The 140,012-nt window shown below is 33.7% G+C and overlaps 12 protein-coding genes, 1 long non-coding RNA gene and 1 other non-coding gene across 18 annotated transcripts; 8 read left to right on the top strand and 6 right to left on the bottom strand.

Annotated features, from left to right (window-relative positions):
* Positions 1-1,138: 1,138 nt before the first annotated feature.
* On the bottom strand, positions 1,139-4,674 carry LOC131610697 (single-stranded DNA-binding protein WHY2, mitochondrial). Its single transcript, XM_058882721.1, has 8 exons — positions 4,523-4,674; positions 4,364-4,446; positions 3,987-4,084; positions 3,781-3,873; positions 3,082-3,176; positions 2,833-2,900; positions 2,644-2,732; positions 1,139-1,534 (listed from the first exon to the last, which is right to left on the bottom strand). The coding sequence occupies exons 1-8, from the start codon at positions 4,561-4,563 to the stop codon at positions 1,346-1,348; spliced, it is 756 nt and encodes a 251-aa protein (XP_058738704.1). The 5' UTR covers positions 4,564-4,674; the 3' UTR covers positions 1,139-1,345.
* A 4,678-nt stretch (positions 4,675-9,352) lies between these two features.
* On the top strand, positions 9,353-10,501 carry LOC131615067 (F-box/kelch-repeat protein At3g06240-like). Its single transcript, XM_058886582.1, has one exon. It carries the CDS (start codon positions 9,353-9,355, stop codon positions 10,499-10,501), a length of 1,149 nt encoding a protein of 382 aa, XP_058742565.1.
* A 5,250-nt stretch (positions 10,502-15,751) lies between these two features.
* Positions 15,752-16,762, bottom strand: LOC131615066 (uncharacterized). Its single transcript, XM_058886581.1, has 2 exons — positions 16,570-16,762; positions 15,752-16,476 (listed from the first exon to the last, which is right to left on the bottom strand). The coding sequence occupies exons 1-2, from the start codon at positions 16,760-16,762 to the stop codon at positions 15,752-15,754; spliced, it is 918 nt and encodes a 305-aa protein (XP_058742564.1).
* A 1,754-nt stretch (positions 16,763-18,516) lies between these two features.
* On the top strand, positions 18,517-24,373 carry LOC131615065 (protein MAIN-LIKE 2-like). The gene is made up of 3 exons (XM_058886580.1): positions 18,517-19,094; positions 19,186-19,244; positions 24,156-24,373. Exons 1-3 carry the CDS (start codon positions 18,517-18,519, stop codon positions 24,371-24,373), a joined length of 855 nt encoding a protein of 284 aa, XP_058742563.1.
* Positions 24,374-36,237: 11,864 nt separating this feature from the next.
* On the top strand, positions 36,238-38,470 carry LOC131612882 (uncharacterized). The gene is made up of 5 exons (XM_058884628.1): positions 36,238-36,384; positions 36,461-36,533; positions 36,622-36,670; positions 36,748-36,871; positions 38,082-38,470. The coding sequence occupies exons 1-5, from the start codon at positions 36,367-36,369 to the stop codon at positions 38,169-38,171; spliced, it is 354 nt and encodes a 117-aa protein (XP_058740611.1). The 5' UTR covers positions 36,238-36,366; the 3' UTR covers positions 38,172-38,470.
* An 11,095-nt stretch (positions 38,471-49,565) lies between these two features.
* LOC131610695 (AT-hook motif nuclear-localized protein 14) lies at positions 49,566-54,075 on the top strand. Its single transcript, XM_058882719.1, has 6 exons — positions 49,566-50,052; positions 50,793-50,845; positions 51,770-51,901; positions 52,808-52,960; positions 53,202-53,493; positions 53,581-54,075. The coding sequence occupies exons 1-6, from the start codon at positions 49,650-49,652 to the stop codon at positions 53,643-53,645; spliced, it is 1,098 nt and encodes a 365-aa protein (XP_058738702.1). The 5' UTR covers positions 49,566-49,649; the 3' UTR covers positions 53,646-54,075.
* A 5,970-nt stretch (positions 54,076-60,045) lies between these two features.
* Positions 60,046-60,128, bottom strand: TRNAL-UAA (transfer RNA leucine (anticodon UAA)). Its single transcript has one exon. It is a non-coding gene; the product is annotated as a tRNA-Leu (tRNA).
* Positions 60,129-66,081: 5,953 nt separating this feature from the next.
* LOC131610694 (protein EIN4) lies at positions 66,082-69,309 on the top strand. Its single transcript, XM_058882718.1, has 2 exons — positions 66,082-68,176; positions 68,281-69,309. The coding sequence occupies exons 1-2, from the start codon at positions 66,413-66,415 to the stop codon at positions 68,806-68,808; spliced, it is 2,292 nt and encodes a 763-aa protein (XP_058738701.1). The 5' UTR covers positions 66,082-66,412; the 3' UTR covers positions 68,809-69,309.
* A 6,635-nt stretch (positions 69,310-75,944) lies between these two features.
* Positions 75,945-77,494, top strand: LOC131610693 (peptidyl-prolyl cis-trans isomerase CYP19-3). The gene is made up of 2 exons (XM_058882716.1): positions 75,945-76,079; positions 76,778-77,494. The coding sequence occupies exon 2, from the start codon at positions 76,796-76,798 to the stop codon at positions 77,318-77,320; it is 525 nt and encodes a 174-aa protein (XP_058738699.1). The 5' UTR covers positions 75,945-76,079; positions 76,778-76,795; the 3' UTR covers positions 77,321-77,494.
* A 4,427-nt stretch (positions 77,495-81,921) lies between these two features.
* On the top strand, positions 81,922-85,787 carry LOC131610691 (serine/threonine-protein phosphatase PP1 isozyme 3-like). The gene is made up of 4 exons (XM_058882715.1): positions 81,922-82,319; positions 84,036-84,595; positions 84,959-85,180; positions 85,471-85,787. The coding sequence occupies exons 1-4, from the start codon at positions 82,145-82,147 to the stop codon at positions 85,492-85,494; spliced, it is 981 nt and encodes a 326-aa protein (XP_058738698.1). The 5' UTR covers positions 81,922-82,144; the 3' UTR covers positions 85,495-85,787.
* Positions 85,614-87,401, bottom strand: LOC131610692 (uncharacterized). Its single transcript, XR_009286555.1, has 2 exons — positions 86,018-87,401; positions 85,614-85,927 (listed from the first exon to the last, which is right to left on the bottom strand). It is a non-coding gene; the product is annotated as an uncharacterized LOC131610692 (long non-coding RNA).
* A 1,640-nt stretch (positions 87,402-89,041) lies between these two features.
* On the bottom strand, positions 89,042-94,987 carry LOC131610690 (probable serine/threonine protein phosphatase 2A regulatory subunit B''delta). The gene is made up of 13 exons (XM_058882714.1): positions 94,521-94,987; positions 93,390-93,623; positions 93,199-93,304; positions 92,854-92,950; positions 91,953-92,058; positions 91,686-91,776; positions 91,284-91,425; positions 91,006-91,153; positions 90,818-90,927; positions 90,346-90,502; positions 89,967-90,092; positions 89,717-89,867; positions 89,042-89,623 (listed from the first exon to the last, which is right to left on the bottom strand). Exons 1-12 carry the CDS (start codon positions 94,668-94,670, stop codon positions 89,727-89,729), a joined length of 1,608 nt encoding a protein of 535 aa, XP_058738697.1. The 5' UTR covers positions 94,671-94,987; the 3' UTR covers positions 89,042-89,623; positions 89,717-89,726.
* Positions 94,988-98,353: 3,366 nt separating this feature from the next.
* On the bottom strand, positions 98,354-100,349 carry LOC131615064 (L-type lectin-domain containing receptor kinase IX.1-like). The gene has a single exon (XM_058886578.1). The coding sequence runs from the start codon at positions 100,347-100,349 to the stop codon at positions 98,397-98,399; it is 1,953 nt and encodes a 650-aa protein (XP_058742561.1). The 3' UTR covers positions 98,354-98,396.
* Positions 100,350-114,990: 14,641 nt separating this feature from the next.
* On the top strand, positions 114,991-139,170 carry LOC131610689 (uncharacterized). Of its 5 annotated transcripts, XM_058882711.1 has the most exons (31): positions 114,993-115,365; positions 115,458-115,545; positions 117,334-117,442; positions 117,526-117,624; positions 119,501-119,543; positions 120,997-121,068; positions 121,172-121,267; positions 121,504-121,734; positions 121,897-122,080; positions 122,818-122,929; positions 123,050-123,136; positions 123,227-123,365; positions 124,060-124,156; positions 124,242-124,304; positions 125,278-125,387; positions 127,005-127,109; positions 127,744-127,820; positions 129,357-129,432; positions 129,816-130,037; positions 131,182-131,253; positions 131,923-131,994; positions 132,088-132,152; positions 132,231-132,465; positions 132,692-132,835; positions 133,498-133,605; positions 133,703-133,753; positions 133,826-133,903; positions 133,981-134,094; positions 134,535-134,713; positions 136,849-136,918; positions 138,053-139,170. In XM_058882711.1, the coding sequence occupies exons 1-31, from the start codon at positions 115,282-115,284 to the stop codon at positions 138,239-138,241; spliced, it is 3,471 nt and encodes a 1,156-aa protein (XP_058738694.1). In that variant the 5' UTR covers positions 114,993-115,281; the 3' UTR covers positions 138,242-139,170. The 5 variants fall into 5 exon arrangements, 3 of the variants coding, with proteins under 3 accessions (XP_058738696.1, XP_058738694.1, XP_058738695.1); XM_058882712.1 differs by lacking the exons at positions 114,993-115,365; positions 115,458-115,545; positions 117,334-117,442; positions 117,526-117,624; positions 119,501-119,543 and adding an exon at positions 119,689-119,751; XM_058882713.1 differs by lacking the exons at positions 132,692-132,835; positions 133,498-133,605; positions 133,703-133,753; ... (3 more) ...; positions 136,849-136,918; positions 138,053-139,170 and having other exon boundaries at positions 114,992-115,365; positions 132,088-132,148; positions 132,231-132,364.
* The last annotated feature ends 842 nt before the right edge of the window (positions 139,171-140,012 follow it).

Genomic DNA, 140,012 nt, shown 5'->3' with positions numbered 1-140,012 from the left:
GCAATAGGTCTTTAGTCATTGTTTTGTGAATGTGACGTCTGACCTAACCCTATATATAAGTATTTATAATCTTTTAGACCTAATAAAAGTCTCAACTGCCCAATGTTCTTCCTCAATTGCAATCAACATGACCCTTCCATTAGGGATCATGCCACATGTCCTATTTTTGAGGATGTCGTTGATGTGTATATCCTGCCCTGTACTTACCAAGTACGTGATCACCTTATTGCTTCTCATTTAAGAACTCTTGTGCGCTCCACATGCTTATAGCATATTGGGTTGAGGTCAGTTGTGGCATGTGGTCCTTGAACTACAACACGTACGATGATTAGTAATCCAAAACATGAAACTTGTAAGTGCTAACTGTTTAAATGAGGGGACTTCTATAAAGACAATAGGACAATTCACATTGGCCCAATATTACAATTTTCATTTGCGCCATAAATAGTTTAAGGGAATTTCATATCCCATCCTATGTACTTGAAAAAGACCCTATAAATTTATGAAAATATCCTCCAAATTTCAAAAATACATTTCTGGGACGCACCCCTCACATATAATTCATTCGTTTTTTTTAGATTTGCCCAAGCTAACTTGTCATGCCAAATTAGGTTGTTTGTTCTTTAGCCCCATCTAACTTGTCATGCCAAATTTCAAAAATTGGCCAATGCATAATTCATGTAGGAAATTTCTCAATCCATCCTACAACTCTTATGAACTGCAATTTTAACATATTTCTGTAGTTGACTAAACCTACTAGTACATTCTTGTCCATTTTTTTTTTACCAAGAGCAAGCCTTCGAGTGTAAGTTTTGACTACAACTCAGAGTGTTCGATTGGGAAGAAATGGAGAAACAAAATCTACCTTTTTTACTACCTCAATATTGAGATGATTCAGAAGAGATTAAGTTTGAAAAAGTAAGTTCACAAGGTTTCATATCCACATGATGCATCTTATTTATTCAGAGTCTGACAGAAAACTAACCCTGAAGGAATGGATATGATCATTGACAAACTTATTAACAAACTTACCATTGAACTGCCATCCAGAATATATGTTAACATGAATATGGGGTTGATGATTAAGTTCTATCTTTTAGCAGCCTAAAGTATACAAAAACAGCAGAAAACCAGACAAGGAAACATCAACAAAACAACAATAACATGACAAATTGTGAAACGACGTCAGACATTTAATAATCCATCCTTCTCGTGCATCTTTCTTAAATATTACAATTTACATGTTATCTTCCCCAATCCATCCTAGTCTAGTCTTTGGATTGATAATGCGCAAAATAGAATTGCAGCAAAACAAAGGATTCATTTCATATTTTCCTACAGTAATTCACTTTTCCCATTCCAAGTCTAAAATCTGTGGGCTCATCTTTTGTTGAAAGCCAACTGTCCCACCAGACTGCCGATTTGGTTGAAAGCTAACTGTTCCACCGGCCTGCCGATTGGGTTGAAACCTTACTGTCTCACTGGACTTCTGAGTAGTTAGACGATCCCAGCCCATAATGTGTGGCAATGCAAACTGTAACAAAAGGTAAATTGATAAACTCTTAATAAGGAGCCAAAATAAATTAAAAACAAGTGTATGATTTGGGTCTAAAGCCGGATAAAAAAAGGGTGGAGGCAAGTAACTGGATTCAACTAAAAACCAGGTAAGTTAAAAACCAGGGAATAACCGATCAACGCATTAAGAAATTGCAGTTAACTAGTTTGCACATTTCTAAAAAAAGTCACCAACAACAACAATAACAATAATAATAATAATAGCCTAAAGTTCATGTACATAATCAATGAGATATTGTTAAGACTAATTAAACTCGCATTCTACAAAATGTTATTGAAATCAACTTTGACACTTGATGTCAGCAGCCCTAGGTGTGGATAGGGGTCATGATAGAACCACAATTTGACAAATGAATTATGGTCAATGTTTTCATCAGTTCAATGACAATGTCTAGTTTTCAAGAAGATGATGATTTTCAATTCTGCCAAATCTCAGTAATTTACTAAATTATGAATGAATCAAAATCTTAAGTGTGCATTAAGTTAATAGTTAGCAAAAAAATAATAAAAATTTAACTATTTACTAGAAAACAAAACAGTGGCCGGCCAACTAGACTAGACATGGCATGCATTCCAGTCTCGCAATGCTAATAAAAATGTATACTGAAATCTACATTTTTGTAATGTATCAACCAAGGTTTCATGCAGTGTTGTCGATGGCGGATGGCAGTTTATAGCGGAGAGCCAAAATCCCGCGGGCCGCTTTCCGGCGCCATTAAATGGATTATGGTGGAAAAACCCGCAATAGCAGCCAATATTTGCAATTGCAGCGAGCCCAAAAACCACCATGTATATCCGGCATAGCGGCCATGGCGCCGGCATTTGATAACACTAGTTTTAAGACAAGTCCAATGTTGCTAAATAGTACAGCATATAAAATGAAAAGATAATCAATTCCTTTCTTCCGATGCTAGAAAGAATAATCATGATAAAAGAAAATAGATAATTAGTCACATCATTCTTATTATAAATATGGAAACAGAAAGCAGAAAGACATAACTTGTAAAAGCTGTAACATAATAACGCAATTAAGGTGATTCTATTGGAAATAAAGCAGAAGAGGCATACACTGCAAGCTGTCCTCATCACGGAAAACTCAGCAGTTGTAACAGGAACACTGAAATTGTCTTTGGTATTTAACACGGAGTTGACAACAGCTGTTAAAGAGGGTGACAAAACCATAAAGAATTTAGTATTATTTGTGCACTGCAACCCAGCGAATGTAAAAGGTGAAAAAGTTAACAAAACAAATCTTACTCAGGGAGACAAAGTAGCCGCTGCTATGAGGCTTAATTGATAAGCTCTTCCTTACTTGGCCAGCATTACTGCAGTATAAGGCTTACTAAACTGTCACTATTCAACTTTCAAATGGTATAAAATTCAAAGAAATAAATCTAATTGATATGTTAATGCGACGTGTAATTATAATCAATCATATTATACAGTTCTCTCATGAGATAATGAATTGGCCATCAACTACAAATCCAAGAGAATTGTGAAATATACCTTGATTTCATTGAGGGGTCATGAAAGAATTCACATGATTCCTGGGGGCCAATGGCTATCAAAGAACCAACTTCAGTAGCTGATAGGGCAAATATCTATAAAAAAAATGTAATTGCTATCAGAAAGAGAAAATGGAGTATCAAATATTTTATATCACACTGCCTATTTCCTCCTACAAGTACTATATAGAATTTCAGACACAATATATCAGGCCAAGTTGTCAAAATGTTGTTCTCTATTGCAAAATAAGAAGAAAAACGTTGAAAACATGAAACAGCCTATATATTTCCTGATCATACAAGCAAGCTTTCTGGGCCAACCCCGAGAAAATAAAACACGCTTAGAGTTTAAGCAGGCGTGAGGAGACATATGATCTGTCAGTATGAGTCTGGTTTGAACCTGCTTATTAGCAAACATGAGACATGAACAATAGCAGAGCAAGTGCGTGCAACAAGCATAGCATTGCCGCGATAGCAGAACAAGTGTGTGCAACAAGCATGGCATTGCCGCGATAGCAGAGCAAGTGTGTGCAACCAGCATAGCATTGTCGCAATAGCAGAGCAAGTGCGTACAACATGAAGAGCAATGCCCACTACTCTGAAAACTTGTAATCTAAACCGTAATATTTTCACAAATCTTTGTACTCTATAACCCTAAGTATTTGCATAACAGAAATCATAAGCAGAAAAACGAAATTACCTGTTTCTTCTCCCAGTCATATTTGCGCTCCCCAACAGCAGGCACGAAACTCATCATGATTGAACCTCGACGATCAACCACGAGAGCCCCAGACTGTGTTACAAACAGAATCGATAAATATGAAGTACAGATTAGTTAATACCACAATAAAAACAAAGTTGCATATTGAATCTAACAAACTATTATGATTAGGAAAAGGAAATTACATCCAACTTAGTGAAAGTTGGAAGACAAGGAGTGAGTGAAAATGCAGCTTTTCCCTTGTAAACAGAATAAGGAGCAAATATACGATCCGAACTATATCCTGCAATAGTTCCAAGAGAGAAGCATATAATATATCCAAATTTATTCAACTTGAGCACAAAAATGCAGAAATTTTAAATTCAATTTGATTACAAAAATGCATAAAATTTAAATTAAAGTAATTTACAATTGCATTTCTACAAACCACCACGACATCAGAAACATGACTCTAACACTGACAAGGTGACACCAGTAATAATTTGAAAAAAATGAATAAATTAAACCTAATGACAACGTTTATTTTCAGAGGTGTCGGTGCTACGTAGGTAGAAATGAATACCTTTAGCAGAATAGTGATTAGTGGGAGTAGAGAAATCCCGAAGTTGGATTTTCCTAGACGAAAGAAGTTCCAATAGGTGATTCCTGTAAATTAGTTTCAGAGTAGAAATTAGTTTAATGCGAACAAGAGAGAGAAAGTGCAAGAATGAAGAAAGAGTACCTGGAAGATGAAGAAGGAAGGATGCCAGAGAGTTTCAACATTTTTGGAGCTGTGAATAGGGGCGAAATTTGGGGTTTATGTTTTTCTTGCTATTGCTAGTGTTCAATTCAAAATCTGGTAGACCATTATAAAAACACGAGTTATAAAAATTCCATATTATTATTTCCTTAGTTTAATATAAATTCGATATTATTATTTCCTTAGTTTAATATAAATTCGATATTATTATTTCCTTAGTATAATATAATAGTAAGATTTTTACTAGTATAACTACTCATTTGATTTATAAATACACATCAATTTATTTTGAAAGATATAAGTAGGGGTGTTTGCGGTTCGGTTTAGGCAGCTTTGACGAAAAAAATCATTCGAATTGTAAGAGAAAAAATTATGCGGTTTAGTTTGGTTCGGTTGGCTTTTAGAAGAAAAAAAACGAATCAAACCAAACAAACCAATGCGATTTGGTTCGGTTTTTTACAAATATTTTATCGAGCCACGTATACATATAGATGACAACATAATTTTGTATTTAGACATTCATACACTATCAATTTTACTGAACCTAAATTACTCATCAACATCATCATGTATCACTCACAATAGAGGTTATGTCTAACACAGAGTTGAGATATCAACCGTATTATTTCCTTGTGGATGTCTCACACAACTAAACAACACAGAGCATTAGGAGCTGACACTTACAGTGAATATTAAACCTAACTCTGTATATAGAGTTTAAAACCTCACAAATATTCATCCAAGAACAAGATCAGAGAAGTATATGTCTATAACAACTCAAATCCCAGCAATAAAGCAAAAACAAGGATAAACACCGATAAATATTTGTAAAAGAGATTTTATACAATGCCATGATCAGTACATATACATACAAGACAAATAAACTACATACAATCCTCAACAAATGAAAAATACAAAGATAAGAGAGAAGAGAAACAAACACAAATGTCGATTCTCCGACAAAAGGGCACATCACACTTCCAATCATCAAGATGCATCATCCATTGTTGATTTCCTAAGCCTAATCTAACCTAAGAATGTTAGTGATGGAATTGGGAGCAAAAATCTCCAAAACCATACCCTAAAACTAATGCGGAAAATGAAATATAAAGGCAAAATTCTCATAGGCGCGCTAAGCGGGCTCACTGCACTTAGCGCACTTGCAATTTATTACAAAATATCTGGCTCGGGAAAAGGGATTGTGCTTAGCGGGCCATGCACGCTAAGCGCGCTTGTGAACTCAGCTCTACGCTAGAGATGGGGCTTAGCGCCATCAGTCCTTATTTTATCCAAAATTGCATATTTTGAAGTCGTGTCTTCAACACTTTATTGCTCGAGGCTCCAAAATGCTCCAATACTATAAAACGAATGAAAATTGGTCAACCAGTACATAATTTAATAAAAAAACTCAAGTTTTACACAACATCTACAAACATAGCGAAAACATACGCATTCACGCAAAAGTTGAGGAAAAAGAGTCGATAAGTGCCGCAAAACTATATACAAAAACAACTACATTTTGCCACTTATCAGATACATTTTTTTAAACGGGGATGGAATGAAGTAAAATAAATAAGATATCATAAGAAAAGTATCTCAATGAAAATCAACAAAAATAATATGCATTAAAAACAAATGATTAATTAATTAAAATAATTTATAAAACTAATTAAATATTAATCAAATAAAATAAGAAAAAGAAAATAGTATAATTAATATTATTTTAAGAGAAATAAGAAATATCAAAGACAAGTAGAAATAAAAATAAGCTAAAATAGGCCAAAAAAAAAAAGTGAAAGTGCAATTATGAAAATACTCTAAGCCCAAAAGAGAGAGTCCCATAGGAGCGCGGGAAGACTTATTCTTCCTCGGTCCCATTTTTAGTTGTCTCGTAAGACACACAAATGAAAGAAAAAAAGCTTCTAACCAAAAGTAAAAATAGTATAACTTTTTCAATTTTCTATGGAATTAGACAAATGAATAATTAAAATTCATCTATTCGATTTCGCGAACAAAAATTTTGACTCAAAATCTAAATAAGCAACAAAAAATTACAAAATAAAAAATAAGAAAAAAACGAAAATTAATTCATATTCAATCACTTTTGCTCATGGAGGTTCAAGAACACTTTAAACTCTTGATTTTAAATCAATGGAGTTTCCATACAAAATGGTGATGATTAAGGTAATAAATAAATAAATCGAGAGTAAAAATGCAATAGAAATAAATAAAGAACAAGCATAAGAGCCTACCTATTCAATAGAAAGAATAAATGAAGAGAAAAAAGAAGAGAGTTTTGGCTTAGTTTTTGTGAATGATTGGTGGTGAAAATTGGGAATGAGAATGGGTTTATTTATAGGCTCCAATAATAGTGGTTTAGGAATTAAAAGAAAAGAGGTGGCACATGGTGAATGGGTTCTAGAAGGTTATTTAATTAAATCATGAATTATGATGCAATAAATTAAATGAATAATGATGTCATATATGTGAGATATTTTGGATATTTTTTAGCCTTCTAGAAGCTTTTTTTTTTATTTTGTATAATTATTTCATGGTTCCTTTAAGTTATTGTATTATTATTATTATTATTATATTATTATTATTATTATTATTATTATTATTATTATATATATATATATATATATATATATATATATATATATATATATATATATATATATATATATATATATATATATATATATATATATATATCGTTGCAACTTTTTATATTTTGAGTGATTGGTTTAATCTAAGACTGAAAAAAATGGTAAAAAAATCTCAACGGTGCACACTTTAGTTAACTTAAATGACTCACTTGTAGCAAAAAAAATTTAAAGGACCATCTTGTTACAATAAAATAACTTAAAGGACACTTGGTATATTTTTACCTATTTTTATTTTATTTTATGATGCATGAAAATGGCTAATTAAATTCAAATTGATATTATTGATTTTAAATCAAATGGTCATGATTGTAAAAATTTCAAAAATGCATAATGCAATATTAGTCAAAGAAATTTAACATGTAAAATGTTGACTTTTTTTTATTATGATGCATGATAATGATCAAATGAATATTCTAAATGGAATAATATGATGATTTAAATGATTTTCAACAGTGGTCAATGATGCATGATTTTTTAAATCAACTTATGAAATGTTGAATTTTGGTTGACTTTTGATTTTATTTGAATGAAAAGCATATGTGTATGATTATGATGACTTAATTTAATGGACAAAGTGCGTAGATGTGAAACTTGTCAAAATGAAAGGTATTAGATGAATTTAAGAAAGGTCGCACAAAATTAGAGTGTGACAGTACCCCCATTTTAAAGATGTTTTAGAATGCTCCTATGAACATCATTTAGTTCGGGATGTATCACCTTTATAATTTCTTGGTTGAATAGAGCGAGATATTCCCTCAGAGATTAAGAGTACCCATTATGGACATTAAACAAACTAGTAGTTGATACGCTCTAGTTCTTAATCGTTGATAGCTGGTGAATTAACTTTTTTCTGAGGTCTTGATAGTTGCTCACTAAGAGGGGTGAGAGATTAAGAAAACTTGGGGGTACATGGCTCTATGGGAATTATCGAAGGAGAAGTGCTCTTGGGGGTACCTCCCTCCAACAAACCTAATTAGTGACTAGGGCTTGAAGTTTTAAGGCACCGAAGCCCCTCATATTTCATTAGAGAGATGTAAAGGGTCAAAGATCTCAATCGCTTCAGGCTGGTTGTCATCACTATGTTGATGATGTTAAGGTATGGTTGTGGAGCGGTATTCCCTCCATAGCAACTCGCATATCTGCTATGGCCTCTTTGTTACCATTATTGATTTTACTAGTTATTATGGTGTGTGGTTATGTCACCATGTTAAGAAATGTGATTGAGGTGATTGAAAGATAAATATAAGTGTGGCTTATGTTTATTTTACTAAGGCCCAATGGTGGGTGTTAATTCTACTAGCTCAAAATACAATAAGGCGAACCTTGTTCGTGGGAAGAATGTAATAGAGTTTTTTAAGTTTTGATGAATATGTGAAATAGTGAATTCCTCTCCCGACCCAAAGAGTTAGGATATTTATAAGCACGACTTATGGGCTGAATCGAGTAAGGAAACACTATTTTCTTCCATTCCTCAGATAAAAATGGGGGGGGGGGGATAAGATACAGGTTTCACCCTTGGAATCGAGGAGTGGTTTCCTCATTTTCTCATTTGATCAAACTGTTCCTTTTAGGGATAACTTAAGCACCACATTTAAGAGCAATTGGAAAATGTTGGATGCAAATTTTCGTCCGGCAACCCAGACTATGGTTAGGCGGCCAAGTCTGGGTGACTTGGGCTCCTCCCCACCCATTTCCTTTTGATTCCCTTCAATTGTAGACTAGTTCCCTTAAAGGCCCAATGAAAGTTATCCCAGTCCAAAGATATAAATTCTTAAAAAAAATTCTAAAATATAAATAAAATTATAATTAAATAATTAAATCCTTAATGAAGCTTGCCAGATTTTTTAATAGGTCTTAAACTAAAATAACACACACACACATACACACACACACACACATATATATTTTTTATCTTCTTAATTTATTTAAATAAATATATCTTTAAGCCTAATATAGCGTATAAAACACGCTTGTATATAATAATTAATGACATTAATGAATTTAGTTTTAAAAAAATTATATAAATCAAGTGACATAAACACTTTTCTCATTGTGGAAAATGAAAATAACGTTAGGAGTGCTCTTTTAGTTTTATTTTCACTGTGGTGGTTACAATTGCGCACAAATTATATGGTCTATGAAGATGGAGAAATATGTGGCTGCGAGAAATAAAAAGGTTAGTAGTTATATACATGCTGATCTTTGCTTATCCATTCTATCAAATCTATCTCTGAAATCTTTGAAGCGTTTCGAATGTGTATGCAAATCATGGATTCATTTGTTAGAGAACCCTAATTTCAAAAGCTTGGTTCACAAAAGTTTCTTATCTAATAATCGTTGTTATTATGATGATTCATCTATCCTCATACATCAAGATATAAATAATAATCAATCAGTGATGTATTCTATTTCTGGTGAGAGGTTTGAAAATAGGACCAAATTAGATTGGCCAAATCCCTTTCAAGAAGATGACCCTAAATTTTATATATCGGGATCTAATAGTATTAAAGGGATTTTTTGCCTAATTAATTACTCACAACCCGATATAAGAGTTGTATTGTGGAACCCAACTACTGGAGAATTCAAAGTTGTTCCTACCAGTCCTAATGAGTTTGTCCCAGATATGGATTTTGATGCTGCCCAATATGGTTTTGGATACGATTCCTTTAGTGATGACTATAAGGTGATTCAATGTGTTTTGATGTCATCAGAAGATCTATCTTTAGACCCTTTTTGGGAGATATATAGCCTAAAAAGTAACTCATGGAAACAACTTGAATTTGACATCCCTATAAATTATCAAGAAAATGGAGTGTCTCTGGAAGGAGTGTTTTATTGGTATGGTGAAAACGAAGAAAATAAAGATGATGAAGCATATATTTTTTCATTTGATCTAAACAGTGAGATATTTGTTACTACACCATTACCCTTAACCGATGATAACTTTGATTTTCATTATGTATGTAGAGGTTTGGTGGTGTTAAATGGATCAATTGCTTTGATATCAAATTATACAAATATAAATAATTTCCATGTAGCTATTTTGGGTGAAATTGGTATGAAAGAATCATGGGTTAAACTCTTTATTGTTCCATGCTTACCTTGCATTAAGTATCCAATCGGAACAGGAAAGAATGGAGATATATTTTTTATGACACAAGATGGTAAACTAGTCTATTATGACTTAAGCACTCAGATTATGGAGGAGCTTAGTTTTCAAGGAAATAGATTTATGGGTAAGATTATAACTTATAAAAGAATTCTTCTTCCAATCAGAGAACTAGATGAGTAGAAATTTTGGTGTTTCCACCCGAGAGTTATACCATTGTGTTCTTATGATTTTAAACTTGTACTCTCAGAGACCATTTGGTTTATTATTATTATTATTATTATTATTATTATTATTATTATTATTATTATTATTATTATTATTATTATTATTATGTATTCAATAAATATTTTTATGTTATATTATTATTATTATTATTATTATTATTATGATGTATTCAATAAATATTTTTATGTTATAGATCTCGATTTGTTAATTTTATTACGATGTCAAATCTAAAATATAATTGTTAATTTCTTAACTTATTTATTTGTTCTGTATTTGTTGGATTGATGAAATTTTTTGGGGAATTTATGTCAATGTGTTTTATCTTTAATTTTATAAAATCACAATTCTTGAATATATTAATCATTGTTTTTAGTTGTTCTTTACGTTCCTCGTTGATATTAAAATATGAGAAAATTCAAATTGGTTCTTGCAATAACAAAATATTCATTTTAGTATCTTATAAAACATTTACTGATTTAAGTACCAAGTTGAACCATCATTTGAAATTTTATGTACAATGTGGAATGCCGCTATGCCATCTCAATGATTATGTGTCTTGTGACAAAATTAAGAGTTATTTTAGTCTCAATGATTATGTGTCTTGTGACAAAATTAAGAGTTATTTTAAGTCTAATGATATCTTAAATTTCACTTTTAATCTCTTAAAATTTTTCTTAAAATATGTTGATATTTGTAAATACATGGTGTTAAGAATATTTGTATATAGAATAGTCTCACATTGACTATATCATGTAATTAGTTGTAATCTCTCTATATATAATAAAGTCTCCGTAGTGCTTTACAAAACACACAGTTTTACTCAAATGTTTCTTAGTCTTTCGTATTTTAACATGGTATCTAGAGTCTACTAAGAGGAAATTCTTTGTGTTTTACCCGGTTGACCTACTGTCTCCCGGTGAGATATTTATTTCTGCAAACCGTGTCATTATTCCGGTTTGTCATTTTTTTGTGGCGACTACGTTGTTACTGTTCACCAACATGGTACTGTTCAACGTGGCGTTACTATTCACAGACATTGTGCACGTCCGCGGTATTGTTCACGGGAACTTTTTTTCCCTTTCCACTCGATTTTGTCCCCTGATCACAGATCCGATCTCTGTTTTTTCTTCTGACTCGCGAAAATCCGCCTTCCTGTTCAAACAACCTCGTTCTTGTTAACTTGAAGCTATGGGAGACGCTGATTTTGTCTCGTTTACTAAAGTTGCGCTAATCCCATGTGAAAAACAAACAGGATCAACCAACTATAACATATGGGCTCGTGCTGTCGAATGTGGTTTCGCGGTTAGGGATATGAAGCGCACCTAACCACAAAATTGACTGCCGTTGTAGCCGACAAACTTGCTAAGTGGAAGAAAACGAATGCATCTCTGTGTACCGTGTTGTGATTTCCCATAGCACCTAACCTTCAAGCGTAGTACCAAACCTTCTCCACTTGTTATGAAGTATGAGAAAAGGCCAAGAAAGTCTTTTTCAATGATGTTCACTCTCTATAAAGTGTCACCCACAAACTCAACACACTGAAGTTGGAAAATATGGATGTGCAAGCTTATCTGAGTAAGCTTGATGCCTTGAAAGCAAGTTACGCAACCCTCATGCCTTACGCAAAAGATGCAACAGCTCATGCCGAACAACAAATTAATTATTTCATGGTCATGGCACTTAAAGGACTACCTTCAGAACTCGAATCCGTTCGTAGCCAGATTTTATCAGGTACTACTATTCCTAACTATGATACAGTTAGTGAACAACTGTTGCGGGTGATAGCCCAAATTGATGTGGATGATATAGTATTTGGTGGGATGTCAGACACAATGGTGGAGCAATTTGTTCAACAAATGCAGTATGAGTTTAAGATGAGTCTGATAGGTGAATTTACTTACTTTGTTGGTCTTCAAGTAAAGCAAATGGAAGACGGTAAATTTGTATCTCAAAGCAAATACACTAAGAACATAGTGAAGAAGCTTGGTCTTGACAATGTAAGCCACAAGAGAACTTCTGTTGCAAATTACTTAAAGTTGTCGAAGGATGAAAATGGAGTTGATGTAGATCAAAGTCTCTACAGTATTATGATAGGAAGTTTTCTATACCTCACAGCTAGCTGACCTGATATCACATTTGTTGTTGGTATGTGTGTGTGTGTGTCAAATATCAAGCAAAATCCAAGTCTAGTCATCTCACCCAAGTGAAGAAAACTCTGAAGTATATCAGTGAGACTTATGATTATGACATATTATATTCTCATGATACAAATACAATACTAGTAGGGTATTGTGATACAGATTGGACTGGAAGTGATGATGACAAAAAAAAGTACATCAGGTGGATGTTTCTTTCTTGGCAACAATTTGATTTCTTGGTTCAGCAAGAAGTAGCATTATGTCTCTCTATCCACTGCTGAAGCTGAGTATATTGCTACTAGAAGAAGTTGCACTCAATTTCTCTGGATGAAACAGATACAAAATGAGTACAATGTTGAACAAGATGTCATGACATTGTTATGTGACAACATGAGTGTCATCGATATTTCAAAGAATCTTGTCCAACATAGTAAAATCAATCATATTGACATTCATCATCATTTCATTAGGGATCTTGTGGAATATTAAATGGTCAATTTATAGCACATAGCAATTGGCAAACAGTTGGATGACATATTCACCAAGCCATTGGATGTTGTCCACTTTGAACAATTGAGAAGTGCACTACAAGGTTAGCATTCCAACACCAAAATTAATGATTACATGAGGAATAGTGTAAGTGCAAGAATGAATAGAATACCCGAGGTTTTATGCGTGGAGAGTTTTATATATGAAAGACGGTTAAAATCGTTCTGGGTTGCCTACCATAGATTGTGGGGGGTCCCTTCGATTAGATTCGACGGGCAAAAATCATTTGAGGGTGAAGACTATGTGTTATTCTCAACCAGTTGCGAATATGAATTATACCTTCTCTTAATTAGACTTTTCCACCTTCTAGCCTAAGGACGACCCATAGCACAAGTAAAAGATACTAAACTAAAAAAGTTGATTAAAATATTAATGCTTTTAATTTCAAATGATTAAATACACGTATTTAAAAAAATATACAAATATATCACTAACATGTGCTCTTAAACTATACATATTTTTTAAAAAATATATATTAGATGTCAATGTTATTTTAATAAATTTTGAAAGAAATCGTTGTAATTTCTATAAAAAAATCTAAAAACAATACATTTTCCCTATAAATACTTAAATCTATACTAGTTTTATTCTTATATATCAAAGTAGATTAATAAGAGAATTTTTAACTACACCCTTTAGATTTCTTACGCACTTGTGAATTGGTAAAATTATTCCTCTGTTTTTGTAAATATATATTCAGAAGCATATTTTTTTTATAAAAAAAATCGATTTTTTCCGTAGACGTTAAAACATATTAAAACTTAGGATTTTCCCAATTAATTGAAAAAATCCCAAGTTAATGAAACCTTCGTACCTACATTTACGGAATAATTTGAAAATAGAGTGTTACGCAGATGTACCTACAAAATATTCCATACCTACATCTCAATTGCACTAGTTTGATTTACTATAATTTACTATAATTTGATGTTCCATTTTTTGTTATAAAAATTGAGTTTTTGAGGGAAATGTAATTGATTTAAAATATAACAGAATATTTCGTAGGTACATCCACGAAACACTCTATTTTCAAACTCTTCTGTAGATGTAAGTACAGAAGATTTTATGAACAAGTTTCACTATGTTTTAACGCTTCAATAGATGCGTCTATGAAAAAAATTATTTTTTTTTTATAAAAAAAAAATGCTTCCAATTATACATATACAAAAGCAAAAGACATAAATGAAATTTCGTCAAATGCAAAGATTCATGTGTCTAATGAAAATTCGTCATTAATAATTAATAGTCATTGCATCTAAAGTGAGGAGTTTTGACCTGCATGCCACCCCTTTGAAAATTTATTCCAGAATTGCCACCCCCCAAAATTATATCCCAAATTGCCACCATTTTGTACCTTTTTGTCACTTTTTGGCACTTTGCAGAATTTTTTTTCCTGGTGCAGCAGGTGGCTGCCGTTTTGAATGGAGGGCACCTAAAGCCTTCATGTGGCCGCCATTTCAAAGGGAGGCCACCCATTATTTTATTTTTTTTCGTTTTTTGTATATTAATTAATATTAAATGTTTTTTAATATATAGTTAATATTAAAAATTATAATTTAATTATTTAAAGTATTAAAAAAATAAAAAAAATTAATTTGTGAATAAAAATTAATTTTTTTCAATCCATAAGAGAACTATAAAATTTAATAAATATTATTTAATTATTTAAATTATTAAAAAAATAAAAAAAATTAATTTGTAAATAAAAATTAATTTATTTCAATCCATAAGAGAACTATAAAATTTAATAAATATTATAAAATTTAAAAAAAATATTAATAATATTTCCCGCCAAAAAGATAGGTAGAAGAGGTCTGATCTTCTATAAATAGAGGTATGTATGTGAGAGTTGAATTATCAATTCTTGTGTTCTTACTTTCAACAGTTACAAATTATGTCTGTTTGGGCTGTAGTGTTTTTTGAGGAAGGCGAGCACATCAGGATATGTCTGAACCCGCATTGGAATTTCAGTAGAGTTGTTAGAGCCATCAACACTGGATTTCGACAACTTGACGGTCCTACCCGCAAAGTTAAACAAATAGATTATCGCTGTCCATACATAACCTTGACGGATGCAAGCCCAGAAGGAACGTACATGTATTATTGGGATCGTGTGAAAGATGATGTTGATGTGGATATAATGTTTTGGACATACAGTGGCGAAGTTAATCGAGGCGTTCAAGATCCACTCGTTCTAGCAGTTATACTTGAGTGAGTCCCGATCTGATGTAACTATGTTTGAAGTATGTCTTTTGCTGTTTTGATTATGTTGTTGTAATCTAATTTTAAATCGTTGTGTTGTTGTAAACGTTATTATGATGTTAGTAGAAGTTGAATATTCTAATTAGAAATGGCATTGATGTTGAAAGAAACTACAAGGCAGTGATGAAAATAAATCAACATAAAAACTTAAACACAACTAAGACGATGGTCCAGTTCAGTTTGGACATGTTTTGCGATAATGTCCGAATTCGCGACAAATACCACATCTTCTTTTTTCCTTCTCATAATCATCCATTTATGTTCGTATGCGGGTACTGTTTGGGCGACCTTTCTTTCGTCTTCTCATGGCGTCATTGTGGCAAAGAGTGTCTCCTTCGTATAGAGGCCAGTCAGCCTCAGTCCCAACCCCTATGAAACTTTCTTCGTAGACCTTAAACACGTTAACGACCTTGAAGACATCAGCTATATGCACAGAATAGTCCTGATGTATGCTCGCGCACGCTGCAATGACATGCGAGCAAGACACGTGAAATGTTTGAAATTTTCCACACTCACAGGTTTGATTTTTAAGGTCGACGTTGAAATGACGAGTAGGTCGACACTCATTATGGTTCATAGTTTCCTCCACCAAGAAGCAGAACCTTAGACGATCAAATTGCCTAACGTGATGACTACTTGCTTTGGCTGCCTCCTCTTCAATACCTTTCAGGCAACTTTTGGTGTATTGTTGTCCAGAACCCAATGTTTTTGTCCATTCATGCCCTCTTCTGCCAAATAACTCACCCATCCTAAAGTATGTAGATCTTACCAATGCTGTAACGGGTAGATTACGAGTGGCCTTCAAGACTGAATTCATTGACTCTGCCAGGTTGGTAGTCATGTGACCCCACCGTCGCCCTCCATCAAAAGCTCTGCACCATTTTTCTCTTGGAATATTTTCTACCCAGTTGTATGCATCCATATTTGACATACGTATTTCACCCATGTAGTAGTTGTAGGTTGATTCAGTTAACGCATAACCTGTAAGTGAAAATAAGAATATTAGTTAGTTAAACAAAATATTTTTAAACAACATTATCAATTACAAATAAAACCTTGGATGTTGAGAATTACCCATGTTAACGACTTTTTTGCGAAGCTCTTTGTCTCTGATCTCTTGCGTGAAGTTCTGGGCTATATGTCTAATGCAATAGACATGCGTAGACGGTGGGTATTGCCAGCCATTTTCCGGGTTATCATATGCGCTTTTAATGGACACATGTCTGTCTGATATTAGACAGATGTTGGGTTGCGACGTAACATGCATTCTTAGATTCCTTAGGAAAAAAATCCATGCATCACCCGTCTCACCCTCAACCAGTGCAAAAGCTATTGGAAAGATGTTCCTATTTCCATCTTGTGCAACAGTTAGTAACAGGGTTCCCTTGTATTTTCCGTACAGTCACGTCCCATCAACCTGAACAACGGGTTTGCAGTAAGCGAAACCCTTGATACATGGCTGGAAAGCCCAAAAAAGACGATGGAAAATTCTACAACCATCAATTTGTGTCCCGTCATCTGATAATGCCGGTAGGGTCTCTAGATCGATTACGACACCTGGCAAATAACATTTCATGACCAATAACCACTGCGGAAGGTCGTTGTAGGAGGTCTCCCAATTACCATAGGTAGATGCTATTGCCTTGTTCTTCGCAATCCATGCTTTTTTGTAAGAAATCGTGTAGTTGAATTTCTCACAAATATGAGCAATAATGTGTTTAACCTTCAACGAGGCATCCTCTTGTATGAGACGTTTGATGCTGTCACTGATGATGTTTGAGTTTAATTTTCGATGGTCCTAAGTAATAGCAACCGAAGTGCATGTGTGTTGTCCACTTACCTTTATGATCATCCACGTACCACTTTTTTTCCCCAAAGTACCTCTACATCTGAACGTGCAATCTTCATTCTTACACTTGACTATATATCTTTTAGAATCAGACTTATAAACTTCATAATCAAGAGAGTGTTTGATGTGGTACTGAGCGATAGCAAACACACGCCCCTCTTTACTTGCGAATTTCATTCCAAACAAACCACCTTCAATTTGCATTGGCGGTGGTGTTTCAAATATTGAACCATCATCTTCCTCATCTAAGCTGACATTTCTCATGTGAAGTGGTGGATTATACAGATCCATAGGAACATGATGTTGCCCCACATCCATTTCAAATGATATTTTTTCTGGTAATATTATATCTGATCCTATATCAGTGCGGTTGACGGAGTCGTTCAGTTTTTCTGACATTAAGTCTCAGATACATCAAGTCACTGAAACTGACAGAGAAATTGTTGAAATTTGCTACAGAAAACCCTATTTGAATTCAAATGGGTTGTTGTTATATTCAGAGATGAAGATCAGAACTGATGAAGACGTACGTGAAATGTTTGCGAATTTTTTATTTTTCCTCAACATAGGTCCTATGGAATTGTATGTCAAATTTCGTAGAACAGTTGAAGAAATTTTATCAATGTGTAAAAATCCTAATTAATAGATCTAACCACCATGCAATAAATATGTAACCATATTATTAAATGTTATAACTTCACCACCACCTACCAAATTCTTCTATAAATAGGTAGTTGAGATTTCATTTTCATATCACAATCTCAATACTCTCATCACTTATCTCTTTCTTTGAAATTCTTGCTCTTCATATAAAATGAGTTTCTTCTGGTTTGGTGATAAACATAGGGGAACACCCGAACATGCTGCGATATTGATTTAAATTCATGTTTATATATTTATGTTTATACTTATTTATTTATATATTTGTATGTTTATATTTTTACTTATATATTTTTATATATTTATATATTTGTATGTTTATATTTATACTTATATATTTATATATATTTATATATATATAATTTTTTTTACAGCTTGCTGATCCTGAACAATTTAGAACAAGATCCCATTAAAAATTAGATCCTCCTGATGTTATTATGCCTTACTTGGCGAGATCGGGTTTTGCAAACGTAGCAAGGATACCACATATCCACATAGACACAAGTTTCGTAATGGCCTTGCTCGAAAGATGGAGACCCGAATCACATACATTTCATTTTCCAACTAGTGAGTGTACCATAACGTTGGAAGATGTGAGTATGTTACTGGGTCTACGTGTCAACGGTAATGCTGTAGCCGGTCCTACCGAATTAGACTTGGACATGTGGGAAGAATTTTTGGGTGCTCATCCACCACGTACAGCTTTAAAAGGTCGGATGGTTCTAATATCTTGGCTTAAATCATTGTTAGCTAATAATCCGGTAAATGAAAATTCAACTGTGGGACACTTAACTACATACACTAGAATTTTTAATCTGCTTTTAATTGGCTTATCCTTAATGCCCGATAAAAGGAGTAAATATGTGCATATCATGTGGGTGCCATTGCTACAAGATTTGGAGAGATGCAATACATATAGCTGGGGGTCAGCCGTGTTAGCCTATCTTTATAGAGAAATGTGTAAGTCGGTAGACGTAGAAGTCGAGGGAATGGGAGGGTGTGTTGAACTTATCCAAGCTTGGGGATATTCCCGATTGCCTTTTTTGGCACCCATCTCTCCGGAGCTACCATCATATCCGTATGCTGCGAGGTTTATATTTTTTTTACGATTTTTTTTATTTCAATTTATATTATAAATTTTTAACATTATACATTCTTATATTTAATTTATTCTTACATAGGTGGGGTGCAAAGAAGAAAAAAACGAAGGATAGCCCTCAACATTGTCTACTTGGATACCGTACTCGCATCGATCACATGGTCCATGGAAACGTAAAATATCTATCTATCTATCTATATTTTTTTATAACGTCAATCACTTCAATTTTATTTTATTATTAATTAACTTTTATTTTTAATCTGCAACAATTTATTTGGAGACCATATATCAACTATCCGCCCCTAGATAATAACGACCACACAATGTCGAATGCAATCGTTCCGATCATATGCTTCTGGATTGTCGAATGGCAGCAATCTGATAGGGTAAAGTTGCAGTTTGGGTTCTGTAACAGCCGGAATTTAATTATTTATTTAATTAAATTGTATAAGGAAATTATTTGTTGGAATTAGTCGAAGTTAGAATTATTGACATTATTATAAGAGGCGTAATTGGAATTATACGTTGTGTTGGGCGGATAAATTAATGATCGAGAAATTAGTCGTTTTAATCAGAGAATAATATTAGAGATAATATTACTATAATGGACTATTATTAATTTAAGTTGATTTAAGTCGTAGAGAATGATATTGAATATGTTGAGTTGGTGGTTCTGACGATTTATTTTATAGTCGGTAGTTAGTCAATTTGGTTGAGAGAAATAATAATAGAATTAATATTATGGATTATGAGAGTGTTTTATTTAAGTGGGCTTAGACGTTGCGTTGGTGATAGTAATCATGGGGGTGTTAATTAGTAAGCCCAAATGAAGATTATAATTATAATAATAAAGGAAATAAGAAGAGAAGTTAGGTCTCAGTAGACGTGGAGAAAGAAGAAAAGTTGGAGAAAGAGGAGAGGTGAAGAAGAGAGCCATGGCGGAAGAGAAAAGCTAGAGGAAGTCCAATTTTCGCAGCAAGTTTCTGCAGTGAGACACCTTAGAAAAACATACGTTTCTCCCAATCCAACCGTTGGATCGTCGCGGTTCTTGGATACAACGTTCCAGACTCGTAGAGGTAACTTCTGACCGAAGCGATTTTCGTTTTGATGATTTTAAGTCCGTCTGACAAAGCGATTTCCGAACAGGTTTTTGGTGCGTCTCTGCACGTTGTTAGAAAATATTTTCGGAGAAAAGTTGGAAGCGGCGACATAAGCTATGGAAACCGGGAGAGTAGAGCGATCTCATATCCAAGGTAAGGGTGGGATTCTAGCTCTATAAACGGGATTATGATGAATGATATGTGGGGGTTATGGTTGTATGATTGCCTTTGTTTTGTGTGTTGTGATTGTATTGTTGAATGTTGAAATTGATTGATGTCTGTGAATAAGGTTATAAAAGTCCAACCAATGGTTGTGGGAAATTAAACTAGGGTTTATAATTATTATTATTGAGGAATTAGTTGTAGAAAATTGCTAGATGTTGGTGGAGTATAACTATAATATTGCTATGTTCATTTGATGGTTGAAATTAAATTGCACTGGAATCGAAGGAAGAAAATTGAGTTTTAATTTTGTTGGAAGATTCTGTCAGCGCAGGTAAGCGCCAAGGTTTGGACGCGGCGCGAACTGAAGGTTTCTGTGGTGTTCGCGGCGCAAAGAGAGGTTCACGGCGCGTGCTAAACGAGTTTTAGAAATATGTTTTGATTTTTGGCCGTTGATGTTTTATGTTGGTTGTTGGGATCAAGCCTTAGTAGGATTAACTTGAGAAGAATTATAATTATTATTAGTGAAGAAATTGGTTTAAATTAATTAGAATATTATACCGTTGGAATTGACTAATTTAATTAGTAGAAATTATAGTGATGATTCTTAGTGATGAGATATGTAGTTAATGGATTAAGTTGTATAAAGATGGAATTGGTGTGAAGAAGAAATAGCAGTAGTAATAACGATGATATATGTAGCAGGCTGAATTAGTAGCATAATTGGAATTAATAATAGAATTAACGAATAGTAGAATTGGAATTAGAATGATAAGAATTGTTGGTAGTAGATTGATTAATAAATTGAAGAATTAGTACCTAGATGTTTAGGGGTTGTTTTATAATGATTAAGTTGATGCAAATTGATGCATGTTTAAGTTGTTGTTTTCGTTGTTGTTGTTCTGGTTGTTGTTGTTGATACGTTGATTAAGTTGCAGGTCTTATGACCAATGTTGTTTAAGTTATTGAGGATGCGTTGATTAAGTTGCAGGTCTTATGACCAAGGTTGATTAAGTTGTTTGCGGTTGTTGCATTGTTGTGTTGTGACGTTGTAGTTGTTGTTATTGTTTCATGCATACATTTGCATATTACGTTGGCCTGGATTGGAAAAATGTTTAAGTTGGCCTTGACGACACCTGTTTAAGTTGAAATGCCTCGATAACCTGGCATATGTTTAAGTTGGGAGTTCTGCTCCAATGGTACCACATGCATTTGCACAGTTGAGTCGCATTTGAAGTTGTTGTTGTTATTACGTTGTTGTTGTTATAAGTTGTTGTTGTTATACTTGTTGCTGATAATTGTTACTATACTTGTTATTGGTAAATAATTATTATAACCGTTGTTGCTATTTGTTATTATAACTGTTGTTTGAATAAGTATGAAGTGGTGAAATTGTATGATCTAATCTTAATATATTATTTATCATACGCTTGTTTATATTGTTGGATATTTCACCCCTTCTGAATGATGTTTCCCTACCATGGGAAATGGACAGGTACTTAAGATAGCGGTGGAAGTTTGAAGTGATTTTATGAAGTCTTTAGTTACTGTTAGTTCGAGTTGGGTCTTGCTCTGATACGTAGCACTCGGGGGATGAACGATTGTCTTTTAATTGTTGCTATAACTATAAGTTGTTAACTTTTAAATGGAATTTATGAAGTAATATGACGTTGGTGAAGTTGTTTTAGTTTAATAAAAATATTATGCGAAGTGAAGTTGAATAATTGATATTATTATTATTATTAATAAAAGTTGTTTTATTTTTTAAAAGAGTAAACAGGTTTTATTGGTTCATCCGAGTTATGTGCTATGTATCTATGATATATGTGATTAAGTTGTTTGTTGTTTTACGTTGAATGTGACATCTCAATTGTATATTGAATTTCCGCACTTTGATTTTATTAAATATTCGTTGGGTAGATTTGGGGTGTTACAGGTTCCACCAAGAACCACCGCCCCAACCACGTTGCTTAAAAGAACACCATGAAATGACGATGAAAGAATCATGGAATACTCCGTATACTCGATTGTACCGCAGTGAGCACCAAAAATGGAGAAATGTGGTGAGATATTGCCTGACTAGACCTACGGTTGACCCACAGTCTGTGCCAACTCACGAATATATGAATTGGTATAGATCTTTGCCGTTTACGCACGCTTCTGCAGATCAATGACTCGTTGATCGACGTACTCAACCTTCCTCTTCCCAAATGCCACCTACCCAACCACAAACATTCAACAACCCACCATTCTCACAACCCTCCTCGTCAAACATATACGACCAACCATCCCAAAATTACCAAACACAACAACAACAATTCTCATACAATCCGACCCAACACCAAACTCAGTACACCCCATCGCAACAAACAGATAACCCTTTCCAAACACCACAACAACCAATACAATTCATGTACCAACATTGTCATACCCCAAAATTTGCCCATCACATTTTATACTCAAGCTCATTTGAATCTTAGAAGCTTAAGATTCGACTGAGTATACACTCTCCTAAACAACAGCCTTCTAACTAGGGTTTTCCCTCTCTCAAAGAAAAGTCAGGTTCTGATGCCTCCAATGGACTCCATGACCTCTCATATGATTCAAATGATCCACATGCCAAGTCTGAAAATGCTTAATTTGAGAGATATGAGCTAATACATTATAGGTCCTTCTAAAGGATCGCAAAAAGTCATTTTTTCTCAAAGCTCATAACTTGAGCATGGAATATTTAATCGAGATGAAACCAAAAGCATCATTTAAAGGACATTCTAAACTTTCTAGAATGATCAATAACACCTTCACAGGGCTAAAATTGAGAGAAATACACATTGCTAAAGTCGGGAAAGTTTAGAAAGGTATATGAAGTGCAAAGTGAAGAACTGTGATTTTTTGAACCCATGGGCCTAAAATATGGATGTCAAATATGTCCATGAGCTTCATAAGCATCCCTAAACTAACTACTTTATTTTTTATAAAATTTATCTCGTTTATTTGAATTTTTATTCATTTAAATGCAAATAAATTATTATAAAATATTGAAAAATTAGTTTTAATAAAGGATTTAATTTTCTTATCAAATCTAATCAATCAAAAGGTCCAAATATGCTACAATTTTCGTGACAAGAGGAGTAGGAAAGATTTGGAATAACATGAACCAAGAATAGAAAGAAATATGTGAGATTTTCTCAAATTTTCAAGTCACCAAGGAAAACAAATGTCCAAGCCCAAAAGGTAACCCTAATCTACTTCTTATATATACAAACATTCAGAATGCATCAAGGGACAGAGCTGCAGCCCTAAAACCCTAACATCAAGATGTTTCTCAAAACTTCCAAAAAACTTAAAAACTAGGGCACGCACTAAAATTCATGTTCAGGCGTTCTCAGGCGATTTTAATCACCTCACCATCATCCTGAGATGTCCAGGATTCGGTTCATGCCTTCATGCAAGCTCTGACAGTCCCAAGATGCTCTCCCTCGAAAACCATGGTTGTATCATCTTCTTTAGTTTCAAATCTTTTATCCATGCCATTTAAATGAATTTGATGTGTTCTTTCTTGTTCATGTTGATGTTTAGGTTGGTTCGGAACGTTCTTCATCGAGTTTTGATGCATCTATGGACATTCACCATTGTTAGGGCACAATGGAGCTTTCTCTTCGTGTTCCTATGTCCAAGGGGTTCTATGCGAAACCGATTCAATAATCTTGACCAGGGTGCGATTCTGAGTAGATCTGGGCGATTGGTTTTGATGTTTAACGTTGTTTTGTTGAGTTGTGATTTTCTTCAGGAATTAGCTACGAATACTTGATGCAGAATCCGCAGCTAACAAGAGGCAAAATCGCAGCTATTGGAGGGGTACAATCAGGAACGATGATGAACAGTGGTGGGACATGCGCGGAGCATTCTGATTGGACAGTCAAAAAAATAATCTCTCTCTCCAGGCGCAGACGTTTTGTATTTGCCGGTCAAAAGTCTCCCTCCGTTCTCATTGGACACCAGCGCTAGTGGTGGGCCCCTGGTTTGACTGAGGGTTGAATAAGCCACGTTTTGCAAATATAATCTCTCGGCGTGGAATTATCTTCAACAAAGCTTACATGGTTCAGCTGGCAACGCTTGGAGTTCCTTCACCTTAAGGGAGGGGGTTCGATCCCTGCTCCCGCATACACTTTTGGGAATTATTCAGCTTCAGATCCCACGCGCGCTGCTAGATAAAGATCATCATGTGCCCTCCATCATCAGCCGTTAAATTTCCACTAAAGCCAGATCAGAGAGCTCAGGATGCACGCTCACCATGCACCATCAGGAAGGCCATACGCATGATCAGAGCTAAGTCATTATCCTTTATTTATTTATTTTTATTACTTTATTTAAATTTTAGTTTTATTTTCTTTTATTCTCTTGTTATAAGTTATTTCTTTATTTATCTTGACAAAATAATGTTATATAATTATTTTATAATTGTTTTTAAATCGGAAACTCGATTTTCTTTACAATCCTTTAATTTTAATTTTAATTTATATGCTTAATTAATTAAGATATTAGGTTAACCTTATAACTATTATATTCTATTCTGGCTCATCTAGCCATTTTATCGAACCTTCGATTCCATTAACCTTTTAGGGTTTGCTCAACCCCATTTATTTGTCTTTTGGGGATGATATAGGGTTGTACCATAGTTACTGAATGCTAAATGCACTAACATTTCTCTTCTTCATTCCTAATTTTTTCAGGTTACCGTTAGGGTTCTTCCGCCTACGCGCCATATCAGATCAAAAGCTAAGTCCTTGATTTGATTATTATTATTTTAAATATTATTTATTTTTGCCTTACAAAATTAATTAGGATTTACTTTTAAATACCCATGAACGCCTCATACACTCACCATTATATATTTTCCTTTGTAGAATTGATCAAGGGTTCGAGGAAGATCAAGGTTCAAGATCAAAATGATAAAACTAATTATTGATTTCTTTTATTTCCGTCTTTTAAGGTCCCCCATCCCCGCAGGTGTTTATTGTAATAGTTGTAGGTTTTTTTTATTTTTCTGTCTTTAACTTTCCGCAATTTTAAACTGCGTGGTTAGTAATCTTAGGGAGTGCAAGCCTTTAACAGAAGTAGATAACTAATTACAAGATAAATATCTGAATTAACCACGTGATTGTTGCACCCACACACCTTTAGGGTAATCCCTCTGGTTGCCTTGTTGCCTTATTACTGTTGCCCTGTTGCCTTTAAATTGTTAAAATAGTCAAGCCCCTCGATTCCGAGGATACCTAAAGCAAAGTTGCCTACAATATTAAAAATCATCTAGTCCCTCGAAGTTGCCTCGGTAAAAGATGATTGTCCCGAATTGCTAAGGTATCCTCGCATGATGCCTAAAAAGATTAATGACTATTATATCCTTCCCTTAGACTACCTGCCCTCTTTATGGCAAGGGACAGTCTTATGGCGAAAGATACTTCTCTCGATGACCCGCACATCCAATTGAAAGACTTCCTGCCCTCTCATGGTATGGATAGACCCTTTCAAACGAAAGACTTAAAGAACACGAAAGACAAATATTAGGGTAGGTAGTTCTTAATTGCTTGCTCATATTCAAAAGTCAAATGCTTTTCACACCTCTTATTTCAAAACAATTTCAAAACAAGGCTACGCTTATTTACAAGCTAAAGTCCTTAACGAAATCTTTTACTAATCACACACGACACTTTTCAAACAATTCAAACAAACAAAGTGAGCTAAGCAATTAAGAGCCCATGGATAACCATGGATGCAAAGGGTGCCTTACACCTTCCCTTTGTATAACTTACCCCCCGAACTCAAAATCTTTCAAAGGTCTTTCCTGTTCTTTTTGCCTTTCCAATTGGATAAAATAAAAGTCGGTGGCGACTCATGCTTAACCGCGACATTTCAATATAAAAAGTCAGTTCACCGTATTACAGAACTGGCGACTCTGCTGGGGATGCTTTCGATTAAAAGAGGGGTTACCTTAGAGTTTAGGATTCACTTTAATTGTTTGATTTGTTTGCTTTATATTTCAAAGGCTGTTATGGGTATTTACTTGTGTGAAAGATCCTAACCCGGATCTGAGAACCTTAGGTAAATGGCATGAGACCAAGGAGACTGCACAGCGTATACTGATGTGGTTGATCTGGTGGCCATCGTTAGTGTGACACATTTGTTTGTCCTGGTGTTCCTTGGGATCCGACTCGAGGAAACACTTGGCTGCTGCGTGGTGTCATTAAGCACTAATTCGCCCTAGAACCCTAGTTGAACTTGGCCTTGGCCTATTAGAAAGTAGCGAGATGGCTGGCTTTGGTTCCGACCGAAGTTGGTTGATACTCGAAGCTACACTCATATGGACTAGACTTTCAGGACCTTCTTGGTTGGTGATTCGATTGCCGAACTGAGATAAGCGCCTTCGAGAAAGGTCAATGATATGAGCTCCCTAGAACCCGATCTTTATATAGGACAGGTTGAACCAACTTAACTTCAGTGGGGAGGGTACTTACCTACGAACTTCATGCAAGTCTCTTAACTTAAGGGAACTTGTGTAACTTGTGTGCGTTTGCTACTAACCTTTGTTTCTTTGCAGGTTTTGTTAAAAGACTTGTTTGCCCTCACTATTCCATGTTGTTCCTAATAAGTTGCATACTAACCGTTGTTTCCTTGCAGGATTCGCTTGTAGGGCATTTCGTCCTCATTACCTTATGCTCTAACCCTTTATTTCCTTGCAGGGATTGTCTGTAGGACACCTAGTCCTTATGACCTTATGCTTTACTTAATGCATTGCATCTGCATGACATCATGACATCATGACATATCATATTAACTAACCCTTTCAAGGATCTTCGGTATTTAGGGCGCACAATTTCAGGTACTCTTATCAGGGATTAAATTCCTATCAAGGGGCAAGAGGATTTATTTTCCTCTAGCCACATACCTTCCAATTCAAAGACTCATACCTAGCAAGGGGCAAGAGGATTTATTTTCCTCTAGCCACGTACCATCCAATTCAGAAGTATCGCGAATCAGAGGCGATGACCCACTCGATATGGTGAGCTTGGTTCTCAAAGAAAGACGTTCAAAGACAAAATTCAGAATTCTTCAGACAAAGACGCGACCAAATCATTTTTTAAATGTTGCTAACTAAATTCCTAAAGATCCTTGAAAATATTGCATTTGCACTCATAACATCGCATAACAGGTTTCTCACAACAGGTATCTCATCCTCTCTTGCTGTTTACTTCAGCATCATGAATTTCGAGCAATCAGGCGAACACCTTCCGGCTCAGAACATCTGATCCTAAACTTTGATTCTGAACTCAGCCAAGGGGCAAGAAGAATTAAAGGCACTCCTATTCCTGGGGTACAATTACAATGCGAGATGCGCTTATTATTCGAACAATCCTGGTTATGGTGTAAAGGATGGTAAACCGTTGAAGCGTGCCATTAAAGATTTAATCATGACACTCAAATCAGAAAAGACCACGACAATGAAGTCACGACAACTGAGTCACGACAACTGAGTCACGATAATGGAATCACGACAACTGAGTCACGATAATGGAATCACGACAACTGAGTCACGATAATGGAATCACGACAACTGAGTCACGATAATGGAATCACGACAACTGAGTCACGATAATGGAATCATGACAACTGAGTCACGATAATGGAATCACGACAACGAAGTCACGACAACTGAGTCACGATAATGGAATCACGACAACTGAGTCACGATAATGGAATCACGACAACTGAGTCACGATAATGGAATCACGACAACGAAGTCACGACAACTGAGTCACGATAATGGAATCACGACAACTGAGTCACGATAATGGAATCACGACAACGAAGTCACGACAACTGAGTCACGATAATGGAATCATGACAACTGAGTCACGATAATGGAATCACAACAACAAAGTCACGACAACTGAGTCACGATAATGGAATCATGACAACTGAGTCACAACAATCAATTCACTCATACGATCCAGACGCTCAGGGAAATCGAGCCAACGAAGTCTAACACCAACTATAAACTCAATGCGAGATGCGCGTACCATTCCAACAGTCTTGGACATTACACAAACAATTGCTGGACATTAAGGAATAAAAATTCAAGATCTGATCAATGACGGAGAAATCAAATCCAACTCTCCTAAAACTCCTGTGGTGATCACCGCTCCTATGCCTAGTCATGACAAGACGGATTGACGTCTAGACGGACGAACTTTTGGATCATTAGATCTACTTTCATTTGCATGTTTCTTTTCTGTTTGTTTAAACATTCAAATTATGATAGACATTATCTGTTTTAATAATCATCATCAGTGCATTGCATATGTTTGTCTTGAATAAATTATTTCGTTATCACTCATTTTAAATTATGTCTTTATTCTGCATATGTTTTGTGATATTCAACTCCTGCTAAGCTGTAAGCCTTTTGAGGGAGAATGACGAAAACGATACTGCAACCTCACACAGTATGCTTCTGAGCGGACTATGCTGACGATGTACAGGCATTGTTTCAATTCCTAAACAGTGGAGATATAAGGATGATAATCCCTCGTCAACCCTTTTTGAGCCTAAGAAGTAGAAGTTTCTTTCTTGTATTAATCAAAACCCTTGATCAAAACCTGGGGCAGGGTAGTTCTCAGTTAATCTGGCTGAGCATTCTATTTCAAGAGAATCATTCAGTACACCTTTCAACAAAGGTTGTAATCACAAGCGTTCATCCGCACACATCAAAGAAGTGTTGGAGGTGTCAACCAAAAACCAATGACGGTTCATCAATCAGTAAGGCAGTTAATATCTTTCAAAAAAATGAAAAAACATATATACAAAGAAAAGCCTGCTAAGTCAAAAATCAAAAGACGACTTAGGCAAAATCAAGGCATCCCGCTGACTGTAATCTCAGAAATAAACAGTTCAGGCAAAAGTTAGGGATATCAAAAAGATGAAAAAAGAGAAGTCAATATACAACACAATGTTGTGACTACCAAAGGAAGAAGCGACTGCCATCTCAAAAGCTTTCCTTGCTTGTGAACCATCATCATTATCAAAGGTGTAAATCCAAAAGTCTCTTGGAACCTGAATGCATAAGTTGAATTAACTGAGCTTAGGATCGAAGATCATCACGAAGAGGGGTGGGTACAATCAAATTTTGAGCCTTTATCCTTCGTTTCTTAAACCGTGAACCAAGCCACGTTACAACCCTTAAAAGTCCTAACTGAAGCACGGTTAGTTCGAAAGCATACTGTCACAAAAAAGGTATCCTGACTCCTTAAGGTTTACCACAAATGCTGAGTTGACACTTCGTTTTTTACAAACATCACGTTTTTATAAACATCATGCTTTTACATATCCAATTTTAAATGTTTTTCAATAAACTCAAGACAGACGTATGCATTGCATCTCATGAATTCATTATTAAACATATTTTGCTACATAATCTCAAATGTTAGCATCAGGAAGAATTTGCACATGGTATGGCTAATGACTCAAAGTTATCTCGACCAACACAGATTACTCCAAGAAGCAATGTCTTCTACGTATACAAGGGGCGTGGCATGTTTTGCCCAATCAATCTGGGGCAACCAAGTCAAGATTTCGAGAATCTCTCAAAGATGCAAAAAAAATCAGGGGCATGCATATAAGTAAATCTAAGTCTATTTCCGATCAACGTGAGACATTGTCATGAGCCTATGATTGCTGGGAGCATATCGCCCATAGTAAATATCTCATAAAATCCTCGCGAGGCGAATCTTTCCAAAGTTCCTGCTAACTGGGGCAAATCTATGCAAGTCCAAATTCAACATCTTGATCAATACTCAGTGGCGTGTCCTGAATCAAGTAGTAAGTTACTATGATACTGGGGGCAACTTTCCAGACACCCACATCTCCCCACAAAGCCACGTTCGTAAGATCATATCCCCACAGAGCAATTCTCAAGAAGATATCTTCAAACATATTCGTCTCGACAAAGACATGACTCCCCAACAGAGTTTACATCTCCCGCATTACCGGTCATCCAATATGTTGCTCTTCTCCAACATGGTTTATCTCTAAAATCAGGGTACATCAAGTCACTGATCATCTCCAAGCAGAAATCATAGATTCCCAGCTGAGCATCTTCAAGACAAGATCAGACAGTACAATTACAAGGACATAAAGATCTACTTTCTTAATCAAAGACAACATAAATCATATTCACATATCATATGTCATAAACATATTCATACATTGCATACATTACCTCATAATGAACTCATACATAACATGCAAAAGCTCTCGTTTATTTTGAGGGATTCATTACATAACCCATGCATCATGACATTGCATAAAGATTAACCTTACCTTTTTCAGAATACAGGTACCGACAAATGAACGAAATCTCCAACTTTCCAAGATCTAATTCAGCTACTACGAATGGTACTGACACGATCAACGCTCGAAGATCTAATTCATTTACCACGAACGGTAATGACACGATCACTTTCAAAGTCTAATTCAGCTACTACGAACAGTACTGACACGACAAAAGATCTAATTCGGTTACTACGAACGGTACTGACACGGTCAACTCTCAGAGATCTAATTCTATCATCACGAACGGTGTAGACACGATCACTGACCTTCTCAGTCTAATTCAGCTACTACGAACGGTACTGACACGACAGAAGATCTAATTCAGATACTACGAACGGTACTGACACGATCAAATTTCAGAGGTCTAATTCTATCATCACGAACGGTGTAGACACGATCACTGACGTCCACGGTCTAATTCAGTTACTACGAACGGTGCTGACACGACAAGATAATCTAATTCTATCATCACGAACGGTGTAGACACGATTATCTCTCCAAGATCTAATTCAGTTACTACGAACGGTGCTGACACGACAAGAGATCTAATTCCATCATCACGAACGATGTGGACACGATCAACTATTTCCTAAGTCTTATTTCAGTTATTACGAACGGTACTGACACGACAAAAGATCTAATTCTATCATCACGAACGGTGTAGACACGATCATCTTCCAAAGTCTAATTCAGTTACTACGAACGGTGCTGACACGACCAACTCTCCAAAAATCTAATTCATCTACTATACGATCAACATTCAAACAACTACTTCTCAAACACTTCAGTCTCCACATCTGGATGGCATCTTTAAGCCCATCTCCGACAAAAAGTCCCTACTTTAGCGAGGGCAAATTTATGGGCATTCTAGTGTTCAATCCTCTTCTACCTTCAGATTCCGACTGGCGTACAAACCACTCCACATCTTCAGGTTTAAGAAAATTGAACAGGGGCAGCTGTCATACCCCAAAATTTGCCCATCACATTTTATACTCAAGCTCATTTGAATCTTAGAAGCTTAAGATTCGACTGAGTATGCACTCTCCTAAACAACAGCCTTCTAACTAGGGTTTTCCCTCTCTCAAAGAAAAGTCAGGTTCTGATGCCTCCAATGGACTCCATGACCTCTCATATGATTCAAATGATCCACATGCCAAGTCTGAAAATGCTTAATTTGAGAGATATGAGCTAATACATTATAGGTCCTTCTAAAGGATCGCAAAAAGTCATTTTTTCTCAAAGCTCATAACTTGAGCATGGAATATTTAATCGAGATGAAACCAAAAGCATCATTTAAAGGACATTCTAAACTTTCTAGAATGATCAATAACACCTTCACAGGGCTAAAATTGAGAGAAATACACATTGCTAAAGTCGGGAAAGTTTAGAAAGGTATATGAAGTGCAAAGTGAAGAACTGTGATTTTTTGAACCCATGGGCCTAAAATATGGATGTCAAATATGTCCATGAGCTTCATAAGCATCCCTAAACTAACTACTTTATTTTTTATAAAATTTATCTCGTTTATTTGAATTTTTATTCATTTAAATGCAAATAAATTATTATAAAATATTGAAAAATTAGTTTTAATAAAGGATTTAATTTTCTTATCAAATCTAATCAATCAAAAGGTCCAAATATGCTACAATTTTCGTGACAAGAGGAGTAGGAAAGATTTGGAATAACATGAACCAAGAATAGAAAGAAATATGTGAGATTTTCTCAAATTTTCAAGTCACCAAGGAAAACAAATGTCCAAGCCCAAAAGGTAACCCTAATCTACTTCTTATATATACAAACATTCAGAATGCATCAAGGGACAGAGCTGCAGCCCTAAAACCCTAACATCAAGATGTTTCTCAAAACTTCCAAAAAACTTAAAAACTAGGGCACGCACTAAAATTCATGTTCAGGCGTTCTCAGGCGATTTTAATCACCTCACCATCATCCTGAGATGTCCAGGATTCGGTTCATGCCTTCATGCAAGCTCTGACAGTCCCAAGATGCTCTCCCTCGAAAACCATGGTTGTATCATCTTCTTTAGTTTCAAATCTTTTATCCATGCCATTTAAATGAATTTGATGTGTTCTTTCTTGTTCATGTTGATGTTTAGGTTGGTTCGGAACGTTCTTCATCGAGTTTTGATGCATCTATGGACATTCACCATTGTTAGGGCACAATGGAGCTTTCTCTTCGTGTTCCTATGTCCAAGGGGTTCTATGCGAAACCGATTCAATAATCTTGACCAGGGTGCGATTCTGAGTAGATCTGGGCGATTGGTTTTGATGTTTAACGTTGTTTTGTTGAGTTGTGATTTTCTTCAGGAATTAGCTACGAATACTTGATGCAGAATCCGCAGCTAACAAGAGGCAAAATCGCAGCTATTGGAGGGGTACAATCAGGAACGATGATGAACAGTGGTGGGACACGCGCGGAGCATTCTGATTGGACAGTCAAAAAAATAATCTCTCTCTCCAGGCGCAGACGTTTTGTATTGGCCGGTCAAAAGTCTCCCTCCGTTCTCATTGGACACCAGCGCTAGTGGTGGGCCCCTGGTTTGACTGAGGGTTGAATAAGCCACGTTTTGCAAATATAATCTCTCGGCGTGGAATTATCTTCAACAAAGCTTACATGGTTCAGCTGGCAACGCTTGGAGTTCCTTCACCTTAAGGGAGGGGGTTCGATCCCTGCTCCCGCATACACTTTTGGGAATTATTCAGCTTCAGATCCCACGCGCGCTGCTAGATAAAGATCATCATGTGCCCTCCATCATCAGCCGTTAAATTTCCACTAAAGCCAGATCAGAGAGCTCAGGATGCACGCTCACCATGCACCATCAGGAAGGCCATACGCATGATCAGAGCTAAGTCATTATCCTTTATTTATTTATTTTTATTACTTTATTTAAATTTTAGTTTTATTTTCTTTTATTCTCTTGTTATAAGTTATTTCTTTATTTATCTTGACAAAATAATGTTATATAATTATTTTATAATTGTTTTTAAATCGGAAACTCGATTTTCTTTACAATCCTTTAATTTTAATTTTAATTTATATGCTTAATTAATTAAGATATTAGGTTAACCTTATAACTATTATATTCTATTCTGGCTCATCTAGCCATTTTATCGAACCTTCGATTCCATTAACCTTTTAGGGTTTGCTCAATCCCATTTATTTGTCTTTTGGGGATGATATAGGGTTGTACCATAGTTACTGAATGCTAAATGCACTAACATTTCTCTTCTTCATTCCTAATTTTTTCAGGTTACCGTTAGGGTTCTTCCGCCTACGCGCCATATCAGATCAAAAGCTAAGTCCTTGATTTGATTATTATTATTTTAAATATTATTTATTTTTGCCTTACAAAATTAATTAGGATTTACTTTTAAATACCCATGAACGCCTCATACACTCACCATTATATATTTTCCTTTGTAGAATTGATCAAGGGTTCGAGGAAGATCAAGGTTCAAGATCAAAATGATAAAACTAATTATTGATTTCTTTTATTTCCGTCTTTTAAGGTCCCCCATCCCCGCAGGTGTTTATTGTAATAGTTGTAGGTTTTTTTTATTTTTCTGTCTTTAACTTTCCGCAATTTTAAACTGCGTGGTTAGTAATCTTAGGGAGTGCAAGCCTTTAACAGAAGTAGATAACTAATTACAAGATAAATATCTGAATTAACCACGTGATTGTTGCACCCACACACCTTTAGGGTAATCCCTCTGGTTGCCTTGTTGCCTTATTACTGTTGCCCTGTTGCCTTTAAATTGTTAAAATAGTCAAGCCCCTCGATTCCGAGGATACCTAAAGCAAAGTTGCCTACAATATTAAAAATCATCTAGTCCCTCGAAGTTGCCTCGGTAAAAGATGATTGTCCCGAATTGCTAAGGTATCCTCGCATGATGCCTAAAAAGATTAATGACTATTATATCCTTCCCTTAGACTACCTGCCCTCTTTATGGCAAGGGACAGTCTTATGGCGAAAGATACTTCTCTCGATGACCCGCACATCCAATTGAAAGACTTCCTGCCCTCTCATGGTATGGATAGACCCTTTCAAACGAAAGACTTAAAGAACACGAAAGACAAATATTAGGGTAGGTAGTTCTTAATTGCTTGCTCATATTCAAAAGTCAAATGCTTTTCACACCTCTTATTTCAAAACAATTTCAAAACAAGGCTACGCTTATTTACAAGCTAAAGTCCTTAACGAAATCTTTTACTAATCACACACGACACTTTTCAAACAATTCAAACAAACAAAGTGAGCTAAGCAATTAAGAGCCCATGGATAACCATGGATGCAAAGGGTGCCTTACACCTTCCCTTTGTATAACTTACCCCCCGAACTCAAAATCTTTCAAAGGTCTTTCCTGTTCTTTTTGCCTTTCCAATTGGATAAAATAAAAGTCGGTGGCGACTCATGCTTAACCGCGACATTTCAATATAAAAAGTCAGTTCACCGTATTACAAACATACACAAGAACAATACCTCCGTCCACTCCTCCAATACACTCCAATCTCTAACCCCAACTTCACCCAAACGTACTCAACACAACATCCATCTAGCTCAAATTACTCTGACTGTTATGTTGCGACCGTAGACTCCACTTATCCCACCTCAACAACACATCAATCAACCACCACCTTTCCAATAAATATGGACTTCGAAAATTTCAACCCTTTTGAAATTTTCCCAAACGAGGTCCCTATTTGTGGTACATCTTCATTCCAGCAAACATCTGCTGCCCCCCTCCCATGCCGCCCACAGAAGATCAACAACCCGAAGAAGATCAACAACGCCGCCGAAGCACGCGTACAATTATACCTGCAAGGTGTTATACCGGAATTCACCTGTATCAACCAGGAGATCATAATCAAGGCGGACAAAATTAGTTTTTTTTCATCGCATTATCATGGTGTAATATTGTTGAATAAAAAGTAATAAAATTAATTTTTACTTTTAAATTACAATTCTATTGTTTTTGTTATTAACTATTAATTAATAATATAAATTTATATATTATAATTATATTATTATTAACTATAAATTTAATACAATGTATCAAAATAAATTAATTTTAATGGACAAATTTAATTTTTTTTAAATAATAAAAATAATTAAATTATAATTATTTAATCATTATATATAATATCTATAATTTAAAAAAACAATTAAAATTAAATATAATACAAAAAACGAAAAATAAATAAATTAAGGGGTGCCCTCCATTCAAAATGGCGGCTTTATGAAGGCCTTCATATGGCCTCCATTCAAAACGGCGGCCACCTGCTGCACCAGAAAAAATAAATTAAAAAATTCTGAAAAGTGAGAAAAGGGTGGCATGTTGGGAATGGGAAATAATTTTGGAGGGTGGCAATTCTGGAATAATTTTTCAAAGGGGTGGCATGCAGGTCAAATTCCCCCCTAAAGTGAATCTAGAAATTTATACTATATTTTTTAAGAAAAGTTCCAAGAAAGAAAGAAAAGCGCAAGAATTAATAAAGAAAAATTATAAACTCAACAGCAACAGAAGTAGATGTAGACAGAGACAGTGATTACTCAATCTACCAACTAAGCTCCAATCAAAGACAAACCAAAGAAGACAATGATGCGATACAAAGAGGTTCTCTCTCTCTCTCTCTCTCTCTCTCTCTCTCTCTCTCTAACAAATCATAACAATTCAATTCAATTCATTTCAGGAAAAAGAAGCTAAGAAAGAATCATTCAGAAAATATCTTGAATCAAGTGGAGCTGTTGATGCTCTAACCAAAGGTAGGTTTCCACTGTTTATTTCTGAATCAATCATTCAATGAATTAATAGAAGTGTTGTTATTTGATGTTTGTGGTTTTGGTTTTGCAGTTCTTGTTTCTTTGTATGAGCAAAACGACAAACCTTCTTCTGCTCTTGAGTATGTTCTGTTCCTTACTTTCTGTTCTTGTTTGATTTGAGCATTTTTTGTGACTAGCTTGTTTTTGTTTTGTGAAGGTTTATTCAACAGAAATTGAGTTGTCCTTCTATCTCTGAATATGAAAAATTACAAGCCCAATTCTCTGATCTGCAAATCAGATATAATGATCTTCTCGCTACACACCACAACACTTGCAAAGAGGTAGTGTTTTTTTTCTTCCTTTTTTTATTATCAGTTGTGTTTGTTCATGAAGAAACTAGAGAATCGAGAGATAATTTCAATAATAGAAATGAATTGCTTAAGTGATTACAACATAGGGAAGTGTTTATAACCCTAGGGGTTGGCCTGTTGGTGAAGGTTGTTTCTGAAGCTTGGTTGAGATGTTGGGAGGGGCTTTGTGAAGGAGTCTGCGAGTTAATGAGGAGTAGGAACATGAAGCATATGTAACTGCTTTGAGATGATCTTTTCTAGTAGAAAGTGAATGTCAAGGTCGATATGTTTTGTCCGAAGATGTAATACCGGACTATGTGTAAGAGCAACTGCACTTAGATTGTCTCAAAGTAGGGTAGGAGCTTGAAAGGGCACTTTTAACTCTGTTTGCAATTATTGAATCCATAAGATATCTACATTCGGCATCTGTGCTAAGCCTTGCTACTATAGGTTGCTTCTTGGAGCTCCAGTCATATTTTCTAAGTTTGTAGTTGCTTAGTACGGGAGAGTAGATTCCTTTCGAGTCAACCGTTTTATCCTGTAGAAGGTCGTGGATGTATTATTCTGACTGAGAAGAATGAAATCATTTGGGAGCCGGTTATCCAAATTCACGAGTTTCTTCAAAGCAAATTGCCAATTAAGTGAGGGTCCGAGTTAAGGCAATTCTTGTAAACCAAAACTAGGAGTTTTGAAAAAGCCTTTTACAACCGATCTAGCTTTCAACTTGTTAACAGATCCATCAAGATTTTCTTTAACTCTGAACACGCATTTGCATCCAATTGCATTTTTGAGAGGAGGGAGAAAAACAACTGACCGTATTTGATTGACTAGTAGGACTCCGCATTCAGATTCCATTGCGGCATGCCATTCAGGATCAGATAGAACCCGTTTAACATTTTCCATCGCAGCATGTCGTTCTGGATCCAGTAGGTGTAAATATACTTAAAATGCAGTCTGTGATACAAACTGATACGACACATAAGTCTCTCATCTTTTATCTTTTTTAATTTCCATCTACTTTGGAGTTGATCAAAATTATAGACCAAAATAAATATCTAATTGGTGTGATTTAGTAATTTTGTCCGCCGACATTCGCCATTCACGATTCTCTTAAGTTAGTTCAAGTTGCCTTTATTTTTTTCCTGACTGATCTTGATGTTTATAAAGTCACTAACTAACTATGTTCAATACTGCATAACAGTTAGAAGAAATGAAAAGCTCCCATGTGTCGGGAATGGCAACAACAAAGGAAACAACTGATAATGAATCACCACCTAAAGATGATTCTTGAAGGTTACGTTACCGATGTATTAACCCAGTTTTCATTTTTTTTCAGGTTTTTTTCCTTCCCTGAGTGCTTATATGTTAATTTTTGTATTCTCGTTGTTTCTTGTCTTTGTTCCGTTGTGACTTGTAATCACCCCACCCCCACCAATTTTTCTCTCCCTTTTGCTTGAATTCTATTTTATATCTGTAAAATGGTACTGATTTGTTATGAAGTTATCATAAAAATATCCCAAAAAATACTCTTAACAGAACCCCAACTGATTATTGGATTACAATGAATTGTGATGAATGGATTTTTGATAATTCGAGCTGATTGCATGTCCTAGTTTTCTTGAATTTGTTATAGAAATGATGCAGAACAAAATGTGAAACACCAGTGTATTTGATCCTAGCTCATCCTTGTAAGCTTGGTAGAAGCACTGCATTAGTACTTCATAGCTGTATAAATAAGATGTGCCACCAATGAAGTTCACACGTTAAAATGGCCAAAACACGATATTCGGCCTCAGAAGGAGACCTTGAAACAATAGACTATTTCTTAGACTTTCAGGATATAAATGCAATGCTAGCTAAAGAACAAACAATAACCCGTAATCAACTTAAGGGCATATCAGAGCACCAAGCTCGGTTAGAATCAACAAAACTTGACAGAGCAAGAGAGTTGGAAGAATGGAAGAAACGGCCTTATGATGGAGCGCATTTGAGGTATCTTTAAACACACGAATTATAGTAGAATGTCTGATAGGATGAACATGGAGAGAATTTAGAGGAGATAGAGAAGGCTACTTTGCAGCTTTCTGATGACATTTGGCCATATTTAAAACAAATTTCTATGCAGCAACACATCACAGAGAATAAAATTGTTTTCTTGTATTCTTGTTTTTATCAAAATCAAAATTAGAATCATTGTTCTCTGAAGAATTTCTCAGATGTTTGATTGTAAAATGAACAATTTAATTTATAATGAGAATGGTTGTAAAATGAACAATTTAATTTATAAAAGGCAAAATTATGTTTTGTTGTCGTCTGTTTCCCCCCTATTTTACTTTATATTCATTGTGAATATTTCAAAAGAAATAATTAAATGTGATAAGTGGAAGTTAGTTAAAAGGAAGTTGGTTATCTTATTTTTTTTAAATAAAACGTAACTTCTATTTCATACTTTCATAATTAATAATTTTTAAATTTCTCTTTTTTTTTCCCCTTCTTTTTTAACTAAAATTTGATCTTCATTCATTTCAATTGACATACATCGAATAATACAAATTGAATATCGTTACAAATTGAAAAGGATAAATTTGCGAACAAACTTACAACACCTACATTAATAGTATATGAATGAAAAACGAAAATGAAATGCTCATAATACAGATGTCTTCGAGTCTTCAATGTTGACGACGTCAAAGTTATTGATTGAATATGTACTCAGTCAAAATTAATATGTCAATATGAACCAAACAATCACTGCACCAAGACGGAAAAACAAAATAACGCTGCAATAAGATGACGACTGATACAATGTCGCACTTAAACGACGAAATCACGAAGAAAAAAAATTAAAAATATATGTGAAATCACTTAACTGAATGAAAAAGAAAGGAAGAAGAATTGATCCTAAAATCATCCCTCTTTAGTAGATAAAAAAAAAGAGAAAATAGATAAACATTAAAACCAATATTAAGTTAACAAATAATATCTTATCATTTCACATGTTTTTGCAGGATATAAAAACAGACATACGAGCACGTGAATGTCCGTCTAAACACTAATTTTTTATTAATACATTAAATTCTTATCTTTTATTGGCTATCAATATTTTATTTTTTAAAATTAAAATTTCGTATTTTGTACTGATACTCGTATCTACACCGGGTAGTGTACATGTAACTATGCATCATACATTGGAAGTGAAAGCAATACAAACCTAATATTGAAAGTTCTTGTTACCTTCTAAAAGTGGAGAAACAAAATCCACGTTAAGAAATTCAATTGGATGAAGGAAGAAATAATTGTTAAGAATAACAAGTGTGAGACGTGGGAAAATCTCGCATTGGTTAGAAATATGGAGATTTGAGCATTTATAAATGGGAGAACCAACAAAGGCGTATTGCTCAAAAGTAAATGTCCTAAAGTTAAATATGCTCCCTCGTGTTGACCCCTCTGAATTTCCCCCAACAAATAGTATCAGAGTCTGGTTCGAATGAAGGGACCGACTTATTTGTATCGAAATGTACGTAGGAGGTGTCCCGTTGAAAAATGTCAACGATGGTACAAGTGTATGTGGATAAAAGATCTTCCACTTGAGGGGGGACATTGCAGATAGACTCACACTTGAGGGAGAGTGTTAAGAATAACAAGTGTGACTAGTGTGGAAAAGTCTCACATTAATTAGAAATGTGGAGACTTGACCATTTATAAGTAGAGAACTCACATACTTATCACCTTAAGGTTTTTGGTGAGTATGTGGTGTGTATCTCACAAAGATGCGTTGGTCAAAAGAAAATCACTATAATAAATAACGCTTTTAACCTCGGACGCAAAATGTGTTTTGCCTCGACTAAAGTAGCGAGGTAACGGAGGGCGTCATCAAAGTTTCCACTGAACACAAAACAGAGGGGTATAGTTATATGCCCATGAGTTCGAATCCCAGTAGCAACATTTTAATTATTTTCAAAATTAATGTATCTTTTATCTTGGTTTATTAAAAAAATTAAGGGGTATGATTATTAATTATTTTTAAGTTGTTAAAATTATTTACCCAGAATAATACATTGTTTACCCAATATTACATTACTTACACGAAATACTAAAATTAAAATAAATGTCAAATTCCATAGAGTTCAAGATAAAAGTCAAGTTCCATAGGGATCTAGATAAAAATCAAATTCCCTCAAGATTTAGACTTTAGATCTTTAAATGATTGAATCTTGCGGAAGATCTTCTGTTGGATCTTACATACAATTGTTTCCGATGAAAAAAGGGGTAAGACAATTAATATCAAAAAATATATATTTTTTATTCGAACAAATATTTAAGAAAATAAACCTTAAACCCAAAAAAATGTATGCTCTTACGATCCATCATAGAGAACTTTTCCAAGGGTACTTAGATTTCAAGCGCTTCATATGTTTCGTTCAGGTTAGATTTTCAATATTCAACGTGCTTTTATAATGGATGTCCCTTGGATTTTACGCGGATCACTAATGGCAATGTCTTGAGTGTTGATAATCATTAAATAGACGACAAAGATTTGTTAAATCCAATGTATATAGTATAAAAATAACACCTAACTATCATCTCGGTCATGACAAATCACCAAGGTGAATACGCATTTTATTTTTTTAATTACATTTTTTCACATAATATTCAAAATACATTGTATGCAACAAATATTCGATGATATCAAGATTTAGATGCTAGAGGTCTCATGCAAGATGCTAGAGATCTGTTTCCAAGGCCAATGAGAATTTTTATTTTCTGCACTTGTAATTCATCCCTGAGATATGTTGTAGCGGTGGTAAATATTTCCTCTCTTTGGGGCGGCTTCATATTATTGAGATTTAGGGTAAAACTTGTTTAACGAGTTATCATACTCCTCAGTTTAACTATAAAACCGAGGTAAATTATCATCACCTTTAAGATTTAGAGTAAAACTTGTTTAACGAGTTATCATACTCCTCAGTTTAACTATAAAATCGAGGTAAATTATCATCACCTTTAAACTATCACCTCGGTTTTAGATTAAAATCGAGGTGAATAATTCTTTTTTTTATATTACATTGTCTACACAAAATATTAAGATAAATTATTTACAACAAATCATGTCAAAGGATAAGCCCCTTCTTTGTGTAAGTTGAAGCTCTCTTCTCTATTTATTTAAGTTCCAATTTCTAAAAGAATGATGCTCGAATATCAGCATTTTGCATTCAAATTTACCATTTTTTAGCGGTCTATTTGTTTGAAGAGAGAGAGAGAGAGGAGTACACAAGAAATATCGTACTATTTCTTTGGTTAGAAATGTACAACAAATTTTTGAAGCAAGATTGATTTTTTACACTTGCATTCTATTAAACAAGCTAAAATACAACAACAACAACAACAATAACAACAACAACAACACCATTATGTGAGATAGATTGCAAGAGTAAAAAATATATTTTGTTATAGATAGAAGAATATTGAAAGATTTTTTCTGTCTTGCAATCTATCCCAAAGAAAGATGCATGCGAGTTTGGGGCGGCTTTGTATAAGTAAGAATTAGGTTAAAATTTGTTTAACGGGTGCTTTTATAGTAAAATCTTGTTATTTGATCCTTTGATTATATCGAAAAAACTGAAGGGTTAGTTCATTTAGTTTACACTTATAAACAAATAAAAACACAAACTGTAAAAGTTGAGATTTGAAGCGTGTTTGGATTTGTTAAAAATCGAGGGAATATGTTATTTTTATTATTATAAAAAAATAAAACATGGTGTGCCTAAACATAATACCTCTTTTTATTGTATATATATATATCTGTGTGTGTGTGTGTGTGCGTGTGTGTGTGCGTGTGTGTGTGCGTGTGTGTGTGCGTGCGTGTGTGTGTGCGTGTGCGTGTGCGTGTGCGTGTGCGTGTGCGTGTGCGTGTGCGTGTGCGTGTGCGTGTGCGTGTGCGTGTGCGTGTGCGTGTGCGTGTGCGTGTGCGTGTGCGTGTGTGTGTGCGTGTGTGTGTGTGTGTGTGGTGAACAAGATCAAATGACACCAAGATGTCAAACTTAATATTATTACACCTCATATTACTCTTTACCATGTATCCGTATAGTAAAATTCACCGTTATATTAAAAACTATTATCATGTAGATCATGTCTATAAAGTTTAACATCAATCATAAATCATATTATAAGTTAAATAGATAGATAAAAATTAACCGTTTTGATAAACTTTAGTAAGACGTTAATTTGTATGCATCTCATTAATAAGTCAAACGATTTTCGATTGATGTTAAATTTTACAGACATGATCTAAATAATAGTAACTTTCAATCCAACGTTTGATTTTGTTATACGGATATACAGTAAAGAGTTATCAAATGTGTCATGATATTGAGTTTGACACCTTAGTGTCATTACACACACACACACACACACACACACACACACACACACACACACACACACACACACATATATATAAAACTTTGTAGCATGACACCTCTGATAACTCTTCACTCCATGTCCGTATAATAAAATACACCGTCGGATTGAAAATTATTATCATATAGATCATTTTTTAAAGTTTAACATCAATCGGAAATCATCTAACATGTTAACAGGTGCATAAAAATTAACGTCTTACCAAACTTCATGAAAATCGTTAATTTTGATCATCCTCTTTAACATATCAAATGATTTTTGATTGATGTGAAATTTTACAAATGTGATATGTATGATAAACGCTTTCAATCTAACGATGGATTTTATTATACGGACATAGGGTGATGAGTTATCGGAGGTGTCATGTTACAAGTGTACAGTTTTGAGTCATGAGAAGGTCTTTTGCAAATTTTTATAGAAGTATAACCAAATGTTTTGAGGCATTAGTTTGCAATCAAGAGTGTATGCTTTGTCACATAAGCGCCGCATTCTTGATTTTTTTCTCAATTGTTGTTAGTGGCGTCTCGAACTCAATCGTTTAGCATATCACTTTCGGATCTCAATTCATTACCTTTCGATATGTAAATGACATTTGTGTTGATCTTGCATTCGCAACCATCATAAGCGTGCAAAAATAACTCGAGTTCTAAAATCGAACATTTCCTTTTTGAACTTTCTCATGATTTCAACATAGACTAGTAGATGTTCATCATAAGATGGACTTACATAACCCCCTAGTCCCTATGAGTTTACTCACTCGTGGTAAAGTAAATTGCAACAAAATTATAAAGCATTTTGAATAATAAAAAGAATAAATGATAAGGTGATAACCAAATAAAAGCAGAATAATTGTAATGTATAAATCAAGAACTTCAAGTTACAAATAACAAGAGCTTAGAAAATAGCAAAGTACAAAGTAATGTGGTAAGAAGTGATGCTAAAGAAGAGTCCTAACACACCTATTTATAGTAATTTAAGAGATAAGGCACTAATTACATTCACTAATTACAAAACAAGAAGAAAAAAAAAGGAATCCAAAGCAAAATTTTATAACTGCCCGTACAGTTGACACAGGCCGTGTCAGGTGACACAAGACGACTGTGTCAGCCCCTGGTGCATCATATGGGGGTGGTTCTTTTGGGAGAACACGACCCATGTCATGGGACATGGTCTCTTCTTGTTTACCTCTTTTTTGTACTGGAAGCTATCCTTTGTGCACTATTTGGCCCTTTTTGTCTCGGGTCGCTGCATAAACTTCTTAATGGTTGAAAATATGAAAACAAAGCAAAAGCGCATAAAACGAACTTAAACAATAAAAACACACAAGAAAAACAATAGAAAACACATTTATCCATTACAAAAGGGGATTGCTAGATGCATCCTATAAATTGAGTTGTCAAAAACTAATCAACTACTAAATTGAGTTGTCAAAAACTAATCAACTACTAATTTACATGAACATATTTATCCATTACAAAAGGGGATTGCTAAATGCATCCTATAAATTGCTTTCACACTTTAGTGTAAAACTTAAAATATTCATAAATTCTGGAGATTCATTTCTGGATGCATCCAAAGAACACAAATCACAATTGCTTTTGACAGACACCCAAAAGCACAATTTATTTTGATTCTAGAGATGCATCTCCAAAATATAATGAAACACATAATCAATTACACATAAGCATATTGATGAATGTTGAACTTAAAATTAAAATTGATAAGATAAAATATAAAATCTTACATAAATAATCAGACATTACATAGATGACACATATCAGCGTCGAGATTGACATTGCGACATCCTAACAAAATCTTTGACATATCTCTCTATCAATTTGCTTTCGTTTCGGAAAAACGTATTCCACGTAGCTCTTACATCTATAGTAGTCTTGAATTTGAAGTTTTTGAACTTAATGTTCTATTCATTATCAGTTAAGGATAAATGGTACTTGAGCTTCACAATTTTTCGATTGTTGTCGTATGGTAGGAGTTTTTCTAGTATGAATTTTAGATTATCAAAAGGCGTATACTCAGTGAACTTGAATTCAATTGATGGCTTTTCTGCATTGAAGTAAACATATCCGATAATCAAATAGATGTTCATTATGATGTAATGTGATGGTGTAAAAAAAAGTGAAATGGAATGTCATATTTATATAACTTATAGGTCAATAAGAATCTCATAATTTTTATCATGTACCAAGGAAAATTCAGGAGATGCATCTTTAGAACCACCCTATTTGTTTTTTAAATAGATTGGTTCTGTTTGTAGATGCATCTCCGAAAACACATGACACTGCAACAACACACAATAGTGAGAAATAACATAACCTGTGTTGGAAATGATGGAACACAAGGATGAATTTTTTGAGCTAAAATATTGATTAAAAATGGAATGTTTTTTTCAAGGTTTTTTCAAAAGGTTGACAATGAAAAATGATCATGCAAGGGTCATTTTTATCAAAAATAACGTTTGAGTTTTCCGAATATGCATCTTCGGAATATGATGACTTGCAAAGGCTATACCTTTACATTTCCCCACTTTTAAATTTCGGAGATACACCTTTGGCAAAGTCCATGAATTGATGAAATTATGAATAAAATGCTAGGTTGTCCCAGATATGCATCTCCAGAACTATTTTCCAAAAAAAAAAGGTGTCACTCAATTGAATTGTGTTCCAGAAGTGTAACAGACATGTCTAGAGATGCATCTCTGAAATTTGAAGGATATTTTCAAATTTTCGTAGGGTGTTATTCCACCTCATAAGGTGAGATTAATATTTCCCTTACACAATGGGGCATCTGGCCCTACATGTTAAATTTTCAAAACAAATAATACTCGTAAGGTGTAATGATATTTGGATCTCACGTCAAACATAGTGGTGACTTCACTTAGTCGCACTTATTACACTAAAAAGTAAAGTCAAATTGATATTATACTCCTCCATTCCAAAATAATTAACTTGATTGTAAAAATTTGTCTCAAAACAATTAGTTCAGTTGGTAATTGTGTAGGACATCAGATATAGAGGGCGAGAGTTCAAACACGTGATATTTCACTTATTCTTCTTAAAAAAATATGAAATCGTAAGGCTAATGCAAAACGGGGTTTGGATTTGGGTTGGATGTGGATTAAGAGAAGTTTGAGTTGTAACATAATGTGGTTTGATTTGTTTTTGATCGGTTTTCAAAATACAAATAGAAAAACAAACCGCACAATTCTTTTAACAAATTTCCCAAACACATCCGTATCAAACACGATTCTTTGTCGTTTTTGGTTTGATTCAGTTCGGCTAGCAGTTTTCTATTAGGCCTGTTCAATTTTAAACACCTCTATATACATCACCTCGTCTAAACACACGTATGTGAATCAATCATGCAGTCTTCTCCTTAATCTTTTCCAATCAGTATCTTTCATATCATTCGGTTTCGTCTCACACAATGTCTTTTTGTAAACTTTGTCGAACCAACAACTTCTCATTCGCCATAATTCGAAATTACCAGTCCCATTGAACCTAGTTATTTCGAATTTTGCACCAGAGTTAATCACTATCTAATACCAATTGTTAAAACAACAACCAATACAAAAGATTAAAGAGAAACAAAATTAAAAAATAATAAACACGATTGATATTTGTTAACAAAGTTTGGCTAATGGTACTTACCTCTACGACTATAAAGCACGTATACTTCCCTTTATTTATGTCTAATAATTATGGTTAAATATGGTTACAATGTTACAAACAATATGTAATATTAGTGCTCAGTTTACAATTATACTCCTGAAGCCCCCACCAGATATCTACCCATAATATTTTCCATATGAGTCATACTCAAAAACACCCATAATAATTTTCATAATATATGAGTCATAGTTGATAATGCCCCACATATTGTATAGTATCTTCTATAAATGTTTTAGATCATTTAGTAATATTATTTTGGGTCGGTCGTCTAAGCCTAATAAAATTCAAAGCCCGACATCAAAGAAGGGCAGAGCATAACAAAAGCACTAAAAAGAAGTGTCCTAGTTCATTATGTGTGACTTCAAAGCGTCCTGCTACTACATTTTACTTGTTCACATTAAATAGTAATAGTTGCACAAATTTCCTTGCAAATTCAAACCAATCAAATTCTTTTCAATGGTCAATCTTAGACCATTGGACTTGGATTGTCTACGGTGGCTGAATGGTTCTGCTCCATCTCAGCCACTCATTTTAATCTAATATAAAAATTATTAATATTAAAAAAATGCATCAATTGCTAAGATTTGTAGCAGCATATAAAACATGAGAGAAGAGCAGGAGAGAATCCGCTTCGTAGACCATCTTCGTTCGGCCTTGACTTGAGTCTCATTTTTAGTGAGAATTACTTGAGTCTCATTTTTAGTGAGAATTTTAGAAGTTTTACTTTTACTCTTTCTCATTTTTAGTGAGAATATTAAAGGTTTTATCATAATTATATTAAATCGTAATAAAAAGAAAGGAATGGATAAAGAAATGTTGCGTAGTCGGTGTTCGATATTCACAAGGAATCAAAGGCTAACCCAACAAGAATGATAAAAAGTGGACCTGGTGAGTGATAAGCCAAGGTCTTATCTGTTTGGAATAGTAGTTGTATCTTTGCTTGTCATTGTCTTCCTGTCTGCCTCATCACTCACTCACTACCCACGAATTGGTTGTCACCCACACAACACAAATATCTATCCACCTACATATCAGTTATCACCCCATAGTCCCATACAAATACAAATATACAGATATACATAAAATATTTTTATAAGAGAAAAATAATAAAAACTTTAAAATTTAATACTAAAATGGAATAGATACACCAACATCAACTACTTTTTGTTTCAACAATAAACCAACTACTTTTTGTTTAAATAGTAAGTGCTATGATTCTCCCTACCCTAATCCCTATAAAGTCTATTTTTTTAGAAGAGAAAGTCCCTATAAAGTCTTATTGAATTCTTAGTAGTAGATTATAAACGGAATTTTTGAATGATTATTATTTTTTAAATGTTAATTAGTGCATTCAGGATAATAAACATTATAAATAATAATTTTATTACGGTAATTTGTAAATTTAATGCATCAAAAATTAAAATATTAAAAATTCTATAAAATATTTTCTTTTTTAATAATGTTTAACCATTATCTTGAGGACACTTGTTAACAAGACCTTTATTTTTTATATAAATCTATTTAGCTGAGTTAGTCTATATAATTTATAAAAATATAGAATGAGTTGAACTTTAGAGTTTATATAAAAATAAAAATAATATTAAATTTAGGGATGAAAACAGAGATATAAATACAGACGAATTTCAAAAAATTGAAAATGGTAGATCACATAAGACTTAAAAACCTTTGATCTCTGTAAGTTAGCGAGTTTTTGATTTTCGTCATTGTAAGTTTTTTTTTGTTGGTATGAGTCCCTATATCTTATTTTTTGTTTGCGGTTTAGTCTCTAAAGCAAAAATCCGCAGGAAAATCTGCAAGTTTTCCTGCGGATTTTGATTTTAGGACTAAAACAAATGTGAAAGTGAAATATAGGAACTCAAACCCAGAAAAAAAACTTACAGGAACAGAGACAAAAATCAAAAACTCACTAACTTACATGGACCTAGGGTGCATTTAACCCATCACATAATTAAGGATGGTTAAAATCTTGTTCCGTCCTCGAAAGTTTGCAAAAAAAATTGATACAGACGATGCAAGACAACCATAATTTAGTGTGTCTAAAATTTTGTCTAATTTCAAAAAAAAAAAATGTGTGGTGGGCCAAATTTACAAACACATCTTTTAAGTTTAAAAAAAATTTGTGTTAATATTCAAATCCATAAAAAACGATCAGAATAAATAGATACATTGGAAAATGCATGTCTAAACTCTTAATTTGTCCTCCAGTAAAATACAGAATGCATAATAATACATAATATGTCAGATTTGTTTTGCCGATCCAAAAAAAATTGTTCGAAATGAACTTCAAAATAAATTATTAAAGCTATGTTTTATTTCTTATATTAATATAAAACATAATTTAATAAACTTCAAATAAACTTGATTGACTTGCTCACATAATTAAATCAAACTTTCATTGACTTGCTTACATAATTTAAACAAAAAAAAGAAGTTGTACTGAATAGAAGTGAAAGGTTAAAGTTGGAGAGAAACAAAAGACCAAATCACAAGGTCAAGAGAAGCCAAACCACACTCCTCACAAGATAATATATACCAATAATAATAAACTACTACTTTTCTTTCATTATTTAATATTACAAAAAATATTAATTTTTATTTCAAATAAAAAAATACTAAATTTTTTTTGCAGCGTCAAAAAAATGGAACCCAATGACAACCCATTAAGCTCTTTCTTCCACCACCACAACCACCAACAACAACAGCATCACCACCTCCAACAACAACAACAACAACAACCACCACACGGAAATTCCACCACCGTAGCCTCCGCCACCACAACCACCACCACCACCGCTTCTCCCACCAACGGCCTCGATGGATCCCACATACTCTACCCTTCTGCTGTCTCCTCTCAGCTGGAACCAGCTAAGAGAAAAAGAGGAAGACCGAGAAAGTACGGAACTCCAGAACAAGCCCTAGCTGCTAAAAAAGCTTCTACGTCGTCGTTTTCACCTACTTCTGATAACAACAACAACAAGAATACCAATTCTTTTACTCCTTCTCCTTCTTTTACTTCTAGGAAATCTCATTCTCTCTCTCTAGGTTCGTTTTTCTCTCTCTAGGATTTTTTTTTTGCTTCGCTGAAAATTTTAATGTTTATGAATTGAATTCGTGCTTTTTGTTGATTATGTTTTGATTTGTAGTGGCTGTGAATTTTGTTGATGAATTGAAAACTAAGTAATCTTGATTTGATTTTTTGTTTTATTTGATCTACTAGTGTAGTAACTATATAAGATTTGATATTCAAGTTAAAATAGTTTTTGTGCTGTACTTAATTATGGTTTCATTGTAAAATCTCTCTTTCAACGACTCTAGATTCTTATAAAGCACAGACACCAGAAACACGACACTGGTAATAATTTGAATTTTTTTGAATAAATGAATAAATTAAATGTAATTTCAAGTGTGGTGTCAGTTTTGGACACTGACACGGACACACATTTTCTCAGAGGTGTAGTGATATAGAATTCTGTCTGTCTGATCTCTTGTGTGGAGTGTCAGTTGTTGTGTCAAGATTTAGCTGCTTCCTTACTAATTCATCGACATAGTCAAGTATGAGACAGTGTTTTTGTGTTGTGTTGTCAATTGATTGATATTCGTTTGTTTCTCTTGGATGTTATTTCTAAGAATAAGAGGGTGCTCATGTGTAACTTTTATTGGTTATGTAGCTTCAGTTTATGTTTTTTATAGTATATATTTACTGATTAGCGTAACAAAAGATATCTAGTGTGTGATAGAGTCTGTAATTTTAATTTGATGCTTCTGCGAATGGAGTGATGCAGGCAATGCAGGACAAGGTTTCAGTGTACATGTCATTGCTGTTGCTGCTGGTGAGGTATGCATTTTTCACTGTCTTTGAATACTGCTTCTTGATTTTGGATTTCTATATCTGCTTGCAGTACCTGGTAAGTATAGTGACTTGGGTTCACATCTAGGCTCAGTTAGTCTGAAATGGCGCAGTTATATATCTTCTGGGTATATCTACTAAATTCATTAACAACCCATCTCTCGAGTAGATACCTACTATGTAGTGCTTACAACTTACAAATACCTAGTGCCCTATAACTATAATTTTTGTCCCCTTTATTAGATTTAGAAAACAAAACCAGTTATTGACTCTTATGTTATACTACTAGCATGTCCTTGCCCACCTTGTTTGTTTGGCACTTGTTAGTCCTATGTGAGGTATCAGGTTTGAAGAATTAATGGCTGATATGCTTAGCCATGACTCATTGTGATTGTGACTGTATTTTCGTAGTATTGATGATATCAATTTTGTAAACCTGTCACTTCTTGGTATATTAAGTTCTTTGTGAAAGTACCTTGATAAATAAGGTGACTATGTTTTCTAATTGAGATTGAATATTGGTGGGAGAGAGTTCTCTGTTCCAATCCTAGAATAGTGCTTTTAGGGAACACTTTAGTAACACCTGGTCTCTTGCTGATGTTCACCAATCTGAACCTACTTAAGTGCACCTATAACAACATCACTCAAAAATAAATTCGTTTACATCTCTACAAGTAACGGTTTATTTAAGCAAAATATGCCTCTGTGTATTTTCTGACATTAGTCCTTTTCTCCTTATAGTTCACCTCCAGCCAAGATGTTTTCGAATCTTAATTTTAGTTTTTAGGCATTGTAAATATTCCTGCATCCATGATGTTGGAATATATTATGTTTTCCATTTATCCAATTTGGTTTTGATATTTCTTCTGTGTGTATCTTGCTTCTATAATCATCTGAGCATGTGTTCAATAGGATGTTGGCCAGAAAATTATGCAATTTATGCAACAAACTAGGGGTGATATATGCATTCTGTCTGCATCTGGTTCCATTTCTAATGCCTCTCTTCGTCAACCGGCATCTTCAGGAGGCAACATTACGTATGAGGTGAAATATAATCCCTGTTTCCTATCATGTCTTTTATGTAATATTATCTTCCCTTCCAGATTCTTCAAAGAATCTCTTAAAGGAAATGGAACTGTTGAAACTTGCAACATATGGTTAAAATATTGTATATTTGTGTATTAACATAACCAAGGCTCATAATCCTATTTATATTACTTTGAAGTTTGACATTTCTATTTAATGTTTTTCTCTTGCCATCGAATCAGGTGATTAATCTTTTCTACTTGTATTAAAGAAACCAAGATTTATCTTTACATCTTACCCATACTGCTCTAAAAATGACCCTCGTGCATCCACATGTTGATGGACCAACGACTATACTAATAAAAATAGTAGAATATAAATGTTGATATAATTTTTTTATTAAGGATAAGTTATTGTCCTCCGCCATATTTTTCATTTTTATCTTATCGTATGTTCTTCTTACCTTTTCATCTCTTTGATTTTATACATGCACGTTTTGCGTGCTTATGGCTAATTTGTATACACACAACAGTTACTAACAAGTAACAAAACTATTTGGTGGTCCAACCTGAATGTGGAAGTTTGAGGTTCAAACAACATATTCTCGTTTTTGGGATATATCTCACTATCTCAGTGCACCACTTATAAGAATACTGATTGATCTTCTCAGTCACCTTCAAGAGGACAGTAAGAGGAACCTTTGTGTAAATTGTCTATATTAGATTAAAATGGTAATTGTGATTTCGTTCATGTATTATCACGGAATTAATTGTTAAGTAGGAGTCATAGTCTAGAAAAAACACCGGGTACTGCTGAAAATAGTTGTCGTTAATCTTTATCAATTGTTTAGTCATATGCTTTTGATTTGGTCATGTGCTAATATTGTAACTACTGCAACTTATTTATTTAATGCTTTGATATCAGGGTCGGTTTGATGTTATTTCACTTACCGGTTCCTATGTCCGTAATGAAACTGGGGGGCGAAGTGGTGGTCTCAGTGTGTGCTTGTCTAATTCTGATGGACAAATCATAGGTGGTGGTATTGGTGGGCCTCTTAAAGCTGCTGGTCCAGTTCAGGTAATATTAGAAGGAAATGCAAATCAACATGTAGGTTAGAAACATGAGCTGGTGTCCTGCATCTTTTTTTTCTTTTGTCTTCAGTAAATTGCATTCTCTATGTTGTGTGGTAGAATACATATGCTCCAAGACAAGAAGCTGGGGAGAAAGTTTTATCACCAAACCTCACATTTTATTTTTCACCTTCCTGCTTTTACTACTAGTACTACCAAGCACCACCTGATATGAATTACATATACAGGTCATTGTTGGTACATTTTCTATCGACAACAAAAAGGATACTAGTGGTGGTGGAAAAGGTGACGCCTCTGCCGGCAAGTTGCCATCACCAGTTGGCGAATCAGCATCAAGTTTAGGTTTCCGCCAAACAGTTGACAGTTCCAGTGGGAATCCAATGCGGGTAAATGATGAACATCAAGCCATGGGGGGAAGTCATTTCATGATTCAACAGCTTGGTTTGCATGTGACACCTCCCAGGTCCACAGACTGGGGAAGTCATCCAGATTCAAGACATACTGGTTATGACCTATCAGGTATGAAGTCTAGTGACTTTAGCATACTCTCCTCCCCTTATTTTCATATGGTATGAAAGAGACTAAAGTGAAGTTCTCAACATGCAGGAAGAACAGGTCACGGGTCACACCAGTCTCCTGAAAATGGTGGCTATGACCAAATTCCTGATTGAGAGTTTGAGATGACTTGTGATTTGAATAGCACCAATGTTTTGGTTTACCGTTGTATGATATCACTACATACCATACCGCAGTCTTTGTCACGTGATGCTGTTTATAGTATGCACGCACCATATCCATTAAGGTCTCGGCTTCTGACATATGAGAATTTATACTCATGTTTTGTCCTTGAAAAAATATTGTTTTGCCTCATTTACTCGTGTTGTATTTAAAAATTAGGATTGCCGGCTTATTCCTCTTAATTTTTGTGGGTCTGTTAGTTTGTGTATACCATTATAAATATGATATATTTGCATATATATGCTTCCTAGGTTACCTTGTGGGCTATATTTTCCTTCCATCTGCAAGGTGCTGTCTAAATGCTGTTAAATATTCTGTTGAGCATAGATTATTATAGCTCTTCATTTAAAACTTTTTTTGGGACATTTGTGAGTTTCTTTTTTTTTTACCTTCTGGTGACAAAATGATAGAGATAGTTGGTTAAGTTGAGATTATCTAATTCTATGAAAGCAAAAGCATGGACCTTAAATAAAGCTGGTGTTGAGATTTCATATCTAATTTCTTTGGTGAAGAAAAATATATAATACTGTTACTGCAAAATTTTAGAGTTGAATAAAGCTGAATGTAGATACATTTTTTCTACAAACACTTGTAGTGGAAAACATATCATTTCAAATATTAGTAAGATATAAATTCGACAATACAAAAAACATGGATATGTATCATTCTTAAGTGTATATTTCGCTGAAGCTAGTTCAAGAAGGCGACTACCACATTTGTAGGTTGTCACTAAAGTAAGAGTTGATAAGTCTGGTTTTTATTGTTATTTTGCTGAAGCTAGTTCAAGAAGGCGAGTTATGTTTATATTTTAAACATCAATGAAAATTATGAAAGAAAAAAAAAAAAAAAATATGCTGGCTATGGGGTTTGAACCCATGCGCACTTATGTGCATGGGATCTTAAGTCTTCCCCCTTAACCTCTCGGGCAAACCAGCTACATGATTACATTTTACATTTTTAAAATAAAATATAGTCTTTTTAGAATTTCCTTTTCTTATTAAGATTGTTGTTTTAAATTTTTTAATCAATTAAAATACTTTTTTAATCCAGAAACTCATTTATTTTGTTCCATGGTTTATTTCATTTTTTAGTCAATTTTTTTTCTATATAAACTGTTGTATATAAAAATTAGAATTGTCGGCATATACCTCTTAATTTTTGTGGGTCTGTTAGTTTGTGTATACCATTATAACTAAGGTATATTTATATATAAATGCTTCATAGGTTACCTTGTGGGCTATATTTTCCTTCCATCTTCAAGGTGCAGTCTAAATGTTGTTAAATTATTATGATGAGCATAAATTATTATAACTCTTAATTTAAAACTTTTTTTTTTTTTTGAGAAACTTAAGTTTGATAGAAATTTCTTTAGTGAATATATCATATTGTCAATTGCGTGTATAAGTTTGCTGAAACAATTAAGGATTTGAGAATTAAGGTAAGTTTTACATGGAATAGAAATGAAATTAATATATATGTTGTAGATAAAATTTTTTCCACCAACAATTGTAGTTGAAACATATCATTTCAAACCTGAGATGTTAGTAAGATATCAACTCGACAAAATGTTAGTAGAGGATAGCAAAAATTGGGATATGTGTTGATTTTAAGCTCATTTTTTTGTTGAAGTTAGTGCCTCCAAGATAATTATCCTAATTGTGATTTGTCATTATTTGAAATATCTGCATTCAGATTCGTTTTTCGTTCATAAAAGAACAAATCATCAAATACCTCATTTCAAAAGTCTATTTGGAATAAAAAACGGACTCAAACTTTTCATTATATAAAACATACGTTTCATTGTCTTTAAAATTCTTTTTAATTTTTTTAATTTAATTTTAAATCAATTTACTATTTTGACAAATGATCAAAATTTTGGGAAATATGCTAAGGGTAATTTTTTTTTGAATAAAGTCTATGATTTTGATGTAGGTATGCAAAAAAAACTAAAGAAGGATGAATTCAACAAGTAACATAATTTGTAAAGACAAATTACGATAAAAATTAGATTCATATATATGGACAACCACATAAAAATTTTCCTTGTAAATATTGAGAATGGAGAAGATGATCAATAACCACATGAGATTTTACAAAGACATTATCACGACAAAGTGTTATCCAACGATATAAAAACATGGGTATGTGTCACTCTTAAGTGTATATTTCGCTGAAGCTAGTTCAAGAAGGTAACAACCACATTTTTAGGTTGTCACTAAAGTAACAGTTGATAAGTCTAATTTTTATCGTGTTGTTAAGCTTGCTATCATTATCATTTTTATGTGTTTTTTATTTGATTTTATTTCTGTTTTATGCAATGATGTTTGTTGTTTTATATATTTCAAAAAACATTGAATATCGAAGGGTTATGGTATATATCAAAGTGACGAAGGCCAAGACCGGAGATTTTTGAAGAAAAAAAGAGAAAACTGAGAAAATGAGCAAGAAATAGAGAGAAATACGATGTAATTTTTTTAAAAAAAACATGCTGACTATGGGGTTTAAACCCATGCTCACTTGTGTGTAGAAGATCTTAAGTCTTCCCCCTTAACCTTTCAGGTGAACCAGTACATGTTGACATTTTACATAAATAATAATTATTCTCGCTTGGACTGTGGAATTGTTCAGGGCCCCATAACACATAAAGTTCAATAGTTTGTGACCTGATAACAAGACAATAAAATCAAAAAGCCATTTATATTGGAACAACATGATGACGTCTGACTAGTGATTTAGGGGATAATATCTGCCTTCACCTACATATCTAAGAAAGGTTTTATGACTTCGGATACAAGTGTGGACCTGTCCTAGGATAACACTTGATCATAGAAAATTATCAAAGAATGATTGCGAGATGACGAAGCGAAATATACTCTTACACTTGTCCTTTTAGACATTGATATTGCACTGTAAGATTTTAAACTTTCATAAGCCCTGTAAAATCTCATATAAAAGGAGCATAAGGCGTAAAACCAAGGTACACACATTTTTCATAGACTAAGGACTGAGTCTAAGTTTACAGAGGCTAAGGAACGAGCCTATCATGGAGGCTAAGGAACGAGCATATCACTTCATAGGAGAATTTCATAGATGTTTATCTACAACTTTCATGGCATCTCGAATGCAAACTAATTTAATAGAAAGCTTAGGATCCATCGGATAAGGGAAGGAAAAAACACAAGGATTAAGGCCCTAAAACAGTGGATCTATGTGTTGTGCAGATGTAACCGTCAGTTGGTTTTGATAATGATAACTCATGACAATTATCAAGCGATTTAAAATATACAAACTCCTAAAACTGTGAAAGTTTGTCTGGTCCTACACTAAGCGCTTTAGAGAGATCATCTTATTGTAAAAAGGGACAATAGTAAGTATTGATTAACTCATTTATTTTGGTCCATAGATTATTTCATTTTTAAGCCAAATCTTTTTCTATATAAAGATTGTTGTATTTAAAAATTAGGATTACCGACTTATACTTATTAATTTTTGTGGGTTAGTTAATTTGTGTATACCATTATAAATAAGGTATACTTACATATAAATACTTCACATGTTACCTTGGGCTATATTTTCCTTCCATATGTTGAGCATAGATTATTATAGTTCTTCATTTCACATATAAATAAGATGCAGTCTAAATGTTGTTTAGTTATTATGTTGAGCATAGATTATTATAGTTCTTCATTTTATTAATACAAAATTACCTTTTTAGCAGAGGTTGTTAAGTCAATTCACCTGCCATCTGACTTAAGAAGTGATGCGGTGCCAATTGCATAAATATTTATAATTTAGTTAGGTTGAGTGCATTTAAAACTGACTTAACAAAGATTAAATAAAAAAATCCACATGAAATTTTTTAAGTCTCATGTGTTAGTTAATTGACTTAAAAGTCTACTTTTTAAGTCGGGTGTCGTCCACCTGACCTAAAAAGTTTTAGAACTTGTTTTCATTAAGTCAGGTATTCAGTGTTCGCTACCTGTTGTGTACATTATTTATGAAATAAAACAATAAAAATTAAAATTGGTACATGAGGAGTCGAAGTAGAGACCTTAGGCTACGAAAAAATAGAATTGCCACTGGACTAATTGTGAACTAACAGTAAAAGGTCAAAACATATTATATATAAAATAGTATAATTTAATTTCTTCTGAATTCCAAACGTTTCAGTTTCTAAAATATCATCCCCCACTCTTCTTCCCACCAAAACTAAAAACCCTACTCAAAACATAAAACAAAAAAACACAAAATTTAAAACACATCAAAAGGCAATTGGAACAAGGATACTCTCTAAGAACATTCAAGAAGTTAGTTTTCTAATACCCTAGTTTTCTTCTATTTCTTCTAGTTTTGTTGATTTTTACATAAATCATCAATCTACTTCAAACCCTACGTTGTTAAAACTATGTTAAATTAGACCCGAGGTTTACTCTCTATTTGCAAATTGATCTAGTTTATTGATTGCTTCTAGGGTGAGATGTATATGTTTTCAGTTGACTTCTTTAATCCCAGCTTTTGAGAACATTGGCGATTCATCAAATCCCAATTTGATAGCATTTGATTTTACCTAGAAAATTAAAATGACCACACCACAACGATAGCGTCACATTAACAACATGGTTGCAATATGTTAAGATTTTTTTAATATTTATTGCTTCCACATACATTAATATACTTCATTTTTTATTATGTACATTTGCTTTTTTCAATATTCTAATATGAACTTCATATTTTATGCAGGTTACATGTTTCGGAGACAAATTTATACTTGAAGGACCAATAGAGAGGTATATAGTTGATAGTTTTAGTTGAGTGTTGTTTTGAGTCAGTATTTTGAAAAATTATATTGGTCTTTTGTTAGAAAATTTTCAAATATGTTACTATTGAAATATTTGTTGTTGTTATCTTTTAGTTATTGAAATTTGAAGTTATTTATTTTCTGAATTCATCTCACTTTTTTCTCTTACATGTTTACATAACTTTTCAGCAATGACATGAATCATATTGGGTTTTGGCTTTTCTGCCTTATTTTTATTATTGTGGGATGACTGGTAGAAATTTATTTAGTGAATATATCATATTGTCAACTGCATTTATAAGTCTGCTGAAACAACTAAGGATTTGAGAAGTAAAGCAAGTTGACATGGAATAGAAATAAAAGTAATATATACGCTGTAGATCATTTTTTTTTCTACAAACACTTCTAGTAGAAAACATGATTATTTCATACGGGACATGTTACTAAGATATGAACTCGAAAAAATGTTAGTGAACGACAACAAGAATAGGCATATGTGTGTTGGGAAAATAACAAACATAGAGAAAAAAGAGGAACAAAATAAAAACACAAGAGATTAACGTGGAAACTCCAAAACTGGAGAAAAAACCATGATCGTTGTCAAATGACAACTAGAGAATAACACTATGTAAAAATTATTACAACACATAGACTATCCTCAAATACCCCAGGACCTCAGTACACACACTCCTTCCAAAACAAATATTTAACTACATCTCACAATACTCTAATACAAGAGCATAAGAGAACAAAGAAAGCCAAATAGAAGCTTAAAGTGCTTTTGACTGGTGCATTTTGTAAAGAAAAACTTGAATCCTTTATATAGCCTTGAACTCCCTCTTCCTTCACAAAAATAAGCGATGTGAGACTTCTTCAACATATATATTTTCAATCAAACTCAACAATCTCCACCTTGATTGAAACTAATACATTAACTTTCATTGTCTTCACCGAAAATCATACTCCACCATAAAGAATACCAACATGTATATTTTTAACCAATTTCAACAATGTGTTAATTTTAAGCTCATATTTTGTTGAAGTAAGTGTTTGCAATATAATTATCGTAATTGGGATTTGTCAATGAAATATCTGGTATTCATATTCGTTTTTCTTTCATAAGAGAACAAATGGTAAAACACTTCATTTTTTAAGTCTATTTGGGATAGAAAACAACTCAAACTTTTTAGAATATAAAGCATATATTTCATTGTCTTTAATTTTTTTTTAATTTTAAATCAATTTACTATTTCAACAAATGATGAAAACTTTTGGGAATATGTAAGTTATTTGATTTTTTTATGCAATGATGTTTGTTGCTTTATATATTTCAAAAAAACGGAGAATATCGAAGGATTATGACATATATCTAAGTGATGAAGGCCAAGACCGGAGATTTCTGAAGAAAAAATTGACAAAATAGAGAAAATGAGCCAATACAGAGAGAAATGTGGGTGGCGCATATTTCGGTATTACACATGTATTTTCCTCAAAGCCAAAAATGATCAAAAGAGTAAACAAGCTATAATAAAAAATGCTGGCTATGGGGTTCGAACCCATGCGCACTTATGTGCAGAAGATCTTAAGTCTTCCCCCTTAACCTCTCGGGCAAACCAGCCACATGATAAAATTTTACATGAATAATAATTATTCTTGTTTGGACTGTGGTATTGTTTAAGGTCTCATAACACATAAAGTCCAATAATGTGTGGCCCGGTAACAAGACAGTAAAATCAAGAGGCAATTCGATTGGAACATCATGATTACATTGGACCATAATTTAGTGGAAGGATACTATGCCTTCAGCTACAGATCCAAGAAATGTTCTAGGACCTCAAGAACAAGTGTGGGACTTTCCTAGGATTACACTTGATCAAAGATAATTATTGAAAAATGATTGCAAGATGGCAAAATGAAGTATATTGTTACACTTGTCCTTTTAGACATTGATATTGCATTTGAAGATTCTAGACCTTCATAAACCCTATAAAGTTTCATATACACACTTTTTTAACCTAGATACCTCTCACACATGATAGAAACTTACTCAGGCATCAAAGTGTTTATAGGTACCACCCTCATTGAGGTGATAGATTATGAGATATATTGTAACATCCCGATTTTTATTAGTTATTTTATTATTTATTTTATTTGGTGTTTTTATTAAGTATTTACTTATTTAATTATTAAGTGGTATAATAATTATGTAATTATTTAATTATGTGTGAATTTTGCTATTTGGGTTAATTATGTTATTAGAGAGATATAACTACTTGGGCCTAAATAATAATGATAAACGTAATAGGTGAGGTGTTAAGTAAGTAAGCCCATTGAGAATATAAAAGATAGTAAGGGTTGAGAATAGAAAGTTATCATTTCATTTTTGGAGATAACAAGAGAAGAGAACAAGAGAGGAGAAAAGAATAGAAGAGGAGAAAGAGGCTAAACCTTTTACCATCAAATGAGCCTTGAATCTTCTTTGAGACGTACACTCATCTTGCTTAATCTGATAAACCCATCTATTCTTCAATGCTCTCTTACTCTTTGGAAACTTCACTAACTCAAAGATATTATTCTCACGAAGTGATTGCATTTCGTCCTCCATGACATCCATCCACTCCTTTTTGTTCTCATCCTCCAAATTTTTTTTAAAGCTTTCGGGTTCTCCATTGTCGATAAGAAAAACATAGTCATTCGAGGAGTATCGAACGAATGGCCTTTTATCATGAGTAGACCACTTGCAATCTCTTGATCAACCTCATTTTCAACAACGTATTATTTAGCATATACATAAATAATATCATTAGGATTTAAAATATTATCAACATTCAAATTCATACCTTAATTTTCAATTGGAACATCTTTGAAAGTGATAGGGGTAGGGGCAATAGTAGTTGAGTTTGTATCAACCATTTCTTCGTCTTCAAAAGTTAGATATGTATTCTCAACTTTGTCGATGTCCTCAATTGTATAAGCCTCCATGAATACGATATCACGGCTACGAATAAGCTTTTTTGAACCGGATCAAAGAATCGATACCCAAACTCATCAAGTTCATACCCAACAAACACACATTTCTTTGACTTCTCATCCATTTTCGATCTCTCATCCTTCGAAATATGCACATAAGCCATGCACCCAAACAACCGAAGATGGTCGTAGGAAACATTATTACCACTCCAAACACAATTTAGAACATCAAACTTCGACGAAACACATGGAGTAAGGTTTAAAAGATGTACAACCATGCTCAATGCTTCTCCCCAAAAGTATTTCGGTAACTTTGATTGAGAAAGTAAACATCTCACCCTTTCCACTAAGGTTCTATTAATTCTTTTAGCTAACCCATTCAATTGTGGTGTCTTTGGATGAGACTTTTGATGACGTATACCTTGATCTTGACAATACTTGTTAAAAGGTCCTATATACTCTCCCCCGTTATCGGTTCGGATAAAATTGAACTTTTCCCCGTTTCTCTTTCAACTGATGCTTGAAACGCCTTGAAGGTATCCAACACTTGATCTTTCGTCTTCAAGGTATAAGACCATGTTTTCCGAGAACAATCATTAATGAAAGTCACAAAGTAATATGCACCACCAAGTGATTGTGTTTTCATCGAACCATACACATCGAAATGTACTAAATACAACACTTCCAATTTCCTCTTAGGTTCAAATGACATAAATGAAACTCGCATTTGCTTACCCACCAAAAAATGTGAACACTTTCTCAACTTTGTATCAGAAACACCATACAACACATTCTTCTTAGTCAAAATACTCAAATTTTTTTAATTCATATGACCCAAATGCTTTGCCATAATTCGGATGAACTATCATTGTCACAAGTGTTGATGTAGCACTTCGAAACCCCGAGTTGGACGACACAGAAGTTCGAATTCCTTTTTCATTTAGAAACCACCATTGAGTCTTTCTTTAACTTCCATTCATTGCCCACAAAAAAATTATCATATCCTTCATTATGCAACTTTCCAACAGATAAAAGATGGAATCAAAGTTCCGGAATGTGTTTCACACCTTTGAAAACTAGAGTAGTCCCATTGCTAGTTTCCACACAAATATCTCTCATTCCAATGACATTAGCTTACCCAATATTTCCCAAACGAACAACCCCAAAGTCACTAATCTTGTAAGTTGAAAAAGGACTGCGTCTCGAGGTTGCATGAGTAGAAACACCATTATCAACCACCCAATCCATCTCATCACATGATAGATTGACATTCTCAACACAACTATCACAACCAATAAAGAAATCGTCAAAAATAGCAACATCTTCATTATTTTTACCTTCCTTTTGTCGTTGTTGTAGTTCTTTTTCTTGTTTTCCCTTTTCAACTTACGATAATACATTTTTATGTATCCATTTTCCCCAAAATGATGACACTAAAAATGAGAGGAACTATTAGATCCTCCTTGCGATTTACCACATGAAGTTACACGATTACTTGAACCTCTACTTTGATGTCTCCCCCTTGATTCGGTAACTAACACCTCAGAATGTGAAGTAGAACCTTGTGACTTATGCCTCAACTTCTTATTTAACACACTACTTTTAGCCAAGCCAATCTAGATGATACCATTCAGAGCGGAGTTAGACAGGGATATCCTAAAAGTCTCCCAAGAATTAGGCAAAGTACCAAGAAGCCACAAACCTTGAATTTCATCATCAAAAGAAAGATTCATCACCGACAATTAATTTAGAATCCCTTGAAAAGTGTTCAAGTGATCGGTCATTGGTGAACCATCACTATACCTCAATGACATAAATTGCTTGAACAAGAATAATAAATTATTTCCCGTCTTTCTTGCATATAACTCCACAAGTTTTGTCCAAAGAGAGCGAGCATGAGTCACCGAGCTCACATGATTCAAAATATTATCATCCACCCATTGGTGAACATAACCACAAACTTGTCTATGCAACAAAGTCCATTCTTCATCACTCTTTTCATCGAGTTTTTCATTAGAGAAAACCGGCAAGTGAAAACCTTTCACATAAAGAAAATCTTCCATTTTTCCTTTCCAAACATTATAGCTGGAACCATTCAAACTCACCATCTTAGATGTGTTCGTCTCCATTGTTACACAAATCAAACCACGGCTTTAGATATCACTTGTTGGGAGGAAATCACAAATGCAACTTAGAGACAATCAACAAAAAATACACCAAATAACACATCACAATTTTAGCGTGGAAAAACCTCTGTTAACTAAGAGTAAAAAACCATGGGACCTGTGGGCCACTTAAAGCTCCACTATAATCAACAATGGATACAAGCAAGATTTTCTCTAACACTAACTAGAGGCATACATAAAAATCATTAAGATCTACAATCAATATTGGAATACAACAAGAACAAAGGGAGACAAAACAACCAAAAATACCAAGAAATTCTAACCTCAAAGATCGATTCAACAGACAGACTTATAAAGCTCAGAATTCAATCTCCATGGTTCAGAATTCGCTCATACGAGTCTTGAACATTGTGCCAAAACTTTAAGACGATCCAACCGTTGGATTTTGCGCAAACTCCGATTTCGTAAAACTTCTCTATGTTGAAATGGGGTTGCGAAAATAGTATTTCTCTCTAACTTTTCTTGTTGTTTCTCTTACACAATGAATGAATGACTTCATTTTTTTTTGTTAAATAACAACAAAGCTTACATACACATGTCACTTACTCACATTCATTTAGACCACTCCAAATAAGATGGAAAAGTCCAACACTATTATTAACAGTATTGTTGTCCCGAGAATGCCAATAAATTTGACTACATTGTTGTAAAAGATAACATAGTGTTTAAAAGCGGAATTTATTACTCCCTTCGTCCCATAATAAGTGACTCATTGAATCATTTCACACGTATTTAGAAATGATGACATTTTTATTAATTAGAGAATAAAATTAGAAAAAGTATATTAAAAATTAAAATTGATAATTTATTTTAAAACACTAAAATATTCCAATGTGTATTTTGAAGTATACTAGTTGGAAAACACATAAATTAAAAAATCTGTGGTTTATATACAAACAAAATAGAAAGAACAAGATGTGGTTTATTTTTTAGATCATTTACAATGGGGGTGTTGAAAAAATTATTCAATAGTTGAATGTCTACAATGGTTTATTGAATGAGGTGTTTAATGTGATGTGGATTAATTGGTGTTGAAAAGATTCAACATGTTGAATGAGAAAAAAGTGGGGCCACATGCAACACTTTACACAATTTTATTGGTTGTTGTGATTATTTAGATTTTATTTTCTTTTAATCATTTAAAATTAATTATTTCATAGTAAATAAATTTTTTATTTATTTTTATTTTTATCAAAATTCATTATTTTTTTTCCTCTATAAATAGAGACTTGGTTCATTTGATTTGGACTCATAAAAAAAAATTCACTTTTTTCTCTCAATTTTTTTTCTATTTAGCCTTAAAAAAATCATTGTTTGTAGCTCTAAACATCCTTGTAGTGAAATGGATCCCAACAATAACCCTTTTAACACCCAAAAGTTTACTAATTATCCTTGTTTGTGAGCCGAGTCTATTGTACTAATTAAATTATGTGTGTTTCATTTTTTGTGTGTTTCTTTTTTAGTGTGTTGTGTGTTTAGTGTATTTATTGCATTTTTAAGTTTTTTTATAATTTTATTTTTTTAAAAAATAACTATTTTTACATCTCTTATTTATTACTTGCAAGAAAAAAAATTAAGAATAGAAAATTAGAAAAAATAAATAAATTATTAAATTTAAAAAAAAAAGTTTAAATATTAATTATTTTAATTTAATTTTAATTGATAATAGATATTAATATATAATCATAAAAACAAAACTTTAAAAGAAAATAAGAATATGATGTGGGGTAGGGTGTTGAATTTTATTAAACAAAACCATTGTAGTGAAAAAAAATTGAATAGGTGTTGAATTATTAGGTGGAAGAGAGAGAAGATGACGTGGAAGATAAAAAGTGAAAAAGTAGGGTGTTGAATAATGTAACCATTGTACATAGTCTTATAGTGGAAGGAGGAATCAGAATCCAAAACACGTCATCGGTCATATCAGCTTTCAGAAGCACGTTAGTTAACTTCCCATTTCTGTACACTACAAGACACCACCATACATACAAAAATAGAAGAAGAAAAACACACACGTTCCCTTTTCTTTCCTTTTTCTTTACTAAAAAGCATACATTTCCTTATAAGTACATAACATTAACAAACCATAGATAAAAGCTAATTTTCCGGTTTAGGGAAATAAAATTATTATTTTTATATGACAGACATCAAGTAGTTTAAAACCTCTTCGATCGCAATTTCAGCGTCAATCGACACTGAACCAACTATTACAAATCTAACTTCGATCAACACTGAACCAAATAACGAGTGCGAGATATAATTTATTTAGGTAAACAGTAATTTACTATTAAAAGAATATGTCTAGGTTCATTTCATATAAAGATGCAATGGGTCCCACCCACTCCGTGTCAATTTCAACCCAAAAAACTTAACTCCCTCTTCTATTCAAACTTCAAAGATATTATTTTTCTCTTCTCTACCAAATTTTGATCTCTTTTCTATCAATTTTGATCTTTTTAATATTCCAATAACTCGATTCTTTCTTTCTACTATTATTCTATTCCATCAAAACCCTCAAAAATCATCAAATGCCGTAACTTTGAAGATACCATAATTAACCGTTCAAATTTCAACACACGTTTTATTCTCAATCACTCACTATTCTATCATTATTATTTTTTGATTATTTTCTTGTTCATTATAATTAACCTAAATTAGTGATGTTATTCACTTCAATTTGAAGATCAATTTCAATTTGCTTAATTTTGGTAGTTAATTTAGTAGTTTAGATAGATCTAAATGAGCTATGGAATTAGGGTTTTCTTCATCTTCTTCTTTGTTGTTGTTGTTACTGTTATTGATTTGTAATTCTCTTGTGATATGTGTTTATGGTGAATATATACATTGCAACTGTGATGATGATAATGATGATGGAATTTGGAGTGTACAGAGTATTTTAGTTTGTCAAAAAGTCAGTGATTTTTTCATTGCTATTGCATATTTTTCAATTCCTCTTGAGCTTCTTTACTTTGTTAGTTACTCCAATGTTCCATTTAAATTGGTGTTTCTTCAATTTGTTGCTTTCATTGTTCTATGTGGTTTGACACATTTGCTCAATGCTTATACTTACTATGGCCCTCATTCCTTTCAATTGTTTCTGTCTCTTACTGTTGCGAAATTCTTCACTGCTCTTGTTTCGTGTGCGACTGCGATTACTTTTCCGACTTTGATTCCGCTTCTTTTGAAGATTAAGGTGAGGGAGTTGTTTTTGAGGCAGAATGTGTTGGAGTTGGGGCAGGAGGTTGGGATTATGAAGAAACAGAAGGAGGCTAGTTGGCATGTTAGGATGTTGACGAGGGAGATTAGGAAGTCGTTGGATAAGCATACGATATTGTATACTACGCTGGTTGAGCTTTCTAAGGCTTTGGATTTGCATAATTGTGCGGTTTGGATGCCGGATGAGGATATCAGGGTGATGCATTTGACTCATGAGTTGAAGCCGAATCCGGGGAGGAATTTTCATAGTTCGATTTCTGTCAATGATTTAGATGTGTTGGAGATAAGAAAGAGCAAGAGGGTATTGGTTTTGAGGCTTGATTCTGAGCTTGGAGCTGCGAGTAGTGGGGGATCTGAGGATTCGGGTGCTGTAGCAGCCATTCGTATGCCGATACTTCATGTTTCGAATTTCAAAGGAGGGACACCGGAGTTTGTCGAGACATCGTATGCTATATTGGTTTTGGTTCTTCCGAAATCAAACTCTAGGGTTTGGACTTCAGATGAGATGGAGATAGTGGAAGTAGTTGCTGATCAGGTGGCTGTGGCTTTGTCTCATGCATCTGTTCTTGAAGAGTCTCAGATCATGAGACAGAAACTTGCGGAGCAAAACCGGGCGTTGCAGCAGGCACAAAAGTACGCGATGATGGCCAGTCAGGCGAGGAGCTCGTTTGAGAAAGTGATGAGTCACGGAATGCGGAGACCTATGCATTCAATCCTGGGATTACTTTCAATGTTTCAAGAGGATAGTATAAGATCCGAACAGAAGATTGTTGTCGACACAATATTGAAAGTTAGCAATTCGCTCTCACGTTTGATAAATGATGTCATGGAGATTTCGGCTAACGACAAAGGAAGTTTCCAGTTAGAGTTGAAACATTTCCATCTACATTCCATGACGAGGGAAGCTTCTTGCATTGCAAAGTGTTTGTGTGTATATAAAGGCTTTGGTCTTGAAATTGATGTGCAGAGGTCTTTGCCTGATTTGGTAATAGGCGATGAGGCAAGGTCGTTTCAAATAATTTTGCACATGATTGGCTATTTATTGAACTTATACGATAGAGGGACTCTCGTTTTTCAAGTTTCTCTTGAAAGTGATACTCGTATGGATATGGATGATAGAAGTTCTGGAATATGGCGATCAAGTATGCAAAATGATAATGTATATATAAAATTTAATTTCCAAATAACCGGTACTGGTTCTCATTCAGACAAATCGATTTTAACTAGTAAGATGCACCGCGGCAATGAACCTAAGGAGGGCTTGAGCTTCAGCATTTGCAAAACACTGGTGCAGGTAATCATTCTGTTTTTCAAATTTATATCGATTGTTGCTATGTTTAGTTTATTTAACTATTTGCTAAGACGCGCCCTCGTCACTTTTGACATAATTACTTGCAGATGATGCAAGGTAATATCTGGATATCACCAAACTCTCAGGGTTTGGCACAAGGCATAACACTTGTTCTCAAGTTTCAATTAGGATCATCGCATGGAAGATCCGTTCTTGCTAATAAAGAATTTTCAAACCAACAGCTTAGAGGGCTTAACGTTATTTTAGCCGATGATGATAATGTAAACAGGACTGTAACTAAGAAGCTACTTGAGAAGCTTGGTTGTCAAGTAACCGCTGTTTCATCGGGTTTTGATTGTTTAGCTGCTATAACTGCCTCCAGTATGTCATTCAAAATCATCCTATTGGATCTTCACATGCCTGAAATGGATGGTTTTGAAGTTGCAAGGAAGATTAGAAAGTTCCAAAGCCGAAATTGGCCTTTGATTATTGCTCTTACAGCAAGTGCAGAAGAACGCATAAAGGAGAGATGCCTACAGGTGGGAATGAATGGATTGATTCGAAAACCTATCATCCTTCATGAGATAGCTGAAGAAATTAGAACAGTTTTGTTACGCGCAGGTGAAAGATTCTAAAAACAATTTTCAGTGTCTCAAAGTTCTTAGGTTCCTCAAAATTGATAACTTCAATTTTGTTTACGAGAACCTGGGATTTCTAACATACTGAATATACTAGGTTGACTTAGCTCACCATTTTTCTGTTTTATCAATTTGCTGCATTATGAATGATGGCTCTCTCCAAAGATTACGGAGATGCTTATCACTGTCGAACCGAGAAAGATGAAATACAAAGTTTTGTTAACGCATATAATTTGATTATCTTATGTGTGTGTAACTCTTTCTTTTTTAAATATATTTGCCAATAATACAACAATTAACTGATGTATAAGCTAAAAATGACGATGTTATGTCTAAGCCACAATTCTCTTAATATTTTTGGTTACTTAAACTATACTATAAATTATGAAAGTTGGTATGGGTATTCGAGAATCAAGGACATATTGGAGAATAACACAACTACTAAGGCAAAAATCAAGGACATATTGGAGAATAAAATACCTATGGTGATTGGCTTGTGGTTTCTAAACCAAAAAATGAGTCAAACACAAAGTATGATACAATGAGTATAACAAAAACAAGAAAAATGGAAATAATAACAAGATTTTGAACACAAATAAATTTTAAATCTTAAGATTGAATGAATAATGAGAATTTGAATTTGTGAATCAATTAGGTAATGTGAAGCTTGGAGTGGTGCAATATCAACATGAGAAGAAAAAAAATGAAAAGTGCAAACTTGCATGTCATACAAAGTGACAACGTAAAGAAAATAGGGTTAATGCCTATTTTCGCCCCTGCCATATAGGTTTGGTTTGAAAAATTCCCTAGCAAAAAAATTTTTTAAGAAGTGTCTTGTAAAATTTCAGAAGTTTGATTTTGAACCTTTATCCACATCATCCAAAAGTGTGATGTGGCAACTTTTTTTTTATTTTTTTTAATGACTCACTTGACTTATGTGGCATTTTAATTATTTTTTATTTATTTTAATTCCATGTGGCATTTTTATTATTATTTTATTATTTGGTTCTTAAAATATGAAATAGGAAAGCTTAAAAATTGGTCCTATAAGGTATTGAACCAAGGACCCAAAGAAAGAATGACAAACACCCCTCACCACTAGGTTGCGCCTTGTTATTTATTATCTAATTGCCTTACCTAATATATAATAACTACTCTTAACTTACCATTAATAGTTAATGTTTATTAGTTAATAGTTAATTTTTATTAGTTATTAGTTAATGTTTATTAGTTAATAGTAAATTAAATTAAATTAAATTAAATGAATATAAACTAATATTAATTAATAACTTTAACAGTAAATTAAATTAAATTAAATATAAATATTAATATAAACTGTTTAAATTAAATTAATTAAATTAATTAAATTAATATAACGTTAACAGTAAAATAACATTAAATTAATATAGCAACTACATATGATATGTCTCGAACTATCAAAGTGAACGTGCATAACTCTTAATTTCTAAGTGAAGTTTCTTTTGTCCAAGATTAAAAGACAAGCTCGAATAAGAGAGCTCTCTTTCAACATCATGAGAAATACAAATTCATGAACATTCTCCTGATATAAAATTCACCATTCAAACTATAGTATTTAGACCAAATCACATTTGATTTTTTGGAAGACCCTGACCCACCGGACGACACGACTAATAGGAACATCGCCAATATGAACGTGAATGAATTCTCTTAGAAAGATGATAAAATTATGGAAGAAGATATTGACATTGTTGACTTTTTTGGTAATACACCTCATGCATAGGAGCTTGCCTGCAATTGTGCGCCGTTTTTTTATATTTTCATTATTGGTTTTAAATGTTTTAAAACTTTAATGCGGAATGTGATGAGCTTTGTTAATGACAAGAGGCTTTGCCATATACTTTATATTTTGAAGCGTCTTAAGTCTAATGTTGATGAAATTAAGGTCAAAATTCAGCCAGATGTTATGTGGGTCTTAAATAATGGTTATAGATCATATTCCTTTTTGGTGATTGAAGCTCAATGTATTGCTTTTAAAGTTACTAGGTGTAATATATCTTGGATTTTCTTGGGAATTTATGCGAACCCCAACCCTTTAGCGAAAAAAGACATGTAGGTTTATCTTTGTGAGATGAAGGCTCTTATTGTTCAACTATGGATGCTATTTGGTGGTTTTAATGATATTTCAACCCCTTTGTACACCAAGGAGGCACATTTTCTCAAAATATGACAAATACGTTTGTTGCATGATAGCCATATGTAACTTTCTGGATTTTGATTTCTTCAAAAGTAAATCCACTTGGTAAGATTGATGTAGAGGTGGTCGTTTAGTGAGGTAGGCTGATTAATGTCTTTTTTAAAGGCTACATTTAATTCGCGTATGTGTTTAAGACGAGGTAATGTACCATATCTTGGACCTAACAAAATCAGAAGGAGGTTTGAGACAAACTGGAGAGTTAGTATATGTCAAATATGATGATGAATAAATTGTTTGCAAAGCAAGGTACTATACAGTCTGAAGATGCAAGAAAGACCTGATTTGCAACATGTTAATGGCTTCAAAAATATAATCACCAATCTGGTGAGCATTAAGGTGAATATTGATGATGAAGATCAAACAAATAACTTGTTGTGCTTGTTATCAGGTTCTTATGATCACTTGGTGACTATTTTTAGCTACGAGAAAGATGTTATTAGTCTTGATGAGATTATTGCTACACTTTTGCCTCACTCTCAAAGGAGACAAAGTGTAGAGGAAGGAACTCAATGCGATAGTTTGTATGTGAATGTGGGTTAAGATAGTGGGAGAATCAAGGGTAAATAAAGTTTTGGAAAGAAAAAGTCTAAATTCAAGAATTAGAAAACAACTTTGTGTTATAGTTGCAAACACACTAGGCATTGAAAAAGGGATTGTCCAAACTGAAAGTTGGGCTCATCTAGTTCTGCATGTATGGTTCAAACTGATGATTCTGGAAGTGAATAAGGCATGTTGTGTGTTTATGTGTGAATTCTTGACACTGGTTGTTCTTACCATGACACTGCACCAGGAATGGTTCACTACATTCAGGTAAGGTAATTTTGGATTTCTTTATTTAGGGTTATGATAAAGCATGTACTGTCGCTGGAATGTGACAAATAAAAATATCCATAAACGATAGTGGCATGCAAACATTTAAGGATGCTAGATATATTTCAGAATTGAGGAAGAACTTAATTTCCCTAGGTACTCTATATAAAAATGGTTTCTCTTATAGATCAGATAGGGATATGGACATGATGAAGATTAGAAAAGGTTATTGATTATGATGATAGCATGAAGGAATACATGTAACACATACAAACTATCAGGGAAGACTGTTGTAGGTGGTGTTTCATTATTTGAGTACGATAATAATGTAACTAAATTATGGAATATGTGTCTGAATCATCTCAGTGAACTTGGGATGAGGGAACTTCATAATAGAAAATATGTCATATGTATGTTGCATTTGTTCTTGTTCAAGAGTGTGATTATTTTGATTAATATCCTTGTTTGGTTCTAGATATCAACTTGTGTAAAACTTTGGTTGCTTATTGAGTTTAACCGACAAAAGCTCTATTTGGTTTTTGAGATTAGCGTGTGAAAATAACTATTTGGTTCTTGATATTTTACAGTTAAAATCTCTATTTGATTCATGAGTCTAGTCGGTTAAAATCTCTATTTGGTTTGTGAGCTTAGCCTGCTAAAAACTCTATTTGGTTTGGAGGATCAGCCTACATAAAAAATCTCATTTGTTGTAAGAAGGCTCAATGGTATAACATGGAAAAGCTCAATATATTTTATTAGTCGAAGTCTCAAGAAGAAATTCTCAGGAAATGGAGTAGGCTAAATGGTAGGCCGAATTTGTATAAATCATGATGCAATCTCTCCAACTCTATCTCGTTACATCCTGTCATGTATATTGATTTCCTTTATAATTTTATCCTTTCTATTTTTCGCTGTGTTATCCTGTTCGATCGTTGGACTAACAAAACTTGCTTTTTAAGTAAATGAATTTAAAATTAATCACAAATCTTGAATATCACAATTCACCCCCTTGTTCTTGGCTTCACTTATTCAACAAGTGGAATCAGAGTCTAACTCCCATTTTAAGATTAATCTTCCTATGAAGAAGGAAATGGCTTCAACTCATTCACTAAAGAAACACACATCCTTTATTGGAGAAGATTATGGTTTGTAGAAATAGAAGATGGGAATATTCGTAGATACTATAGGGAAAATATTTTGATATTTTGAAGGTTGTGAAGAACAGTTCGTTTGTTCCCATGCATCAGGTTAATGGTGTTTCGATGATCAAAAAGGAAAATGATTGAACCAAAGAGGAAAGAGGAATATGAGTTTATGCGTGTTTCTCACTACGATAATGTAAAAACAAAAGCGGGACACCCTCAACCTTACCCATGAAGTAAATGATGTAAAAAAGGTAAGGTTGAACACTTTAACCCCTAAGTATAAACTCTTGATATTGAAACATTAAATAAAAAACATTTATGATATGAAAAATAATTCACTCACATTGTAAGTCATTTGAGAATTATGGGAAAAGTTTTTCAAAATAAAAACTTGGTTGTAAAAGTCCTTGGATGCTTAAGTCGTAGTTGGCAACCTGATGCCATTACCATAATGTAAAAACAAAAGCGGGACACCCTCAACGTTACCCATGAAGTAAATGATGTAAAAAAGGTAAGGTTGAACACTTTAACCCCTAAGTATAAACTCTTGATATTGAAACATTAAATAAAAAACATTTATGATATGAAAAATAATTCACTCACATTGTAAGTCATTTGAGAATTCTGGGGAAAAGTTTTTCAAAATAAAAACTTGGTTGTAAAAGTCCTTGGATGCTTAAGTCGTACTAGTTGGCAACCTAATGCCATTGCCATTTCTGAATCCATGGATACTTTATTTGGTAAATTTCAAGAACATGAGATGGAGCTGAAAAAGTTAGATGGTGATGAAGAAGGTGACAAGAAGAATAAAATTCTTTCGATAAAAGTTACAAACACCAAAGACATGGAGTCAAAAGATGAAAACTGCCAAAGCAAAAGTAATTAAGACATATAACTCAAGTTTTGAAAATTCAAGGAATTCCTAAGGCACGAAAAACAAAAATCAATGTTTCGGAAATAAAGTGAAGAAAGGGCACATAAAACTAAATTGCTTTCAAAACTAGAACCTGAGAAGAAACCAAAATCAGAATCAAAGAAAGTTCAAGAAAACTCAAACATACATAAAAAGAGCCTACATATCTTCAAATGACAATGACATGAAATCCTCATAGAAGGAGAAGTCAACATATGTCTCATGGCAGACCATGAAGAAGACGAGTCGACATCACACTTTTCATATCATGATTTATTTCTTATTTGCAAAACATTACTCCCTCCGTCCCATAATGAGTGATTCATTTGAAATAAAATGATGTTCCAAAATGAATGAGTCATTTCAATTTTCAATATATTTTTTCCAATTTTTCAATATACATAATAAGGGTAGTATAGTAAAAATATTATTCTCTCTTACTTTTAACTACTTTTCCTAATCTGTGTGAAATGGTGGGCTGAGTCACTCATTGTGGGACAGAGGGAGTAGATAAAGAAACAAGTAAATTACAATGATGCTTACACTATTACGTAAAGAAACAAGTAAATTACAATGCATGTGTTAAAAATTCAATGATTTTACATTACCGAATATTTCAAGGTTTGTCAAATATTCGATCAACAATGATGCTTTTTAAAAAATAAGAAAGTTTTACCTCCCATCATTTTCTCTTTAAAAAATCAATATAAATGCATACTAGTCTTTTTAAATACACTACCGTATTTTTCAACCCATAACGAATTTTTCACTTAGACTACCTAATATTTTGTGCATTTTTTTTAATAACATTTGATAAAGTAATTTGGGTATTATGAAAATGATTTTATTATTTAATATTTACCATTTTACACCCAACCAAAGTGCATCGGATACCTTGCAGTCAAGTTATCCGGTTTGTAATTTTTCTTCACCGGATAACTTGCAGTCAAGTTATCCGTTTTTGTAAATTTTTCTTCACCGGATAACTTGCAGTCAAGTTATCCGGTTTGTAATTTTTCTTCACCGGATAACTTGCAGTCAAGTTATCCGGTTTGTAATATTGTAGATAATGATTTTACTTACTTTTGGCCACGGTTTTTCCTTGTTGCCTAATTTATTTTATTTACTTTTGGCCACGATTGTTCCTTGTTGCATAAACTTTTTTTTTTAAAATTTTCGGATTAGTTAAAAACTATGCACCATCATCATTTTAAAATGATTTTAGATTTTTTCCTAACAACCCTTTCATGTTTCCATCATATTTTGACTTCATCAAGATTAAATGTACTGTATATAACGCCCAAAACTACTTTCAAGATTACTGACTGATCCCACAACGTGTGAGTGAGGAAAATGTATGATGAAAAGACCCGTGTTGGTTTGTGGCGTTAGTCGGTAATCATGAAAGTAGTTTGGGGCGTTGCAAACACTAAATTTAATCTTGATGAAGTCAAAGTATGATGGAAACATGAAAGGGTTCTTAGGAAAAAAAATCTAAAACCATTTAAAAATGATGATGGTGCATAGTTTTTAACTAACCCGAAAATAATAAAATAAATAAAAAGTTTAGGCAACAAGGAACAACCGTGGCCAAAAGTAAATAAAATAAAATAAAAAGTTTAGGCAATAAGGAAAAATCGTGGCCAAAAGTAAATAAAATCGTTATCTGTAACATTACAAACCGGATAACTTGACTGCAAGTTATCTGGTGAAGAAAAATTATAAACCGGATAACTTGACTGCAAGTTATCCAGTGAAAAAAAATTACAAACCGGATAACTTGACTGCAAGTTATCCGATGAAGAAAAATTACAAACCGAAAAACTTGACTGCAAGTTATCCGGTGAAGAAAAATTACAAACCGAAAAACTTGTTTGCAAGTTATCCGATGAACTTTGGTAGAGGTGTGAAATGGTAAATATTAAATAATAAAATTATTTTATAAATTAAAAAGATAGAATTAGAATATTTTAAAAAATGTAGGGGGTAGAGGAATAATAGTAGGGGTACGACGTATAATTTTCCATAAACACATGTTCTGCTGTAAAAAGCCCAGCCCATGGAGATACCAAACCCTAAACCCTAACTTCTGGTCTATTTATGCCACTTCCGCCCCACACACATTCCACATCTCCTTCTCCCTCACCATCTTCCTCACTCGTAGGTATATCTCTCATTTTCTGTTTCATTTCGTTTTCCTCATTATTTAATCAAATTCTGTTTCATTTCGTTTTCCTCGTTATTTAATCAAATTCTGCACATTTCGAAGACTTGCGAGCTTCCTTAATAGCTCTTGAGTTCAAAACATGTGCCAAATCAATTATCATTTTCTCTTTAAATACGATCCTGTTGTTTTCTCTTCCTCAGGATCTACTGTAAAATGATAACATTCAATCCATAAATTCATTTGATTTACAATTTCTATCATTTATTTGTTCTTGTAATTAGTGTTTCACCAATTAGGGTTTTATGAATCTCTCATAAATTTGATTCATTTCAATCTGAATAGTTTAATTTTAAGTATTAACTGTGCTTAGGACGGTCTTGTACTGATCAGTTCATACATCAGTGCATAACAAATACCTAAGCTACATCAATCGTTGCCACCGTGGTTTTCATGTTTGTTTCAATCATTTACATGTGAACAACACTTATTCATGGAGGCATACATTTTTAATCCCCATAATCGTTTTATAAACCCTTTTTTTAGGGTTTCTGAATTTGAATTAATCTTTTTTAGTGTTGAATTGATTGATCTAATTTTCAATTGATCTAAGTTACTAGTTTTTAATCATATCTAATAATGATTATGATTATGATTAAGCTAATGAAAATGTTTTTTTTTTCAATTTGTTCTATTAGGATAAAGTTGTTGCCACAATGTCGAAGAATCCGAAGGTTTTCTTTGATATTCTTATTGGAAAAAATAAAGCTGGGAGGGTAGTAATGGAACTTTTTGCCGATGCTGTTCCCAAAACAGCTGAGAATTTCAGAGCCCTCTGCACTGGTGAAAAGGGAATTGGACAATTAGGGAAGCCTCTACATTTCAAAGGATCTGGTTTTCATAGGATAATTCCTGATTTTATGTGTCAGGGAGGTGATTTTACGAGAGGGAATGGGACTGGTGGAGAGTCTATTTATGGGTCTAAGTTTGCAGATGAGAATTTCAATTTGAAGCATACTGGACCTGGGATTCTTTCCATGGCGAATTCTGGACCTAATACTAATGGTTCACAGTTCTTTATTTGTACTAGTAAGACTCAGTGGCTTGATGGAAAGCATGTTGTGTTTGGTAAAGTTGTTGATGGGTATAGTGTGGTTCAGGAGATGGAGAAGGTTGGTTCACAAAATGGTAGGACTTCGGAACCTGTTGTAATTGAAGATTCTGGAGAAGTTAAGAACTGAATAATTACTTTGGTTGCACAATGCTTTGTGTTGTAACTTTTCTGTTCTCATTGTGTGAATTACCACTTAATAAGTTAAATGGTTTGTGTTTGTGGAAAATTTCAAACCTAGCAATAGGTTTGGAATCAATGCTGTATTTTTTTTATTGAAATGCATTGCACAGGCCTTTCAGTATGTTTTCTCTCAATAATTGAATATGTTTTTGTAGTTAATTCAAGGGAAATGCCCCTTTGAGTAGTTATGTGAATAATAAATTTCATGTTAACTTAGTTAGGGGGCGAATATTAATTGAAATCTAATGTTTATTAGGTTTCTCTCAAAGATAGGCTTATTGAATGGGCAGTCTGCTTTCTACTATCTGTCTTCAAGAAGCCTTTCACATTTTAATTGCAGTTAAATGTATTTTTTTTAATTGTGTTTTTTTTTGCTTTGGAATAACTTAATGGTTGGATTACAAAGAGACAACAAAAAATTCTGTAATAATTCAACGCAATGGTGTCTTTTCCTATATATAATCAATGATGATTACAAAAAAAAATCTGAAATAATACATAATGGTCATATTTTCATATAAATATGACTAAATTTTCATATAATTCAACATGACTTTCTTTCATCTCTCCGGTTAGAGTCCGACTGACGGTAAGGATATAAAGGTCGACTGATGGTAAGGATATAAAGGTAAGGAAGCGGAAAATGAGCACTTAGAGGGCAAGTGAATATATGCTTTCTTCTTAAGATTGAAATGAGCACTTAGAGAACAAGTGAATATATCATTTCTCTTAAAGATTGAAATGAGCACTTAAAAGAACAAGTAAATAAATGATTTCTCAAAGATTGCAAATTTAAGGAAGGTTGCAGCCTCTCCACTAATAGATTTAGTCTTGTTGTGTCTGCATAGTTGATAGTTGTACAAAGATATTAGATGTAGAGGTGTGACTAGAATATTAAATGGATTTTACCCAATTAATGTTCTAGCGTGTAGCATAAAGAAAATAATATGTAAGAAAGGGGGTTGAGTGGAAAAAATTGAATGATTTTAGTTTGGAGGATTTTAGAGGATTTGTTTTTATTCAAAACACAAAAAAATCTCTAATATGTGGAATTCAAAATTTGTATTTGGAGGACTTACATAAATTTTCAAAATAGTTATAGTATTCGAAAAATTAAAAGTATAGTAATGATATATACTCTTTTATTATTCTATACAAAGTCTGAAAATCATTTTTTTTTAAATGTCAAATATTTTCCTATATTTTTTTAAAAATTCATTTTTAAAAGTCTTTCTCTCCTCTCCAAATTCTCAAATATAGCCTAAGGAAATATAAAGGCAAGATAGAATAAACTCTAAAAAGGTTTTGAGGTAAACTTTAATACTTGTTTGTCAAGAAATCTTTGGTGTGAAGATGATGACGATCAAGAGGAGATGTATTCATGGTTTGCATCAAAGAAAAACCTTCCCAATTATCAGTCAAAAAGTTGACTTTATATTTGAGAATTTTTATTGAATTTCGCTCTAAATAGAGAAAAATTTAGTATGATATATGAGAATTGGATTTGATAACTTTGCTCCTCCAAAAAATGGCTCATTGATTATGAGGCGAGAAGCTTCCAACATATCTCGACATTTGCACCTTCATTAATTTGAGCTAAATATCCGAGGCCTAAACCACCTCCAACATATAGAGTGTAAAGCTTATGCTAGAAAATAATTTTCCTTCAATTTATATCTCCACTCAAAATAAAATTTCTCATCCATCTATAATATGTTTGATTAATTTTTTAGGCCAATCATAAATGGATAAATAGTAAATAAACATGCCTTAAATCAACATAGAAGATTTTGTGAAAAAAATAACACTGTTAGTATTTAAGTTTTGGAGGAACCAACCATCACAGAAGAATTGAGTGGTGAATTTGATGACATTTACTTGGACAATATTCCAATAAGTTTGGGAAACATAGATTCCATAACAATCCATCAAGGTCTCGGGCTCCTTCCTGATTCATGGAAAACGCAACATTGTGAATTTCTTCTTAAGTAGGAATCATGTTGAGCAGGTTGTTGCATTAACATTAAAAACTAACTTTGGAATCTCTTTCTCAACTATACCATTGTCATGGAACTTGTTGACTCCATTGAATAAAAAAAGTGAAATGTCCCACAAAGTGGTTGGTTGGCAATGCCATCAGAGTCAAATCGAAATTATCATTGATTTTGAGGGGAAAGATCAAATTGGTGGCAATTTTAATCTCGACCATTCTATGGAAAAAAATTGTGTTCCTATCACCTTCAAAAGTGTCGTTTAACTTTGAATTTATCCTATCAATTTCTTTTCTAAGTTTAGAGCCACATCTAGTTTTTTTTAAGTTAGAAAGAGTATCATTAAAGCCTAAGTTTGTAGTCCGGCTTTAATAGGATCATGAACCTCACGGAAAAATATTTTTGTTCCATGTTTTCAAATTTTCCTTGAGGAGCTTAAGCCTTTTAGCCATAATGAACATGAGATAACCAATGCAATTAGTGTTCTATGAGATCTTTATGATGTTGATGTTATCGTTATAACTTGGCCATATTATCATGAATTTAAATTGAGACACAAACCTATTGCAATGAGGATAAAAATGGAACAGAAAAGGATAATGTTCAAATATGGTTTTGGTAATAGTTGAGCAAGAGAGATAGAGTTACAGGAATTCAACCAATTTTGGTTGCGAATAGCTCTATAATGCGGCGTTATAGCCAAATATTCTATTTGAACAAAAAAAAAAATCCTCTAGTAGAGGTGTGAAGAAGTTATTTAAATTTTACTATTTTATATATCTTACAAAAAAAATTCTAGTAGGAGATTGAGCACCATTATGTTCATGAGTTCCTATGATGCCATTGAAACCTCCTAAGAAACACGAAGGTAGCTGGTATTGTAATTAAAAGGAGTCTAAAGAAGTTCATTCAACAAGTAATTAGTAGAAGCATATATGAAAGAGATGCCAAAATGCTTCTCACCATCTTCAATAATGAGTGAAATTTGTTGGGCAAAAGATAAAACAATAATATGATCTAAGTTAATCGAGTTTAAGCACTAAACATTGGGAAGAGGATTAAGGATTTCCATGCCTTGCTGTGAGAAGGGCCTTAAGGACGTCAACACGTGTAACTCGGAAGAGAGAGCATTGTGAACATCTATGTGCTTTTGACATTGTTCACATTTCTTCACATAATCTTTGAAGGCTTGGACCATGGACGACCAGTAATATTCGACCCTAAGAACCTTTTTAGCCTGAGCTTCAGCGTCGAGATGTTGTCCAAATATCCATTAGTGTACTTCAACGAGGGTGTATGTTGATTTTTCTCCTTCGAGGCATTTCACCAGAGATATCGATATACCTTTCTATATAGATGTATACCTATCACCGAGTACAAACTTGCTCTTCTTTTTGATGAGGGGAGCTTCAACTAGGCCGGTAGACAACATACCATGCAAAATATATGTCATAATGAGCGAGATCCAGAAGGTCTGCAAAGCGTGTCTCCCATAATTTCCATTACAATTTTGGGAGTTTCAATGTTGGGACTCAACAGGGTCTCATAGATGAAGAAATGGTTAATTCATATGGCTCTAGTGTTAGCGAACTTAGATAAGACGTTTGCCTGGGTATTTCGCTCTCTAGTGATGTATAATATTTCATATGATTTGAATTTCATCAATCTTTTTGTAGTCGGGTTGACAAACCAGTGTAATAATGAGTTTTTAGTCTAAGTCTATCTTTCGACTTGTGATACTACCAATTGTGAATTTGTTTGTAGCTTTATGTTTTCCGCCCCTATTTCGGCTGCTAACATGAGACCTACAATGAAAGCTGCATCCTCATCCCGATTATTGGTAGTGGAAAACTCAAAATACAAGGACACATCAATCATCAAACATGCTTTATTTTTCAAATGAGACTGATCCCGCTTCCCCTACTATTAGATGACATGTCTATGAACATGATCTAAGTATAAACTAGTTTGAGAACACTAGGAGTCATTTATGCTATGAAATTCATGAACAATTGGGCCTTCGATGCTTTCTTAGGCTCAAGGGAGTCGTCAAACTCAGACATCTCAACGACCATTTGATTACCCACCTTGCCATATCCGACTTATGAAGGATTTACTTTAGTAGTAGATTGGTACGAACAACGACAACATGCGCCAAGAAATAACATCACACTTTCCTATATGCAGTCACTAGTGCAGTGCTAACACCGTTTTCTCTATCTTTTGATAACATGTTTTTGGTTTAGCTATCACCTTAGTTATAAAGGACATTAAACTCCGACTAGAATCCACTTCTCGAATGAAAACGACACTAATTAATTTAATAGAGATAGCTAAATAAAAGACCGCAACATCCCCACTCTATAACCCACATCTTTTATCTTTTATTGTAAGTGTAATATCTAAAAATGATATAATTAAAAATGATATAATTAGAACAAATTGAAAAAAGAGGTCACTCCGTTGAACTTTCAAGCATTCTATATTATTTTTTTTAGTGGCCAAATAAGAAATTGTCAATTTTAATTCCTTCAATTCAAAAACTTGTTTGACATACTCAAATAAAAATTGTCTCTTTCCTTTTACTTTTCCGAAAATGAATGTGTCCAATTGAGACCCATTCCAAAACGACAGTCACTCCAACACCCGGTCGTCGTTTTCTCCTCCGTTTCCATGCTTCCTTCACTTCTAGTCTTCCGATTTTGACTTCAAACTTTCGCATCTTCATCGAATCGAATTGAGCGTGTGTAGTTCGTTGCTTGGAGCTGGTGAAGAAGAAAATGGAGCAATCAGTCGTTGATGACATAATCAGTCGACTGTTAGAAGTTCGAAACCGTCCGGGGAAGCAAGTTCAACTATCGGAGGCCGAGATCCGTCAACTCTGCGTGGTTTCTAGAGACATTTTCATTCAACAGCCTTATTTATTAGAACTCCAAGCACCTATCAAAATTTGTGGTATTTTTCTTTTGACCTAATTTTCTTTCTCCAAATCATTTTGTTGCTTGACGGAAGGCCTTGTAAATTCTTCATGTTTTGGTTTAGGGTAGTTTTGTTTCTGTGATTACTTTTTGCATGCTTAGTTATTTGTGAGTGTGTTAGAAGCTAGATAAGTGGTAGGGTTTACTGGATGAATGTGTTTTTATTTTGAACTTCATAGGGATTAATTTTGTAGAGTTTGAATTGAGGAAGCTCCCTTGTTGTTTCTAACTGGAGAAGATTATGGTGGTAGAATTTATGTATGTGAGTGAATAACGGTGTAATGTGCGTTTTGATAAGTCAATATGTGAGCTTTAAGAATACGATTGTTGTGTTTTCGAAATTGATATTGTGTGGGCATGGAGAGAGAAGATATGTAGATTCTGTGGTAAGAAGAGTAGATCCCATGGGGAGAAGTCAAACCATTAGATGAAGAGGAAGACCTAGAAATATTATAAGATAAATTATTAAGAAAGATCTCGAGACTAACGATTTGGATAGAAGTATGGTCCTGGATAGAACATTATGGCTTAAGTTGATCCATGTAGCCAACTTTACTTAGTGGGATAAGGTTTGACTGTTGTTGTTGTTGTTGTTTTATATTGTGTGGGATTTTACTGGGCAAAAAATAATTTTTTATTTACACGAAGAATGCTAACAAAAGCTCTTGATTAACTTCACTAAGCTTGTGGTAACAATTTATCTCATCTAGTTTTACATAACTTCAAATTGCAACAGTAAGCATCATATTATATAATAAATAAAATCCTAAGTAAGTTTCTTCTAAGATTAGCTACATGAATCAAATGAAGCTAGTCAAGAATGAATCATATCAAATGACAGAGTGAAGACCGTTAAATTCAAATCCTTCTTAATGATTTGACCTATAGTTTTGTATGACAATTGTCTAACTCTGACCATGAGAGTATTCTACACAGGGTCTATCCTCTTCACTGGTTCTTTTATGAGTCTTTGCTATACATGTCCAAATCACCTAAGACGAGACTTTATGTTTTTTTCTACAATTGGCATTGTCTTCTTCTTTCTATTGCATTCATTTCTAATTCGATTTTGTCATGTGACAGCTTATCCATTGTAATATTTACATCTCTACAACAATGAGCTTATTTTCTTGTTGGCTCTTTAGGAGCCAGCTTTTAATTCCATATTCAATTGCAAGTCTTCCAAGTTGCAATTAAGCCGGAAAAATTTCCTTTAAATTAGGTGGTGCTTTTCTATCACAAATTACACAAGAAATATTAATCCATTCCATCCCCAGTGCATGAATCTTATGGTCAACACGACACTTGATACCTGTCCCTCTATTTCCTCATCAATTTTTATGATGGATCTAGATATTTAAACTTTGTGGCTTTTGATGATATTAATATGTTCTTCAATTGTATATAAGCTATAATCTGTGTCTCTTTTGCCAAATCGATTCTACATGTCATGTTGGCGATATTAATATCTACATTTACGGAGAAACATCATGGCATTATCAATTGATTCATGTTGGTGGCCGCAGGCCCCACACGTTGGAATATAGCTTAGTGTTTGCTGTATGATCCATACAGTTTACTTCCAGATATTATCAATATTGTATAATGCTGTACTATTGTAATTGTACAAAAGGAAAAATACATATATTGTTTAATGCAATGATTTCTTAATATCCTTATATTTATGTTTTAGGTGACGTACATGGTCAATATTCTGATCTCTTAAGGCTTTTTGAGTATGGTGGATTGCCTCCCGAAGCTAACTACTTGTTTTTGGGGGATTATGTGGATCGGGGAAAGCAGAGTTTAGAAACAATTTGCCTTCTGCTTGCTTATAAGATTAAATATCCTGAAAACTTTTTCCTATTGAGAGGAAATCATGAATGTGCTTCTATAAACCGGATTTATGGATTTTATGATGAGTGCAAGAGAAGGTTTAATGTAAGATTATGGAAGACATTTACAGACTGCTTCAATTGCCTTCCTGTGGCAGCTCTTGTTGACGAAAAGATTTTGTGTATGCATGGGGGGATTTCCCCTGACTTGCATAGTTTGGATCAGATTAGAAATCTACAACGGCCCACTGATGTTCCTGATACAGGTTTGCTTTGTGATCTTCTTTGGTCTGACCCAAGCAAAGATGTTCAAGGATGGGGAATGAATGACAGGGGAGTTTCATATACATTTGGTGCTGATAAGATCTCTGAGTTTCTTCAGAAACAGGATCTTGACCTAATTTGCCGTGCTCACCAGGTCAAGCTCCTATCTTTAGTGCTTAATGCATTACCAATTTTTTGGAGGCTGGGTTTTAGACTTTTAGCAGCCATTTCTAATTTTCTATGACTGAAACTAAAATGACAATGAAGTATATTTCCCACAATCTGCTCTAGTCTGTTGGTATATTTCCAGCATGTTGTAACTACTTTATTTTTTTCAACTCTAAATGTGATGTGACATGGTTTTATGCATTGACCCGAAAAATCTTCAAATCCCACTCATTAGGTTTGGCATCTGGTGCTTCATTTGTACATTACCTTGTGTTTCTACTGGAGGATATTACACTTCAATCAACTATGCTGTTACGTATTAACTGTTTTTTTTTTAATGTATGACCAGGTCGTGGAGGATGGATATGAGTTCTTTGCTAATAGACAACTTGTAACAATATTTTCAGCCCCTAATTATTATGGAGAGTTTGACAATGCCGGTGCTATGATGAGTGTTGATGAGAATCTAATGTGCTCGTTCCAAATATTAAAGCCAGCTGATAAAAAAACAAAGATTAATTTTGGAAGTGCAACCACTGCTAAGCCTGGAAATTCTCCAGCAGGTGTGAAGGTAGGAAATAGTTTAGTATTTACCGGCAACACATGCCAACTTAATTACTAATACCTATGCAATTTGCACACTTCAATAGGTACACATCATATGATGTGCCTGACTTGCGGAAGAGCTATCTTTTGATATAAAGCTTATTTGCATTAACATAGATTTTTGGGAATATTAATCTCCATAGCAAATTGCCCATTTTCATGCACAACAGCTTGCTTTTGTATTTTACATTGTTCACACTTAATGCATTTCTAATTTATAATCTAAATTTGTCTCCCTCTCATTGTTCATGGCAGTCTTTCCTTGGTGCAAAAGTATGATATTAAACTGTGCTATAAAGATTGCTGTAACTACTGGTCAGCTTGGTCCTAGCTCCTAATGGTTGCAAGAAAAATCGAGATCCATTTTGTCCACTACGATATTTGGAATTGTAAAATCAAAGGGAAAACACCATCATGAACTATGTAAACCGTTGTTTTTTGGGTACAAATTCACATTTTGAGATGGAGAGTCATGTAGTCTCTGTCTTCAGTTGTACACAAAGAGTTGATATATTGTATGAATTGTAAGCTTCCCAAGCATAGATGAATATGCGTCTGAGAACCGTTTAAAAGTGCTTATTGGAGTGGCGTATGGATGACACACTCAAGGCAGGTAAAACTGAATGAGGTTGATTCTCTGTTTTTCCCAATTTACCTGTCATTTGGATGGAGTTCTGTATGATCTTTGTTTCTCGTTCACAAGATATTCTCCCTGAAGAATTTGAGTGGATGAAGCAGTAATTAGACACAATGTCTAACAGAAGAATTTGTATGAAGAATATGGTGATAACCGAATAAATACCTGTCTGAAGGCTTCCTTGCATTAATAACCAAGTGAAGTGTATCCAGTTTTGGGGAATTTCAAGTTTCCATATCCACTTCCAAGTCTCTTGCTAGGTTGGACTTCCAAAATCAAAGGAATGAAAGTCCACCATTGATATCCACTCGTAACCCAATAAATACATGAAGAAGACTGCAACCAAATCTTAATGTTCTGAGGGACCCCGCATTGCACTTAGGTTGAGAAACAATCTTATAATTCACCCCAATGGCTATGTTTCCTCCTCCATATAAATTGATGAATAGAAGTATCAATATGATCAAACACCCCTTGAGTGATCCACAAGGTCTTCATAGAGTAAGGGGGTTTCTCATTGCCCTCTTAGTAGTGATCTCAAACCCCCAGAATTTCCAAAATCGCCCTCCTCGTACAGTTTAGATTTTTATAAGAAACGTCCATCAAACACAAAAATTCTAATTAAATTTCCAGATTTGGGTGCACAATATATTACAAGAGAGCTTAAGTTAATCTATAAAACTTAGCCAGAATTTCAAAATTTTGACGCACACAAGAGTTTAAATTCATCTAATTTTGACGCACAAGAGTTTAAATTCATCTATAAAACATCTAGAATGCACTAAAACTCTATTCACATATATATTATGTATAATTTATTACGACAGTGAAGTTGACGGTATCAAAAAATTGATTGTGTGACCAAATATAATAATTGAATAAAAGAGAGGTTTTTGGGAGGATTTATAAAAATCAAACATAGATTGTTGACTAGAGAGTGAAGTATCAAAAAACAAATTGATTGTGTGACCAAACACAATAATAATTGAATAAAAGAGAGATTTTGTAAGGATTTAAAAAATTCCAGGATAGATTGTTGAATAGAGTTTGAAAGACTGATAACATGTATATATAAACATACGCTCTAAAAAGATGCTTTTAGAGACAACGCATTTGGATGGATTCTTTTAGGTCACATTTTTTTCCTGGATGGATTCTTTTAGGTCATATTTTTTTCCTATTAACAAAAACAATATAAAATCAAATATTTATACCTCTGTATCATAATCTAAATGCCACATGATTGATATATTTAGTTAGCCAGATAGGGTCATTAGGCCCTCTAAAAAATCCTTCATATGTGTGGACAAACAACTTTGTATCAACCCAAGCCACCACCTTTGTATCAGCTGTAGGAATCTTTGTATCAGCGTAAGGAGGAACTTCTATATCATTCTTTGGAGGAACCTCATTATCATCCTAAGGAGAAACCTCAACATCATCAACAAGGACAAAATTTGGTTTGACATCAAAATCTTTGGCTCATCCGGCTCTACCTCCTTTATGTTGTATAGTGCGGGGTATTCGAGACTGACCTATCCTTCTATCGTAAGAACTCTTGGAAACTACTCTAACCACCCTAAGATGCAATTGCTCTCTATTATCTCTGCCCCTTCCACTAGAGAATTTTACAGCTTCTCTTTATTGATCAATCTAGAAACAATCTTGTCATCTCTTTCTCTGGCCCTCACTAAAAAAAATAAAAAACAGATATTTTAAAAATCCACATACAAACTTGTTTATTCTGATATTTTTTAAAATACCGGTAAAATATATGTAGGATACCATGTTTTTTAAAAATTGCCGATAAAAATACATGCAAAATTTTGAATTTTACCAAACATTTTGAAAATGCCGGTAAAATTTCATTTTTTTTTTCTTCAAAAACTCATGTATGTATACAAAATTACAAGTATAAATGTCTGAAGTGAATGAAAAAAATTATTACTCTTAACAGTTTGATAACAGCTTCAAAAATTGCGGCAAAAAACTAAATTTAAAAAAAAAAAAAATTTGACAAATAAACAGTGAAAATCATAATTTTAAATATAAGGATACGATAATAAAAACGCTACTACTTGAAGGTGTCAGGTAAAAAATTAATGTCAGGTGAAATTTTCTTCCCGAACCCCTCATGATCCGATAGGAATAACGACAAAATGAACTTATAATGATAAATTTTTTAAAACTCTTGAATTTAACCCTCTTAGCAAAAATAGCTTAAAATTTATATTTATTTATATTAATGAATGAATATACAAATTTGACATACTAGATGAAAATGAAGTAATGAACTAAACTTTAGAGGTACCACAATGTTGTTTGACTGTAAAACAGTGGGTAATGCTAACATGTTTCTTAATATGTGTCCTAAAGCACTTGTTAGCATTACTCTAAAACATTTTATATTTGTAATAATTAAGAATGTTGAAATTAGTTTAATTGGATAAAACTCAATATTTATATTACTTTATAGTTTTATATAGAATTGTGTCAAATTTCATACTTTTATCCTCAACTGAATGAAACAAATATTGTTATTGATAATTTGATTGATTTGAATTTATAATATATAAGCAAAAAATCATTTTAAATGAAAAAGTAGCTTACTTAAAAATTTATCATACATAAATATAAATATTGAGAGTTTAATAAACATACACAAATAAAAACAAACATCACTTTTATGCAAAAAGAATTTCCTTTAGTCTCATTATTAAGTCAAATTAATTAGTAGCTTCATAAGAATATCAAATACAGGATTGAGGTTCACACATACGAACATAAAAATATTAAATCCACGATGTAGGTTCACACATACGACATCCCACCTATTTACCTTTAAAAGGTGAATTTCAACCATTAAACTACTTAATAAAAAATTACGCTAATAATACACCTTTTATTTTCTCAACATCATTAAATACTTGAAAGGTAAAAAAAAATGCATGTTACATAACAAAACTTAAAGGTAAGGAAATCTTAATTTGAATAAATAAATCAATTTTTATAAAGTAGATTTAAACTTAAGTTTTTACTGTAAATAAAAAATATATTATACTAAAAAATATATATATGTTTAATAAGAATTGTGTGAGATAATTTGTCAACATGTTGAGCTCGAGGGTTCAAAATATCATACCCGCCACTGTAATCATATACCATTGGATTCAAATCAAAACGATTGGGTTGAGTTCAAATGGAGATTGGATTAGATTGAACAACTGAATTTGCGAGTTCAATAATTGACCATATCCATGAACACAAATGGCAATGGTAGCAATACACAATTAAACTCTTTAATTGGCCTAACAGGCAAAAGAAAAGATGAAAAAGGAATTCTTCATATGCCGGCAGGAATAGCAGACGAGGCCGGAAATTGGAAATGTAATCTACAAATAAATTGATCATAGGCCAAAGGGACTAGATCATTAAAACAAATTTAAAAAAAAAAAATCTAAATTTCTGTTGCTTGTATAGCAAGCATACTCGATAACGTCTAATTAATTTAATTCAACTCAAGGCTAATCGCTTAGCAAAAATGACCTCGCTTTACACGGACAATTGGTATAAGCAACAAAACTTCAATGATAAACATCCCAATGTCTGTCACTACCTGCACCCATCCAAAATAAATTATTCCATTGCGGCGAGCCTTGGAATTTTCCAATTTCGCAGGTGCAATGGAGGAGGACTCAAAGGTGACCCAACTCTACAATCTCTGCACAAGGGCCGCACATCCAATCTAGGGTGTTGATATTTTTTCATAAACTGCATTATGTATTATACATACCGAATTATATCAGTGAGCTCTATCAGTAATGCAAAGTAAAAGTGGTTTTGTACCATCATATTTCAACTTACATAGAAGATGTCAGAAGGGAGCTTCTAGTGATTCATCCCAAACTTCTGCACTTCCATTAGAAACATCCTCTACATCTTCTTCCATTGAAAGCCTAATATATTCTCTGTGAGCAAAGCGATCCCACTCAGTCAACGTAGGATTCTCACGTTCCTGTTCACACACCGAAGTGGTCAAAAAACTAATCAACACAAGCCAATCATGATGATGGCACAATAATATATATCAACTTTTATTGAACAATTCATGTACCTGGCGAATCAAAAATGGGTCACGAGTTTCAAAGGCCATGAACTTATTTAGATTGAACAGGATATTGAAAATGCTTCCAGAGAGTTTACCACCTTTCAGATCACGCAGAGTGATATAGCTTTCGTTCTGCAGAAAGAATATTTTAATTTTAAATTCAGGAAATAAAGATGTCATAAAGTTTAAGTGGATAATATGAAATCAACCAAATAACAAAGATGGAAAAAAGAGAAGAACCAAATATGCATATTGGAATATGCCATCTTCCATGAAAAAAAAACAAACTTTTTAACGAATTGCATCATTTTCCACCTAATGTGAATTCCTAACGACATAATGAAACATGACCAATCAATCATAAAAGGAAGATTGAAAAACAAACCTCACATCTAACCATGTCAATTATTTGACACAGTATGTCTTCAAAAAGAACGGGTTCTTGAGCCATGCATTCCATTCGATGCAGTTGCTCCTCGTAGAAAAATTGCAGTTCATTCCTTGTAAGAACTCCGTTTCCGTCCAAATCAACACACTTAAACCTAATCATGACAAGTCAGAGTTAAAGTCAATAGCTAATAAGCCCCAACTGGGTAAATTTTCTAATGTTTCCCTAAGGGTCTGTCTGCGGGAATTGAATTCGCAGAGGACTGTTTTTAATGCAAAACCTTTATTTAAAGAACAAAACCTGTTTGGTAGATTGGTTTACTATGCAAATATGAGGAAAGTTTTTTTCCTTTTATTTAAGTAGTTGAAAACAAGGAAACAACTCAAGTATTAGCAACTAATCTGGTGACATCTTAATAGAGAGGACAAAGTGACAAATGAATCGGAAAAATGAATGGGAAACGAAATACCAATATTCAAGACTTGGCTCAGATGTTTTGTCCTCTTCTGATAGTATGAAATAAACAAAATCTTCATATCCCATCTTTCCCTCAACTTTGCTTGTAAACTTTCTTGGAACCTGATGATAGAGTTTAAATATGAGTCATCAACAAATGATCTTATAAATCATATAAAAAAAAGTGGCAAGTGCATCAACCTGAGAAAATATTCTATCGACAATTCGATAGGTAAGTGCATGATTGCCATATCTAATAAGATTCTCCTTGTCTATCAAGAAATCATGATCTGTATCCAGCTCCCAAAACTTGCAGTATATAACATAAAAGTGCTCATACGAGAAGTATCTGCAGATAAATGAGTCCAAACATACTTATTACTGCATTTCAATATAAGTATATTTAGTTCCTTTGAAAAACGAAACCAATGTCACTTATCAAAGGGCATGGTAATGGCATTTTCAAACAATATATCTACCTCAAAACTTTGTTGATGTCTTCTTCTTCATCGGCATGCTGCATCGCATCAATTATATTTCCACGCTTCAGCTCCCTCAGGGTAAGACGGCCATTTCCTGATCTATTGATGAAGTAATATATTCTATATATCACGGTTTCAGCTGGGCCATTAGAAAAGCAAGTACATGAGAGCATGGCACCACTGACAAAGAGGTAAGACTGGTATTGAATGTGAAAAGTGTAAAGATGATTAACAAATAGTGTTAACAGAAAATGGGTTGGATAATATTGTTGTCGACAAATTGTATAAAAAAAAACCATACACAAATGATACGAAGACAGAAACCATTATTAGGGTCACGTTAATAAAAAGGATAAGTCAGTGAAGCAAGCACAGCAATAACCAAGATGGAAGACAAACCATATCTCTCTTGAAACTCGGGTGTGCTCTGCAGGAACTCCAGCCCAGGATGAGTTGCCAAAAGCTCGCGCAGTATAGGTTTAAAATCATCCTGATATGAAGTATAATATAGTTCTCAAAAAGGATGGATGTAATTATAATAATAAAGCCAAAAAGATCAATAAATTTGACCCTAAATAGGTAATTCATTTAGTATCAAATGGAAAATGAACAAATGACATGTTTGATACATTATACATGAAATGAAAAGCAGAAAAGGCAACAAACCTGAGTAAGGTAATTGAACTGTGGTTGCTTCAAAATTGTGAATATTTGGGTCGCTATATCCATCGTCAGCATGTTGCCATTAATCCAATAATCAATAAATGCTTTCCTGAAGGAATATTAAATCAAAGAATAAAGCATAAGTAATACTAATAATAAGAAATAATAACTACAGCGAACAAGATCATTAAATTGTAATTCTTATATTTTTGTGAAAAGGTGATTAATATATCTTGTTAATTGGAAAGGGTCTTACAAAAAGGGACCGGGAAAATTTTGCCGGACGGAGATAGTAATGGTTCTGTTTTTTTCTTTAATGCTCTTTTCATTATTAAATGATAATAGTTTCCTTTATCAAACCGCCACTAAAGATTCGATATTAAATTTAAGATGTGAAATTTTCCTAAGTCACGCGGCCATATAATTTCAACATGAATACGTCTATTTTTAAGCAATTTCTAAATCAGGGATAACCTCGTAATATAATCCTAAAAGCACTTATCCTTTCTGAATAATCAGTAGTACTATTCCTTATCAACATACAACAATTGTTATGGCATTCCAGGCTGTCAGCATCTCAAGATAACCATTGTTGTTAAATAGCGGATTATAGCATAGTAGAATTTAAACGAATCACTTTTGTTCCATATTAAGCTATTTAGTACAACATTTTGACCAAATCGCTTTTGTTCCATATTAAGCTACTTAGTACAACACTTTGTCGAATAGTGACTGCCAAAGCACTGTTGTGCAGCAGAAATTGAACAAACTTCTATTTTCCACGATCCTCGGTTTACAACACTGGAGACAACAGCCTTTCAAACAGCTAAATCCAAGAACTACCACTCATGTTCATGGAACAGAGAAATATGCAAGTTGAGTTACAAAAGTTTAAAGTACAAACCTTGTCACAATACCAGCTCCATTTTCGATCTTTCTGTAAAGAGATGTGGAAAGAAAAGATGGTAGCTTGCATACTTCCTTGGTAACTGACTTGAATTCTGACATACCATAGAAAAATGAAAAATCAGAACCGAGCTATTATTAACTCTTTTGTATGTTATAAAGTGAACATTAGACAAATATTCACTTTTGTCTCATGGAAACATTAAAAAAAGTTAATTTTAGTCAAAATCAGGAGGGTGCGCAATTGCTTAAACAGCTAGAGTGTGCTGCTAATTGGAAACCTTTTTTCCCAAGTTGTCAACTGGCCTTTCAGGCTATAACCCATTTATGAGCGATATCTCACCATGTATCTGCAGCCCATGCGAGTGATCGGAGAATAAATGGTCGACTCTAAGCAAGCATTGTTCTTTCAGCTCATTGGGCGGAGGACGCCCATTTTGAAAGTAGAACTGCAAGCACAAAACTACTTGTTACAAGCATGAACATAAAATGAAAACAGGGTGCGAATCGACAAGCGTATCTGATAAGCCTCACCTGGGGTATAACTTCTTTAACTGGCTCACTAACAACTTTAAAAGAAGAACCCAAATTAGAAGGGCCTCTCTGTTTCACTATGCGAGGGGATCCAGATGAACTTCTTGGTGAGAGAGGTGGTGCAGTGCCAGCGGGAAACATAGAAGGCAAAGAATTGCTAGAAGCATTTGGACTTGAGCAACCCGGGACATTTAACGGAACACCGGACTTTACATCATTTAGCAATGAGGTTGCCTACACAAAAGAGCCAATTAGACACAAATAAAATAAAATAAATGCACGCATGATATTCATGAGAGCTCAACAAAAAACATTAACGGTTTAAGGAAACCCATCAATAAAAAATAAAAAGGCATCTACTCGATAACCAATATCTCACTCGCCTGCTCTAAGTATCATCGATACATCATTCATAGGGCATGAGAGAGTAGGCAGCAGGAATTTAGAATAGTCCTTCCAAGAACAAGAATAGGTTCCAGTGACTACTCTGAAGCCTAGAGAGTAGAGACAGATTGAGAGTGACACATAACCGTTCAAATTCACTCCGTGTTGTCAAATAGCAGCTCTAGCATAGCAGAATAACAAACCAATATTGTTCCACAATACATTATTTATCTGTGAAGCAAAGACACCCAGAACACGACTCCGACACCGACACAACAATACTAATAATAATTTGAGAAAATAAATAAATTAAATGTAATCACAAAATGTCGGTGAAGGTGTCTGATACGGACACAGACACAGGTACGCCTTTTTTCAGAGGTGTCAGTGCTCTATAATTTAGCATGCTACTATTTTCCATAATTTGCAATTCACAACAATGATTACTTCTTAAATATGATGAGGATATCTGGGGAAATTAACTAATTTCTCACTTCTAATGAGGTAGATACACGGAATCCAATGATGATGGCAATCTTTTATTGACATAGTAATAACAATAATGAACATCTCACACAAATCTTGTGAATTTTTTTTACTACTCCTATTAACTTAAGCGTAATGATTATTAATTATTGATTCATTATTATCTAACCCTAACCGTTCCTTTCAAATTTCAATGAATAAACAAACAATAAGAATCTCATCAAATTGAAACAAACAAACAACATCTATAACGAAACATACCAACCGATTGCTTTCGGGAAGCGAAAGCCACTGCTGATAAAGCGTCTCGACGAAGGTGAAATTAGACTTGAGTCCGATAGTAGACACCTCTGGTAGCTGCAACAATTCAACATCCAATGATGCCACATCGCTAGCAACCTCCATTCTCATCAAAAATCAAATGTATCTCTAATCAACAAATCAAATCAAAGCGAACAAAGATCAAAAAACAGATGCAGATTAGGTGTTTGAATAGATTCTATGTCGGAAAGGAATAAATGCGCTGGTAGTAGAACCCTAGATCTTTTCAAATCACAAATTGAAGATCAATAATGAAATTTAGATCGGAGAAAAATGAAAAAGCGATGATGATGAAGAAGAAAGATTGGGATGGAGAAAGAAATGGGAATGGATGAGTATAGGGGAAATTTTTTGCAGAGATCCACACGATTTTGGAGGGAGAAAAACAAATAATAGTGGATAGACTGAAATATTACAGAAACACTGAAATTTATTTTTATTTTTTATTTTGACCAAATTTGTGTATTTTAATCTTAAAAATATTATTTTAAAATGTGTATTTATTTTTTTTACCAAACTTGTGTATTTAATCCTAAAATTGTAATTTTAGTACTAAATAGAACTACTCTCTTAAAAAGAAAAATGCTTATTAGTAAGAAAATGGAAAAACAAAAAAAATGTAAGAATAAATCTCAATCATTTATTATCATCACAACCTCCTTAGGGGTGGAAATAGGTCAGACCGATAACAAGGGCCTACAGGCTAGCCTATATAGGTTCAGGCCAGACCACACTTATTTTTTAAATAGAAAAGACTTAGGCTTTTTTATAAGCCTATATAGTTAAAAAGGTTAGGCATCAGGCCCTAAGCAAAGTTTTTAAGCCTATCAGGCCGACCTATTTAAATAAATATGAATAATTTTTTATTATCATTATGTTATGTTTTGTTATTTGAATTAAAATATATAAATAAAACTTGATTATCTTGAAGACCTTGTGAAAATAAGATAAAAACACGTCATGAACATTGTTTTCACAAGTTCTCTTACACAAATAGTCTCACATCATTAATGTTTGTTTTCATAAGTTCTCTTAAACAAATAGTCTCACATAATTAATGTTAATAGGTAAGTTAAAATAAGTCAATACAAACAAATTTTCAGTCTCTTGCTTTTTTAGTTAGTTAGTCTATTTAAACATCATTTTAAATGCTTATATACATATGTATAAAATAAATAAGCTTTTATGTAGGATAACAAGCTAACCAAACCTTCAAAAAAGTCAGACTCAGGCCTAAAAATAAGCCTACGACAGGCTACATGTCAGGCTTAGGCTTCAGTTTTTTTGGCAGGCCAGGCTCAGGCTTAGCAAAGCCTAACTCGGCCCAACCTATTTCCACCCCTAAACCTCATGATCCCTATTTTTATTTTTTATTTTGACCAAACTTGCGTATTTTAATGAATGCTAAACTTTTTTTTTTTTGGTAAAGTCTAAAAATAATATTTTAAAATGTGTATTTATTTATTTTGACCAAACTTGTGTATTTTAATGACAAAATGCTAAACTTTTTATGGTTAGTCTAAAAATATTATTTTAAAATGTATATATATTTATTTTGACTGTATTTTAATGAGAAAATGCTAAACTTTTTTTGGACAAGACTAAAAATATTATTTTAAAATGTATATTTATTTTGACTAATCTTGTGTATTTTAATCCTAAAACTATTATTTTAAAATGTGTATTTGATTTATTATTTTTATTTAAAAGATTTTGTTCAATATTTTATTAATTATAAGTTGTACTTTCTGCTTAAAATATTTCATCTCACTTAAATATATTATATTTTGGATATGTTTTAGCTATTTTATAAAATAATTTTTATATCGTTACATTGTTTTTTAATGTTTTATAAAAAATTAAAAATTAAAACCTTTAAATAAAAATTTATTTAAATAGTTATTTTTAAATTTTTTTATTTAGTTATTATAAATTTTTATGGATATTAAAATTTTAAAAATTATTTAAGTTTGAAGCTATTTTAAATGGTTTTTTTTATAAAAATTACTTTTTGAGATTTTTTTAATTAAAAAATTGTAATTTCACATGTGTTTTAATCTTTATATTTATGTTATACTAGATCTCTAAGCTATGTGATGTATGGGTCCTATTTAATATTTGTAACAAATTGTCCATAGCAACAAATTATTTAATATAGACGCATTTATAAAGTTATAGAAAAATGAGTATTTCATTAAAATAATATGAAAAAGCAATGATGATGATATGAAGAAAGATTGGGATGAAAATCCTAAAACTATTATTTCTATTCATTTATTTTGACCAAACTTTGTGTATTTTAATCCTAAAACTATTATTTTAAAATGTGTGTTTGATTTTTTTAATTTAAAATATTTTTTTCAACATTTTATTATTTGTAAGTTGTACTTTTCCCTTAAAATGTTCATCTCACTTAAATATTTATTATATTTTGGATTGGTTTGTTTCAGTTTTTCTTAAAATGATTTTTGTATTATTATATGGTTAGGTTTGAAAATATTTACAAATAATTTAAATAAAAAAATTAACTTAAATTTTATTTAAATAGATATTTTTAAAATATTTTTTTAATCATGTTATTATAACCTTTTTTTGATGTAAAAATTTTAAATATCATTTCAGTTTAAAGTTATTTTAAATAGTTATTATAAAAATTAATTATGAGATTTTTTTTAAAATTATGATTTTGACTATGTTTTAATCTTTAATAATATATATTTTTGTTACACTATATCTCTGACATGTGCCATGCATGGGTCCTATTTGTAACAAATTATACATAGCAACAATTTATGTAATATAGATGCATTTATAAAATTATAGAAAAATAAATATTTGATACAAAATGAATAAAAAATATGAATAAAATACATAAATAACAATTGATTTGTCTTTGTCTTTGATTTTTGTATAAATTAAAACCAATCTATTTTAAAATTGCACTATAAGTAATAAATTTTAAAATTATTTATAATATTATCCAAAAAAATGAAATTTAAAACTGCACTATTCATAGGAAATATTAAAATTATTTAATATATATGCATTAAAAAAGTTATATAAAAATGAATATTTGATAAATTAAAAATAAGAAAAATTGAATAATTTATTTTATGCTTGTTTAACATCGAAATATATGGAATTTGAAAAAATTAATGTGTTTTATAAAAATGATTATGTTGTCCAGAAAATTATAACATTTGGTTAATTTTTTTTCTTTTTAAAATAATAAGACTTATTTAAATCCAAAAAACAATGTACATATATATACTATTCTAACCTAAAATTTTACACTTGCTGTTACTAATTTGAGCAATAGAGTATTTGCAAATACACACTCCAAACCAAAATTAGAAGATTAAACTAAAACTAATAGAATGTCCTACAGTTCGTGATGTGATTCTCGATCACTCCTAACACACGTGAAAAAGAAAGACTTTTCTGAATCAATTACTATAAATATAAATTAGAATTACGCAAACAATATTAATTATAGAATAAAATTTACAAAAAGATAATATTATACTTAAAATTGAAAATGTTAGTTATATTAGGACAAAACTATTTTTCAAAATTCACATATAACCACCAAATGCACACGTGAAGAAGAATGACTTTTAATTGTTTCACAATCATAGAACACAAATGCACACACATAGAATCTAAATGGTTCTTAACACACAATTGCAAAAAGTCACATATAACCACCAAACAATGGCTTAATGAAATTTCACCACCACATTCAAACTTATAAAACATGATCTTTCCCTACATCAAAAAACCCCTCACTTGATCAAACTATTCTTCTATATCTGTTTATGAACTGTCAATGTAAGCCTCAGAAGGAAAAGAAACTGGATCAAAAATTGTGCTTATAGCAGTAGGATAAACTGACTCAAACATCTTCTGTGGTAGAATTGGTAAAGGAGCTTCAAATTTAAGCACTTGAATCACTTGTCTCACACTTGGCCTAAATGAATTATTTGGATTTGCACACCAAAGTCCAATAACCACTAACCGTTCCATTTGTTCCGCATCAAACACACCCTCGAGTTTCCTGTCCGCGACTTCGAGTAACTTTCCTAATCTATAAAGCTCCACAACCCAATCAAATATACTCACTTGATCCTCTTTCGCGTAAAGATCAATCGGTTTTCTTCCGCTAACCAACTCCAATGAAACAATGCCAAAACTATATATATCAGATTCCTTAGTAGCTTTTCCTGTTGTGAAATATTCGGGTGCTATGTATCCCATTGTACCTGCTACAACTGTGGTTTCTAATTGTGATACTTTCTGATGATCAACCAACCTAGCCAACCCGAAATCGCCGAGCTTAGCATTGAAATTATAGTCCAACATTATGTTACTTGATTTTATGTCTCTATGAAGCACACATTGTTCCCATTCTTCATGAAGATACAACAATGCAGAAGCCAAATCCATTGCAATATTGTACCTCATTTCCCATGCCAATACGCTTTTACCGCGATATAGATGAGAATCTAAGCTACCATTTTGCATGAACTCATATATAAGAAGGAAATCTTTTTTCATGTGACACCAACCAATTAGTTGAACTAAATTCCTATGCCTAAGTTTGCTTATGATCTTCACCTCCGTCGCGTATTCCTTTATTCCTTGTTTAGATTCTTTCGATATCCTCTTTATAGCAACGTTCGAATCTATTTCCTTCAAATAGCCTTTGTAAACGCCCCCGAAACCACCTTGTCCTATCTTTTGCGTTTCTTCGAAGTTATTCGTTGCTGTCGCGAGTTTATTATAGCAAAACTTTTTAGGCCCGGTTCCCTTCTGAAATTCATCGTCCATTTTCATATCGAAAATCGAATCTTCTTTTTCTCCTTTCATCCTCTTCCATATTAAGATACAAAACCATCCTAAAACAAGTAAAATCGCCGCTATACCTACACCAACTCCGAGTCCTAATATAGTACGTTTTTTACTATCTGGTTCAGGACTATTCGGGATTGGTGAAGGTTCAAGATTTGAAGGGATTGAAGAAGCAATTTTCTTATCATTCTCTAAACTCGAATTAAATGACCATGATTTTAACGTATTCATCTCGAACATAAGTCCAGTAGCAGCCGAGAAACCAAAGATAACCTTCTCAGGTAAGTAATCCCTCAGATCAACATTATACTTCATGTAACTTTTCACAGGCTTACCATCAACAATGTTTCCGGTGAACGAAACTTTCAAATCACGAACACTCGAATTATACTCGATTTTACAAGAATAATAGCCTTTCTTATTCTTAATATCTATCAACCATGGTTTAGTTTTCTGAGACATCATAGAATTCAAGTTTATACCTACATGTATACCTGAAGGATCCCAAGGATTTTGATGTGTATCAAACTCAACTGCCACAAATGAATACTGACTTGAATTCAATAGTTGATATTTATCAACAAGACCAAGTCCACCACCTTCTTTCATATGATCAAGAAGTGGAAGCTCTGGATCTGCCAAGAAAAATGCTAATCCATCTCCGAAACCGGTTTCGTTCGAATAAATTATAAAGGAGAATTGAGTAGTGAAATCGGTGAGTTTTCTTGTGGTTTTGTCCCATAGATGTAATGGTTCAAAACATGTGACTCTTCCAACACTATAAGCATTGCTTTGGTACCTTGTGGTTGAAGTAAGTTGAATGTATGAATATAACAATGAAGCATCTCCTTCTAGTTTTACATCATCATATTTAAAGGTTTGGTAATGGAATGAAAGTGGTTTTACAAAAGTAATCATTTGGAGCAAGAAAATGATGACAATATGGTAAGTATTCATCTCTAGAGGAAAGTTGATTTTGAAACCGTTCAAGACAAATGGCTCATAAGTACTTAATTGTTAAAAAAAATTTACAAATTGTTTTTTAATAAATTAAATAATTGTGTGCGCATTTGCGGAGATTAATCCTTCGTATCTCTGAGAATTATAATAGACAATAATTTTTTTTTAAAAAATTAAAAATGTTATATACTCAGGATTAAATTCAAACCTAAAATGTCTGATTAAACTGAAAGAGACTCTTATCATGTCATTCACGCTTTAATTAATTATAAAAAATTTAATATTATTATTTATAATTATTTAATTTTAAGATGATTTTTATATATTATTTGTATATTTAAATATGAGATTTGGATTTGTATGGTTGGCTTAGTTCTTAATTGGTGACCATGCAAATTGGAATAAATGAGTAACCTTTAGCTTTAGAGTTCATCTTCCAAATCCTTTATATTAGTATTATAATATAATAAATAATAAAAAATATTAGACTAAGTCACATTCAAAGGCCGGTTTGTTTGTTTGCTGAAATGGTAAAATTATAATCAAACCTCTCTGTTTATTTGTTGAAGATAAAGTATATGAAATTATTTTAAACTATATGTCTTTTACAAATGCTCACTTTAAATTCGAATCGGTTTAAATATGTTTTGATTGGGTTTTAGTTGATACAATTTAAATTTTATCATGACTTAGATTTAAATTCTGATATTGATAAGAAGGTTGTGAAGGTGGATAATATAAATATTTTTATAAACATCCTTAAAGTTTTTAGTTTTGAGATTATCTTTGTGAAGTCTCTAGACCCAATTCAACTAAAACTTATGTAATAATTTTTTCTTTTTACTTTTAATTATTATAAAAATAATAATAATTATTATTATTATTATTTTTAGTCTTATTAAATATGGTAGCAGGATGAACCATATTTATTCTATTAAAACATCCTATTAAATTCAACTATCCTATTAAAATATTTATTCTTTTGTCATCTCTTTCTCTCGCACTCCCAGCCACCACCATGATTGACAAATCACAAAATATAACTCTTACTTTTTTTTTCTTTCTATTTTTCATTATTTCTTTCTGCCACTATCCTTCACTTCTTAAAATTCTTTTTAAAAAGATTTAAAGATTAAATTGAAAAAGTTAAAAAAGTTGAATCATAATTTATGAATAGTTAATGATGTTAGACATGGAATCACTTGTCTTAGAAATGTGTTCTTTTATTGTTTGTCGGTCGAATGGAGCTTGTGAAGTCTGTCATTTAAGGTATGTTCATTCATTTCATGGCTCTTTATTCGTGGTCGATATCTCTTATTCAGGATGTGGAGCGTGAAGTGAATAGGTTCATATGGAGCAAAGAAACTATTCTAAGAATAAAATCATAACAGTGGCTTGGAAGAATATGTGTCTTCCTTTAGCAGAAGGCGGACTTGGGATTCAGTCTCTCATCAGTTTAAATGACGCCTACAATCTTAAAATGACCTGGGATTTTCACAATTATGTTGAATCTTGGGCAGAGTTGCTTAGACATAGAGTCATCAGAAATCATAAAATCATCAAGCATCATATTTTTTTCTTCCATTTGGTCCAGCATCAAGCCGAAAATGCCGATAGTGCAGAATAATACATCTTGGATTATGGGTTGTAGTTCTAATATTAGTTTGTGGTATAATGATTGGTGTGGCAGTCCGTTGCACACTGAGTTAGTGGATGCAGTTGCTATTGTCGATCAAACAGTCGATAGTATTATAACTGATGGTTAGTGGGATTTTTCTAAAGCTATCACTTACACCCCAGTTGCGCTGCATGTGAGAATTTCTAATTGCCATATTTCTTTCGATCTTCGGCCTGATTCAAAAGTTTGGATGCATTCTCTTAATGGGGAGTTCACTCCTAAAATCGCATATGATTTTAAGAGACCGAAAGGGCTGCATAAGGATTGGTGGCAGTGGCTTTGGTCCAAATCAATTCCACATTCGAAGTTGTGCTTTGTTTGGAAGCTCTTACATAACAAAGTGCCTGTGGGCGATCAATGGCAAAGAAGAAATTTTGTTTTTCCATCTCAGTGGAATTTATGCAATGAGGCGGAAGAAACGACGTCTCACCTTTACTTTGTTTGTAAGTACTCCTCTCAACTTTGGAAATGGTTAGGTTACAAAATTAATTTCTCGTATCCTATTCTTGGTTGGAATGATGTTTGGAGTCTTTGCAACAAATTCGGGGTTGGTCAATGCAAAACTGTTGTTGGAGCAGCCGTCATTTATTTCTGAAATGCTATTTGGCTAGCTAGAAATAAGATCAGATTCCAAATTACTAGGATGCATTTTTCTGCTGCCATTCCATTCATTATGGAAGCAGTTTCTTTGGCTGGTAGTGTTGGTTTGATGACAAAGCATATGAATATGCATGGTTTCACCATTCTCAAGAGTTTCAAAGTTATTATTCGTCCTCCTAAAGCTCTTGATATTGTGGAGGCTATTTGGAAGCCGCCTCTGAGGAATTGGATAAAAATTAACTATGACGGTGCTTCATCTTCTACTTCAGGTTTGTCAGCTTGCGGCGGTATTGTGAGAAATAGTGATGGGAATTTTATGGGAGCCTTTGCCTCTTATTTGGAAGTTTCCAATTCACTCATGGCCGAACTCCCGTGTGCAATGCTTGCAATTGAGTTTGCTTATAAGAATAATTGGAATTTTATTTGGTTAGAGACAGACAGAACGACTCAATGGCGGTGGTTAAATCGTTCAAGCCCCATTTTGTTGTGTCGTGACCTATTAGAAATAGATGGGTGAATTGTATAAATATAGTTGCTAATTGGAATTTTGCAGTTTCCCATATTTATCGGGCAGGGAATACTTGTGCAGACAGTCTAGCTAACATAGGGCTTAATCTTATTGATGCGGCTTATTTTTTCTCCATCCCTATTTGTTTAAGGGTTGATTTTGTAAAAAATAGGCTTGGAATGCCTTTCTTTAGGTTCGTTCCTCCTCGATAGGGTTTTGGTTTATGTCCCCCCTATCCTTTTTGTAACAATTTTCGTTTACTCAATTTTCATTTAGAAAAAAAATGTTACTGTTGCTAGCTAATGTACTTTTTTTTAATAATATGATATAACAACAAAGCAAACTGATACAAAAGGAGTGGGAGGACTATATCAAGACCCACTCAAGGAGAACAAAACCTAAAGAACGGTATATCAAGCCTATTTTTTACAAAATCGGCTCTCAAAAAAATTAGGAATCGTAATAAAGTTAGTGTAATCAAGAACCATTAGTCCTATATTGGCCAGAGAGTCCCCACAATTGTTTCCCTCTTTGAAAATATGAGTTGTAACAAGTGACATGTTAGACGTTATGTTGACACGATTGATCCACCTGGTACGAACTTGCCACGACACATTGAAAGGAGGAGAAAAAGCTTTAACCACCGCTATAGAGTCAGTTACTAACCAAATATTCCTCTATCCCTTCTCATGAGCGAACTCAATTGCAAACATTGCACCATTGAGTTCAGCAATAAGAGAGTTGGAAAACACCAATAAAACTAGCAAAAGCTCCAAGGAACCTACCATCGTAATCTCTAGCAATACCCCCACAAGCTGAAATACCCGGATTGCCTTGAGAAGCACCGTCATAATTGATTTTAATCCAATCCCACGGAGGCGGTTTCCAAATTATTTCCAAAATCTTAGGAGCGCACGGAGGTTGTATAGTGACTTTAAACCCTGAGAATTTCAAAATCATGAATATTTAAGTACGATAGAGTTTTGAATATGTTACCCGTCAGACCACAAACCAAGATAATTCCAGAAATATCTGAAAAAGGGTGGTGATTTTATCCTTGAATCTTCTACAATTATAGGCTAACCAAACCGAATTGAAAATTTGGATATCCGCAACATTAAAAATTAAATTGCACTGCTTAAAACAGGTCCACTTGATAATGCACCAAATATCATCCCAAACATCATCCCGCTATAGAGTCAATTACTAACCAAATATTCCTCTATCCCTTCTCATGAGCGAACTCAATTGCAAATATCGCACCATTGAGTTCGGCAATGAGAGAGTTGGAAACACCAATAAAACTAGCAAAATCTCTAAGGAACCTACCATCATAATCTCTAGCAATACCCCCACAAGCAGAAATACCCGGGTTGCCTTGAGAAGCACCATCACAATTGATTTTAATCCAATCCCATAAAGGCGGTTTCCAAATTACTTCCAAAATCTTAGGAGCGCGGGAGGTTGAATAGTGACTTTAAACAACCTGAGAATTTCAAAATCCTGAACATTTAAGTACGATAGAGTTTTGAATATGTTACCTGTTAGACCACAAACCGAGATAATTCCAGAAATAGCCGAGAAGGGGTGGTGATTTTATCCTTGAATCTTCTACAATTACGGGCTAACTAAACCGAATTGAAAATTTGGATATCCGCTACGTTGAAAATTAAATTGCACTGCTTAGACCATGTCCGCTTGCTAATGCACCAAATTTCATGTTAATTCATTAATCGTTTTTTATTTTGTAGCATGTCATACTAAGAAGTAGTATGACAAAGACATGAGAAAGGGATTGAACGAAGAAAGAACGATTAAAAATCTCTCCAATCCTAATTTTTATCTCTAATCTCTTCGTACTTTCTAGCGCTGTTGTTGTAGTTGTTTCAAGCAATGGGTCCAAAATAAAATTGCGCCTCTCGAGCATCAACATCAATCAGACGAGGGCAAAGTGGACCAAATAGAACAAAGACTTCAACAACACTATGCAAGACGTGCAAGAATTTTTCGCACCAATGACATGTGAATCTATAGTTTTCAGAATTTGTATTATTTTCCACAATTTTCTTTTACGTTCTACAAGTCAATCTCTTAAGCAAATCAATAGTAGTAGCTAAAATACTTGGCTCTCTTTTATACCACTTCGCTGATACTTTACTTAATGAATGAGTTTGTGGTCGTTGTTTCTTGCAGTTGAAAATTTCCAACTTTAGCAATGAACAGATGGACCAAAAGAATAACTAGTTAAAAATGTGATCACCTGGAAGGTTTCTTACGGATTGAATGAGAAGGAAGAAAGTAGTAATTAACAGATTTGTACTGAATATCTCGATACCTCAACTAGTAAGTTTTGAGCCATACATTTTCCATTGTTTATAATTCCTTTTATTGAGTGTATCCTTGTATTTATAATTTTTATAGAGTTTTAACTATTTCTGATTCAATTTATTTGGTTTAATTTACACACACTGAGGCAGTTATTTGTTATAAACTCTTATCCTTTTTAAGTCAACCTGTATTAGCCATTTGACTGTAAAGATGAAATCTTTCCACCATCTCTTTGGAGTTAGGTAGAATTTTTAGTTTTCGTGTCATATGAAAAAAATAAGTTTCGGGTTGCTCTTGCAAGTGAATAAAGTTTAAGTTTGGGGTACTAGAGATATTTGGTAAAAAAATTTTTTTTTTTTTAGAAAATAAGAAGTTAAAATAATTTCTTAAAAAAAAAAAAAGAAGAAAGAAAATGAATAGTGAAGACCACAAAATATGAATATCTAGTATTGATAATCAGGAAAAGAGTTGGTGTGATAACAAAAGGACTAACTTCAAAGGGTTAAGCCTACTTTTTCAAAAAAAATATCTTACCAAACATAAGCCCTGTTATAACTGAAAAAGCTATAAAATGTGTATGTTTTGATTACTTTGATGAATTTTATTAGAACATGATCAAACTCAATATAACATATTGTACATGTTGATAGAGAGATTGCCTTGTCAAATTGAGTTAGTTATACTGAGATGAGAGACAAGTTGAGTACTTGACAAGATTGAGGAGATTTTTCTGAGTTTTCTGGATTGAAGTCAGGAACTAGAATGATGATCACATAACAAAAATATTAAAATGGGGATGTTTTGTTACAACTTTTTTTTTTAAATCCGAATTTGTATTGTTACAACTTTTTTTTTTTGGTTTAAAATGTATAGTTGCATACAAGTTACTTGAGGACAAGCAACATATTCAGTTTGGGATTATGATGACACTCTGTCATTACATATATTTCATCAAAGAGTCAGTCAAAGATGAACAAATATGAAGCATAAAGGTCAAAGAAATATGCAAAAATCACCAAGTATAAAGAAATAGAGACTTGGTGAAAGTTGGAGAAATAAATCATATTTTTTTCTTCCCTTTCTCTTCTTTCTCCTTTTTTTCTCTCCTCTTGATTTTCTTCCATTATCTTTCTAATTTGTATTTCTCTTGTTTTTATCAAAACTATTACTAACACAAATTCCACCAATGAGCTTACTAACACATACCCCACCTTTACTCTTTCTATTTTTGTTATTAGACCCAATTACCCATTTATATTATTCTCACACCCAATAACACAACACACATATAACACATATGTTCACAAAATCACACAATTAATTAATTACTATATCATATAATAATTAATAAAATAAATAACTAATAAAATAACTAGTAAATAAAATCGGAGCGTTACACTTAATGCTTTTTATTTGAGATACTCTACTAATCTAATTATGGGCATAATGGGAATATCGACCATTAGTCCATGTGTTAGAACTAGGACAATTATTGTACTTACGCTGATTGAATATATATAAGAGACCTCTAGTAGTGGCATTTGAATTAACGCCTGGTTGCATTTCCTAATATCACTTACGTCAGTTGAATAAGGATATGAGACCTCTAGTAGGGATTAATGAACTATTCAACCAAGGGACTGAGTATAGTGGTTGTGTTAATTCGCTGTGGAAGTATAATGTCTCTATCATTCATGTAATACATTAAACATCTACAGGAGATGAATAAGGAATTCTATGCAAAACCTGACCGTTGTCGCATTATTTTCAAAACACCTTTTATTTTTTAGAATCAACTTGAAACCCGCAATTGTTACTTTTTAAACTTGCACAACTATTGTTTTGTTAAACAACAGTCTCTGTCAATACGATCTTATTTTATTACTTCGACACTATCAATACACTTGTCGAGAAGTCATCACTGAGCTGTTAATAATGAATTTCTTTTATTGGGAAGAGTGTCCTTCAGACGTAGGTGTTGTTTGCACCGAAACGAGTTACCAATATCTGGCGTTATTTACTACTTTTACATTAACTATGTATTATTATCCATCTGAGTGTTGAATTTGGTTTAACTTATTGGACCAATTGTTCCAACATTGTGTCCAACATCTGTCCTTTCAGGAATAAAATTTAATTTGACATTAAAGCAGATACCCTATTTTGATTGGGTGAGCTGTAGGGAGGATATTTTCCTCTTAAATTGACAATACTAAAGATGGAGGTTCAGTCAACATGCCACCTGTTTCGGATGGTACAAATTATGACTATTGAAAAGCCATAATGATTACTTTCTTAAAATCCATCGGCAACGCTTGGAAGACTATAGTTAAAGGTTGGAAACATCCAGTCATCACTTCTCAAGATGATTTTACAAGCTTAAAGTTTGAAGCTATTTGGTCCAAAGATGAAGAGACAATTTCCCCGCGTGTTCTTTATTTGTCAAGGAACTATGCTGAATTTTGTAAGGGAAAAATAGCTAACTTTGAATTAGGTGTAATTCAAAGATGAAGTCAATCCCTATATTTTCTATCTCAATTGTAATCGTAATTGATAATTTGTGCATAATTCGATGAAGGTTTAAATGAATTTGAAGAATTCCAGGAGGAAAAGATTACTATTTCGCTAGGATGAACTATTTCAATTTGGACTGTCATGTTAATTATAAGAGTATTCAACCAATCATTTAACAAAAAATTGATAGTTTCCCATCTCCAAATAATCTATCTAAATTGTTTAACAAATGATGCCATTCATCTTTAACTATAGAACAAATAAAGGGGAAGACATGATAATTGAAAGGCTTGTTAGAAATAAGAATTAGAATTCTACTTCTCAAATATCAACTCTGCGTTGATTATTTGAATGAAAAATAAAATAAAATCATATTATAGCTTAAGATTTGCATCACATTAATTTTGCAAGAGACCAAATTTCCAATAAAAGATAAAAGATATAATTTATCCATATAAAACTGCTCATGAAATTTTCTATATCTTTAATGTTGTGAATTCAATGACACGAACAAAGTATAAAATAAGGGATGATTAAAGGACAAGGAAGAAGAGGAACACAAGAATTGGTTATAACTGCTATTCTTTCACTTTCTCTTAAAACAAGATTACAAGTTTACAAGAATAACAAATAACCTCTCTCACCCTAAATCAGGATTTACAGCTTAGCAATGATGAGAGACTAGTATGCTATTTATAATAAAACCTAACATACTAACTAATGGGCTTTTTCCACAAGGCCCATTACACAAGCCAACTTAATAAACAAGCTAACTTAACAAATTAGGGTTTAAACACTAAAACCTAATTTAACATGCTAACGACCCTAGCATCTTCGACACAAGCATGTGAACAACCTCCGACTTCATGCTTAATCCTGTCGAACCAAGAAACTACCCTTCGACTATACTAGAGTTCGATCCAATATCTCACAAATCTCCACCTTGGATCTAACTCTACAACATCAAGGGAACAAAATAGCTTTCTTCATGCAGCTTTATCAACTGCATACAGTGGAAAAACTTGCAACTCGGCAATATCTTGGTGATCATATCAGCAACATTGTCTTTAGTCGAAACCTTCAGCACTTGGACTTCTCCACGCTCGATTACTCCTCTGACGAAATGCAACCTCACATCAATGTGCTTAGTTCGCTCATGATAGGCTGAATTCTTCAACAGGTGTATTGCACTTTGACTATCACATTTAACAGTGATACCTCGACCTTGAAGTTTCAGCTCCTTCGCAAAACCTTCAAGCCACAATGCTTCTTTCACAGCTTCAGTTAATGCAATATACTCCACTTCAGTGGTTGATAGAGCAACAACCTTCTGAAGTGTTGCTTTCCAACTAATTGCTGTGCCAAACATAGTGAAAACATATCCAGAAATAGATTTTCTAGAATCCATACAACCTGCATAATCAGAGTCGACATATCCTCCAATTGCTGCTTTACCATCTTCACCCAAGGCTCCACCATAAATTAGGACTCTATTTAGAGACCCATTTATGCACCTTAAAATCCACTTCAATGCTTGCCAGTGAGCCTTTCCAGGATTCTCCATGTACCTGCTTACAAGACTTACTACGTATGCTATGTTGGGTCTAGTACAGACCATAGCATACATCAAAGAACCAACTATATTAGCATATAGGATGCTATTCATATAGGCTCTTTCGACATCAGTACTGGGACACTGATCAATACTCAGCTTGAATTGAGGGTTTGTTGGAGTCACAACTGGCTTCGAATTCGACATACCAAACTTTTCAAGAATCTTCCGTAGGTATGCCTCTTGAGATAAACATAACTTAGACTTCTTTCTATCTCTTCGAATGTCAATTCCAAGAATTCTGGAAGCAGCTCCCAGATCCTTCATATCGAACTCCTTATTGAGTTCAGCCTTCACCCTCATCACATCTTCAACATTGTTGCTTGTTATGAGAATATCATCCACATAAAGCAACAAAATAACAAATGAATTACCAGGTCGAAATCTGAAGTAAACGCAGTGGTCGAACTGACTTCTAATGAAACTTATGCGTGCCATGAACTTGTCGAATCTCCTATTCCACTGTCGAGGAGATTGTTTCAGCCCATACAAAGATATCTTTAACTTGCACACTTAATCTTCCTTCCCCTTTTCGACATACCCTTCAGGTTGCCTCATCAGGATCGTTTCATCTAGATCACCATACAAGAACGCAGTCTTCACATCCATCTGTTCCAGTTCAAGATCGAACTGTGCTACCATGGCAAGTAACATTCGAATGGACCTATGCTTCACAACAGGAGAAAACACATCATTGAAGTCGACACCTTCTTTCTGAGTGAAACCCCTTGCAACTAACCTTGCCTTGTATCTTTTCGACGTCACTCCTTCAATTCCTTCCTTAACTTTGAAAATCCATTTACAGCTGACTAACCTTGCCCCAACAGGTTTCTTGATCAGTTCCCAAGTATGATTATCATGAAGAGATTTCATCTCATCATCCATGCCCTTCAGCCATTCAGTCTTATTTCGACTCCTCATAACTTCCTTGTAGTCTCTAGGTTCTTCGTCTAGAACCTCACTTGCAGAGATTAAGGAACAAGCTATAAGATCTGCATACCCAAGCCTCTAAGGTGCCTTTATGACTCTTCTCGACCTATCTCTCGACAATAGGTAGTCATCGTCAGTTTCCTCAACTTTCTCAGCATCTTCTGCTTCTTCTTCGACTTCATCAGGGATATGCAATTCAGCATCAACATGCTCCACCTCAACAGGAATCTCTACCTGTTCCAGCTCTTCGTCAGATGTTTCTGTACTTCGACCAACATCATCAGTTTTCTTAAAAGCCATTTCAGCTTCATTGAAAACTACATCTCGACTGATGATACACCTCCTGTGACTTGGCTCTAGGCACCATAGCCTATAAGCTTTGACTCCTTCTGGGTATCCCATGAACATGCATTTCAGAGCTCTAGGTTCGACCTTGTCTTGCCTAATATGAGCATAGGCTACGCAGCCAAATACTCTCAGTTTGTCGAGATCTGGTGGATGTCCCGACCAAACTTCTTCAGGTGTCTTCATATCTAACGCTGTCGAAGGACATCTGTTTATCAGATATGTTGCTGTCGAAACAGCCTCAGCCCAGAACACCTTCGTTAACCCCGCACTAATCAACATGCATCTGACTCTCTCCAAAATAGTTCGATTAAACCTTTCAGCCAAACCATTTTGCTGTGGAGTACCTGCAGTAGTTCTATGTCTTGCAATACTAGAGGCAGCACAAAAACTGTCGAATGCCTCATTGCAAAATTCCAGAACACCTTCGTTAACCCCGCACTAGTCAACATGCATCTGACTCTCTCCAAAATAGTTCGATTAAACCTTTCAGCCAAACCATTTTGCTGTGGAGTACCTGCAGTATTTCTATGTCTTGCAATACTAGAGGCAGCACAAAAACTGTCGAATGCCTCATTGCAAAATTCCAGGACATTGTCGGTTCTCAACCTCTTGACCTTTCTGCCAGTCTGATTTTCAACCAGAGTCTTCCAACTTTTGAAATTCTCAAAAGTTTCATCCTTAGTCTTCTGGATGAATACCCATAATTTTCTTGAATAATCATCTACTATGGATAGAAAATACCTTGCTCCTGAATGTGATGGACACCTTGCAGGCCCCCAAAGATCAGCATGGATGTAATCAAGGGATCCATGTGTTCTTTGTTTGCCTTTGTTGAACTTCACTCTGCAAGATTTTCCAAGTACACAGGGTTCACAAAACTTCAGCTTTTCGACTTTGTCTCCACCAAGCAGATTTTGTTTCCCTAATTCGACCAGACCCCTTTCACTGACATGGCCCAATCTCATGTGCCAGATTTCTGTTTTCGACAAAGGTTTCGTGGATGCAACATTTGTCGAACCACTTACAACTTCAGCCTCAAGGGTATACAAGCCTTGTTTCTTCACGCCTCTCAAGACTTCCTTCGAACCCTTCATGACTCTTATGATACTTTTCTCTCCTTGGAAAACATATCCTTTCTTGTCGAATTCACCAAGAGAAAGCAGATTTCTCTTCAAATCAGGAACATACCTGAATTCAGTCAACAACCTTATTGACTCATCATGGAGCTTGAATCTCACAGATCCAACACCTGCAAGCTTGCAAGCCTTGTTGTTTCCCAGCAATACTGATCCACCATCTTGATCACATAATTCCTCGAACAAGTCTTTGTTTGGAGTCATGTGCCAAGCGCAACCTGAATCCATAATCCACTCCTTCTTAGAGTCACTGCTTGAAACCATAAGAACATCATATGATTCGAAATCATCTTGAACAATGGCAGCGTTGCCATTATCCTTACCTCCATGATATTTTAGGCGTTCAGGGCACACCTTTCTTGTGTGACCCTCCTTCTTACAATGGTAGCATCGAATGCCAGATGCTTCGCCACTGTAAGACTTCGACTGGCTTTTGCCTTTCTTCTTGTCGAACTTACCATCCTTTCGTAAGAGTTTTCCTTTAACGGCCAAACCTTCGCCAACAGTCGAAGGTTTATGCTCCTTTCGTTCATTCAAGTCCTTAGAGTACAAGGTTGATTGAACTTCTTCAAACGTCAGGGACTCCCTTCCATACAAGAGAGTTTCTTTGAAGTGAGCATGTGATCGAGGCAAAGAACACAATAGTAACAACGCTTGATCTTCATCATCGATCTTCACATCAATATTTTCAAGATTAAGAATCAGCTTGTTGAACATATCCAACTGCTCAGCCAATACTTTGTCTTCAATCATCTTGAATGAATACAAAGCTTGCTTCAGGTAGAGTCGATTTACCAGCGATTTGGTCATATACAAACTTTCAAGTTTCATCCATAACCCTGATGCCGTCGTCTCCTTTGATACCTGCCAGAGAACCTTATCACCAAGGCTCAACAAAATTGCGCTGTGTGCTTTCTCGATCATATTCGTCTTCTCCGCTGCCGTCAATTCTGCATTCATGGCTGCCTCTCCCTTCAACGCTTCTAAACAACCCTGTTGAACCAGTAGGGCTTTCATCTTCAAGCGCCACAGACAGAAATCATTCACTCCGGTGAACTTTTCAATCTCATACTTTGTTGAAGGCATCTTCTCCACGCTCACCGCACCAATTTGTTGTGAATCCAATGCCACGAACAAAGTATATAATAAGGGATGAATAAAGGACAAGGAAGAAGAGGAACACAAGAATTGGTTATAACTGCTATTCTTTCACTTTCTCTTAAAACAAGATTACAAGTTTACAAGAATAACAAATAACCTCTCTCACCCTAAATCAGGATTTGCAGCTTAGCAATGATGAGAGACTAGTATGCTATTTATAATAAAACCTAACATACTAACTAATGAGTTTTTTCCACAAGGCCCATTACACAAGCCAACTTAATAAACAAGCTAATTTAACAAATTAGGGTTTAAACACTAAAACCTAATTTAACATGCTAACGACCCTAGCATCTTCGACACAAGCATGTGAACAACCTTCGACTTCATGCTTAATCCTGTCGAACCAAGAAACTACCCTTCGACTAAACTAGAGTTCGATCCAATATCTCACATTTAATGAGATTTTGAAGCCATTCCCAAATAAGTACCTGTAAATTAACACGCCTTTCGTCACACTTTTAGTGAGCATAACTTTAATGATATAATTTTTCCTTTTCGTGTTATTTAAAAGTATTTGTAATATAGAGTTAGAATTCAATTTTTAGGTGTAGCAATGATTGAATTGCTTTAGAAATATAGTTTAGAGACAACGAAGATGTTGTTTGATGTGTTAAAATGACGTTCAAGCCACCAAATAGGTTTTTAACCCTCTGCAACAATGACCCGACATTATTGAATTTTGGAGGTTTTAGAAACTTCCGTATATGCATCTACGGAAGAGATGAACTTTAGGTCATTCCGTAGGTGTATCTACGTAAAAAGCGTTTTTATTTGTTTTTCTAATTTGATTGTATCTAATTTTACTTTATTTGTATTACGCAGACATTATGAGCGACCATGAGGATTGCACAACATGCATCAACATCAACAACCAAACATAAGTTCCATATTCAAACAAAATAAGGTCTCAAAAAAGCTTAGCCAACATCAACAGTAAAACATATATTCTTTGACGTTATCCAAGATAACTGAACTCTCCTGGAGCATAGTCGACCAACATTACCATGTGTTGTATGATTTAATTAGATCTAGTGCATATCAACTACAAAGTTTTACTAATAACTTATGCTATTCGTAATTTAAAACAACTAAAACTTTGTAGCTGTTCTTCACTGAATATATTTTCATCATACGACACATGGTAATGTGTTGGTCGACTATGCTCTGAGAGAGTTCAGTTATCTTGGATAACGTCAACGAAGTTATATTTTACTGTTGATGTTAACTAGGCTTTTTTGGGGGCCTTATTTTGTTTAAATATGGATTAGAACTACTAGTCTCATCGGTCTCAGTTTGAGATACTTTTGATGTCTGTATTTTTATTAGATTGACGTAATTTTATTTTTATTATGTTTGACATTATTTGTAAGGTTTATAAGATGTTTTCTTTTCGTGTACTATATATAACATTACTTGCACTACTATGATATACTATGGAAACATCGTGATTCTAAACTGTTTCAAACAAATGAAAATACACCATTAGGAGCGGAATTTCACCGCGAGCTCGATTGTATAAAAAGTTTTTAAAATATATCAATAATTCTTCCGTAGATACAACTACAAAATACTCTTTTTTAACACGTTGCGTAGATGTATCTACGGAAGAATTGCTGAACTGAAATTCATTGTATTTTCCCATCGTTTACTATGGTTTTTTACGCTTCCATAGATGCATCTACATCTACGGAAAAATGCAAAATGAGAAATTCTCTTTATTTATTTTTTATTTTTTTGTGACATTAATTTTCACACTTTTTAAAAGTAAAATGAAAAAAGTGTTGGGCTCTAGTCTAGATGCGAATAAGGGCAAAGAAAAGACACAAGAATTGTAGCAGTGAGTGTGACTAGTGAGTAAAACCTCCAGCCAACAACCACCTCTCTGATTCAGGGTTCTACAAATACAACAAATCGCTCTCCCATTCTCGTTGCCGCACTTAACTTACTATCATCACTCACTCACTCTCGTTCTTGCGATTCCATTCCCAATTCCTGCATCATCGGCGCTCTTTCACATTGAAAACAATTCGCAAACAAACTACTTCAACTTCGATTAGGTTTTCGCATTCAAGATGCAAGGTTTTACTGCAAACACTGATTTCTCCGAGCTTCAATCTACCATGCGAGCCATCGAGTTAGCTTGCACCTCCATTCAGGTCTTCTTCATCAATTTCGTATTCACTTTCCGCATACATTTTATTTTTAGTGTTGATTAGTAGAACGCGAATTCACGTGTTGTTGTTTTCAGATGCAAATTAATCCAGCAGCTTCTGAAGCAATTGTGTTGGCATTAGGGCAATCTTCTCAGCCGTATAAGACTTGTCAGTTCATTCTTGGTCAGTGACTTTACAACTATCTTTATGCTATTCTTTACGAATCATCAAATTGCAGCTCCAATAGTTTGCAGAAGTTTGTATCAGGTTCTTGGATAATCTTGGAATTTCTGCCTTAATTGTTTAGAGATATGTGATACGCGGCTTAGTCCCACATTGCTTAGAGATATGACATGTCTTCTGTAATGTCTATGATTCAGGCTTCAAATGTTGATAATTAAACGCTATAGTGGCGGTATAACACTATAGTGTCGCGGAATTCAGACAAACGCTATTGTTATGTGATACACCGTTTCGTAGAAAATGTTTGTCATAAGCCGCTATAGTGGAGTGGAATTCGGTATAAGCTGCTATAGTGTAACGGAATTTGGTATGTGCCGCTATAGTGTAGCGGAGATTGGACAAGTCACTACTGTTTCGCGATACGTCATTTAGTACAAAATGTTGTGATATGTCTCTATAGCGTCTCTATAATATTATTGCATAGTGGAATTTTAACAATCCGCAATTTTTTTGTGTATCTGCAAATGAAAACACTGGCTTCAATGGTGATTAATAATTATATTAATCTAGGACTTGGGTCTTTATTGAATAATGAATATATCTGGCTGTCAGACTTTAATACTGTTTTTAATAAAAGATAATTTGTCTTTTAGGGATATAATTATCGGGAGAACGTATCAATTTACATTTACTTGAAACATGCTACAAGAGATATTTTCTTTCTAGCGAACTTTTGAACTAAAAAAATTATGGGATATGTTGCTGTCTTTCAAGAAAGTGATTGCAGAAATTAATTCCGTGGATCAAACTAGATATGGATAAGAATATTGGAACAGTGATGTTATTGTAATGTTTGGATGAGAGGCAGGGAGAAGGAATGACATAAAAGGAAAGTGAAAGCAACTGAAAACTTTCTTAATAAGATTTCACATAAATGATTTTGCATTTTTTAAGCAATTGACCATAGATAATCTCTAACATAAGACAAACCAAATGATAGTACAGCTCATATTAAAAAAGTAGGTTAGAAGAAATAATCAGGATCTTTGACCTCTATTCCGGTATTGGATTGGCTGTTAATAGAGACCGAGGGTTTATTTCAATAAAAATTCTTGTTCTTTGTTACTTTCTTTTGATCCAGTTCTATTCAAGAGCTCTGTTTGATATCCAAAACACTATATATATAAATTGCGACTGCTGTATTTCAAGGTTTCCTTACTGGCTAGAGTCTTCTTGTATAGGTTCGTGTACATTTCATACCTATCATTTCTCTAACACTAATTATGATTATGTAAAATTCATGTGGATTCCACTAAATCACAAAGATTTCATTCTCTACATTGTGAGACTCATCTCCAAAATGACCGGACCACTTGAATTTCATCCAATAATGGATTAAGTGCTAGAAAGAGAGTGTGCTAGCTTATATTAAAAAAAATAGACGGCATCTTATTGGTTATTTTGTTTTGGAGTAATTTACGTCTGTAATTCCAGAATTTGGGTTGGGCCTAACTCAACTATATAAAACTGACTTGTAAGGTGAGGATTGCCCCACTTATAAACACAACACATGCCATATCTCTAATCAATGTGGGACTAAATCCACCCCTTCAAACCCAACACAATGAAGGTGTTGGGGGCTGCAACGAAGGCAAGCCAAATACCACAATTAACGCAAAAATTCCAACAGTAATACTAATTCATTATACTTTATTAGGTAGCCTCTTAAAATTTATCTGTTATTTTGGTTTAGATCATGCTGATTCTGTACTGATTTTGTCTATGTAGAAAACTCCTTGGTGGCAACTGCAAGATTTCAAGCCGCTGCAGCAATCAGAGAAGCTGCTATTAGAGAATGGAGTTTTCTTAATGCTGATGACAAGAAAAGCTTGATTAGGTTATTGCTTAAACCTTTCAATCTACAAAAAATGTTGCCCTTTTTGATACATACATCCTAAACCTGTTAAATATATATTGCAGCTTTTGTCTATGCTATGCAATGCAACATGCTAGTTCTCCTGATAGCTATGTTCAAGCCAAAGTTTCTTCTGTGGCTGCTCAATTGATCAAAAGGGGTTGGTAAGTAGTGCATTCCGTTAATTTTTCAGTTAATGAAAATGGTCTGAGTATTAACCTACATCTATACATGCTATAGAACAATTGCATACAAGAGGTTAATCCCACCAATTGAATCTGTAAGTTGTGACCTCTCAGTCATACAGCAGCAGCACCAACCGTTGTGCTAAGGCTCTTTTTCTTGAAATTATAAAATTTAATTGCTTTAAGTAAATATTTGTTACTTTAAATAAATTATAAAAATATTGTATCATGAATCAAATAATATGGTTGCCTAATTATATGTCAATCAAATAAAATGCAAACTTTGTTTGCAACAAGTAATCCTGAAACCATAAAATGTGTGTGGAGTAGGCCGATGACGTGCAATGTTTAAAAATCTCTAAGTGACTTAGAAGTTTAATAGTCTGATCATATGTCATCATTCTTTCCCCAACGATTTTGACCTACACTGTGTATTTTTTGAGATCACAATGATCAATAATGATTTTAAAGGGAAACAATGAGAATAGTAAAAGAATGTAGTTGGGGTCTAACTGGTTCATTCTTAATCTTTTTCTAATTCATCTCAATGAATTTGTGAGTTGTGACCTTGTACAAATCTTTGTACCAATCTCTTTTGTCACTCTTTTAGTTGAGTTCCATGGAAAATATGCTCTCTACCAATATTTGTCGTTGAACTTGTGCAAATTAAACTGGTATTGACTAGTACTGGTTGTTGTACCTAGCAAGAAACAAGTGGGTAGGTCAATGAAATTCTTTAATGTTTTAAAAAGGTAATATAATATTTTATTGTCTTGGATATACGTGGCTTAATTTTTTTCTTTCTTTCGGTATGAGAAGGTCAACCTAAGAAAGGAAGCTACTTAGCTTTCTCCTAATATGTATAGTGTAGCGTCCTTACTTCTTTATCAACAAACATTGTCTCCTTTGAGATATTTGTGTTATAGGAGAGAGACCTATATATTCAAATACCAATTGTTGGAATTTCCGCCTTAATTGTGACACTTTGGCTTGCATTCATTGCAGCCCCTAACAACTTCATTGTGTTGGCTTTGAAGGGGTGGATTTAGTCCTACAGTGCTTAGAGATATGACCTGTTTGTGTTTATAAATGGGGCCAATCCTCACCATACAAGTCGGTTTTGTAGGGATGAGTTAGGTCCAACCCACACATTCTAAGATGGTATCAGAGCCTATCCTAGATCCATTGTTGGGCTTCCCGCATCGTCTATGCTTCGGACTCACGGAGGCCCAAGTGTGAGGGGTTGTGTTGGAATTTCCGCCTTAATTGCGGTATGTCCCTAATTGCCTTAATTGTGGCACTTTGGCTTGCCTTCATTGCAGCCCCTAACACCTTTATTGTGTTGGCTTTGAAGAGGTGGATGGATTTAGTCCTACATTGCTTACTGCTTAGAGATATGATACGTGTTGTGTTTATAAGTGGGGCCAATCCTCACCCTACAAGCAGGTTTTGTAGGAATGAGTTAGGCCCAACCCAAATTCTGAAACAAATACTCTTTACAAAAAATAGCACCTCCAGTTTATAATGTGTGCTGCCTAAAATCAAATGTAGTAGGTACAAGAACCTCCAATTTATAGTATCCTCGTTAGGGATTGTCTTTACTAGAGTAACTATGAACAAGTTTCACCTAGTTATATACAAAAAAAAAAATTTAAAGATATTTCTTGAGTTGGAATTGTTTAATCGAAAACACATAATAGGAAAAGTTCTTTTATTTTTTTGGCATTTATCACAGCAGATGTTTATTTTCCCAAGGAGGGAAAGATTGTTGTGTTGTTGCAGATCAATATTAGCTAAACTTTGAGGTTTTGAATTCATCTCTTATAGTTGGTTTGCCAAAATTTTCTATATGCAGGCTTGAGGAAGTAGCTGCAGAGAAAGAGACACTCTTTTATCAGGTGCCCACATATTCTGGCTTTAGTTTCTTTCGGCTATTTGCTCCTTTTACACGTATTCTTCCTTCTCCCCCTCTATTCATGTTTCTGGACTCAAAATGAGGAATATTTTCATAATGCTAATTGTATGCATGAAATGTATCAGTGGGCTGTCCAAATCCCCCAGAATTGATTACACTGATGACTGAACGACTGGAGTAAATTTAAGTGGGTAGGTTGGGTTTTTTCTTTGAATATTAGCTATTTGCTGGCTGGTTTGGCATGGGATTTGAATATATGAAATTTATTATTTGTGTGCATTACTTAATTATTTAACAATTTACAGTTAAATATTTAAGAATGCATTAAGACATACTCCCTCCGGTCACAATTATAAGCCAAAATAACTACTTTCACACATATTAAGAAAGTTAGTTAAGTGTAATTAATTTTCTTGAATATATGAAATTTACTATAATATCCTTAGTTATATTTGATGAATCAACTACTAATATTAAATGCTTTTGAATTAAATTAAGGCTATGTTTGCGAGTTTGGAGGAGAGGGGAGGAGAAGACTTCCGAAAACGAAATTTTTAAAAAATATAGAAAAATATTTGACATTTTTTGAAAAAATAATTTTGTTTAGAATAATAAAAGAGTCATTATCATTACTAAATTTTTAATTTTTAAAATAGTATAACAACCTAAAAGATATTTGGAAAATTTATGTAAGCCCTCCAAAACCCTCAAAAATCCTCCTTCAATACAATTTTTGAGTTCCCTCATTTTATGGGGTTTTTGGTGTTATCAATAAAATCAAACTCTCCAAAACCCTCCTACCCAAAATCTTTTTATTCTTTTCACCAAATTCTTCCTATTTTTCCAAGCCCTCCCCTCCAAACTCGCAAACAAAGCCTAAGGGTATAATAGTAATACAAGCATTAATTAGTCTAAAATTTAATGACTTTTGATTATAATAGTGACCAAGATTTATGGTCATTTTTTTGTTTATAATAGTGACCGGAGGGAGTAATCCTTTCTTTCTTGGAGACAAGTCAAAGATTACCTTATCTATTGTCTTACTTAATCCCATTTACGGCCAAATTCTAGAGGGAGAGTTATAGTTTAAAAACAATTGCTCTGAAATGCCTGCCTTTCATGGATCTCAATAAAATCTATGATTGGTTTGGAGAACTTCTTGAGATTCAGGCGATTGCCAATGATATAACTAGTAAATCTGTTCCTCCTCATTTTATTCCTTTTCGAATAGTCATTTTTTGTTGTTATTTGAGTTTGATATAGGGTATTATATAAATTTTGATTTCAATTATTCCATTTTGTTTACTCTTGTTGTGACTTTGTTATTCCTTACCTTGGGACCAAACTGGTGTTATTGGGCAGTTACAATTTTAGCTGGTGTACTCAAAGCTATTCATGTGACAGGACCATCCTTGACATTTTCACATGTATTGCAGGTGAACCAGGCTACTTTGGGCATTCATGGAGTAGATGTGCAGTTTGCTGGAATCAAATTCCTCGAATCATTGGTATGTAATACTTTATTTTATTTATAGAAATTCCGCCATTTCCTTTTATTTCTACAGCTGCAAAAATACCAACTTTATTTATTTATTTATTAAATATCTATAGGTATCTGAATTTTCTCCTTCTACTTCAAGTGCTATGGGCCTTCCAAGGGAATTTCATGAGCAGTGTAGGAGATCACTTGAGCGAGACTACCTGAAGGTCTTACCATTTAGAATATTCATTCCACATTACATTTTACACTTTTTCTCTTAGGTTAATTGAAGTTTTATTATATAGATATTCATTCTACATTACAGTTTACACTTTTGTTCTTAAGTTAATTAATATTTTATTATAATAAGTGACCGTTATTGACGCACGTTAAGTTGATTTCTGGATTAATTTTAATTTCGTTTTTCCCTTTCTTCTTTGTATTATTATTACCTATATTTTAGACATTCTACCAATGGACCCAAGAAGCTGCTTCCAGTGTCACAAATAGGATTATTGAATCTGAGTCTGTTGTACCTGAGGTTAAAGTTTGTACCGCTGCGCTGGATCTCATGCTTCAAATCCTGAATTGGGATTTTCGTAGCAATACCAGTGACACAAAAATAAATCTCTTCTCTGCTGGAGTTAGGCAAGATGGGGATTCTCTTAAAAGGTCTGAATGTCACCTAGTTCAGGTAATCACTTGGTTTGCTTGTTAGCAGTTGTCATCCATTAGGCAAACATAAGAATTACACCTTAGGCAAAACATCAAAATTACATTACAGTCGTTACTAGAAATTCATGTTATGAGTCTCCCACTGATGGCTCAAGATTCTGTTCTTGATGCTTACATGCAGCCTGGTTCCGATTGGCGTGATGTGCTGATATTGAGTGGTCATATTGGATGGATTTTGAGTTTATATGCTGCATTGAGGCCGAAGTTTTCATGTGAAGGCTACTGGCTCGACTGCGCTATTGCTGTTTCTACTCGAAAGCTAATTGTACAATTTTGTTCTCTGACAGGAACAGTATTTCCTTCTGGTATGACTGTTTGCTTCTCTATCTTTATGCTGACAGTATGTGTATTTTTCTTAGAACTAGGATCTTCAAGTTGATAAATATTGTCTGTCTTTCTGGTGAGAGATGGTTATTTTGATGGATGGATTTTATAGAGGTGCTCAGTTGTTTTACTGATAGAAAGATCATTGATAAAATGTTGAATTAAACTTCTTAAGGTGTGGGCTGTCCACCACTTATAGACATATTTTTAGTGCATATTTTATTCGAGGCGAGACTCCTAACGCGACCCCCTCACGCCCAGGACTGAACATCAAGAGCGTGACCCGAGTGGCCCGATAGCGAGTAGCCAGTGGATCTTAGATATGCTCTGTTATCATCTTAAACTTTGGATTGGGCCTAATTCAAACCTTACAAAAACGACTTATAAGGTGAGGACTGTCCGCCAATTATAAACATATTTTCGGGGCATATCTCATCAAATGCGAGTCTCTTAGTTAATTGGCCCATAAACAAAATTTATCCTTTCTATGAGATATCTTGAAAGAATGGGATGAGACTGTAGATATCAGTCTAGCCATCTAGAAGTAGATAATGCTTCAACAGTATGAATACCCGCCGTAACTAGTTATTGCTAAAAGGACCCTTGATCAGTTAGGGGATTCACTTTTCTGTATCAGCATCCACCCCAAAAGAAAATCTTTTTGATTTGTGAAGATTTTTCATTTGAATTCCTCTTATTATTTTCTACCGTGTTTTAGATGATGGGAAAATGCATGAGAGGCATCTCCTGCAACTCCTCTCTGGGATACTTGAGTGGGTAGACCCTCCGGATGCTGTTTCAAAAGCTATTGAAAATGGGAAAAGTGATAGGTTTGGATAATATTCATTTATATAGTGCACACTGCAAATGACCCACATACTTGTGCACACACATGTCTCTACACAGTTCTATTTACATTTAACCCTCAAATTGGTTCTGGTTTCTTTCAGTGAGATGATTGATGGTTGTCGTGCATTCTTGGCTATTGCAAATGTAACAACTCCTTACGTGTTTGACAATCTCCTAAAATCTATGAGGTATTTCAATTTTCTTTTTGATTTTTTTGTAGGCATTTCTCTGTTTATCATAATGATAGTTGAAAGTACACATTTTGGTTGATGCTCCAGGGCCATTGGTACTTTTACGTTTTTGTCAATGTGGATGTCTGAAATAATTAAAGTCCTCATAACTAGCAATACTGAAGAGGAGACTTGGAGCTGGGAAGCGCGTGATATCTTACTGGATACTTGGACCGCCCTTCTAATGGTTGTTAATTCAAATATAATTATAAAATGTTACTTGTTTTTCTTCTGATTCTGGTAGAATTTATCCTATCTGAAAAAATTTGCCAGCTACAATTTGTTGTTTTTGTCTTAATTAGTGATGGTGCGAGTGTAGCACTTGTTAATTTATTTGAACTTTAGGAAGTTTCTGTTGCTAACTATCGATATTAAAAAAGGCGGCCCAGTGCAAGAGACTCCCGCTATGTGGTGGGGTCTGGGGAGGGTAGATGCACACAGCCTTACCCCTGTAAGTGAAGAGGCTATTTTCAAATATAGCTTTCAAGTTATGTGAACCTAGATGGATCCAAGGAAACTGTTGGAAATTCCGTCTTCATTGGGTTGGCCCCTAGTCGCTTAGTTGCGACATTTAGCTTGCCTTCATTGCAGCCTCCAACACCTTCATTGTGTTGGGTTTGAAAGGGTGGATTTAGTCCCACATTGCTTAGAGATGTGACCTGTGTAGTGTCTATAAAGCTTGGGAAGCCGTCACCTTCAAGCCTGTGTTGTATGGAGGAACTAGGCCGAACTCAAATTCTAAGAGAAGCACATATTTTTCACATTTATTGAATATATCAGTTGTTTAATTTGGAATTAGAATTTCTTCAATATAAGTCAAAATATGGAGTTTGTTAAAATTTGGTCATTAAGCTGAATGGTTAATATTTGTTCTTCTTCAGCCAATAAATACTACCACTGTAAATACTTTGCTTCCACCAGAAGGAATAAAAGCTGCCGCCAATCTCTTTGGTTTCATCGTAGAATGCGAGCTAAGAAGTAAAACCTATATGAAATTTTCTATATTGCTTTATTTATTTATTTTTGTAATACTTTTCCTAACATAAGCTTTCTTTCTATGTAGTGGCCTCTGCATTAGCATTTAATGATGAGGGTGATTCAGATTATCTTCGTGCTTCTGTATCTGGTATAGAAATTTGACAGATTTATAAATTGCATGGACCATAATTCAGTTGTCATTTTTTGTTATCGTCAATATTGGCTTTCCTGTTGCTAGACTTTGTTTAAGCGGTTGTACTGAGAATAATACCGACAACATCACAAGCAGTCAGAGACAGCAGCCTAAGTCCAATTTTTATTGGGCCAAGGCTTGTTGAGAACTCAATTTCGTGCTGAAATCTACAAATTTTGCCTTGAAAGTGGTTTAATGTTTTTTTGTTAATACCTATGGAAAGTAAATTTATAGTTATGATGTGCTTAAATTACTCAGTCGCTGAACTCCTTCAGTCACAACTCCTTCCTTATTTATATTATTTATTTACCATAGTTTCCTACAGTACAATACAATCTCATTTATTTGAATGAGTAAACTGTCATTTCGATCTTCGAATGTGTCAAATGGTGTCATTATAGTCCTTGAATGTATCAAAACTGCAAAATTATCACTTGATGTGTCTTTCTTAAGTCAGTTTGGTCCCCAAATGTATATTATGTTAGTCAGATTAGTCCATGAAGTTACTAACAAAAGACACACCCAAGGATGTTATTGCAATTTCAATAAGTTCAGGGGCTATAATGATACATCATCACACATTTAGGAACCAAAACGATTTAGTCTTATTTAATTAAATGCCTATAATTTCCTTTAAAGCACATTCAGTTCTTGGTTGAAAATCTTTTCTAATGTGTTAAGAGTCCCACATAGGACAATATATGGCCTGAACATATGCTTATAAGTGGGGACAATCCTCCTCACCTTACAAGCCGGTTTCATAAGGATGAGTTAGGCCCAACCACAATTCTAAGAGTTACGAACTAGGCACTAGATTTTTCATTGCTAAAATTTTACTGCATACTTTTTGGTGTCTATACATCATTTTGGAGCCTGATGAGTTTCTTTCGTTCATTCTTATTGACAACAATTGATATTTTCTTTGCAGCCATGGATGAAAGGTTAAGCTCATATGCACTTATTGCAAGAGCTTCTATTGATGTTACAATCCCTTTGCTCACAAGTGTGTTTTCAGAACGGGTCACACGCCTTAATCAGGTATGTTTCATATTGAGTTATAGAGGATAATTTGGATGAAAATTTCATATCTGTCGCCTTACGTCTACAATCATGCGTGTCTCGCTCCTTCCCTTTTCCTAAAGATTAGTAATTTTCAGACCAAAAGTTTGAGATTAGCAATTGTTCGGACTGCAATAATTGGTATCGGTAATTATTTGAACCGCAAAGTTGTAATTAGTAATTGCTCAGATTGCAAAGATCGAGATATTGGTTGCAGGGTGGAAATAAGCAAGATTTGGAGGTAGGGGCTTTAGGATTGGGGAGGAGGTAATTAACACCAGTTTACAGGAGGTAGGTAAAGAAGGTTGCTTGACCGAGCGACTATGGAAGGCAGCTTGACTGGATTCCCTATATTGATACAAGGAATCCTCAAAAATAATTAAGCAAGAAGCTCTCAACCCAGAAATCTTACTGTATTCCATTTTCATTCCAAGCATAATCGGGACTGGTCTCCCAGCTCTTTACTTTTAGATTCTCTCCTACTCTAAGTATTCTAAGGAATCTAGTGACTAGATTCTAGAATTGTTGCTGTTAGAATGTATACTATATACTTTTACCATCTGTTTGCTCACAAAAGATAAATCAATCTTTCTAGAATGCCCTGCCTTATAGCTGCTCTTACAAGGAAAAGGTGCCAGCTTTAAATATCGAGTAGACATTTTAATTGAACTTTTAACATACTGTCCACTACCCACGTATTGTAATCATAGAGTTAGGCGTACAAAATCAAGAATAGTGCTTGGTACCTACCTATCTTGTGGTTGGACATCATCTCACACGTCATAGGTGGCGAAGTCTAAGTATAGTAGGTATGTAAAAAATGAGATTCAACCAACTGTAATTAGATGGTGGAAGCTGGTGATGCACGTGTGCCGTAGGTGCATGAGTGTAGCAACATTCAAAACATAATTACAGTTTTTAGCTGTGATCAAGTGGGAAACTGATTGAAAGGCAGTAGCTTTTGATGTAGTTGAAGTTTGAGCATAATGGTTTATTCACTACTGAATCCAAAAAAGTCCCTTTTACATCAACCAAATTAAACCAGTTAGGTGTCTAAATCTATATTTAGTATATTCTAAGATAATTTATCCTTAAACTAAATGCAGCATGCTTGAGAATTTTTTGTCACGGGCTACAAATTGTCTCATGTTTATACAAATTGTCTCATGATTACACACAAAACAGATTTATGCTTTTCTTTCTTTTTGAGCAATTTTTAAGTTGCTGTGCCTATACATTTATCCTCAATGTACCATATCTTTATTTTGATATGCTAATTTCTAAGAACAATAGTTTTGTAGATCCAGATAATGCAAAAAATGAGTTGCTTATTAGTTCTTTATGAATTAATTTATTCCATCTATTTTTGTTGAGTTTTAACCTATCTATCAAAACCAATGAGTCAAACACTAAGCACAACAATAATGTCTCTATCAAATGGTTACTCAAACTTTTCAATTCAACTCAATCTTATGAAATGTCTCATTATCTTTTGTCCATTTGTGTGCTCTTCTATTATCTCATCCGTCCATAATAAACAATCTGTGTTAAATTATCAGAACTATTACCAGCTCAAATTATTCACTTGATTTGTAGGGCAGGGGCGTTATTGACTTGACTGAAACTTTGGAAGAACTTTATTCATTGCTGCTCATAATTGGCCACGTAATTGCAGACGAAGGGGAAGGGGAAATGCCACTGGTATGTGGATGTAGTTTCTCCTTATTCTGTCACTCAGAAATATTCTTTAGTACTAGAAATTTTCCTTTTCTTTTTGAATGAAAGAAACTTAATTGAAAGAAAAGACTCCAGGAAAAAAAAATGGCTTAAAAACAAGACTCCAGGAAAGAAAATGGCTTAAAAAAGAGGGGGGGAACAGATATCCTCATAAACGTTTTGTCAGCATGATACATGGAAAAACGAGTAGGAATGGAAGTTTTTTTGTTTTGTTTGATAAACTGGAACTTTTTGATTATTGATGATTAATTGAATCTTCTGAGTAGAATAGTATTTATAGCTACCGAGGCTACAGATACAATCATGTTTATAGCTACCGAGGCTATAATCGTATTTATAGCTACTGAGACATCTAACAGAAACAATAACTTTAACTAACCAAGATTGTTGCTTATGTTAAGTGTTAAGGGATAGTTATAGTTATGCCAGCTAAGCTAATTGACAAGAAGCTTCTGGATCCTATCTCAATATTCTCGATTGTGTAGAATAGTGCATCATCTTCTATTTTTTCACCGTTAACCCTTATTATTTTTCACACGTTGATGGCTATGTGATAATGCAAACATTAATCTAAGGCTATGTCATATGTGATGCTTAGGTTCCTAATGCCATACAAACTCAATTTGTTGCTAATTCTGTGGAAGCAGATAAACATCCTGTTATTTTACTTTCCAGGTAAAGTGCTTTTCTTCTCTTTTCTGAAATTTGTTGTTTGCATTGAGCTCCTCCTGCTAAGATTTGCAGTAAATTATATTTGTCAACCTTATTGAGATATTAGCACTTTTTTGGTTTGGCTCTGTTAACATTCTTGTTGATACTCCCTCCGTTTCAAAATGACTGTCATTTTAGCAAATAAAATTTGTTTTAAATCGACTGTCATTCTCACTTTTCTATGTAGAAATAATTGTTACTTTTTCAATTATGCCCTTTAATTATTATTCTTTACACTACTTCCAACGTATTAATATGACTAATTCAGTAAAAGTGTACTATCTTATGACAATATCTGTGTATAAAACCTTAAACGACAATCATTTTGAAACGGAGGTAGTATTACTTCTTTAGAGTATTGCTTTATCATCTACTTCTCATCTTACGTTTGATCTTTTTCATTTTTAGTAACTTCTCCCTTTTGGTCCATCTTGCCTTGCTAAACCACAGTAGAATGAGCAGCCCCCATATCACTGTTTTTGTAAATTTCACTTTACCTATTCTGATTAACCAGCACATCAGTTAGCATGTGGTAAAATGACTATACTGTCCCTCTAATGAATCAATGTTCAATGTTATTGAAATTTATGGATAGCTATTCTAGGCCTTCTTCCTTATGGGGCAGTAGGTGTATAGCTCAATTTAAAGACATCACAAGCATGTGCACACAGTAGCATTGTGTGATTATGAATGGGGATCAGTTGACATTTGTGCAAGAATGGGAAGATTTGCTTGTCATATGTTTCCTGCTCACCAATTTTTAGGAAGCTGAGCAAACAGTTGGTGTTTTCTTTTGACAAAAAGTATGTTTTACTCTGACTGAAAAACCCCAAGAAACTCAATGCTTAGAGCAGAGTTCTATAAACACTCTAGACTTTGTTTCAGGCATATTCCTTGCAAAGAGTAGAATGAAGTAAATTGTACATTGATATTAACCTATGTCAATGGTATATTAAGACGTTTCAGATCAATATAAAATTTAATGAGGATGTTTATGTGGGGTTGAAAAATTTAGTATTCCCTCCTCCTTTCTTCTGTAGTTGTTGTTTTTTATAGGTCATTTAAACTTACCAAGAAAACCTAAATTTTTTATTATTTTGATGGAATTGTTTGTCATTTTCCTTAACTGCTCTTTATCTCATTCTGCCTATTTCTCTCTCTCGGCAACAAATAGTTAAAGTTAATGACAAATCAATAGTTAATGTTCCATTGAGTTTCTTAAACAATAAATGAATTGGAATATAACTTTTCTACAAAAGCTACAACTGAAAAACAATAGAGGGGTAGATTTTGTGAGATTGATATCCTCAACAAGATTAAATTCGCAATGTTTATTTTGATTCACATCTGTGTCCACTTGGTCTTTCTATTTGTATGCACATGCATGTGTTTGTAGTCTCTAAAAACACTTGGATACATTTCATTATTGCATTGGATGTAATGCCCGATACAATTGAAGTGAATCCCTAAAAACTCTCTTTATTTTATTAATTAATGCAGCTCAATCATAAAATTTGCTGAGCAATGCCTAAATCCAGATATGAGAGCATCAGTTTTTAGTCCCCGGCTTATGGAGGTAATGCATTTTATTTTATTCATTTATCTTGCATATGCTTCTACCTCGACAATATCTTCTTATGTCTTCGTTAGACATAAAACCTGGATATTTTGCTTTTGTTGTCTTCTGGTCCTTTTTAGCAGCAGATTAAGTCCCTGAGAAACGAGGAATACATACGATAGTCTATAAGTTTTTGCATGTAAAAAACATTATTATACTATGCCCATGATCCACTGCACCATTTTTTCTATAATAACTATTTGCTTCTATTTAAACAACTTGCAATTTTTTTAAACTACAAAGAAACTAATCTTGGTTGTGTAAGGTGGTCTAGCATATATACCATTTCTGACAAGGCATTGCTTTACCTTCTCACTCTTTTAAATTTATGTTCTATGCAGTCAATTGTATGGTTCCTTGCAAGGTGGTCTAGCACATATCTAATGTCTTCTGATGGGATTGGAGAGAAAATATTAGATTCAGGTCATCATTATGAACATAGTTCGAAAAAGGTGTTACTTAGTTTCTTTGGAGAGCATAACCAAGGGAGAATTGTCCTTGATATTATTGTCCGTATATCTTTGATCACACTTACATCATATCCAGGGGAAAAGGATTTGCAGGTTTGTGTTTTAAACTCCTGTTATTTTTCCATATTTTAGATGTTTTCGTTTAAATCCAGTATTTGACATAGTTGTTACCTAGTTTCCATCTGTATTTACTAATGTAAATACACATTCAAGGAGAGTTAAGGAGTGTCGTGATATGGGTGGTCTCGGATTTGATTCCCACCTCCGGCGTAAACTAACAAGTTTAGCATTTAACCTACTAACATTGAAAAAACACTCAAATTCAGATGTTCACAGCTACAGTCTTTACATGCTTATGTATTTGAGATTGTCAATATGAAATATATTTTGTACATATAGGTGCTGTGAAAAGTGATGATCAATCTGATTCTACACTAGAGATCTATTTGTAGATTATCAAATTCTAATGCTCTTGCAAGATTTCCATGATCAAAAAAAGAAAATATCATGTATGTTTTTCCAACCAAAATTTCGTATTGGTCAATGTGATTTATATTAACATCCCAATTCATTGAAATTTGGACTACCAAGTACTGACAATGATTATTCTAGGTTCGGATCAATTAAACTGACAATTGATTAATGCATTCACGTTAATGATATTTATTTTTAATATCAAAACGAAAAACTTATTCATAAATTAATGAGATTGACCACATGTTCAGTTAAGCTTTGTTTGGAAGCTTGGAGGAGAGGAGAAGGGGGAGCTTTGAAAAAAGGGAAAGATTGGGTGAAAAGAATGGAGGAATTTAGGTGGAGAGGGTTTTGGGGGTTTATTTTTTATTCGTTATACAAAATCTCCCTAGTTTGGTTGGGGTAACTAAAAAATTGTATTGGAGAAGGGGTATGAAGGGTTTTGGAAGACTTAGTAAATTGTTCAAATATAATATATGCTATTATAATATTTCGAAAATTAAAATTATGTTAATGATAAATATTCATGTATCATTCTATACAAAATTATTTCTAAAAATGTTAAAGATTTCTCTATATTTTCTTCAATTTTTGTTTTCCCGAAGCCCTCCCTTCCCCTCCCCTCCTAACTCGCAAACAGAGCCTTAGCTATTTCTAATTTGGAAATGTTGCTTTGTGAAGTACCGGAATAAATGAAAACCCATTTGATTTCATAGTTGTTCTTAATGCAATGTTTGCTGTGTGGTTACTATTTTTTTTCCAGGGCCTCACATGTTATATGTTACTCCATTCACTGGTTCAGCAAAGGCATATATGTGTTCACCTTGTTGCTCTGGTGAGTTAGTACTTGTACTTTTATTTTGACAAAACATCAAAATCTGCAATTTTATCTTGATTGAAACTTTAGAATCTGTATGTTTTAAAATGATATAATTATTTGTTATTGTGTGATTTAAGTTTAGTAATTACTCTTGAAGGTTAAAAAGGTGAAGAAGGAACTCTGAAAAATTTGTTGTATTGTATTGTAAAATTACAGCGATTGATTCTAATATATAAACTCTATCTCTTTCCTAGCTAAAGAGTTACAGGGAAATTGAAACTATAAAAGAGTCATAATTAATGATTTGTTGGTGAGTTGCCTCGAGGGAAATTGGTTTAGGGGCATTCGATTCACTTTATTAAATGCCTATATTTTAAAATAAAAAAAAACAAATTTAGTAAATGCTCAAAAAATAGGTAGTATTTGCATTTTCAAACTTCATTATAAAAAATGCTTCTTTTTCATTTCATACTTTCTGCTTTTGTTTCTTAACAAAGTGATTTAGTTTGGACTTTGGACATTTCACGTGCCTAAAATTAATGGTTTTTGCTCCATTACTTATGTCTCCAGGACCTTCATACTATATTACAGTCAGTAACCTTTCATTTTTTATGCTAATGATTGCTTAAACAAGAGTAATATTATTGGAGCATCACTGTCTTGATTTTGTGTTTTCTCATGCAGAATTCATGGCATGAACTTGCAACTGCATTTTCCACTGAAAAGACATTGTTCTTGTTGGATACTTCGCATCAGGTAGGAACTGATTAACTTCTACTACTGCCACCAGCTACTTTGATGCTGTCTGCTTTTGTCTAAATGACATTCATTGTTTTTTTTTTGCTTCAGCGATCTCTTGCACAAACACTTGTTCGTTCAGCTTCAGGTGTGAGAAATTCAGAAGAGTCAAGTCAGTGAGTATTCATCTCAGCTTTCTTTATAGTTTAAAAAATTTCATGACACCGTGTAAAGATTTGTCTGTTTGTATTAAGGTATGTAAGGAATCTCATGGGTCATATAGCAACATACATAGTGGAGATGTCCAGCAAGAGTAATCTTAAAAACATTGCCCAACAACCAGATATCCTCCTGTTGGTCAGCTGTATGTTAGAACGGCTACGTGGAGCTGCAAGTGCCTCTGAACCTCGAACTCAGAAAGCTATATATGAGCTAGGATTTTCTGTTGTGAATCCCATACTAGTTTTACTTGAAGTGTATAAACATGAGGTAGCACTGACATTCTTTTGTATTATTTTGTTTAATATATCCTAGATGCTCTTGTGACTCATGTGTGATTTCCAGGACTATCTTCGAACATATTCATATTATCCTTATAATATGTTCCTTTACTAGATTAATTATAAATTATATTCCTTTTCATTTTATCTTCTTTTTTAGTTAGACAAATGTGTCTAAACTTGCTATTCTGTACTTGAATGTTATTATTGCTTAGTCTGCAGTTGTCTACCTGCTACTAAAATTTGTAGTGGATTGGGTTGATGGACAAATTACTTACTTGGAGGCCCAAGAAACTGCTGCCGTTGTCAGTTTCTGCACGCGTTTGCTTCAGCTGTATTCATCTCACAATATTGGCAAGGTAAATTTCTTTTTTCAATTATGGTGTTTTTTATATGGGACAATATTTCAGCACATGAGGAACATTGTGACTAGTTGAAGATATACTTTTCTGAATGTTGCTCTGAATGGCAATCTTGCCATAGACATGGCTGGAACTTTCTTTATGGTGCTCTGAATGTTGCTATCATAAAATTGATTTGAGTAAAATAACGCCTGTATGAATGGGTTTTCTACTCTCTGTCTCTTTTAAAAGGAACCTTATTTTATTTAAAGATTTTTATTGTCTGGGGAAAATGAGAAATTCCAAGTTGTATCCTCAAGCTACCTCTCCAACTTGGAATCTAATCCCTTGTAAAAATTTCAAATTGTACTAATGAAGTTTCAGTCTTGTTGAACCATTAAACTAATCTTGAGAAATTAGATGGACAACAAAGACATTCTTTAGAACGAGGCATATATTATGAGATACAAAGAACTGTGTTTGTTTCCCGTCCTCTATTTTTTGCTTTTGCTTTTTCTTTCTTTTTAATCCGTATAATCCTACAATATAATTATTTTGATTAAACTATGTGAAGTCAATATGATATTGCTATCAGTATTACTTAAGAAAACCCACAGCATTGCTAATTTGCCTTTTCTTCTTCCTTATTTTAAACATCAAATCTCTTTTCACTCTTTCAGATATCGCTAAGTCTTTCAAGCAACTTACTTAGTGAGGCACAGACAGACAAGTATAAAGATCTGCGTGCTCTTCTTCAACTTCTTTCAAGTCTTTGTTCTAAAGACATGGTAAAGGTTTTCCTTTTGTAAATTGGAAAGAGATCTACATGAACCTCATACTTTTTAAAATTAGACCAACTTAACTGAAAAATAACTGATTTGACAGATTGATTTCTCGTCAGATTCAATTGAGGCCCAAGGCACTAACATATCTCAGGTGGTATCATTATTACATTTCCCTGTTTCATGTAAAGTTGGATAATGAATCTCTATAGCCTTGATTTTGCAGGTGGTTTACTTTGGTCTTCACATAGTCACACCACTGATTTCTATGGACCTTTTGAAATATCCCAAACTTTGTCACGATGTAAGAAACTGATGTACAACGTAGATATAATACTGAACTCGTTTTCCAAAAGCTGATACCATATTATTTATCTGCAGTATTTTTCTCTCTTGTCACATTTGTTGGAGGTTTATCCAGAAACATTCGCACAACTAAATAGTGAAGCCTTTACTCATATACTCGGAACTCTTGATTTTGGTCTACACCATCAGGTTGTAATATACTTGTAGATGTGGCTTTTATTCTTTAATAATAGATATCGTTTGTTGATGGGTTTAAACATGGAAATTTTTAGTCCCTACATATAACATAAATATGTTTTAAATCCTTAAATGCAATTCTTGGTGAGGACTAAAGACAAATTTTTTGACAAGTTTAGACTATAACAATAAATAAATTAAAATCACGATTTATTTAAAAAAGCATTATATTTTTGGAGATTAAGAGCATATTTGTGTCTATGTATGAGACAATAAGAGGCTACAAAGATCGACATTGAGAAACTTCTATGCTTAGAGAGTCTTCGCTAATTTAGCATTCTCTTCAAATGCCCTTGATAAATTTCTTCTTTTAAAATTAGAAAAAGGAGAAAACTTCACTACACACTGCACTTCTCAAATCTAAATAATTATTTCCTTATTGATTTTTGTAGGATGTAGATGTGGTTAGTAAGTGTCTCAGAGCTCTGCAAGCTCTTGCTTCTTACCACTACAAAGAGACTGGTAATGGTAATATAGGCTTGGGTGCACATTCAAGTGGGGAGACTCAGGAAGGTCTTTTGAGCCGCTTTCTCCGTTCATTGCTGCAGTTGCTCTTTTTTGAGGATTACAGGTGAGAATGCAAATGTGTTTCTTTTTCTTTCTGTATCTTACTCTTATCTAACCCTGTCATTGTTTTGGACTGCCAATTGTGTTATCTCTGTTTAGGATTATAATTTAGTTGATATGACTAGATTACATTTGGAGCAGAATTAGAGGCAATAGGTCACTGTAAGGAAATCTAGACTCATTAAAAATTACTTCCTTAGAGATATAAAGCCTACATACCTGATGGAGATAGACATTTATAACACATGAGATGTGGAATATCTTAAAAATACGAACTTATGAGAACGGAAAGACAACTTGTGAGTATTATAGGGACGCAATAAAGGAAAATAAGTACAACCAAAGAGTTCGAGAAACTTGTAATTAAATACTCAGCAGTGAAAAAGACAGTTCCAGTATTTGAGAGGCAGGTTAACTTGACTAAGTTAAACCTAGTTATTGATTTGACTATGTGAGGTTAATAGAGGCCACATCAAGTTGGATCTTCTTGTTATACTTGGAAAGACTCATATCATGAGCAATATGTAGTGCTTTAACTTCAAACTCTAGGCTCTGGGCCTGTTTGTTTCAGCTTTAAAAAAAATAGATTTTTTCTTCGTATTTTTCAAAATAGATTTTACAAAACCGTTTTTCAAAATATTACAAGTTTTTTTATATTCGTTTTTTCTAAATTGAAACACTTATTTTGACATCCTATAACATAAACATACATTATTGAAGACCAAAACTTAGTCAAAATCACAATTTTTTCAAAAAGTTGTATTTCGAAAATGATTTTCATGAAAATCTATTTGAAATAGCTTCAAAATTAAGTGATTTTTTGAAATTTTGATATAAAAAAAATGTTTCAATAAAAAGGTGAAATATCTAAAATAACATTTTAAGAATAACTATTCAAACCAAAATTTCATTTCCCTCTATCAACTCAAATTTGCTATCAACAGAAATAACAGATCCATAATCCTGTGGACCGCCTTCAAGAATCACATCAATGTGTTGAGAAGGTATGGGATCGCCAACAAAAGCAAGAGAATCCACAAGTAGTTTGATGCGTGAATCATCTATTGTAGTGGCAAACATTTCCGTGCGTAATTGACGTGCATCGAGCGAGTCAATTATGGAAATGATCATGAATACACATCCAGTGGTACGACATATGAGCGCAACCAATGATTCGAGTCATAACAGAGCTCGAGATAGTGGACTGAAGCCAAGAAAACTACCATTAATCTTGTTGCGTCCAGGTGCAAAAGTTTGGTTGTGTCAGTAATGTACCGATCTGGAATCTTACAATAGAGTAAGAAGCTTTGAAGGTTGTGAGCATTCACAACCGGTTCCATTTGTTGGCGCCAAACGAGGAAATTCTTCTCATCAAGCTTTTCGGAAATCTTCAAAATAAAATCCTGCTTGGAAAACGACTGCGATGGGGTATATGGTTGAGGAGGTGGTTCTGTCATGATCGGAGATCAAAACCTGACTCTTTTAAAAATGGTGAATAAGTCGCAGAAATGCATTCTAGAATACTTTGAAATTCTGTTTTGATTGATTATAACAGAATGAGAACAAGGGCTGCGGATTCCCTGCAGTCATGTTATATCGCATTCACGCATTTGGGGTAGTAGTGACCATTTGATCAAAACCAGACGGTCGATTTAAGTTGTGAATTTTAAGTTATAATAAAAATTGAAATAATTATTTTTCTGATCCTGATCGAACGGTTATTAATTCTCCGAATGCGTGAACAAAAATAATGATATTATGGGCTGAAGCCAAAAAATAGGGGAATTGCTTTTCCCACTCTAAGCATTGCTCCCCCACCCTAGTGAAAAACCAAAACTACCATAGAAAGAGCTTATACATAAGCGTTTGTCATGGGTAAGTGCTTGTGCTAAAAGCCGCAAATAAACCGTTTATCTAAACACGACCTTAAGTGGAGCTTGAGCGTTTGGGGATTACTTGACAGCTATTTTTCTTATCATTACTTCATATGAATTTATAATATGTGCCAAATGATTTAGAGTTGCAAACAGGTTCAAGTGCCTTCTTTTCTAGTTTAAAGCTCAAAGTAGGCTATATATCTTGATGTAGTCAATACTACTGGAAATCCACATTCTAACTAATATTATTGCCTTGTTATAGTTCTGATCTTATCAGCGTTGCAGCAGATGCTCTCCTTCCACTAATCCTTTGTGAAAAAGACCTGTATCAGGTATGTATGTTGCTTTAACTTGCATTTGGTAAAACTTACTAACCGTAAATAACTTTTCAGGCCATGTATATACACCTTTTCCGGTATACTTACAGAAATTATTGTCTCAGTTGACCTTAAGCAGATATGAGTCATAAAGTATGGCCTACTTGGGGCATGGTTTAGCCCAACTTGGGTTACTAGATCGGCCTAACATTTCTATTTGGGATTAGCCCATGCTCTGAAGAGGTTAAAATATGGTTCACATTTTTAGAAATTTGTTGTGTCTAACTCAACTCCAAAAGTGAGCTCGAAACGTGGATTTTCCAAGCCTTATAATGACTACTTTGCTCATATCTCTTGTTGATACCAGATCTTAGTCCAGTCCCTTACCCGATATTAGACATTTGGACCAATAACAAAGCGGGTAACTCAATAACAACACCCCTATGCGCATAGACATCTAGAGCTTGGACTAACACAAGTAGCCTAACTCAGTAACATATATTGGATAGACTTTAATTATTTTAGAATTTGAGCTAGACTTACCTCAATTCTATAGTTAGTTTAAAAGAGGGAAGGACCATCCAAATCTTATCAGGGGACTACTTTGGTCATATCTCTAATCGAGTTGGGACCTCAACATACCCTCTCAAGCCTAGAGTGGGACATTTTGGACACAGTGGCCCAATCAACAACTCGTCACACATAGGACGGCGCATTTCAAGTGTGTCAGCAATTGTGGATGGCCCAATAACAAATTTACAACAGGCTCTGTCACCATTTGAAAATTTGAATTTGCCAAGCCTTATATGGAATACTTTGGCCACATCAAGAGTCAATGGTAGATCTTAATCATTGATGCCCACAATAAAGATTAACTTTAATATGTACAAATATTATAGGGACTAAAAAGTTATTTAAGCCAAAATCAAAATTTGATGATAAATGTGCAAGTTACTTTTCATATTAGGTTTTTTTTTCTTTTTTTTCTAGTTTTTTTGCTCAATTCTTGATTAAATCCCTTTCTTCTGTTGCACGTAGTTTGTAAATAATAACTATTCACTATTCTAGCACATACCCAAGTCTTCCTATTTTTATTTAATTCCATTTATTGAATGATGAATGATTCCCTAGATGTCTTTTTCTTTACAGAGATTGGGAAATGAATTGATAGAGAGACAAGCAGATCCAAATCTCAGATCAAGGCTGGTAAATGCGTTGCAGTCACTAACTAGTGCAAATCAGCTTTCTTTCTCCCTTGATCGAATAAACTATCAGAGATTTAGGAAAAATCTGAATAGCTTCCTTGTTGAAGTTCGTGGATTTTTAAAGACTGTGTGAATAATCATGTGACTATATTGTATAAAGCTTTGAAAGAAGAGCTGACTTCACTAGATGAACCAGCCGCTGGAGAAGAAATAGAGGCAGAGTATTTTTGAAGTTGCATAGAACACTCAAGTCCTATCTATGCTACAATGGGTCTTCTATCTTGGATTGACCGATCGCCCAGGTTGTATTCAAAAGCTTTTTCATCGGTTAGTTATAGACTTGAGAAAAGCATAAAACCTATCTGAAGATCCGAGTAGCAATTTAGTGACAAAGTGGTTGTCAAGTGAAATTATTTTCTTGAAACTGTATTTTGGGGAGATGTATATTTTCCTTAGTCTGAAAAGAGTGTATGTTTTTCCACACTCCATATTTATGCTCTATTGCACAAGCAAACAATATGTTCAGATCTGTTATATAGAGATATTTGTACCATTTCTAAGCTCGTGCAAGCTTAAGATTATTGGAAACTTGATTCTTGACAATATTAAAGTGTGCTTAATGAGTTATTTATTCAATTTTTCCAATCACGGTTGTAATATTCATATATGCCTGCATCTAATTTTTGGTTCCTCTCCATCTTATTATGCTAAGAAGCTCTTTACACATCAATGTGCACAGCTTTGACACACTCAAACGTATATATTACTTTGGTATACATGGAGTTCTTTGTTCTCCCGAGGATTCATGATCTGTCTTTCCAGACATATTTCCATGTGTGGAGTTGGCAAATAGATTTGGAGAAGTGTAAAATGTGCATTTTGCTAGACCCAAAAATTACTACGAACAAACAAGATTTAGGAACCACCACTGAAGAAAGTGCAAACTTACACTTTCTAGTATAGCCCAATAGATATGGAGAGCTGTAAAAGGCTTTGGAGTTGCTTTTTTCATGTATTCAATTACACCGCTGTGAAAAATTTCAAATGTCCATGGCTTCCGGAGATTTATTTTCGGACGCACATTTTTCACACATATCTTAGACGAAATTGTTAAGAAACCTTTGTTCTGTTCAATTTGGTACTGAGATGCATCTTTGTATGCACAAAAGAGTGATTCTTAAGAGTGATCGAAGATGTATTTATGTAATCTCTCTTGGTTCGGAATTTTGTGAGCTTTTCGGGTCATCTATATAATACGCGTTAGTTCAAAAGAGCAACATGCATGCAGAATGGAAAACCAACCTAAATTAAATCAAAATAAAAATTACAAATATAAACATTACATAAATTTAATATTACAGGTTAACAGTTGGTTGAGGATGTTGTAACATCCTTATAATATTTTCGACTGATCTTTGAATCGTCGCGTCCACCTCAATTAGACCCTTTATTGAGTAACGGAAAAAGTATTCCACATAACCTTCAAATCATCATCCGTCTTCAGTTCAAGCATACTAAAGTGTACTTTTTCTTCGCTGTTAATGGAGAATGAACGATACTCGAGCTTGACAACTCTTCAATTTTTTGGATATCACAACAGAGTATTTAGTTTGGATTTCAGATCAACAAGAAGTATGTCCTCGGAGACCGTAAATTAAAGAGGGAGATTTACGCTATTGAAATACACAAATGCAAGATGAGGATAAGGATTCATTCTTATTTTGGTATAGAAAATGGAATGAGAGACCATATCTTCAAGAAAGAATTTGAAGATACATCTCTGAATCTGCCTTTTTTCTCAAAAAATAAGGGTTTATCCGGAGATGCACATTCGTATATTCCGTAGTTATGTTTTTTTATTTAAAATAACAAGGTGTGTTCGGAGATGCATCTCTGTAACCATC

This window comes from Vicia villosa, linkage group LG6 (assembly GCF_029867415.1).
Source record: "Vicia villosa cultivar HV-30 ecotype Madison, WI linkage group LG6, Vvil1.0, whole genome shotgun sequence".
Taxonomy (NCBI): domain Eukaryota; kingdom Viridiplantae; phylum Streptophyta; class Magnoliopsida; order Fabales; family Fabaceae; genus Vicia; species Vicia villosa.
This window is presented reverse-complemented; position numbering and strand designations above follow the sequence as displayed.

What these genes read in the sequence shown, in the direction of transcription:
- LOC131610697 (XM_058882721.1), bottom strand. Translation starts at nt 4,563, where the DNA reads ATGTTGAAACTCTCTGGCATCCTTCCTTCTTCATCTTCCAG. An exon ending in CTTCCTTCTTCATCTTCCAG is followed by an intron (nt 4,447 to 4,522) that starts GTACTCTTTCTT and finishes ACTAATTTACAG; the next exon opens with GAATCACCTATTGGAACTTC. An exon ending in GACCCCTCAATGAAATCAAG is followed by an intron (nt 2,901 to 3,081) that starts GTATATTTCACA and finishes CTTATACTGCAG; the next exon opens with TAATGCTGGCCAAGTAAGGA.
- LOC131615067 (XM_058886582.1), top strand. Translation starts at nt 9,353, where the DNA reads ATGGAGAAATATGTGGCTGCGAGAAATAAAAAGGTTAGTAGTTATATA.
- LOC131615066 (XM_058886581.1), bottom strand. Translation starts at nt 16,762, where the DNA reads ATGCATGTTACGTCGCAACCCAACATCTGTCTAATATCAGACAGACAT. An exon ending in CAAAAAAGTCGTTAACATGG is followed by an intron (nt 16,477 to 16,569) that starts GTAATTCTCAAC and finishes TTTCACTTACAG; the next exon opens with GTTATGCGTTAACTGAATCA.
- LOC131615065 (XM_058886580.1), top strand. Translation starts at nt 18,517, where the DNA reads ATGGCCTTGCTCGAAAGATGGAGACCCGAATCACATACATTTCATTTT. An exon ending in TCATATCCGTATGCTGCGAG is followed by an intron (nt 19,095 to 19,185) that starts GTTTATATTTTT and finishes ATTCTTACATAG; the next exon opens with GTGGGGTGCAAAGAAGAAAA. An exon ending in ACATTGTCTACTTGGATACC is followed by an intron (nt 19,245 to 24,155) that starts GTACTCGCATCG and finishes GATTTTCTTCAG; the next exon opens with GAATTAGCTACGAATACTTG.
- LOC131612882 (XM_058884628.1), top strand. An exon ending in AAACCTTCTTCTGCTCTTGA is followed by an intron (nt 36,671 to 36,747) that starts GTATGTTCTGTT and finishes TGTTTTGTGAAG; the next exon opens with GTTTATTCAACAGAAATTGA. An exon ending in ACCACAACACTTGCAAAGAG is followed by an intron (nt 36,872 to 38,081) that starts GTAGTGTTTTTT and finishes ACTGCATAACAG; the next exon opens with TTAGAAGAAATGAAAAGCTC.
- LOC131610695 (XM_058882719.1), top strand. Translation starts at nt 49,650, where the DNA reads ATGGAACCCAATGACAACCCATTAAGCTCTTTCTTCCACCACCACAAC. An exon ending in ATCTCATTCTCTCTCTCTAG is followed by an intron (nt 50,053 to 50,792) that starts GTTCGTTTTTCT and finishes GGAGTGATGCAG; the next exon opens with GCAATGCAGGACAAGGTTTC. An exon ending in TACTGGTTATGACCTATCAG is followed by an intron (nt 53,494 to 53,580) that starts GTATGAAGTCTA and finishes CTCAACATGCAG; the next exon opens with GAAGAACAGGTCACGGGTCA.
- LOC131610694 (XM_058882718.1), top strand. Translation starts at nt 66,413, where the DNA reads ATGGAATTAGGGTTTTCTTCATCTTCTTCTTTGTTGTTGTTGTTACTG. An exon ending in TTTGCAAAACACTGGTGCAG is followed by an intron (nt 68,177 to 68,280) that starts GTAATCATTCTG and finishes AATTACTTGCAG; the next exon opens with ATGATGCAAGGTAATATCTG.
- LOC131610693 (XM_058882716.1), top strand. Translation starts at nt 76,796, where the DNA reads ATGTCGAAGAATCCGAAGGTTTTCTTTGATATTCTTATTGGAAAAAAT.
- LOC131610691 (XM_058882715.1), top strand. Translation starts at nt 82,145, where the DNA reads ATGGAGCAATCAGTCGTTGATGACATAATCAGTCGACTGTTAGAAGTT. An exon ending in TAATTTGCCGTGCTCACCAG is followed by an intron (nt 84,596 to 84,958) that starts GTCAAGCTCCTA and finishes ATGTATGACCAG; the next exon opens with GTCGTGGAGGATGGATATGA. An exon ending in ATTCTCCAGCAGGTGTGAAG is followed by an intron (nt 85,181 to 85,470) that starts GTAGGAAATAGT and finishes TGTTCATGGCAG; the next exon opens with TCTTTCCTTGGTGCAAAAGT.
- LOC131610690 (XM_058882714.1), bottom strand. Translation starts at nt 94,670, where the DNA reads ATGAGAATGGAGGTTGCTAGCGATGTGGCATCATTGGATGTTGAATTG. An exon ending in TTAAAGAAGTTATACCCCAG is followed by an intron (nt 93,305 to 93,389) that starts GTGAGGCTTATC and finishes TTGTGCTTGCAG; the next exon opens with TTCTACTTTCAAAATGGGCG. An exon ending in GCATGGGCTGCAGATACATG is followed by an intron (nt 92,951 to 93,198) that starts GTGAGATATCGC and finishes ATGGTATGTCAG; the next exon opens with AATTCAAGTCAGTTACCAAG.
- LOC131615064 (XM_058886578.1), bottom strand. Translation starts at nt 100,349, where the DNA reads ATGATTACTTTTGTAAAACCACTTTCATTCCATTACCAAACCTTTAAA.
- LOC131610689 (XM_058882711.1), top strand. Translation starts at nt 115,282, where the DNA reads ATGCAAGGTTTTACTGCAAACACTGATTTCTCCGAGCTTCAATCTACC. An exon ending in CTTGGACCGCCCTTCTAATG is followed by an intron (nt 123,366 to 124,059) that starts GTTGTTAATTCA and finishes GTTCTTCTTCAG; the next exon opens with CCAATAAATACTACCACTGT. An exon ending in CTCTTTTTTGAGGATTACAG is followed by an intron (nt 134,714 to 136,848) that starts GTGAGAATGCAA and finishes GCCTTGTTATAG; the next exon opens with TTCTGATCTTATCAGCGTTG.